At 44.7% G+C, this 118,366-nt stretch overlaps 4 protein-coding genes across 9 annotated transcripts; all 4 read left to right on the top strand.

Annotated features, from left to right (window-relative positions):
• The first annotated feature begins 6,951 nt into the window (after nucleotides 1-6,951).
• On the top strand, nucleotides 6,952-17,137 carry CIART (circadian associated repressor of transcription). 3 transcript variants are annotated; one of them, XM_034756667.1, is made up of 7 exons: nucleotides 6,982-7,083; nucleotides 8,792-8,958; nucleotides 10,924-11,496; nucleotides 12,345-12,420; nucleotides 14,798-14,876; nucleotides 15,718-15,841; nucleotides 16,360-16,994. In XM_034756667.1, the coding sequence occupies exons 3-7, from the start codon at nucleotides 10,936-10,938 to the stop codon at nucleotides 16,966-16,968; spliced, it is 1,449 nt and encodes a 482-aa protein (XP_034612558.1). In that variant the 5' UTR covers nucleotides 6,982-7,083; nucleotides 8,792-8,958; nucleotides 10,924-10,935; the 3' UTR covers nucleotides 16,969-16,994. The 3 variants fall into 3 exon arrangements, with proteins under 3 accessions (XP_034612561.1, XP_034612558.1, XP_034612560.1); XM_034756669.1 differs by lacking the exon at nucleotides 6,982-7,083 and adding an exon at nucleotides 7,100-8,316; XM_034756670.1 differs by lacking the exon at nucleotides 8,792-8,958 and having other exon boundaries at nucleotides 6,952-7,083; nucleotides 16,360-17,137.
• A 14,057-nt stretch (nucleotides 17,138-31,194) lies between these two features.
• Nucleotides 31,195-42,872, top strand: MRPS21 (mitochondrial ribosomal protein S21). Its single transcript, XM_034756824.1, has 2 exons — nucleotides 31,195-31,423; nucleotides 42,424-42,872. The coding sequence occupies exons 1-2, from the start codon at nucleotides 31,341-31,343 to the stop codon at nucleotides 42,602-42,604; spliced, it is 264 nt and encodes an 87-aa protein (XP_034612715.1). The 5' UTR covers nucleotides 31,195-31,340; the 3' UTR covers nucleotides 42,605-42,872.
• A 1,983-nt stretch (nucleotides 42,873-44,855) lies between these two features.
• On the top strand, nucleotides 44,856-68,004 carry PRPF3 (pre-mRNA processing factor 3). Of its 3 annotated transcripts, none has more exons than XM_034756582.1 (17): nucleotides 44,856-44,989; nucleotides 47,067-47,179; nucleotides 49,663-49,845; nucleotides 50,858-50,988; nucleotides 54,808-54,954; nucleotides 56,192-56,275; nucleotides 56,404-56,624; nucleotides 57,640-57,946; nucleotides 58,825-58,991; nucleotides 59,760-59,842; nucleotides 60,853-60,996; nucleotides 61,855-61,954; nucleotides 63,141-63,254; nucleotides 64,023-64,141; nucleotides 64,838-64,921; nucleotides 66,500-66,561; nucleotides 67,722-68,004. In XM_034756582.1, exons 3-17 carry the CDS (start codon nucleotides 49,701-49,703, stop codon nucleotides 67,866-67,868), a joined length of 2,055 nt encoding a protein of 684 aa, XP_034612473.1. In that variant the 5' UTR covers nucleotides 44,856-44,989; nucleotides 47,067-47,179; nucleotides 49,663-49,700; the 3' UTR covers nucleotides 67,869-68,004. The 3 variants fall into 3 exon arrangements, with proteins under 3 accessions (XP_034612473.1, XP_034612472.1, XP_034612475.1); XM_034756581.1 differs by having other exon boundaries at nucleotides 47,050-47,179; XM_034756584.1 differs by lacking the exons at nucleotides 44,856-44,989; nucleotides 47,067-47,179; nucleotides 49,663-49,845 and adding an exon at nucleotides 53,694-53,789 and having other exon boundaries at nucleotides 50,857-50,988.
• A 4,753-nt stretch (nucleotides 68,005-72,757) lies between these two features.
• RPRD2 (regulation of nuclear pre-mRNA domain containing 2) lies at nucleotides 72,758-118,112 on the top strand. 2 transcript variants are annotated; one of them, XM_034756391.1, is made up of 11 exons: nucleotides 72,759-73,342; nucleotides 90,022-90,151; nucleotides 101,700-101,800; nucleotides 103,228-103,305; nucleotides 104,671-104,723; nucleotides 105,623-105,749; nucleotides 107,608-107,783; nucleotides 108,627-108,912; nucleotides 109,328-109,588; nucleotides 110,211-110,414; nucleotides 111,331-118,112. In XM_034756391.1, the coding sequence occupies exons 1-11, from the start codon at nucleotides 73,141-73,143 to the stop codon at nucleotides 114,051-114,053; spliced, it is 4,341 nt and encodes a 1,446-aa protein (XP_034612282.1). In that variant the 5' UTR covers nucleotides 72,759-73,140; the 3' UTR covers nucleotides 114,054-118,112. The 2 variants fall into 2 exon arrangements, with proteins under 2 accessions (XP_034612283.1, XP_034612282.1); XM_034756392.1 differs by lacking the exon at nucleotides 110,211-110,414 and having other exon boundaries at nucleotides 72,758-73,342.
• The last annotated feature ends 254 nt before the right edge of the window (nucleotides 118,113-118,366 follow it).

Here is a 118,366-nt window from a genome sequence, read left to right as displayed (position 1 = left end):
GGTGCCCACTGTTGGGAGGCTTCGCTGCTGTTCATAAAGGGCTCTGAGATCCTAAAAGAAAGCAAAGGACTAGGCACTTCTGGGAGGATGGGGACTACAAACCCTCTTACTGTGACCCCCACACGTTAGAAGTTGGGATGGGGCAGCCCTCCAGCTCTTTTCTGCCTCTCCTTCCCACGCACTCCTCCCCAACCCCCCGCCGCCAGAAGTAGGGGGCTGTGACACAGGGCAGCAAGGACCCAACTCAAAGCCTTGGGCTGGATCAGAACCAGCAGCCCCCCCAAGGGACACCCAGGCTCCGCGTCCCGGTCCCAGCCCCTGCAAGCCACTCGCTCAAAAGGGAGCCAGCTCCCCTGATGCAGCAGCCCAGCCAGGCGTGCTCTTCCCCCAGTTGGCTGGCAGCCACCAACCTGGCTCTGGGTTTATTTATTTACGCCTCTGCTGACTAAACCACCTTGTTCCCAGCAGCTGGGGAGGGGCCGAGGCACCAGAGCTGGGAGAACGCTATGTCCTCTTCTCAGATTTTTGATTAAATTTGCAACTGCCCCTTATGTAATAGACTCGAGGAGGGATCAGCGCACGTTCCCAGCACTGCTCCCTTGGTGCAGATTTTCCTGGCATCGGTCTGCTGCTGGGGCTCCGATCCCTCTTCCCACTCTGGAGCCTGCCTGTCTGTCCTGTGTCAGAGACTGAGTATTATTGGTAGTGCCTAGGGCAGGGTCAGCTCCCTTCATTACAAACAACTGATAGCATGGGGGGTGCGCTAGCTTTGTTCCTCTCCCCAGGAATGCAGGGGAGGGCTAAAGCCAAGAAGCAACTACTGGATTGACCCAAGAGGAATCATCCGTGTTATGAACTGTTCCAGTTCTTATGCTGCCAGCTTTCGTTTCGTAATACTCAGCACTTATATAGCACATTGGCCGGGCATGTTGCCGTGCAGGCATCAACCCAACTTCCCAGCCTGCCTCGCTCCTTTGGGGTCATTCATTATTATACTCAATTGATAGGTTGGGGAAACTGAGGCACAAAGACTTGAAGAGACTTTATCAAGGTCACATAGCTGTTCGTGGACAGAGCCGGGCCTAATGCCCAGGAGTCCTGACTCTAGAGTGACCAGATGTCCTGATTTTATAGGGACAGTCCCAATTTGGGGGGCTTTTTCTTATATAGGCTCCTATTACCCCCCACCCCATCCCAATTTTTCACACTTGCTGTCTGGTCACCCTACCTGACTCACAGTTCCCCCTGTTCTAACCAGTAGTCTGCACTCTCTTCCATTGCCAGGAATAGAACCCAGGACAGCCATTCCCTTGCTCTAACCACATACCCTTTCTGTTTATAGTGTGCCCTTATATAACTACTCATACGTCTCCTTGGGTGTGGACTAGGTAATCCTTTGCTGACCAAAAATTGCAATGGCAACATTATTTATTTGGTGACAGGTTTCAGAGGGGTAGCCGTGTTAGTCTGTATCAGCAAAAGCAACAGGGAGTCCTTGTGGCACCTTAGAGACTAACAAATTTATTTGGGCATAAGCTTTCATGGGCTAAAACCCACTTCATCAGATGCACAGAGTGGAAAATACAGCAGCAGGTATATATACACAGTACCTGAAAAGATGGGAGTTGCCTTACCAAGTGGGGGGGTCAGTGCTAACGAGACAATTCAATTAACAGTAGAATACCAAGGGAGGAAACATCACTATTGTAGTGGTCATGAGGATGGCCCATTTCAAACAGTTGACAAGAAGGTGTGAGTAACAGTATGGGGAAATTAGTTTTTGTAATGACCCATCCACTCCCAGTCTTTATTCTGGCCTAATTTGATGGTGTCCAGTTTGCAAATTAATTCCAGTTCTTCAGTTTCTCGTTGGAGTCCGTTTTTGAAGTTGTTTTGTTGAAGAATTGCCACTTTTAAGTCTGTTATTGAGTGACCAGGGAGATTGAAGTGTTCTCCTACTGGTTTTTGAATGTTATAATTCCTGATGTCAGATTTGTGTCCATTTATTCTTTTGCGTAGAGACTGTCCGGTTTGGCCAATGTACATGGCAGAGGGGCATTGCTGGCACATGATGGCATATATCACATTGGTAGATGTGCAGGTGAACGAGTCCCTGGTGGTGTGGCTGATGTGGTTAGGTCCTATGATGGTGTCATAGGCGCCGACACTGTGGCTGCTCCGGGGCTGGAGTACCCAGGGGGAAAAATTGGTGGGTGCTCTGCACCCACCGGCAGCTCCCCGACCCGCCCTCCCTCCCCAGCTCACCTCTACCTCTGCTCCGCCTCCACCTCCTCCTCTGAGTGCACCGCCGCAGCCTGCTTCTCCCCCTCCCTCCCAGCGCTTGCACTACGAAACAGCTGATTCGCAGGGCAAGCGCTGGGAGGGATGGAGAGGAGGAGGAATGCAGCGCACTCGGGGAAGAAGCGGGGCCAGGGCAGGGATTTGGGGAGGGGTCCAATAGGGGCAGGGAGGGGGTGGAGTCGGGGCGGGGCTGGGGGGGTCGTGAGCACCCACCAGAGCCAACGAAAGTTGGCGCCTGTGGATGGTGCCCCTTGAACAGATATGTCGACAGAGTTGGCACCGGGGTTTGTTGCAGGGTTTGGTTCCTGGGTTAGTGTTTTTGTTGTGTGGTGTGTAGTTGCTGGTGAGTATTTGCTTCAGGTTGGGGGCCTGTCTGTAAGCGAGGACTGGCCTGAAGGACGATCCCTCACTCTCACAGAGCTTGGAAAGAGACAGCCACTTATCAGTGCACAGCACACTACACAACAGTTTGGGCTGGGAAGTAAAGAAAACCCCCTTATCTGCAGAGGGAATCCACAGGGAGACTGAACCAGGGGGAACTCCAGGAGAACAGCCCTTCCTTTGCTAAAAGTGTGTCAGAATCTTTAATGGCCAAATGCAACAGAGGGTCCTGTGGCACCTTTGAGACTAACAGAAGTATAGGGAGCATAAGCTTTCGTGGGTAAGAACCTCACTTCTTCAGATGCAAGTCAAAGGTGCCACAGGACCCTCTGTTGCTTTTTACAGATTCAGACTAACACGGCTACCCCTCTGATACTTTAATGGCCAAATGACCATGAACTGCAAATGGTCGAGAACTGGTCTTTGTCTTCATCTCATCTGAGATGGTTTGCAAGGAGATGCCTTGTCTCTTGCTCTTGATAGCAGCTAGCCGCACTGCAGGCCTGTGTTAGACATTTCGAGTCCAAGGCTTGGAAATGGCTCCACAGAGACACTGTTTAAGATTTTGCCTGCCATCTGTTTTGTGCTCAAGAGTCCATGTTATAAGAAAAACCACAGGATTAGTTCCCCTCTAATTAATAAGCTGTACTCCACCCCTCAAAATCAACACAAGCTGCAGAAGTCATTGGCCGGGGTTTCACTCTCTTCAGCTTTCTGGACATGGATGGAGTACCGGTGACATCAGACCACGAGCAGTCACAGCACTGCCAGCGGATTTTGAACATGGAGGCTGCCGGAGAATGACGGTTCCACTGCGAAGAAACGGGTTGGAAACCCAGAGAGGAGGCTGTTTGCACAGTAAAAAGAAATTGAGACATCCAACTCCGCTAGATTCTGCACAGCTGTACAAGATGCTCAAGAGAAAGACATAAGCAGCACCAGATCCCACAGTGATAGGCACAGTAGAAAAGATATCCAGATAGATAGATGGGTGTGTATGGCGATGGATGAATAGATACCCAGAAGGGTGTGAATGTGGATGGATGGATTCATCTGGTGAGGGAGTGAGAGAGAAATCAAATCAGATAGATGGAAAAGCTTTTCTAATCTCTGTTATTTTTCCTTTGATTTTAATCAGTTTTGTTTTCAGGGATGCTGTCAAGGTAACAGAAAAATTCTATATGTTCCAGATTTTAACCTCATTTATACTGGCTTTCCTCTGATGTAATATACATTAGAGTGGCTGAAGTTCTTCTTGATGAAGTTCTCCCTGGGGAGCAGAATCAGACCCTTTCCTGTGTTATTACTAACTCCATCTTAGATTCTTAAAAGAGAGTGGTTAAAGAAAATCCAGCTTGCTTTCGGCCCTGATGAGGTTGGTTTCCTGTTTGCATTCCACTCAGCTTGGACAGGAAAGGTAAGCTGGTCAATATCACTTTTTGTTTGCAATCAGATTCAGTGCCCGGTTCTAATGCACAAGGTTGCCATCACTGCCCGAGAAGCATGGAATGAACCAAGCTCTCATTGAATAAATCACAGCAACATCTCTATTCATGTTCAGTTTTGTAGCATCTCTCTCTCGCTCGCTTTTTGTGTGTGTTGGTTTCCATAAGTAAATCTCTGTTGGGGACCCTAAACAAGGCTGACGCTGTCGCTTTAATGTTGTGTGCGTTGGATAAACACAGTGGACTATTTGAATCACTTACAGGGAACAATAATCAGAGAACAAATCCTGTTCCAAAGAGGCTGCATGCATACTAATCAAAGCATCAAATTCATCCATGGCGTAAATCCACAGAAGTGAGTGAGATTCACTCTAGAGTGAATCTGGGCCCAAAATCTACTTATGCCCAGAATATTCAAATTTCTCAGCATTGTACTTAGGCATGTATTTCAGTTTATAAATATCAAACAAGGACTTCCATCCGCAGTGCAGGGAGAAAGAACAGCCATTTTCCTATTAGAATTGTTCTTTAATTAAAGATAGTTACAAAACACAAATGAATCCCCCCTTCCAATTATTGTTGAGTGCTGGAGAGCTGTGACATTGGTCACTAAGGGACTGTAAACTGACAGATTCAGGACTTCAAGATTCTGCTTATTATTAATCATTCATATTACAGCAACAGCCAAGGAATCCATTCAGGATCGGGGCATCTTCTACTTTCCAGCTCTGGAGGAAAGTGAGGTCTGGTTTTTAGAGCAATGAAAACACCTGGGTTCTATTCCCAGGTCTGCCACTGACTCACTGTGAGGTGAGATGCAAGCCACTTCCTGTCTCTTTGGCTCAGTTTCTCCCTCTGGAAAGTGAGGACGGAGTAATTGATTACAAATTACTGGATGGGAACATTAATAGGAATTCAACCCAGAGATGGAACAGACCTGTCGGAACTGGATGTACTATCTCCCTTCCAATGCAGGATCATTCCCTACCACATGTTTTAGCACATTTAAGCCAGCTTACTAAGTGCTGAACATCACAGCCTGCAGAGGGGGAACAGATCGTCAGTGACAGATCACAGGTTACCTTTACATTATGTGGACAACTGATACTGATGTCAGCAGCCGGGAACATAGAATAATAGACCTCTGCCAACCCACAGCATATAACAGCACTTTAAAACAAAAGCCACTTTGCTGACACTTTTGCCACATCCCAGGGCCATAAAAGAGTTGGCTATATGCCCCCGCATGCAGTCACAGTGGCATGACACTGGAGGTCATGAGCATGCCCGCAGCAGTAAAGTTTGTTATGCCCCTTAATGCTAATTCAGCAAAGCATTTAAGCATGTACGTTAACTTAAACTCCCCTCTGAAGTCAAGGGGACTTAAGCGTGCGCTTAAGGGCTTTGATGTATAGAGACAAGCTGCTGCCTTGGGGCACTAAGGGCTCCAGGCTTTGCAGCGCTGTGTGTCCTTTATTCCTACTGACCCATTACCAGGACAATAGTGTCTGTGCAGCACCCAGCCCCTTACAGAGCTGAAGTTGCGTGCGGGACAGGGCTGGGCTCCTGGCCAGCACCCACCTTTACCACATAACCTCAGCCGGAAGCACAAGAGGAGTCATTGTTCATTTAAAAAAGCCATCAGAGCAAAGAGACTTTGGGGAGCATCATCTTTTGAGGTAAATAGGTCCATGTGCCTGGCCCGGGCACAGGGGACGGGCTTCTCGTACCATCAGGCCGAGGCAGCTGCAAGGCAGGTTAAGCCTTCACCAGCTCCTCTCCACAACTCCCACTCCCTCCTCCCCCATCTCTTTTGCTCTTTCCTTTCTTCCCTTCTCTTTCCCCATCCACCTGTCTCCTTCCCCTCATGCTCCCCGTCCCTGCTGCTGTCCCCGTAGCAGCCCCGACTCTGTGTACATACCCTGCCATACCCCTCTCCCCACCCCTCCCCATTTCTCTTGCTTCTCTCCACTGACTGTGTTTCCCCAGCCAGAACCCCCTCCTATCCCTGCTGGGGATCGCAGCCCCCCCATCCCCTCTCCTGTCTCCCCAGTCCTCCAGCCCCTCTCCTCTCTGTGTCCTCCAGCTGCTTCCTCTTCTGAGCCCCACCTCCACCGCCTCCTAACCCACTGTGGTCCTCTAGTCCCGCCATTTCTCTCCCCACCCCCAGTCCCTATGGTCTCCTCCTGTGCCTTCACCAGCTTCCCCTCCTCTGCCCCATTACCCCCTATGGGTCCCCTATCATCTCCCCTCCTCTGCCCCATTACCCCCTATGGGTCCCCTATCATCCCCCCTCCTCTGCCCCATTACCCCCTATGGGTCCCCTATCATCCCCCCTCCTCTGCCCCATTACCCCCTATGGGTCCCCTATCATCCCCCCTCCTCTGCTCCATTACCCTCTATGGGTCCCCTATCACGCCCCCTCCTCTGCCCCATTACCCCCTATGGGTCCCCTATCACGCCCCCTCCTCTGTCCCATTGCCCTCTATGGGTCCCCCATCACGTCTCCCCGCCCCTCCTGCCTAGCCCCCTTTGATGCGGCAGGCTGACACAAAGGGGCGTGTCCTTCTCCATTGCCCCGCCCCCAGACTCCTGCATCCAGCTCCCGCAGCCACATGTAGGGGCGTGGCCTTGAGCCCCACCCTCCCGGCCAATCGGTTCAGCGCTGCTCCGCCATTGGGCTGCGGGGGAGCCGCCGAGCTCCAATTAGGGGCAGGGGGCGTGGCTCTAGGGCGGTGGCCGGCGACACGGGGTGGGCTTGGGGAGCCAATGGGAGCGGGACGGGCGGGGCCCAGCGGGAGGCACGTGCCGGGCCGCACGTGGCCGCGTGGCGCCCGCACTGAGCCGGGGGCGGGGACCGGGCACCGGGCTGGGGACTGGGACGGGCTGGGTGTGGAGCGGGGACGGAGCCGCCCAGGGGACAGAGCAGAGGGAGCGGAGCTGGGAACGAGATCAGGTGAGGAGCTGGAGGCTCGCTGGGCTCCGGGGGGGCGGACGGGTACGGGGCTCGGGCAGGGAGCTGGGAGCCGCTGCGGTGTGAGAACCGCTGGCCGGGGGGCGGACACCAGGGATCGGGACCCCCAGTCCGTCCCCGGCCAGGATCGGGCTCCTCCCCCCCCAACCAGCCCAGGACCCGCCGGCATCAGGGATCGGGATCCTCCCCCCAGCCTGGGACCCGCCGGCATCAGGGATCGGGCTCCACCCCCACCCCCAGTCTGTGACCTGCTGGCATCAGGGATCGGGCTCCACCCCCACCCCTGGTCTGTGACCTGCTGGCATCAGGGATCGGGCTCCTCCCCTCTGCTCCTGGCTGGGATCAGGTGAAAGGACCCTGTGCCCTTGCGGGGATCAGGGGATTCCCCCCCCCAACATGTGTGCCCCCCGGGAGGATTCTCTTTTCTGACCAGAATGTGGGGATCCAGATCCCTCCCCCCCCCACATGCTTTTCTGTGGAGTGTCTGGATCCCGGCATTGTCCCCGGGCACAGAGGTGGGGAGCTGCAATGCTTGCCCCCAGGATCGGGATCGGACTGATCCGGATCCCGGGGGCAAGCATTGCAGCTCCCCACCAATCCCAGGAGCAACCCTGACGCCTGGGAGTATGCATGGGGCTTAACCTGCCCTGTGTCTGAACGGTGGTGACCTGAGTGTGGAAGGGAAGGGGGATATGGAGGGTGTGTGTGCAGTAGTTTGACCAGATGTCCTGATTTTATAGGGACAGTCCCGATATTTAGGGCTTTGTCTTATATAGGAGCCTATTACCCCCCCCTCCCCCCACCCGTGACCCGATTTTTCACATTTGCTATCTGGTCACCCTAGTGTTCAGGGGGTTCTGCATGAGGGATGCAAGGACTGTGTGTGCATGAATGGCAGGGAGGGGCGGGGTGTGAATGGCAGTGACTTGAGTGTGTAACACGTGAGTAGTGCGTGTGCTGGGATGAGTGCGTGAATGGCGAGGGGGGGGGGCATGGAGGGCGTGCATGTGTGTGTGTGTGTGTTGGAGAGGGAAGGACCAGGGAGAGTGTGTTCCTGCTTGCAGAAGGGGAGGCCAGGGCTGCGTGTGTGAGAATTCGACCAGCGTGCAGGGCTCATTGTGTCCCGTGGCATGGGGACAGCCGTGTCCATGATTGCAGCAGACATCCAGACAGCACGACTCTTGGTGTCGAGGAGCGGATGCGTGTTTAATCTAGGTCAGCAACGTGCGGTGGTGGCTGGGTGCGTTGCAGGCGAGGTGCTTGCTAGGCTCTGGGTGAAGGGAAGGAGGAACGAGACTGATTCTCAGGGTGGTGACCCTGGACGGGTTTAGTGGAAGGAGGTTTGCTGGGGACGAAGGAGCTGCCGTGGGGGCTCCTACTCGAGATCTCCTACTGAGTTCCAAGAATAGCGGGTTGGTTTCTTTAGCAAAGGGACTGGAGGGTGCTGCTGGCTCTGAAGTTAGGAGGGGGGTGATGGGTCTTGTAAGAAGCAGGGATGCGGCTAAGGCTGGCGCGTGGCACCAGGGGGTTGATTACTTCGGGAAGACACATGGGGTATAGGGAGAAGGGAATGTTTTGTAGCCAAGAGAGCGGGACCCCCACCCCTCCATCGAGTCACCGCCAAGTCACTCTGAACTGTAAAAACAGCTGAGGGCAACTTGTAGGTTAACTTGCCCCTGTCGTTCCCCAGCCTTCTTGGATAAAACACCTGCTGCACTTGGAAACCACCTCCTTTACCTGTGCCGCTGCAGAGAGAGCCCAGCACCAGACCAGGAAACACCCAGGCAGATTGAATTCCCAGCAAGGTGGACACAACCCTTCATCCGTTTATTGAGTCCCGGAGGGATACCTGTGTAGGTGCGTTGGGCTAGACCTAAAAAACAACAAGACGTGTGTATACCAAAAATCCCACGCGTGTGTGTGCGTGCGCGCGCACACACAGAGCATGCCATGTAGGGAAAGGCGGGTGGGGGTGGTGAGTGTGTTGATCCCTTCTGCTCCTAGGAAGTGGGTGCAGGATGGCAGGGATCTTAGCGATGCTGCGTATCTTGTGTGTGGTTTGGGATCTTTGGGGGTGGAAGCCACTTGTGACTGTTTTATGACATTGGCTGCGTGAAGCATGCCCTTAGAACAGCCTCTCCAGGATTTCTCCCTGCCTGCCATTCTCTGTTGGCCAATTTACCGGTGAAATGCCACATTTCTCACTTAGGGGTTGTTGATTTCTCTCCAGCTGTTTGGCTGGCAGCAGGGTAGCTGCTGGGAGGTGGCAGTAGGCATCTGTCTAAAACAGGGCAGGAGAATAAAGCATAGAAGCGTCTCATCTTTGTCTGCCTCTCCATGGAGGAAAGGGTTACAGATTTTTGTCTGCCTGCAGTGATGGGGAGCGTGGGAAGGCTGGAGCCCTCCCGTCCCTAAGTTTATGATCCTATGTTGCCCAGTAGCTGGGGCCAGCGCTCTGTTACAGAGACCGCAGGTGCTGACTACATTGAGTCAGCCAGACAGTCCCTTTCAAATCAGACTGACACACCCTGCTCTTATCTCTAGTGTATTGGAGAAACCTTTTCTCATTTAGATGTGTAGTTTGTCCTCTGCTTATTTTACCCTCAAGGGCCGGGTTTAACTCTTGCATTGAACAGCTCCAAGATTCTCTGATTTTTATTTTATTTTATTTTAATTCACTTGTTTCCTGTCTGGTGGGCACTTGTGTTTAGTATATTGACTTATGAGCTGTTCATTTTATACCAGTCCAAATCAAAAGGACACAGACAATATCACTCTAGTATTACATTGTTAGTGGTCACTTTTGTACCCTAGGGTTGCTAACATTTTCGATGAGTAAACATGTTCTCGATGCACCACAGAAGTGGTTTAACGGGTCGATTTGGTTCTGCAGAAAAGAGATCTTAAGAAACTAAGACTGATCAGAGAGAGAGAGAGTGTTTGTTTAATGCCAGTTTTTGTTTTGTTTGAAACCTTTTCCCTACTGTGTTTGCAACCCAAACCTTGGAGCACCTGTCCATGTGAGCCAGAAAATGAAACACCACCTTATATGTTTCAGTGTGTCCAAGTGGAAGCAACCCCACTCCCTTCCCCAAGGGGGAAGGTCCTGGTCTCTGAGTCGGGTTCCTACTGCTGCCTTAATACACATAAGAATTGTGTTTCCCCTTCTTAATATTTAGCAGACTGTGCTGTAAAACCGGGCAGGACATGTAGCTTTTTCCCAACTGATTTTGAAACTGCCTGTGTCCGTGGCAATGAGGTTGCTAGGATATTTTTGTTGTCCATATCCTATAATGCCACCGAGGGCGGCAAGGGAAGCCTGTCGTGAACTTTGCACCCTCCCCCCCTCACTAGTTCAGGCTCTGTGTATGTCACTCCGCCTCGCGCTCCCGTCGAGTGTCTGGGAGCTGACTTGGGCACCCACCCGCTGCAGGGCTGCTCTGTGGACCCTTCTGGCTGCCCCCGACAATGAAATCTAGTGGGTGCCTTGCCCCGATGGGAACAGATTGGTCGCATCTGGAACGGCTTCTGCTGGCAAGCTCTATCCAGGAACTGCAACTGCCCAGGGTCCATTTGGCTCCCTTTGTCTTTACCCCTTTGTTTTCAGCTGCCTCCCCCCAGTAAACCAGCGGAGAGCTTGATTTTTAGCTGACCCCGAGGAAATTTTTCTAAAGCCTCCTTCTATAAACTCTGCTCAGCAGCCGTGCTAAGAGCCGCTGGGCTGTAGGGTCTGGGGATGCCAGGGAGGCAGACGGTAGGATCTCTTTTGTTGCTGTTACTGGCATCGTCTTCATTTGTTTGCCCGTTTTTGGTCCCTGACAGGTTCCCGCAGCCATGGAGTCCCCCAACAGCATGTCGTCCTGCGAGTCTCTGTATTCGGTCGACAGCGCCGCCAGCGACGAAGAGGACAAGTGTTACGACTTCGGCGTCTTCCTGTCGGACTGCGAGAGCGAGGTAGGCGGTTTGAGCCGCCGGAGAGACGCCCGCTCTGGAGGGGAGAGGATTCTCTTTTCTCCCAAGTCGGCATGGACTAGCCCCAGCCTGCCGGGCCGGGACTGCAAACGCAGGACAGTAAAACCCACTTTGCAGAGCTCTGCTAGACAACGGCCGTCGAGTCAGTGCGGCCGGTTTCCCGGGGCGTTGGAAGGCAGATACCCCTCCGCCTGCGCTTGTTTGATGGACGGGGATGGCAGCCTGGCTGGGAGGACTCTGAGCCAGAAGAGGATGGAGAGCGGACGGAAGCGTCTGATCCGTCCCGCGGGGGAGAGGGAATACCCCGAGTATGCTGCAAAGCCCGCATCCCACGGGATAAAAAGGCAAAGGAATGGGGAAATGGAGATGAGGGAAGCTCCGACGTTGCCCTTGACCGACGGCGACCGGTTGTTTGCCCAGAAGGTGAGTTCCATGAGAATATCCGGGGAAGCGGGTGTCAGCAGGGAGGGAGTTACCTGGGAAGGGGTGAAATGTGCGATCAAATGAGACACGAGGCCTGATCCAGGCTGGGATTTCTCCCCTGCCGGCTTGATGCACCAATGCCATTGGCAAAGCCTCGCTCTCTTTGCACCTTTGATCGCACCAAGGCCCTGTAGATGCTGAAGCTGGTGGGTGGAATATGTGGTGTGAGCCGCTGGCCATCTGGCCATCTGTGTTATTAGTGTCAGGGGGTTGTGCCTCAGTTTCCCATGTGCCGTGGCCAGTGCAGACTCAGATGTGAGCTGGGCACCCTATGGACTGGAAAAAATTGAGGGCAGTGGGGAAGGACTAGCATGGGGAAGGAAAACGGTTGGTCAGCGTCATCGTGAAAGGGAAAGGATGGGAATTGGAATTCTTGCAGTCACTTGCATTAGCACCATGAGCCCTTCAGGATCAGTGGTGTGAAGTATTCATACTGCAGCAACGTGTAAGAGCCCCAGTCGTGGACCATATCCTGGTGCTAGGCGCTGTACAGACCCTGGTGCTAGGCGCTGTACAGACTCAGAACAAAGACTGTCCCTGCTCCCAAAAGCTTACAGTCTGAGGAGGGTCATGAAATCAGATGTAATAAGTGCATTACTGGGGATTAAAGCGAGTGCTTTAGAGCCCACCTCGTTGTATTCACACCTCGCCGCCCCACACAGCTGCACAGGTGCAAAACTAGCCCCAGGGATGCGTCAGGGAGAGGTGTGCGCGGAGGGGTTGGGGGGAGCCCAGAAGGGGGATTGTCCCGGACGGGCTGGCTCACTTTCTGTGCTCCTTCTCTGCAGTGCCGGGAACTCCAGGGCTTCATCAGGCCTCTCGCAGAGCTTCTGAACGGGCTGAAGAAAGGCCGCTACGAACGAGGTAAGTGCTGTTCCTCGCGCTTGTCCCTCCCCAGAGCATCTGACGCCGCCACGCGGCTATTTAACCGCAGGGAATTATTTCCCCTCTCTCCCCATTTTGATCCCTAAATCAGAGGCCAGTGGCCATCTCCGGGCTTCTTGCTGGAGTGGCATTCAGAGGGTGGGAGAATTGGGGACCAGTGAGAAACAGCTGCTGCCCGGCATGGGGAGTCGCTCACTGCACGGTTTCCCCTGTCTGAGCTCTTTGTGTGGCTGGTCCAGGGTTTTCCTGCCTCCCCCCTCTCCCCCCCTTAATATTGCCCTCTTTCAATCAGCCCTTTGTTCCTTCTGGGGCCCCAAAGGGATCAGGGCAGACAGCTTTACCTGGCACTTGTCTGCTCCGGGACATAAACGGCCTCAGGACGGGGCTGGGTTGGGAGCAAACGAAGGAGTGGCGGGGACATGTATGATCCATAAGGGGGATGGGATGGGCAATTAGAGCTGCCCACGCTGCAGTTGCCACTTTAGAGACAGAACAGAAAACCCCAAAGGGCTCGATCTGCTCCCAGCCCAGCGCCACGGTGAGAGGCCGGGGGTTTTGTAAGAGCTGGGCAAGTTGGGTGCTGGAAACCCAGCCGTAAGTGCCACATTGGGAGCTGAGCGCGTTGGCTGACCCTGGCCCCAGATGTGGCGCTGCACGCTTGGCAATCTGGTTCTGAGATCACATCCCCGAGGAAAGCGGTGGCATCTCTCATTCGTTTTCCATGCTTCCTGCGCATATAAATGCGTGCGCTAGATTAAGGACCTGTAATCACCACCACGGGGAGGAAGAGGATTTCTGGCTCCTGTAACGTGCATGTGTTGGACGGCAGAATTTCTCACTCTCTATAAGGGTGCATCCAGGGCTTTACCCCAGTGCTAAAGCTGCCTTCTCCCAGGACCAGATTCTGAGCTCTGTTACGCTACGGTAACTCCTTTGACTTCTTTGAATTTACTCCTCATTGATGCGACTGAGATCAGAATCTGGCCCTTCATTATGGATTCATTAACGCTCGTAAAGTGCTCCGTAAGTGGTAAGGATCCTTCAGCCTGAAATGCCGTTGAGAGAATGGGCCAGATTCTCCACTGGTCTAAATCAATGTCGTGCCGCTGAAGTCAGCAGATCTGTGCCGAGGATCTGGCCCAATCCCTCTGACTTCTTTTTCCCAGCGTGGGGTCATTGCATCATCTTGGCCCTATGACTCAATCACCCGTTGTGTTTACATATTAATCTGATTACATCTGCTAGCAGGCGGCTGCCCTGCCCTGGAATGGGAAGGGATTTGAGGATCTAATGGGTGTTGCAGCTCTGAGATCCTGTATATTCTAGGATACTAGAGTAGATACGGGTGCTTTACCATTGCTCAGTACTTAAGAGACTAGTGTGTTACGTACCCAACACTCATTGTTTTCCCCTTATTCCTCTGCCCCCGAAAAGAATTGAAGGGCCAGATGTGGGCTAATGTGTAGTCTGTTGGCATTAGCTTATTCCCCTTACAAGATCTTCTCTGAATTCCTTTCTGTTTTTAGCACTCTCCTGAGCCCTCATCTTAATTTCTGCCCCTGGGTTGACTGTGCTAAATTGCCTAGTAAAGAAGGCCATTGTAAGCTGCATTGATCGCAGCGTGAGCTGAGAAATTCCCAGGGAGCTGCTTGCGCTTTGTATCGCTGCTTTCCTGCCCTAAGAACACGCTGTTGGAAATCTGAAAGAGCAGGCTTTCATTGAAGCTCCCGCTCGGCGCTGGGAGCCTGCTCTCCTTTCTCTCTCAGCGGGCTGGTTACACGTGTCTCTGTGCGTGCGAGTTCCATCAGCCAGACACGTGTCGCGCTGCCTGCTTGTGTCACGCCCACTCTTGGCTGTGAAGAAATGATTATGGCTCGGAATAACGTGCAAGAAGGCAGCTGGTGTGGCGTGATACCTGCCCTTCAGAAAGTCATCACATGGTGCTAATAGAGCCCCAGGGGCACCTGCTTCTCCAGCATACAAACCTTTTCCATGCTGGCTGCATTACGGGGGTGACTTCTCCTAGTACAACAGCCTCCGCTACAAGAAGCAGAGGCTGCAATTCACTGTATCTGCAGTGGGAGGGCAAAGACATGACAACGTCTCAACCCCCCCGCATTGTGCTGGCCTTTTCCTCCAGCTAATCTGAGGGCTAGGTTCTCGCGTCTGTCCACGCTGCATGTAATTGGCGTGATCTCTCCATAATCTCCCCTGGGTAATCAGAGTCTGAGCAGTGTGGAGGCTGAATCAGCCTGGCCATGGCTTCCCAAGCGACTGCCTTCTCTCGCAGCAGTAAAGTTGGTTCGGTTTGTTTGTAAACTAATAGCCTTGCTCTGTTTTTTATTCCGCCCCCCAGGATTAAGCAGCTTCCAGCGGAGCGTGGCCATGGACAGGATTCAGAGGATAGTTGGAGTCCTGCAAAAGCCAGAAATGGGGTAAGCGTCTCCTCCGCAAAATCATTATAAGAGCTCCGCAGTGGTTGGTGTGTGACTGGCTGTGGGAGGGAGAGCCAGACCGTGCACAGACTCTGTCCAGCGTTTCCAGCATCAGCAAACTTCCCACTGAACTCCTGTGCTGTTTCCTTGAGAACGTCGGTGCCCCGGGTCACTTGCCGTTTGACTCGCAGGCGCCCCAGGTTAAACACCCCCGGGGCTGAGGTCTGCCTTGGGTGTCAGTAGAGAAATAGCTGGATTCTTCCTGGCACTATCACTGTGCTACTCCCGGCGGTTGATTCCCCCACTGGCAGCAATCACCCATGACTGGTAGTGCTGGACTGCACCGTTGCATACAGCCTAGGAAATGCCTCTGGGCTTTTCGAACCAAGCCAAGTCCTGGCACACGTTGAAACCACAAATCACTTGCTACCCTCGTCCCTTTTCTTCACTGAAATCTCTAATCCTATGGCAGAGGGAAGCCCTGGGGAGGGAGGGAGACGTTCCTTTTGGACAAAGGGGAGGGGAGGCATCAAAGTACTGAATTTCTGCTATTCTGTAACTTGAAATTCAAAGCCCAGATCTTAAAAGTTGAGGCCCATCTTTTTGTTGGGGGAACTCGGCCTGTTTTGGAGGTGTCTCTGAAAGAGAGGCAGCCGTACGGAATAACAGGGCAGTCTCCTTGCTGCGGGAGCCTGACTGTCTCTTCTTTCTCACGTTAATTGTGTGATACCTGTGCAAGGCGCTAGGCTGTGACCGATCTGTCTGGGCTCAGCAGGGTAAAACTGCACAACGATCTCCCCTGGCTTGAGAGGAACCCCCTGTTTCTTTTCTCATCTTGCAGGGAGCGATACCTGGGCACCCTGCTGCAGGTAGAAATGATGCTGAAAGTTTGGTTCCCTCATGTCGCCTTGAACAGTTCCTGTCCTGATTCCAATCCAGCAGAGCATGCACGCAAACTGGCGAAGGTAAGGGGGCTTCCTTGCTGGGTAACCGGTCTATTCAACCCCTTCCATCTGTATACGGATTAAAGGCCCACGGATGAGGCTCCTCTAGGTCTGTTCTTGTCCGAGCGATGTGCTGTTTGGCAGACTTGGAGGTAGCTGTCCCTTGGGAGAGAGGTGGGAATTACTAGTAGAACTGCAGCATGTAAAAGCTTCGGTCCAGCAGAATGGGGATGGAGCTGGGTCTGTGGCAGGTGGGATGCTGGCTGGGGGGAGGAACTTCTGTGGCACATGCTGCACTGGGGACATGGGTGAAGTGGGTCCTATAGGGGCTTGCGTGGTGTCCGTGAGGGCCATGTGTTGCCGAGAGGTCTGTCTGGTCTCCCCATGGGAGCTGTGGGTTCCTCCTTGCCCGCTCTTGCCACATCTGTCGGCCTTGCGGGGAGCTCCAGCAGGTCGGCCATATTGGCTGTAGCAGCCAAGGCTCTTGAAAGTCAACGCCGTCTCAGCCTAAGGTGCCCCCTTTCTCCCCTCTCCTCCAGCAGTCCCACCCCAAGCCTTCAGCAGTGGACAGCTCCGCAGGAAAGCCCGCAGTGCCCAGCAAAGACTCTGTCCAAAGCCCCGCTGTGGAGAAGCTGCACCTCACGGACCCGGCCGCAGCCGACGGCAAAGCTGACGCGGTGTGGAGGGAGCAGGCCTGCTTTCTGGCCGACTGGTCTGCCATGAACTTGACCTGGATGCACACCTCACCCATCTGCAACCCGCCACTGGGGCTGGCGAACCTAGGGCATTTGAATGCTGCTTTCAGCCAGGCCCTGCTCGGACCAAACGCTTGCGGGGTCATTCTCTTCCTCCACAACAACCTGACAGCCCCCGCGCCCTTCTTCCGTTCCACCTCCGTCACTCCTGACAAGAGCTCGCCCGCCTACTGCCACCCCACGCAACCTCCGGGTACGGGAGACCCCCCGAGATGCCAGAGTGTGCCCGGGGCCATGGAAGCAGGGAGCTACGTGCTTAACCAGCATCCGGGCAGCCACTCCAAATCTTTGCCTCACTTGCCCTCCTCCAGCAAGGAATCCAATCCAGCCGCTTGGACTGGGAATCGGGAGTCAGAACTGCTGGCTAGGAAAGGGCCCGTGTATTCTTCTTGATGCTCGACTTGAGGCACTTCCCAAAATGTGTGAATTTAATTTCTTTTTTTATTTCTGCCTTTTTTTCTTTTCTTTTTTTTTTTTAAAGTAAAACATTTCACGCCTGTGTAAAAGTCTGATAAACTTCCAGGAGGAAAAAAATTAATGTTATTAAAAGGTTTAAACCAGAGCAGTTTCCAGACGAATGTGATCTTTGTTGATAAATGCTCGACGGTGGAAATGCACTTCCCCTGCCCGCCCCTCCGTTAATACCTGGTCGGTCCAGCGGCACCAATGCTTTGTGCTTCTCTAGAGCCTTTCAGGTCAATGTGAACTCCGTTAACTAAGACTCGCACCCTCCCCTGGGAGGTAGATAAATTGTCATGCATATTTTGGGCGTGGGACTGAGAGCCCAGAACTCCTGGGTTCTAATTTCAGTTCTCTCACCCATGGCTGTGGGACAAGTCCACTCTCTTTGTGACTCAGTTTCTCCATCTGTAAAACAAGGAGACTACTTGTGTACAACACGGTGAACCTAGCTAGTAGGTACTGCCGACTGCAAAGTAAGCTGAGACCAGTCCCACAGCTCGTAGCCTCTCTTTCACCAATACATATCGAACTAGAGGATACAGGGCCTGGCACATCTCTGAAAGGCTGAGGGGAGAGACAAAGTGCAAACTGCTAACGGTGTAGTATGCCTACGTATATTATTAAGACCATCTCCCAGGAGAATGGGCTGCTCTTGTATAAGACAGGAGTGGCTGTGCATCGTTGGATCACGTTCCCTGGCATAACACACCCTCCCTGCATGTTTCTAAACCAGGCTCACACAATTCACATGTATAGTGGAACAAAGCCTTTGCCTTAACACCTTATATTATGGTGCCTTTTCGTCTGATGGATCCCGTGACATCAGGCAAACTCCTGAAGGCCCTCCTCACCTGCTACTAGAGTGCACCTAGTTCTGGAGTGGAACATGTAGTCACTGTTGGCAGGCAGCAACACCACTACATGTGTTCCAGGGCAGGAAGTGGAAAAACAATCCTAGAAATGACGGGATTGAAGCAGGCGAGGATGGGTATTTGGGTTGGATGCCACAACTCTTGCAATAATTGGCATGGGATCTTTAGTGATGACAAGGGGTCAGATTGTGGTTGTCTTGTCACCCAAGAAACCGACTACAGAGGCAGCATCTCCCATTCCCAAGCTACAACACGGCCTCAGGACGGACTTGGAGGTGAGAGCTGCATTTTTTATTATTTGTGTTACCATAGCCCAGGAGCGCCTGGTGCTGGGCGCTGTACAAACACAGGACAAAAAGACAGTCCCTGCCCCAAGGGACTTAAAATGTAAGTATGTAACTGAATTGCAGATGTGTTCTCTGGCATCTTGAATTTTCCATGTCTCCCACTTCAGTACTAACCCAGCCGCGGCCACGTGGTAGAATGGGATCCCAGCAACAGATGCTGTAGTTGCAGTGGAGCGGGTAAGGACAGCATTTGCTGTTACACTGAAATCCTAAACCAGTTCAGCCTGAGTAAATGAAAGTTGCTCAATGACTTGCTAACCAATGGTCCTGATTACTTGGATTTTGGGCTCCAGGAGGCTCCTACTGTCAAAGCAAAAAGCCGCCTTGTGTTTTGAAAGGCATCTGTGCTTGCTCACCCCAAACACCTGTCCACACGAGGCAGAACACACTGCAGGCTGTATGTTGCCCTTAAAGCTGTTTGATTTTAAGGGGGGCGGTGGGAAGGCTCAAAGCTACCTTCACTGTGCTTGAAGAACATGGTGCAATGTGGCTTTCTCAAGTGTTACACTGCATGACAATGTGCTGCTTGGTTTTTGTTGTTGTTTTTTAAGAGAATTAAAGATGAAACCTTTAAAGCTGGCTTTAATCCTACCATTCTTATTTAAGCAATGGCATGTGCTGATCAGTTAGCTGCCTTCTGATGGATGTTGACCATACAGGACTAGGGTTTGAAACTCTAAACTAAGCCTTGATCAAATGTCCCCTTTATATCTTTTTGGAATAAACTGTCCTGCAAAAAATGGATTGGAACTCAGTAAACACAAGTCAGAGATTTTTATGAAAAAGAAAGATTCAATTTGCATGGTGGGGCACGTTTTAAGAGGGTGAGTGGGAAATGCATGTTATTGGGCACTGGAAGGAAAAGCTGATGGCAGAAGAACATGAGGCAGAAAACGATGCTGGACGGCCGATGTGGTATCCTGGGTGGATCTAAAGGCCTATTCATCCACCAAGAGGTTAGCAGGGGATCCTGCAGACTGGGCTGCCATGGTTGCAAACTTCCAGGAATGGAGAAGCCACCTAAGAAGACAGTAATCTGTCCATGTAAAGCAGGCAGTTATTCTAGCTAATAACAAGTTGGAAAGTTTTCATTAAACCCCAACCCGTTTTTTTTTTCCTACTGTCAGTTTTCCAAAAACACACAAGCCCTCGTGGATGATGGACGCATCCGTTCGCGCAACAAAACTGCGGGGCGAAAAAGCATTTTGAATGAAATTTCAGCCCGCTCTGTGCACGAACCTTCTGGATAAACAGGCACCATTCAGCCTTTGCACGGCAGTTGTGGCTGGTCACCCCAGTCATCGAGCAGGCAGCCCTTGTGCAAGGTGCTGTATGTTTCAGTGCTATTAGGGGTATTATGGTAGCACCTAGGCGCCCCAGTCATGGACCAGGACCCCATTGAGCTCGGCGCTCTAGAAACAACAGAGAGAGAGGCCTCGCCCCAAAAAGGAGCTAATCATTTAAAGGTGATAATGAGAGAAGGGAAAACAAGCCACTCCCACAAAACAGGGACAAGGCCATAACTCCCACAGGCTCCCCTGTAACACTTGAGTGTTGTCTCTGCACCCCATCTGCAGGGGTAGCAGCCGGCCTGGGATGGGAAGGGAGCCTCACTGCAGCCTCAGTGCTCAGCTGTCTCTCCTGGGAAGGAGGGTATTAGCTACGCTGCTTTGGGGGAGAGGACGCGAGCTGCCCAGAGGAGACATTGCCCCTACTTTGTTTGGCCAGCTGCCTCCGAAACATAAAGAGGTGAAGGTGAGGGCTCCATTAGGATCAGCTGTTGGTCTCCTCTGCAATCTCCTTCCATTATTTGCGCTTGGGGATTAAACCTCGGCAGGCGCGTGGTATCACGTGGCAGAGGGCATGCAGCTGGGAAAGGATCCAGGCCAGCACCATGGGCTGCGCTCTGCGCTGACGCACCCGGGCCGCCGCCGCACAACTGGTTCCTTGCACGGTGGCGTGCTTTGCGCAATGTGGGAGAACTGGATTCAGCTGAGCGGTTGTGATTTAGACACCCTGTCAATGGCTGGGCCTCAGCGTGTGCCCCGACTTGCAGAGTGAAGCATGTGTCTAGCCAGAGCTAGAGGATCAAAGCTCCTGCTTCTTTATTACCTCCAGAGAAGCCAAGCTCAGAAGTTTAGCCGGGGCTTGGCATTAGTTACTAGGCAGCGGCTGTTTTATGTCACTGGGGAGTGTAAAGAACAAGGGGAAACTGACATTTGGGGTTTGCAGCATCCTCAAAACAGCAGCAATGCCAGAAACAGAGAGGGAAGGCTGAGTGCTCCAAACAGGGCTGCCCGGGGGGTGGGGGGGCAAGTGGGGCAATTTGCCCCGGGCCCTGCAGGGATCCTTCACTCGCTCCGGGGGCCCTGGAAAACTCTTGAGAGGCCTGGGCCCTCGGAGCTTCTTCTGCTCCGGGTCTTCGGCAGCAGGGGTCCTTCCGCTCCGGGACCCGCCACCTAAGTGCCCTGAAGACCTGCGGCTGGGGGTCCTTCCGCCCCAGGACCCGCTGCCGAAGCGCCGGGTCTTCGGCAGCAATTTGGCGGTGGGGGCCCCCCACCGCTGAAGACCCCAGGCCCCCTGAATCCTCTGGGCAGCCCTGGCTCCAAACCTCTGAGCTGAAATACTAGACTCCAGAACCATTCAAGTCCCAGCAGGGGCCATTCTGCCCTTCCAAAATAGATCAGAAAGAGTGCCATGCAATTCACTTTATATGGGTCCTTTGCGCGAGACCTTAAGACACCGCCATCCTGTCTGCTCTGCATTAGCTTCCAAGCCTCCCTCTTTTCGTCAGCGTAGGGGTTTGTCTTGGAGCCCTTAGCCCAAATTTCCCACCTGCCCATGCTATATGTCTGTTAGTTGCTGCCCTCTGCTCAGAAGTGAGCTCCGTTTTTTTGGCACTGTATGTATTATAAATTTAGTGCCTGTGAAAGGTGTCCGTCTATGTGACCTCAGTGCTAAAGGCCTCAGAGGGTGAACACTGAAGACTGAAATCCACTTTTCAGCTACAGAATGACTAAAGTTTGCATGGCAAGCTTCCTGTGCCAACATGCTGCAGCCCTGCCCGGGAAGGACAGCAATGGGAGGTAGGAAAGAGGTGCCATCATGACGCTATGGGGTTGGGCACATTCAAAACATGTATCTAGTTCAGTCTCGGCGCCAGCTCAGCCTGTGGGCCTTTTGCTGAGCCAGCCACCTAGGGGCCAATCAGTGCCAAGTGTCGTGATGGTTTCTCTGACACTGACCCCTGTCCATCAACTAGTTTCAGCCAAGCCTCCGGCCAGCAATCAGACAGTAACGCCTTTCAACTAAAGCTAGATTCAAACTGGGCAACTAGAGGGAAAAGCCAGTCAGTCCCCCCGCTCCCTTCAGCTACAGAATATTGCAATCCCTTTCCTCTTCTCGTCAGCCTCTCATCAGTGCAGGGGGTGAAAGGAAGAAAACCAATTCATTTGAAGTGTGCCCTTGGAATCAGATCTGGTCACGTCCAATGCCAATCACTGGCATGGCCATGTCCGCATCACCCCACCCCACCAGCATGTATCATGAACCAGCTGCTCTCTGCTATTAGGCAAGATTTTATTCTCCATACAAGCTGTAGTTTTAGGCAAGACGACCCCACATGGGCCTCGGCCTTCTCACTTGAGGCCAGTTCACTCCCCAAGAGGTGCTTGAAACAGCCGTGAAGGGTCCCAAGCAATAGACAACTGTCAAAGGCCCAGAATTTCTTCTGTTCAAAGGACTCCAAGACTTCGGTGGTCCTGCCATGGTTCTGTCATGCGGCTTGTCCGCTCTATATCAGGTGATCGCTGACTCGTTGAGCGAGTTGCAGAGCTTGGCCAAAGTCCCTGCATGGATTTCACCTTGATTTCGGTCATGGGGGAATTCGGCCCTTTTGTCTTGGGCAATGATGGGTGAACCAAGGTTTAAATTAACGCCCAGACATTTGGCTGATGATATGAACGATCCAAACCGCTTGGTTCAGAGCCAGTAATTGTCCAAAGAAGCTCTTGCCTATGTGATTTGTGCCACTCATGATTCCCTGTTGGAACTGGACAGCGCCAAAGGGTGAGGGGAAATCGTTTTTAAATCATGAGTGAAATGGATGCTTCCAAGGTTTGGGGCCTGAGTTCGAGGGTTGGACAAAGAGTTCTTAAATAATACCCATCCGCTCCTGCAAGCGTCCTGCGAGCTGCTCTATGCTGGCAAATCCCGGTGTTCATACAGAGCCATGGGGCTGCGCGTGACCTCAGAGACTTGTTGGCATGGAGCAGCTGGGCATAGCACGGCCTACATGGGATTGTATAGAAGGCCACTTGCTCCCTACTCTTGGCCTTTGTCACCTTCCCTTGGCTTGTGATTAAGCTTGTCTTCAGATGCCCTGGTGCTGTCCTAAACGTGAAGATCAAGGGGACGGAGGTGGGCCGTCTGCTTTGCCCACAGCATTGGGGAGCTCACTGGAGGCTGACAGGACAGAGCACCCTGCCTGGAGCCTTGACAGGGCATGACACTTTCCTAGTGCTGGATGCCGAGCTGTACACACCTTCATATCGAGGTAGCCTCGCCAGTCTCCGAGGCCACCAACCTCCACGAAACGCCTGGGTGCTGTAGAAGGGACGGGGGCGTGTGATGGAACCAGGGCTGCCTTTTCTTAGCTACCACTCCTCCAAAAATGAAGAAGACAACGTTGATCTGATCCTGCGCCGAGCCTCCCCACGTCTCAAGGAAATCAATGGCAGTTTCCAGTGCTCAGCACCCCCTGAGCAAGCGGCACAAGAAAACATTCCCCCTGAAAAGGCTAGCAATTCCTTGATGACGGACTGCTTAAGAGGGACATGTCTGCATGGCCCCAGTCTCCAAAGGGTTAAATTAAGCCCATCGGCAGGTAAGCTTGTGGGAAGAGGAATGGAAACTGACAGCCCTCTTGGACTGGAGCTTTTAAAAAAAGGCTTTTAAAGTCCAAAGCGGAAAATAGAGTTGTTTTCCTTGTCGAGACGCAACTTATGCGCCGGCTAGGCTGTGTCGGGCTCTTTTCCCAACCCCCGTGCTGGGCTTGGGGACTGCTGATGTGAATTATTGAAGGTGAACGCTCAGTGGAGCAAGGGAAAAGAGGAGGCAGGAATTAGACTGAATGGCCGTTTCCATGGAGACCCAGCAGGGGGGATGCTATCCTTCAAGGAACATCAAACTCGTCTGCTTTTAAGGAATACTACTGCCTGGCTTAGCCGCCCTGTCAGGGCCTGGGCTAAGTGGGATGCAGAGATAGCAGGGTCAAGGTCCCACTAGTACCCTGGAGCAGAGACCACCAAATGTTTACAGCTGTCTGGTCCAATTAGCCTCACGGTGGACTTAAAATCCTACATATGACCTCCACCAGAGTCTAGGATCACAATGAGAGAGGGAAGGGGCTTGGGAACAAGCGAGTGCGGCTGGTATGTGTATGTGGCCATGGGACGAGCGTGAGAGAGTGAGTGCAGGTGCTTGGGGTGGGCGGCACATGCGGGCAAGGCCAAATGGTTCCCCCCCCCATTTGTTAAACTTATTTTTTATTGCATTTGTAGTCCATTTCATGACTTTGCATGCATGATTTAGCCCTGGCATATAAGAGGATAAATTTGCACACCAGGATCTGTAAATGGGTATTTATTCGTGCCATATATAAGCAAATTAAAAAAAAAAAATCATTTCCTCTAAGCTTATAGAAACTTTTTCATGTTACGAAGAACTGAAATGTACTATCATCAATACCGGAAACATGCTTCTTCCAACATTTTATTTTCCCTTTTGTTGCTAACAACGAAAACAGCACGCAGAGCCCCCCAAAGCCTGGCACCCCAGGCGATCACCAGCCACTAAATCCAGTCCTGCATGTGGACAAGGCTCCACACTGGCCATCTTAGAGTGGCCAAGGCACCAATGGGCTATGGACACAGCTCTCCTTGGCCTCCTGGTCAGGACTGAGACACACTGATCAGCTCACGGTGGGAGTCTCACCTTGTTCTGCCGATATACAGAGGATCTGGGTCTCCGGGGCTGTGGGCATCACCTTAAATGCGCACCCAAACTCATAAAAATGTGGGTCTTCTCTGACAAGTAACGTTGTAAAACTAGCCCCTCCGTACTCCCCAACTGTTCCCTGTGAGTTTCTGAGTCACTTCTGCCACCAGGACCTGCCTGAAAGCGCGCTTCACCCTACTGGCTCTGTGACAGCCACCACAGCTCCTGCCAAGCGAGCTGGAGTCCATTCTGCCTGGCACCTCCTTGGCTAAGTTCTGACTGAAGGATCTTGATTACTGCTGATGAGGTGAGAGGCAGAAAGACGCCCGGCTACCAATTCAGACCCCACAGGTTCAATTCGAAGAGCTGCCTGGCCAACTAAAAAAATATCTTTTGGCTTGTGAACTGAGCTGCTATGAGAAAAGATGGAGAAGGAATAAATGGGGGAGCCCCATGAGGTCGCTTTCCTGGCTAGAATGTAAAGGTAAGTGATGACTGAGGTGAGACTGTGTCCTTTTAATGGGAGTTTTAGAAAAAGCCCCATACCCAAAAGACCATTTATGGAAGGTTGTGAAGCACCAATTTTTCACTTAAAGGCCCCCTACTGAGCTCTTCTGGTCTGCTGAGCAAATCTGGATGGAGGCGTTTTTTAAAATGTGGATTTTAACCCAATAGAGTGGAATGCCTCATAGGGAGCCATTCTAATTTGTGTAAACCCATCTTAGTCCATAGATTGTTGACCTGGTAATAATAATAATACTTAGTATGTTGCCTTTCTGCAGTACTTTGCAAGCATGACCAAATTTAATCCTAACTACCTCTACTGCCAGACTGGGAAATGTTACCTTCTCCGTCTTACGCACTGTCGGGGGGAGACGGGGGAAGTGAAGTGACTTGGCCTAGATCACAGAGCAAGTCAATGGTAGAGCCAAGATTAGATCTCCAGAATCCTGGCTTCCACGCCTGGTCTCAGACCACGCGCTGACTCCCACCATCATCCCTCTTCGGATATTGTTTCTAAACCATCACCCCTGGTAATATTCACCCCTGAGAGAACTTCTGTGTCAAATGTTATTGAATTTAGACACCCCACTTGTAAACTCCCCTAGCAATGGGTTTGTAATTGAAAAGCTGCCCTTGCATTAATGTGATATTGATCAAACTCAGCATGAATCTGAGAGCCAGCAGGAGACATGACAAAAATCTTTGTCCTCCCCAGCCAGCTCTTTTCCCTTTCTCACCCACTCAGCAACGAACAGGCCCTGATCCTGGAAGCCGCGCTGTGCTGGCAAACCCCTGTGTTCATGTACAACCATGGGGTCTCCACATGGCCTCGGAGATTTCTCTGCATGGAGCAGCTGGGAATATTGGGGCCTGCAGATAGAGTCTGATCTACAGCCCGTTGAAGTCATTGCTTTTCGAATGAATACGATTGAAAGGTCCTGAAATGTGTGATTAATCCATATCTTATTATTGCTCACTGCTGAGCCCCAGTGTGGGCTGGGCCATGATGGGACACTGAAGCACCAGCGTATGGGCAAGAAAGTCTGTTTTCATGATATCCGTGGTCCCTTCTGATTCCCGAAATCTCATGAGTGAGCCTGACATCATGAAATTTCCAGCCCGAGTTTGCTGACACGAGGTTTTGGATCAGCCAGAGAACAGGGTGTTGATCTGAACCAAACCCAAACTAGGAACCTTTCTGGGGTTCACCCAACACTTTTAATGAAGTGGGATTGGAGAACGGAGCCCCGAATGATTTAGGGCTTCGCTACATGACAGGCTGCCTCTCTCCTTGTGTGGTCCAATGGCTGTTGTGATCGGTGGAGGCGCCTGAGGTGAAGTCTCCTTGGTTTAAACTGGAAAGGGGCTAGTGGCAGAGTTATTTCTGCGAAGGCAACTCTCTCCTTGCCTCAGTCCATCAGATTGTGGCCCTGTTAACCTCCTTTGCGTGCTACAAGGCTCATATTTTCCCCCAGGCATTTGATGAGGCAGGTTGAAGTCTGTGCAAACCACGCTGACTGGGGGCGGGTGTGGGAGAGAAACAGTGACATCCTTTATTGTGGTTACACTGAAAACATGTACGGGCTTGCCTACCCAGGGAAATTGACTGGAATAGCTATTGCAGAATATACTCAATAAGACCAAGGAGTGAACTCCTTTCTCGCCACTAGCAATGGGACTTCTAGGGTGTAGGTGACACCCACTGGTGAGACAATGTATGGGTAACGTGCCCAGCATGCTGTACTGTTCCATGGATAAACAGAGGACTTCAGTTCCTGGGGGAAGCGGGGGAATCTGTCTGGAACATACCGCCAACACTCATTTTTCTACAGGTCCCTGTCAGTTTTGACACTTGTCCCTTAGGAAGGACATTTTGCTCCAGTGCTGTTCCACAGAACAATGACTTTCCCCATATGTTAATGTGATATTGACCAAACTCCACACGAGCTGACAGAGGAGCCCAGAGAGTATGTGTGACAAACATTAGCCTCAGTGATGGCCTAGTGCTTCTGCTAGCCCTCCCCCGGTTTACAAAACACTGGTTGTCGAGCAGGGAGCAAGCTATCTCACGAGTAGTGGTTTGGTGGAGTGAGTTTGATGAACAGAGAGGGGCAGATAATGTGCCCTTTCAGAGCTCGCTCACCAGAAATGCATCTCTCATTGGAGAATCTCAAAGCATTTTACAAACTGTAATGGATTCAGTTCCTAGGCCCGAAGGTAGGGTTAGTACTATTTACCCTATTTTACTTATAGCTCCAAAGAGACTAAGGCCAGAAGGGACCACTATGTTCATCTAGGCTGACCTACAGGACAAATGCAGAGTCCTGCACTTAGGATGGAAGAATCCCATTCACTGTTACAGACTAGGGACCGAATGGCTAGGAAGCAGTTCTGCAGAAAAGGACCTAGGGGTTACAGTGGACGAGAAGCTGGATTTGAGTCAACAGTGTGCCCTTGTTGCCAAAAAGGCTAATGGCATTTTGGGCTGTATAAGAAGGGGCATTGCCAGCAGATCGAGGGACGTGATCGTTCCCCTCTATTCAACATTAGTGAGGCCTCATCTGGAGTACTGTGTCCAGTTTTGGGCCCCACACTACAAGAAGGATGTGGAAAAATTGAAGAGAGTCCAGCGGAGGGCAACAAAAATGATTAGGGGGCTGGAGCACATGACTTATGAGGAGAGGCTGAGGGAACTGGGATTGTTTAGTCTGCAGAAGAGAAGAATGAGGGGGGATTTGATAGCTGCTTTCAACTATCTGAAAGGGGGTTCCAAAGAGGATGGATCTAGATTGTTCTCAGTGGTACCAGATGACAGAACAAGGAATAATGGTCTCAAGTTGCAGTGGGGGAGGTTTAGGTTGGATATTAGGAAAAACTTTTTCACTAGGAGGGTGGTGAAGCACTGGAATGGGTTCCCTAGGGAGGTGGTGGAATCTCCTTCCTTAGAGGTTTTTAAGGTCAGGCTTGACAAAGCCCTGGCTGGGATGATTTAGTTGGGAATTGGTCCTGCTTTGAGCAGGGGGTTAGACTAGATGACCTCCTGAGGTCCCTTCCAACCCTGATATTCTATGATTCTATGACCTCCCGTATAACAGAGGTCACAGAACTTCCCCAAAATAATTCCTGTTTGAACTACAACAGATCTTTTAGAAAAACATACGATCTTGATTTAAACATCACTAGTGATGGAGAATCCACCATCAGCCTCGATCCTTTGTTCCAATGATGAATTGCCCTCAATGTTAAAAATGTGCGCCTTATTTCCAGTCTGAATTTATCAATGGGAATACTGAGGCACAGAGATACAAAGTGACTTGCCCCAGGGTCACACAGCGGCTCAGTGCCAGAGTTGGGAATGGAACTTGTCACAGGAGATGGCAATTTTCTGCAATATCTTTAGGAGATCTCATTGAATGAAGTTGAAATGGTGTTGGAGTTCATTGTATAATAAATGTGAAGTTTATGTCATATTGTGGATTGTAACTTCTCTAGGGGGGAGATGTGACCACTCTAAACCCTGAGCAATGTTATGACTTTTAAAGGAAGCTTTGAAACAATATTCCAGACAAGGATAAACTTTTGGGGCAACCAAAGGTAAGAGGGTTTCCCAGGAAATATTTAGGGGGTAGTTTATGCACATGTACCTTCTCTGGCTATGCAAGAACTCAGCCTTTAGAAGCTTTGCCCGGAGATGGGGACCTTTGTCCAATGATCAGCTATTACATAAGGACAAGCTCAAAGGCCCTAACTGGAAAAAAAAGAACGAACCATTTGTGGGCATGCTTGTTCTGTGCTAACAGCTGTTCTGAACTTGTAACCACAGACAAACTCCTTGCTGGGGTTTGAAGAACTGATCACTGCCAACAGCCTTCCTGGAGTAGGGGGTGATCTCTGGTAAGCTTCTTAGCATGTGTAGGTTACTTTATTGTTTTAATATGTTTTCCCTGTAATGCCTTCACCTTAAAGAATAAATGTGCTTGCTTAAAACGGGCTGTGCGGTAACAGCTTAGACCTGTGGGCAACTGCGCTGTTTATGGCCCCTGAGGAGAAAGCACAGTCAGGCCTGCTTAGGCAGCCTGACTTGCTGGGGAACTCACAGCATAGGAAAGGAACGGTGCAGCCTGGAAAACCCTGGTCAGAAGGGAGAGAGATGTGGGTCTTTACCCAAGAGAGATGACAGCTGAGGAGCCTGGAGCGGGTGCCTTTGCTGGATCACGGAGGGGGAATACAGGTGCAGTTGCCATGAACTGTTACAGAACTCAGAAATCCTGGTTCCAGTCCCCTGTCCTAACCACAAACACTTCCTAATAGGGTGATCACCTCTCCTGTGTTCCAAAGCATGCATTCAGTGCCTAATGTCCTGCATCTCTTATCAATAAACACACTTCTATATCAGCAAAGGATCATACATTAGAGGACTGTACTGTTTGATTTTGTACCACAAATTAAACATCTGGTAGGAAAGGGCTTGTCCCTTATACCGGTAAATAAGCTTTGTTCCATATTTTGCATACTTTCATTTTCTTGAACTCTAATTTATCCTTCCCTAGGGACTGCTCCTTGATATAGTGGAAAGGGTTGTGTGTTCCAGTGGGAGTTTTAACTCCTTGTAGGGCCACCCAAGTCAGACAAGTCATAGGGTATTGACCAGATGAAAAGTAGTACATTGGTCTTCCAGGTTGGGGAACTGAACAACAGGGCTGGCTTTATGAACTGAGGGGCCCGATTCTAATACCCGGTGGCGGTCCGGGACTTCGGCGGCGGGGGGGTCCACTCCGGGTCTTCGGCGGCATTTTGGCGCCGGGGGGGGGGGTCCACTCCGGGTCTTCCGTGGCACTGAAGGACCCCCCGCCAAAGACCCGGAGCGGACCGCCGCCGGGTGAGTAAAAAAATTAAAAAGGCGCCTTAAGCGCGGGGCCCAATTCTGGGGAATCAGGGGAATCGGCCTAAAGCCGGCCCTGCTGAACAATAGACCAGTCTAGCCTCATAAAAAGAATTAAGTTTTAGAAACACAATAAAGTAGCCATTCTGTAAAACAGCGGGATAGACAGGGATCGCGGAACATTGTGCCTTAAGCTAGTGGTTCTCAACCTTTCCAGACTACTGTACCCCTTTCGGGAGTCTGATTTGTCTTGCGTACCCCAAGTTTCATCACCCTTAAAAACGACTTGCTTACAAATTCAGACATAAAAATACAAAAGTGTTACAGCCGCACTGTTACTGAAAAATTGCTTAACTTCTCATTTTATCTGTATGAACTTTTAGTTTGTACTGACTTCAGTAGTGCTTTTTATGTGGCCTGTTGTAAAACTAGGTAAATATCTAGATGAGTTGATGTACTCCCCGGGAGACCTCTGCATAGCCCCGGGGGTACATGCCCCGAAAATATGGGAACTGCCTAACCCTGCCCTGTGCCCCAACACCACCACCCCCGCNTTGAAAATGCTACTAGATGTGCCCAGATTTCCTCTGCTCAGGCCTTGCTTATCCTGTGCTGCACCGATCACATTTTTCATGACTATCCCTTTGAAGACATGCTTTAAAAAAATAATAATTGTAAAGTACATAGGGGATTTGGGCTAGTTGGCGCTTTTTGCTCGCCAATGGCAAGAAAACATTTGCCAAAATCCCACATGTATTAAGTACTGTTATTAATTATTATTAATTATTATTATAATGGAGATATCCCATCTCCTAGAACTGGAAGGGACCTTGAAAGGTCATCGAGTCCAGCCCCCTGTCTTCACTAGCAGGACCAAGTACTTATTTTGCCCCCGATCCCCAAGTGGCCCCCTCAAGGACTGAACTCACAACCCTGGATTTAGCAGGCCAACCCAAGGGGGGAGGGATAGCTCAGTGGTTTGAGCATTGGCCTCCTAAACCTAGGGTTGTAAGTTCAATCCTTGAGGGGGCCACTTGGGGATCGGGGGCAAAATAAGTACTTGGTCCTGCTAGTGAAGACAGGGGGCTGGACTCGATGACCTTTCAAGGTCCCTTCCAGTTCTAGGAGATGGGATATCTCCATTATAATAATAATTAATAATAATTAATAACAGTACTTAATACATGTGGGATTTTGGCAAATGTTTTCTTGCCATTGGCGAGCAAAAAGCGCCAACTAGCCCAAATCCCCTATGTACTTTACAATTATTATTTTTTTAAAGCATGTCTTCAAAGGGATAGTCATGAAAAATGTGATCGGTGCAGCACAGGATAAGCAAGGCCTGAGCAGAGGAAATCTGGGCACATCTAGTAGCATTTTCAAGAATTCTGCTGGTGTGCGACAGTTTGCTGTTCATAGGGTCAAAAGAGATCTGGTTAAAATTTTCTAAAGAAAAGGACCTTAGGATAGAAACAAATCAATTGCTTTGCACCATACACATCAATTGGAAAAGGCACAAGAAATGTCTGTTTAGAAATCTGTTACTTATGCTTAAGTTTTGGGGCTTCTTTCCCCCCCAGATCTCACACTTCACTTCAGTGGCCTCCCCGAAGAGCAGGTTATCTGTGTGGCAGCCAAAAATACGGCACAGAGCTCTCTAGCTCTGTGATTTAAGCTTCTTCAGGAACAGCTACCCCCAAAATGTCACATCACCTGAAATTTATTGCCAGAACGGTGATGGTCCAGAATGGGAATGTGGATGCTGCCTACAGGACACTAAACAGGTAAATGTTAACAGCTGTCAGAGTCCACTCCAGAAGTGGCTGCATTTTACTGATGAGCAAAGTGAGTCCTCTGTATTTGTTTGTGGCAAATACTGTTAGGTTTGTCTCTGGTTGGTTACTTCCGTTCAGATAAATTGTGATTTGTATTTCTTTGCATACTGTTAGAACAAAGAAACACTTGAGCAAATCACATTCTCAACCCCTGCTAGGGGAAGGGAGATTTCTAACAGGTAGTAATAGTTTTAATCGTATGTGGTCTAGTGGTTAGAGCAGTGGCCGAGGGGGTCAGGAATCTGGATTCTATTCTTACTTCTGTCAATTGAATGATTGTGACCAAAGTGGGTGGTGACACTTGAGAACACAGAAAAATCAGAGGGGGGGCCTTTAACAAGTTCTGGTAAGTGTGCATTTTCTGTTCCCTGACTTTAAACTGCAGTGAAGAGAATCCCAAGTGGCTTTACAGGGCTATGATCCGGTTAGGCTGTTCTATCTAGTCTGAAACAAGCTGACTGGTCCTGGGCATGGCAAAAGGCCCTGGTCCCAAGCAAAGGGAAGAACTCATTAATCCTAATTAATAATAACTAAGCATCAGTGAAATGGAGTTCAGCAAACCTGGGTTCGTCATGTATGTGGAATGCACAAGGCAACAACAGTCTCTCAGCTTCATTTAACATTTTCATTTTGTCACATGAAAATGAGTGTCCCAACACTGTGTTAATTAAAATCACCACATTTAAATCTGTATTACTTTACATTTCAAGGGGAAAAGGTAACATTTAGCATCGATTAAAGCCAGTAAGCCTGCCAAAGGATGAATATTTCACATTGATCATTTGAGGGGGGACGGACACAAAAAACATGTGCATGTATTTAAAAGGTGTAGATGCCAATGAGTGGAAGGACTAGTTTAGAGCAGCACAAAAGGGTTATAACTAGAAATTTGGGGTGACAATTTAAGGAAAAGGAAAACATGGGCTGAATACTAGGAAGTATTTGCTAATATCAAGATTTTGGACTGTGACATTCTATAGATTTGAGTGAAGCTCATTCATTTCAGTGAGAAGGGACAATCTGCTAAAAACTGGACTGGAGGAAGTAATCCTGCATTGGCATTGGGGTGTACCAGATCAGTGTTTTTCAACGACCAGTCCCTGAGATCTCCCTGACACAGTTTAGGAAGGGAGTAAGCCAGTCCCAGGTATCAAAAAGGTTGAGAAACATTGTACTAGATGGCCCACTAAGCCTTTTCCATATTGTATGAAAGAAGGATGATTTTGTGGACTAGAAACATGGCTTCATTTTTCCAATGTGCTGCTGATATATCATCTGGATAAACCTGTCCTGTCTGGCCTTGGTAAAATCACTTCTCTCTGCACCTCAGCTTCCCGCCTGGAAAATGAGGATAATACCCACCTTGCAGATGTGCTGGGAAGCTTTGAGATCCTAAGATGGAAAGCATCAGAGAAGGCTAAAATATGATTGTTGTTCATGCCTATGAAGGATGGCACAGAGGTGGGAGGCTTAGTTTAGAACAAAGAGAAATGAAGTGTGGAAATTCAGCTGAATTTCTAATTCTTGAGGAAATTGCTGTCATGCAAATTAAAATGATGCAACTTGCATGATGGCTTACAGCTTGGTCCTGCATTCCTTGTGCACCCCAAACTGCCACTGACTGAATTCAAGACAAGACCTTCAGCTTGCAGTATCTGTGGTAGAAACAAAGGTCTCCACTGTGTACGGATAGTAAACTTCTTGCCTTGTTATTAACCCCCTTTACTTGTTCCTCAGAAACAACAGACTAAAATGCTTAAGTGTTTTATCATATAGTATTTGATCACTGGGCAGTGTCTGTATATTGAACTGTGACACTTGCTTTCTTATTCCGAATGATACTGTGAAGGGACATTTGTCTGACCATGAGGTCTAGCATACATGTGGTAGGATGCCTTTGTTTGGAACACTGGAAGGCGATAAGGATAATGCTCATCAGATCTGGATGAGGTCTTAGTTGAGTGGGGAACTCTCTCTTGGGGAAGGAAATATTAATTTATGCCAGGCCTGTTCATTTCAAGATAAATTGTCAAGCCTCATGGCTGGACCATGTTTAGAATTTAATGTCTTTTTCATTGCCTTTCCCTTATTGTTCTCCGGCCATCATTTGATTCTTCCAGGTTAATGTGAGTTCCTTGGGCAGTGCTCTACAGTGAGGGTATGTAGATCTCCATCCATCAAAGAGGAGGCATAGCCTGGTGTATGTGATTTAGGGAATTTTCCTGTGTTTGTGCATTGCCAAGTATATTGTCAGAGCTCGGTAAATAATGGGCCTGAACATAGGAGCCAGGGATCTGTGATCGATTTCTGGCTTTGACAAGAACTCTCTCACTGCTTGTGAGTCAAGATCTGTGTTTCTCCATCTGCAAAATGTAAATACTATACTTCCCTTCTGTAGAGTAACCAATGTCTGCAAATGTAACATGCTGTATAATAATAATACTTTGTCTTTCTCTAGCACCTTGCATCTGAGGAACGAACATTAACTAAGCCCTACAGTTCTTTTCCTTGCCCCATGAGATAGGTGGTTTACCCCATTTTACAGATGGGGAAACAGAATGTGGGGGTGTGTGAAGTGACTTGCTCGAAATGTGTCAGAGAGTCAGTGGTGGAGCTGAGAATAGTATGAAGATTTGACGCCCAGTGACCTGCACTAACCACTACACCACTCTACCTCTGTGGATTCCCCTGAGTCCATGTTTGTGTATTTGAGGGTCCCTCATCGCAGGCATATGAATATATAGACTGCACTAGAATAATGGGACCAGGGCTCTTGCTAGCATGGGCATTGTATCTTCTACTACGGCTGAGTGAGTGAGCCACAAATATAACAAAGCTTGTCTAAGGCTTTGTCTACACGGCCAATTGAACGACACAACTTTTGTGATTCACAGGTGCTTAAAAAAGCCCTCCGTCCCGAAAGACAAAACTTTTGTCGCGGCAAGTGGCAGTGTAAACGGCTCGTTGTCGGCAGGAGTGCGCTCCTGTCCACAACGCATCCCCTGCTCGTAGGGAGTGGAAGTATTTTGTCCGCAAAAGTGCTGACAAACAGCGTTTACACTGCCCGACTTTTAGCGACATGGCCAAGCTGTATAGTGTAGACAAATCACTAATGTCCCATAAGCCCAGCACATATGCTTTAATATTGCCTTGCTTTGGGATTTTACTTGCTTTACTAGCATGCGTGTTTGTATCTTCATTCAGATATCTACTAATCTGTGGTAACTGGTAGACAATGTTTTGTGCTGTGTGCCAATGTTAGACTTAATCTTCTTCAGTCTTGTGATCATACTGACCTCTGCTGGCCTCAGTGCTAAAAATCCAGAAGGGCAATATGTTTTCTTTGTTAGCTCTCAATTTCATTGTGACATTGATTCAGACACTGGCAACAGGCTTCAGCGTCTGTTAAGTACTTTGATCTCCTGGGCTAGTGTTTTGAGGCCAGGAGTTATGACTAAAATTGTGATTTCTTGCACATTATGTGTGTGTTTGCGTGGTGTTAGGGTCCTCTGTTTGTGCTGTTCCCCTCCTGTCCGATAATGAGACTGTCTTTGGAAAAGATTGGACTTCGGGCCTGGGGTTTTGTTAAGCATAAAACCTCTTTTCTGCTGTGTAAGGCAAATACTTCACTTACCTGGGGGTGGTTTTGAGATCAGCTCTGCATCGTCCTAAGGAAGTTTAGAAAAGACAGCTGCTTTCATTTCAAAGGCAGAGTATAACCTTTATTCTCCCTTGCAGTGCCCTGTTCTGCAGTATGCTATGTATCCGTTGGTCAGCCCCCTTCACCCCAGAGCTGGCTGCCTTTCAGCGATGCTACACACATGTAGTTTGCGATGTGCTTTTATATCCTGTGGATTGAAAGGTGCTGTAAAAATGTAAAAGGCTATTAATTAGAGGATTATGTTCCTAAATATTAAAGCCTTTTATTTAAGTCTCCCCCATAGTTCTGATTTTCTATCTAGCTACCACTCCCAGGTGATGTGAAACTGAGAACTTCACTGACGTGCGGAGCTGGATGACACTAGAGTCCAGGAAGTGGTGTTTAAGAATATGGTATGGCTCTGCAAAGTCCGGTACTTCTGTATCCAAAGGACCCCTTTATGTAACAAGTTTTGCAAAGCAATGCCCTGTACTCTGGATCCATGCTGCACTGGGCTTCTTTTAATGGTGTGCTATTGCAGCATGGGGCATGCCAGGTCGTAACTGGGTTGGAGCTGGCTGACCATGGCTAGAGGGGACCTAATTACCAGCTGCAGTTGGAACCATTCAGCACTGATTAGCTCATTTAAAAAAAACGTATTTGCAAGACAGCTTCTGGCCCTCAGATCCTTGACTGTATCCCTTTTTAACAGCAGTATACACAACGTGTGTTTTGGTATTTCTTCTCTCGTTTCGGTGCCCAGCAGATTTGCGGCTCATAGTTGTCGGTTTATATATAGATCGGACTGCAATTACACCGTAAGTGTTTGTTCAGAACCGTACAAAGGGCAACACGTTTTTAAAATGTCTGTGCAGCTGGTGAGCTGAACATGTGTATCTCTCAGCCCTTGCCCGTGGGACTAACTAAGCGCACGATGTTACATAACAAGTGCTTGATGCAGAAAAACTTGCTGCCTTCCGATTGGCCGCCCTTTTGTGACAAGGAGGGGAACTAGAGACAACTGAGCTGTATCTTATTGGATGCTGGACACTTGTGGGTGGGTTTTTCAGTCCATTGAAGACTATTTATCTTACACACGTTATCTGCTGACAGACAGGCTGCGTGCATTGCCATGTGAATGCTTATTCTCTAAAAAGGCTTCTATTCAAATCTGAACTTTGTTAAAGGGAAACTGTCAAATTAAAAAAAATATTTTTTTAAAAAGCAGATTCCTTTATTTGTGATGCTAGCAGTAGTTTACACTGTTACCTCAAGAGTCAGGGGGTAGGTGTGTTAGTCTGTATCCACAAAAACAACAAGGAGTCCGGTGGCACCTTAAAGACTAACAGATTTATTTGGGCATAAGATTTCGTGAGGAAAAAAACCACTCCTTCAGATGCATGGAGTGAAAGTTACCCATGAAAGCTTATGCCCAAATAAATCTGTTCGTCTTTAAGGTGCCACCGGACTCCTTGTTGTTTTTGTTACCTCAAGAGTAATGTTGTTTTAAAATCTAACTTATCTGCCATTATTTTTTTTATTGATTTTTTTTTTTTTTTTTTTTTTGCCCTTCATTTTGTTTGGGCGATGAAAACTAACCAATCAATTTCATGTTTTTCTGGTCAGTTTCATTTTCTGATTCACATGTCCTGTCAGAGCTGTTGCAGTGTTTGAGTTCCCAATGCCGAAAGAAAATTTTTAAATCTCAACAAAAAACAATTTTCATTGATTTTTTTTTTAATAATGTAATTAAAACTCTCTTGTTAATAATCAGGGTTGTAAAACCTTTTCTTTACATGCCTAATTGCTGGCCTAAATGACTGTAATTGACAGTGTCCCTTTAAAATCTGTAATAGGTTTGATCAAGGCTGTATTACTGGACAGGTTAAGCATCACTACAGCAGGTTGCTAAATCTGTATAAGCTCTGTCTGAATTAGCCCTTGACGTGCTCTTTGCTGATAAGAGATTCACAAGTAGACACATCAAGTACTTTATATGAAAGGACAGCTAAACAGCAGTTTTCTCCACGGAGTGGTGAAATCCCCGTATTGTGCATTCTGATTTTCTTCAATCCTGAAGAATAAAGAGCAACAAAAAATGATCAGGCAGGTGGAGGGATCAATTTCAGAGGAAAGATTAAGGCCCTGTCTGTGCTTTAAAAATAGCCATGTCTAAGCATGGCTGTCGGCAAACAGTGTTAGAACAGGATTTATTCTTGCCTGCGTAGGTGAGAACAAGTTGTCATATAGATGTTGGGAAACCATGTTTAAACCCTTTAAGATACTTAGGCTAAAACATGGTTCCTATACGTGTCTTTTTCTGTCCACACAAGCAAGAGAAAAAGTTTTGTGTTTGTAGTGTAAGTGATCTTAAGTGTAATTTGGCTAAAAGGGGGGAATAAGGTGTAAGTTGAAATATGTAACTACCCAGGAAGGAGAGGAGTTAAGTAGGGTGGAATAACTAGAGGTAATGGTTTGAAATTAAGAAAGGGAAAATCCTGGCTGAAGGTCAAGGAAAACTTCCCAGTAGTGTGATATATTAGGCTATGGATTCGTCTCCTTTGAGAAGTGGTAGAAGTCTCCTTACTCAGTACATTGTAAAACTGAACATCACAAACCACAAGTGCAACAAGGAGTCTGGTGGTACCTTAAAGACTAACAGATTTATTTGGGCATAAGCTTTCGTGGGTAAAAACCTCACTTCTTCAGATGCATAGAGTGAAAGTTACAGATGCAGGCATTATATACTCCCTGCTCTCCATGTGTCAGTATATAATGCCTGCATCTGTAACTTTCACTCTATGCATCTGAAGAAGTGAGGTTTTTACCCACGAAAGCTTATGCCCAAATTAATCTGTTAGTCTTTAAGGTGCCACCAGATTCCTTGTTGTTTTTGTAGATACAGACTAACACGGCTACCCCCTGATACTTGAAACCACAAGTGGTTGGGCCTCAGCGTAGAGATGGACTGGGTGGCTTAATAGGTCCTTCTCTTACTTCTGTTATTCTGTGACTGCTCTGACAGAGGAGGAAGGATGGTTTTGCCCATGTGTGGGAGCTAGAAGGTCTGGGTTATGATCTTGGCTTTGCCAGATTCACTCTGTGACCTGGGGCAAGTCCCTTCCCCTGATCTCTCTGCTTCTGTTTCCCTTCTCTGTAAAATTCCTCTTGATGTCCAATGTGTGAGGAGAAAGCAAAGGAAGCAACTATTCCTGATCTTACTGTGGAAAAGCTGCAGAGTCCGATGTGACAAGATCTAAGCCTGTCGTTGACTGACAGCTGTGACAGATAAATTCCTCTAGTGCCTGAAGGAGGAGATACACTCCCAGGGCCGACTCCAGACACCAACGAAGGAAGCAGGTGCTTGGGGTGGCCAGTGGAAAGGGGCGGCACGTCCAGGTCGTCAGCGGCAATTCAGTGACAGGTCCCTCAGTCCCTCTTTTCCTCTTTGAGCTGCCGCCGAAGTGCTGCTGAAGAGGAAGAGAGGGAGCGAAGGACTCACCGCCGAATTGCCGCAGAAGAATGAAGTGGCACGATGGAGCTGCCGCCGAAGTGCCACCAATCGGCTTTATCTTTTTTTGCTTCGCCGCTTGGGGTGCCAAAAAAGCTGGAGCCGGCCCTGTACGCTCCTATGCTACAGTTATTGTTAGCGTCCTAAGCCACAGGCAAAATGGATCTCAGGCAATTTTATGTGAATTGAATTCTTATGCAGCATCCGTATTTACACAGTTTAGCAGCTGGACTGGCTGAGATTCAAGGGTCTTGTTAAAGGTTATCCAATGAAGTCACTAACTCAGCCTTTGCATCAAGGCCTTTCGGCAACCACTAAATCACCCTGCTCCTCGTGTGACGCTGTGAAATGTGCCTGTAGTCTGACATGGCATATCAGAAAGCCCGCTGTAGTTCTGCAAGTGCAATCTGTGGGCATGGAGAACAACTGATTACTGTCCTCTTTATAACAGGTCTTAACATATTGGAAGATTATCAACAGGTCCTCCTCAGTTGTCTTTTTCTCGAGACTAAACGTGTCCCGTTTTTCTAACCTTTCCTCACAGATCAGGCTTTCTAAACCTTTTTTCATTTTTGCTGCTCTCCTTTGGATTCTCTCCAATTTGCCACATCTTTCCTAAAGTGTGGCACCCAGAACTGGACACTGGACTCCAACTGAGGCCTCACCAGTGCTGAGTAGAACAGGACAAGTACCTCCCATGTCTTACGTATGACACTCCTGATAATGATATTAACCTTTTTTGCAACTTCATCACATTGTTGACTCTCATTCAGTATGTGATCCACTCTAACCTCCAGATCTTTTTCAGCACTGCCACCCAGCCAATTATTCCCCATTTTGTAGCTGTGCATTTGATTGTTCCTTCCTAAGTGAAGTACTTTGCACTTGTCCTTATTGAATTTCATCTTGTTGAATTCAGACCAATTCTCCAAATTGTCCAGGTCGTTTTGAATTCTAATCCTGTCCTGCAAAGTGCCTGCAACCCCTCCCAGCTTGGTGTCATCTGCAGATTTTACGAGCATACGCTGCACTTCATTATCAAGTTATTAATGAAAATATTGACTAATACCTGCCCCAGGATTGACCCTCGTGGTACCGCGCTGGATATGCCTTCCCAGTTTGACAGCGAACCATTAACTATTCTTTGAGTACGGTCTTTCAACCTATTGTGCACCCACCTTATAGTAATTTCATCTACCGCATATCCTTAGTTTGCTTATGAGAATGTGATGTGGAACTATCAAAAGCCTAACTAAAATCAAGATATAGCACATCTACTGCTTCTCCCCTAGCTACTAGGCCAGTAACCCAGACACAGAAGGAAATTAAGTAGGTTTGGCATAATTTGTTCTTGGCAAATTCATGCTGGCTATTCCTTATAACTCTGCTATCCTTCGGGTGCTCACAGATTGGTTGTTTAATAATTTGTTCCAGTATCTTTCCAGGTATTGAAGTCTGGCTGACTGGTCTATAATTCCCCAGGTCCTCTTTGTTCCCCTTTTTAAAGACACTATGTTTCCCCTTCACTAGTCTTCTGGGACTTCACCCTTCCTCCACATGTTCTCAAAGACCATTGCAAACAGTTCCAAGATTGCATATGCTGAACAAAACTAAGAACGAAAGCTTAGGGAAACCAAGCTTAGCCTAGTCCCCTTGGAACTTCGAAAGTTTGATTAAAAACAAGTGCAACCTCCTGATAGTAGTAGTCATCGTAGATAGAGCCCTCTAGCAAGGTGGATCACCTCTTTTATAGGGCACAAGTGCCTGAAATCCTTCCTCCTATGTAGGGCCAACTCCAGGCACCAGCTGAGCAAGCTGGTGCTTGGGCGGCAGATTGTTCGAGGCGGCGTTCTGCCCAATCCTAGGGCTGCACGGCTGCTTTTTGTTGTTGTTGTTGTTGTTGTTGTTGTTCTTGTTCCGCTCCGGCCACCCTGTTGGGGGCGGCGGCGCGGAGAACCAGAGCGCCCTGCAGGGCAGTCCTCTTCCTTCCCTCCCCGCTGACCGGAGTGGAGCCCGGCCGCAGGTTTTTTTTTGCTTTGCTGTTCTGGCCGCCCCGTGTTTTTTTTTTTTTTTTGCTTGGGGCGGCCAAAAAGCCAGAGCCGGCCCTGCTCCTATGCCCAAACTTCATTCCTCACCCGCAAAAAACGTTAGGGTACACTTACTCCATAGGCTAGTATGTTTGTACGTATTGAGGACATGTACATACATACTAATGACATTAGATCATACACACACACGTTATTTTTGTTCTTCGGTTATTTTGGTTCTTTCCTTGTGGTGCACCTGTTAAGTCTGTGGGTGGCAGACTTGGAAACCCCCTATGCCATTCTTCCATTATTTATCTATCTAGGTGAAAGATCTCAGACATGTGTGGGTGTTGACTTGCTGTCTGGGTGAAAGGTCCCAGACATAGATATGCTAACTTTGCCTTAGCTCAGCGTATAGGATATGGTCTGTAGGTCCCTTGCAGTACAGCCCAACTTACTTGAATATAAATCTATAAACCTATTACAATAAATGAAATACTTAAACTATAAGAAAAGATTATATATATATATATATATATATATATATATATATATATGCAAGCAAGCAGGTTAATCCTATAGGCTACACAGTCGGGAACCTTTTAGCTACACGTTCTTAACCCTTATTCTGTTAAAATACATGGGGAATGATTGAGAGCCACTAGCTGAACTCTGGTAGCAGTCCTACTGTGAGAGAAGGAGAACGAGAGTTGACGTGGCAAGGAAGACTCCAGTAGGGCAAGGCTCACCTGCTCAGCTACAGAATGGGGAAGGACACAATCCTGCTTGCTTAGAACGGATGGCTTGGCAGCAGTAATGCTGTTGAGACCGTTTCCGTGAATCACTTAGCACAGGAATGCAGCTGAAATAGACTGGTGGCAGTCAGTGAATTGTATGTAAGCCAGCCTGATTGAGGAGGCCTTTATGTAGCTGAGTCTGTTCTCTTACAAAATGTGTCACGTTGTGGATAAAAGATTCCTCATCTCTGTGGTGATGCACTGGGGAGGCCTGATCCAAAGCCCCTTGAAGTCAGTGGGAGTCTTTCTATTGCCTGCAGCAGTGTCTGGGTCAGACTATATGTGGCCTTCTCTAATCTCTCTGCACCACTGCCCTCTGCTGACTAGCACATGTATGAGCCTGCGGCCTAAAGAGGAGAGAGACTGTAAAATCTAACAATGGAGGTAGCTGCCACAGTCCCACTAATCCATGATTTTTTTCACAGCTACCAGATAGTTTAATAACAAAGTTTTAAAGGGATTTTATTTTCCTCCGTACAGTTCTCAATGTAGGACAGACCCCCAAAATGAGGCCCAGGAAATACTGATTAATCTAGGAGATTTGAAAATTGCATGGGGCCCATTTCTCTAGCTGAAATCACCCCTTTTTTTTTTTTTTTCTGATTTGGCATTTTTGATGTTAATATTTATAGAAATAAACAGTTTAGAAAACATCCGGTTTGCGGACAAATTTGAATCTGCAAAATGGGATATCTTTTGTAATGAGAGGCAGCTGGGAGGGTTCATTATTTTTGCTGCTTAATAAATTATGCCAGTTGTGCTGAAGTCATCTGTTGGTGCCATTGACTGGGAGGGAGTGTGTATTGATGGTGAGAGCAGGGGCTGAGAGATAGGACTTCCCCTGATTTACTGTGTGGACAATTGACTTCACTGTGATTTAGACTTAATGAATGTATGCTTGTAAAGCTCATTATTATGCTCAACTGTAAGGCCCTCAAGAAATGCAAAATCTGACACTTGATTAATTTCCTCAGAATTCTCACAATGGATGGGATCATTGAGGATGCCAAACAGCGCCGGTACTATGAGAAACCATGCCGCAAGCGGCAGCGGGAAACCTACGAGACGTGCCGGCGGATTTATAACATAGAGATGGCCAGGAAGATTGCATTTCTAATGAGGAAGAATCGACAGGACCCCTGGCTAGGCTGTTAGATCCAAAGAATTACAATAGCTGGGGAAACAGCCCAGTGACTTCTTTAAAACAAACAAACACAAACAAAAACCCCCCAGAACACACCACTGTCAGATCTGATCACCTCATTGCTAGTCTGAGCCGAGAGGCTAATGACTGACTGGGCCAGGGAGACTGATCTCCCTTCTCCACCAGGGCAGGAATGAAGGACATCATACCATAGAATCTGTTTCTGAGCAATTGCCGTGTTCTGTCTTTCTATCTGTTAATAAAGTGACCATTTTAGCATGTTGTCCTGCTGTTCTTGGGTGACACAAACATAAGCAAACTATATTCATTCAGAGTTTAGAATTAGCTTTCCCTTTTATGAACAATTCCTTTAAATAGTGCTTACTGCTCATTTTAATTAGAGCCCTGCAAATCCGTGGATATCGGCAGAAATCTGCAGCTGTGAATGCAGATATCCGTGGACCATTTTTGCAGAGCGCGGGTGGATGTGGATCCAAATTTTGTCTCCGTGCCGGGCTCTAATTATAATCTCCTAGATGGCAGTGCTTGTGAAAAACCTGAGTTAGGTCTGATTTATTCCAGACTAAAGATGCTGCTGCAAGTATTTTCATTTTCCTTCCCTTCATTTTACTCTCTGTTGATTGGCAGCAAAGGATGTAGATTATGGAATTCCTATACATCATTTGCAGATTATTTTTAAAACGGTAAAGGTTCAGAACCTTATCCTCATTTATACAGTGGTTCCAGTATTCAGCTCCGGTCGTGTAAAGGGGCCTTAAAATGAGTGTAAACATATCTCCACCCACTTCCAGGCCTCTGTACCCTGACAAAATAAGAGTAAAAAATAAAAACAAGTCCTCGGAGTCCTGGGAGAGTACAGCTGTGTTTGCTGTGTCAACAACGTAGTTTTTTTTTTTTTTTTGCTGGAGTTTCCATTTAATTTTCTCCAGTTTTTTTAAGGTTCCTCTTAAGCAATCATGTTGGGAAATGTAGAAGTTAAGCTTGCAGATATCATTTTCACCCTCTCCTTTCCCTGCTTCTGTAAATGCTTCCCTGGACCTGGTCAATCCTGTTTTTTCACACAATTATACTTTTTCTGACAATCTCACACATATGTAGTATCTTGTAACACCCTTTATTGTGTGTTGTGTGCTAGAGTCCACAAAAGTGATTTGTATAAAAAATACAGACTAGTTGGACAACATAATATTGGCTGCCCCCAATGGAAAAATAAAATTTAGCACTCAGCGCAAAAAACAAAACAAAAGGTTTGTTTCCAAGATCCCATCTCACAGGTCCTCAAAATCTTTCAGTGGGGAAAGTATTTAGTGTATTTTTAGATATCTTTTCATGTAATTTGGCAGCTAGAAATGAGGAGCCAATCCCCTGTGAATAGGAAGTCCTTTGTGAAGAGCAGTGTGAGAACCTTTATAAAAGGGGATGAGTTTGGATGGGTGTACACTATAACCTTAACATGCCTCGGTGACCTCATGAGCCCCCATACTGACACCCTGGCAGAGTGTTGCAATGCTGTCCCATGGTAACTGCAGGTGTCGGCTTTACAGTGCATTGTATTGGCTTTCTTGCATGGTGCAATGACATTCTCACCTGCTGCTGCTTGCAGAGCGGCATGGCCAAGACCATGGGAGGAACAAGAAGGTGATTTGATAGCATGACACAGCAAGGCATTGACATGATTTTACCATGGCCCATATATGACGGCTGCCATGAGGGCAGGCTTCTGCCAAGCCGACAGCCCTCTCTCCTATGCTCCTCTTGGGCCTCGGGGAAGCTGGGGACCAAGAACTCAGCCCAGCCCTGCTTCACATCCCCCCCTCTCCCTTAGCCCTTTCAAAAGCTGGGTGCCAGCACCTGAGCCCCTCTGGGTCCCTTGCCCTCCAGCTCCTGCAATTGGCCCCTGTGCATGATAGGGCCATGACCCCAGCTCCTCTAGATCCCCTGCCCTTCAGCTCCTGCCCCCTGTAGGTGGTGGGGCCAGGACCCCAGCCGCCCTCGAGCTCCTGGCCCCAAATCTCCCTTTCCACTCGCCCTGCAGCAGCTCCTGCCATGGAACAGGAGATGCTGGGCTCCGCCCCCCCCGCCAGTCACGTGACTGACCCAGACGCGTTGTCATCTTCCGCGTCACGTGATCAGGCTGCAGCTCCTCCGTCACGCGACCACATCGAGGCTCTGCGTTCCTGCGTCACGTGCTGGGCTCTGGGTTCCTGCGTCACGTGCTGGTGCCTAATTCCCTCCCCCGCGAGCCCGCCGGGCGGCCTCACGCGGGCCGTTTCCGCTTCCGCTTTAACGTTCCGTCTCCGTCAGTCGCAGCGAGTCCGCGCTAGGCCGCCGCGGCGGGGAGCGGAAGTTTCGGGCTCGGGCCGGGCGGCGCTGAGGTGAGGCGCGCGGGAGCCGGGGATGGGCAGGCCGCCGAGCCCGGGCTGGGGCGGGACGGGGGGCGCGGCCGCGTGATCCGCCCCCTGGGGCTCGAGCGCTGAACTAGGCCGGCGCAGGCCCCTGAGGCCTGCGCCGGCCTAGTTCAGCGGGAGGGGAGCCCCCAGCCGCCCCCCCCCCGCCCTGGGGAAGGGGGGAGCCCCCAGCCTGCCCCTCATATTACTGAGGCGGTGGCAGGGACCCCCATTTACTGGCCTGCCGGCCCCCCCCCCCGCCCTAGGGAAGGGGGGAGACCCCCAGCCTGCCCCTCATACGCCTGAGGATTTGACAGCGACCCCCGTGTCCTGGCTGGCCGTCACCCCCCCCATGTCCTGGTGCAGTGGGGAGTCTCCACTCTGCGTGCCAGAGTTGATAAATGGCGCTCTTGGTGATGGCATGGTACCTTCCTCATCGGTCTTCTCCCCCTTTTTCCCCATTATCTGTTAAACCTCAGACGTCTGCCCTGTCCTAAAGGACTCCCTTGTTCAGGAGGGTGAGCAACACACACTCAGGTGCCCTGAGTGTGTGGTACTGAGGGCAGGCTTGGACCCATCACTGGTATCCCTGGTACCCCATCATCATGTTCCCTTTTCCCTCTGTGCTCCTGAATATAACTGATCAAGCACAAGTGAATTATTAGCCCAATGTTTGCAGTTAAAACATCTCAGTGAATGATTCTGGGAATCTCGGAAAGTCTCTGAGCAGCCACAATCTCGAGCTCCTCTAGAAATGCTGCTTATATCATTTTGGCCCGGATCAGGGAGCACTCAGATTTGCACTTTTTATTTTTGTTGCATACTCCTATTTTTTAGTGTTTGCACGTTCTTCACACAAGAAGTGTGTGATTTGGGTACTAGGGCAGGCAACTGGGAGTTAGGGCTCCAGAGTTCGGATCTCAGCTTTGCTACTGACTTGCTGTTTGACTTGAGACAAGTCACTTAACTCTTCTGTGTCACTTAGAAAATTAGTAATATTAACTTGTCTCACCAAGTTATAGTGACAAAAAATCAGTGTGGTGCTTTGGAGAGAACATGCTGTATAAACAGTTTTTTTTCCCCTAACATCTAGCCTAGAAGTGACTTGGAGGGGCAATCCCATCAATCTGCCACAGTGATGGTTTTGTCAAGAGGAATTTTTGCCCTTTATATCTCCTATTCGCTATGTATCATAGGCAAAAAAGCATCCTCTTTAATGGTGTGTATTAGCTTTGATTCTAAACTTGGGTCTTCTGGATACTTCATGTAGCACCAGTGCTGCTTTAGGGAGGATAATAGTACTTTGAGTACACAAGAACAAGGGATCATCCAATAAAATTGAGAGGCAGCAGATGTGAAACAATAAGGAAGCTCTTTTCAGAGTTGCAGCCGTGTTAGTCTGTATCCGCAAAAGGAACAGGAGTACTTGTGGCACCTTAGAGACTAACACAGTTAACCATGCCTAATACTCAGAACTCCTGCCTCCCATTTTGCCTCTAACCACTAGACTACACTGCCTCCTTTGCTGACTATTCAAAGGTACACACACAGTGGTGGGGAGGGAATTGGCACATTTATTTCCATTCTGGATAAACAAGCATTTTTATTAAATAAAATAAAATGGAACAACAGCAACAAAAAGGTGTCCATGTGGGTTTTAACCTTTGCCAGTGCAAATGAGTTTTATAAGTAAGATTAGAATTGTCTGCCCATAAACATGTTACATTTGTGCTAGGTTGCTTCTCAGAAAGAAGTAATTGGGAATGGGAGGGGGACAGCCCAATCTTCCTATGTACACAATTTTCATGTGCAGAATTTGGTAAAATTTTCCGCAGCTATAAGAGCACTCTTTTCCTATTATAGTTAAATTTGTCTGATTCAAGGCATCTAGATTTCTAGCCTTAACATAGCCAGTACTCAGACCTTTAAAATAGTAGTCTTATGGGGCAGTGCTGTGAGCAAAAGGGTTTCTATTGAAAAGAGGCATTGTACATCTCACTGTGGTTTTGGAAACTCTAATTATAATTAGCATTTTTACTTAATTTTAGGCATGCATGTTTTACAGAATGAAGCTAAATATGTTGCTTATCTGAAGGAGCCACAGTTGCTTTGACAACAGCTTTGTGAGAACATCAATTTCAGATTATCCGTTTACTGAGGAATAACCTAGTGAAGAAGGTTAGTGGGTGTAAACCTTAATATGAGATGCATGTGTTGTGCAGTTTCACTATTGGACCACCTGGTAGAAATCTTCTATTCTATTTGGTCTGTCAACTTTCTTAGACATTTTAATACACACATTTGGCCTAATATGCAAGGTTTAACTGTATATAGAATACTTACATGGCTGAAAGATAGTGTTCTCATTCTGTAGGTAGTACATAATGGAGAATGCTCATATATACTCTTGGCTCTTCAGATACTGAAATATCATGTTAACCCGCCTGAGGCTGAGTATTCTATTGGGTCTTATTGAATTACATAAATGAAGGTAAAATCTATCAAGGCATAACTCATTCTTACAGCAGTATTAGCCTGTTTTTACAATATATAAATGAGGATACTAATATGGCAACATGATTTTATGAAATGTAATCATGGCTCTTAACCTAGCTGAACTAATGATCATGAGTATCAAATGTTAACATTTAACAATCATGGTCTGAAATGATGAAACAAGCAGCTATAACTGAAATGTAGCTAAAGGATGCCTGTGAGCTACAGCTACTGTTGCTTTGTTTCCTTGCTCTTTGAAGTTGAAATATGTAGAACATTTCTTCACTGTACAAACAGAAAATCTTGATTCTTTTAGTCTCCATAAAATGTCTATATATGAAAATCTTTATTTTAAAACATTGACACTCCCTTTCTGATTTTATGGACCAATAGTAACACTTTGTAATTATACAGTACAGAACTACCTACAGTTTTTTCCTTGTAGGGAAGAAATTTCTTAGGCCGAGCATATTTCCTTAAGAAGACTGCCTCTTTCTAGGTAAAGGAGGCTTGATTTCCAAATCAGATCAGGGTCTGGGTGCATAATTAAACATTATTTCATCTGTAGAGTGTAACCCTATTGACATAGTAGCTTCTATTTCAAACAGTTAGTGGAGAGAGATCTTGTCTCCAAAATCGGTAGCTCACAACTAGATTCAGAATAGTAGGAGTGGGGAATATGGGCTTGTAGTTTGCAGAAGGGGTTCTCAGGCTTAAGCATGCCTATGAATATTTCCAGGATGTGGGCCATAGATTGCACAGTGATATATGTGTGTGTGCTTATGCCTGGCGAGGCAGGATGATCTTTTAGACTAAGATCATCCTATCTGGGTTAAAAGGAATTTTCCCCCAAGTCAGATTGGCAGAGACCCAGGGTTTTTTTGACCTTCCTCTGCAGCATGGGGCACAGGTCACTTGCTGATTTCAGCTAGAGTAAATGGAAGATTTTCTCTAACTTGAAGTCTTTAAATCAACAGTTGAGGACTTAAGTAACTAAGCCAGAGGTTGTGGAGCTTTTTGCAGGAGTGGGTGGGTGAGGTTCTGCAGCCTGCAATGCGCATGAGGTCACACTAGTTGATCATGATGGTCCCTTCTGGCCTTAAAGTCTGAATCTATAGTGAGGTTGAGAGTCAGGAGACCTGGGAGATGTCCCCTTGCTGTGTGACCTTAGACAAGTCTGCCTTAATTTCCTCTAGTGTAGAAGGCTGCACGTGCTTACCTTGTGTAGATGTTGAGGCTTAATGTCTGTAACATGATTTGAGATCTTCAAATGGAAGGTACTAAGCACTAACTAGTGTGTACTAGAATTTTCAGTGTTTATCAAAAATGTATTTCATCCACATTGCCTAAGATGGACTTGTTCCCCTCTCAAAATATTGTAAAAACTATTCTAATATATAAAGTGCAAGTGGTGTATGTGAAATACGTTTGAATAGGTCTCAGTCTAGTGAGTAATGGTCAAGGGTTCACATCACAAATCCATCACCCTGATTGTCGCTAATTGGCTCCCTTTGGCACAAGCCAAAGATTGAACGGGCCACGAAGACGGAACTCCCCCCTCTGTCCTGGGGGCATTTATGAGGCCGTAAGTCTGTAGGAGTTGGAAACTGTGTTGCTGGTACCTGTTACCTGCTCTGTGGATAAATAGGACAGTATCTCACTCACCTTGTCTCTCTAATATCCTGGGAGCAACATGGCTATAACAACACTGCATAGTCTCCAAGAGTGTCATTTTGACACCTTCCACAAGAGGAAGGTTGGCCTTGTAGTCGTGGCACTGGACTAAGATTCAGGAGATCTCGAGTCAGTTCCTGGCTCTGCCATAGATTTCCTGTGTAACTTTGAGAAAGCTGCTTAAAGAACGAACGCACAGAGAGATTATCTCTAATAAGAGTCTAATACTTCCTTTGTCTTGTCTAGTTAGATTGTAAGGTCTTGAAGGGAGGAAGTATTCCTTGTCTTATACAGCACTTAGAACAATAGCACCCCAACATTGGTTGGGGTCTCTAGGTAGAAATACATTAAAAAAAATGCTTTGCACCTTCCACTAGCTCTAAATTCACACTAAAAAAAGAAAAATATAATGGCCACCAATATAATGCTGATTTGGCTACTCCAGTCTCTCTTCTAAGTGATGCTTTTTACACTCTTCATTTTTCTTATAGGCAAAATTCAAATAATTGAAGTCAGCCTGCCGGTGAAGATGTCGCTCTCTAAACGGGAATTGGATGAGCTGAAGCCATGGATCGAGAAGACAGTGAAGCGGGTCCTGGGTTTCTCAGAACCCACTGTGGTCACTGCAGCATTGAACTGTGTTGGGAAGGGAATGGACAAAAAGAAAGCAGCTGGTATGTCCTCGGCTTTTCATTCCGACACTCACAACACCCACATCCATTGCTGTGTATTTAAGAGTATTAAAGATCCTTGACAAAAATAGAGGGAGGTGTATGAAATAAGTGCTAAAAGCGACCACCTGTTGAATCTCTCAGGATTTCTATTTAGCAATACAATCCATTTTTCTGCGAAGTATTTCATATAAATTATATCCTACCATGCCTTCGAGCTAAACAGTAGCAAAGCTGGAAAAGGAATAGAAGCATCACTCAGGAAAATGAAACTAACAATATAGACACTTTGTGTTGGTCTAGAAAGCAACCAAGTGAGGCTTTCAAATTTGTATCTGAAATAAATGAGTATTTGTTCCTGTGAGTAGCTGTGAGCTTTACAAATGGAGTTGGAAGAGCTGCACTGCATTTGAAAGGGTCTTTAAGTTAGCTTTAAATTGATCTTCCTTATTCTTGGGCACTTTTCACCTGACTTTAGTGGTGCTAAATTGTATGTGGCAAATTGTTTCTTCATCACTAATTAAGGTTGTGACAGTGTTTCCATTAGATGGACCCCCTTTTCATGGATATGACACCCCTTTTGAGCTGAGAATGTCCTTGCTAATTCTTAACTCAGAGCCAATTTTTATGTACTTAATATTTCTAGACTTACTTCACAGGCTGTAAGTATGTAGTAATAGAAGCTTAGTTTGGACAGATTTTCTTGTACTCCCCTTGTCCTCATGGCAGAAAGTGGCATTGTCTAAGACACTTCCAAAACACTTAAAGGGTGTTAAAGAAACTGACAAGACAGGAAATGCAGTTGAAAGACTCCATTGATAAAGAAACTGAAGAAATTTGCTGTAGTCAGTGAAAGAGGCTTGCATGGAATCTCCAAACCTATAGGTCATGTATTCTAGATGTCCGGGGGAATGGCAGTCTGTAAACTGAGAGGCTGAAGTATAATTTTTATCCACGTATTCCTGTCTCCAAAAATGTTCATGGTCTAGTCACACAAATTTATCTTCCTTGCCAGACCATCTGAAGCCTTTTCTTGATGATTCCACTCTGCGGTTTGTTGACAAGCTCTTTGAAGCTGTAGAGGAAGGACGAAGCTCCAGGCACTCAAAATCCAACAGTGACCGGAACCGAAAGAGAGAATTGAAGGTAAGCTAAGGACTGATTGTTATATTGTTCGTTAAAGGCCATGAATGCAGTGCTGTTACTTTACCACATTCTCCTCTTCCAGAAAGGCACATCTTATAATGCTTAAAGTTCAAGAGAAAAGACCCTTCTCTACAATGAAGTGTGTGAGCCTTTACATTTGTTCTTTTTACTCTCTTCTGAGGTGCCATGAGGTACCAAATACTTTCCCTGGCCATGTCCTGACTTGGAAGCCTGAGCATCTGGTTTCTTTAACAATCCCCTAGTAGGTTTAATGGAGTAGAACAGCTTAAATAGCAGGATTTGTGGCTCTCTGCTGTTTTTCTTACTCCTTTATCCCTCACTGCATTTTTGCCATACTGTTGAGTCTTCATTAACTAGAGGTTAGGAGTCTGGGTTAGTCGGTCACAGCTTATAGTAACTTTCCATTGCTCTTCCTTGCTCAGACACGTCATCATACAATCTAAACGGATAATTTCACAACTGTCAGTGAATGAATGTTGGTGGGTTACCTTGTAGATTTTCACTTTCTGTCCATGCACTGAAGCTCATCTGGGACCGATAATATGCAACTTCTGGCAACCTTTTTTCCCCACCAAATTCAAGGTCCTTAAGTACAGCAAGGATTTTCTAGTGTTCTGGTGGTTTTCCCATCTGACATTTGACTGGGATGGTGGAAAGTCTCATGCATCCACAGTTGTCTTTTACTTCTCCCCGCTATCTTGAAGATTTTGCTTTTGACCATGGAATTACAATTTTTTTTCATCATTTGCATACAGAATTTAAAAATGGCTACTCGACAAGCTGTTCCCTGGTCTTAAAGTAAGTTCCCTTTCACTTTTTTCCTGAAGTTCCTATTTTATGGCATTTTATATTTCTCTTTTTGAAGTTTTGCATTGTATCCGTTCCTGATTCATCAGTTACCTAGTATATTCCCTTGCAGGGCTCTCAGCTGTGCCTTTCCAGGTGTCTCTGGGAAAGTGCTTTGTACTAGGAGAGGGACTGCCTACACTTCTCAATATTTTCTGTCTGAAACTGTTACTTTTCTCCTCTGCCTGGCTGAGGCTTTAAAATGTGCTAGAGAAGGGTCTACTTACCTTTCCTCTTCCAGGTTCCAGTTACATTCACTGGTTAAATAGTCATGCATAAAAAAGAGGCATTTATCCCCAGAACAGGTACAGCCTGGGTGGCAGCGGTGCCAGCTTCCCTGCCAATGTGCCTTAGTCTGATCTGGAGTGAGCCCCGCCCCACCCCTGCCAGGGGAGAGAGTGGGGAAGTTCAATCTTCCATAGCTCGGGTCTGGTCTACACTACAGACTTATATTGGTATAATTATTGTTCTGGGGTGTGAAAAACCCACACCTCAAGCGATGTAGTTATACCAACTTAACTCCCCGGGTGGACAGCGCTATGTCGGAAGGAGAGCTTCTCCCACCGACATAGCTACCTCCTCTCAGGGAGGTGGATTAACTATGCCGACGAGAGCTCTCTCCTGTCGGCGTAGAGTGTTTTCATTAAAGCAATGCAGTGCCTTAAGTGTCGATGTGCTCTCAGTCATTGGCACCTCTACTGAAACTATCAAGAAGGGAGCCAACTAGTGTTATGTGCTGGCATCTTTGTGCTGTGGGCACATTTAATTAGGAACTAGATTGAAATTCACGAACTCATTTCACATAAGCCACCAAGCTGTCCTCAGATTGAAAGCCAGTAAGCCATCATATTTTATCCCGGCCAGATCTCAAGTCTTTTACCTCTGATATATTGGGGAGACAGAGAAGAAACTGGAATATCTGAACTACGCCATGCAGCCACTTGACATCTCATTGTAAAGCAGATGGTTCTGCAGATGAATCCTTTAGCAGATGGATTACAGTCTACACTTTACGAGTGATGATTATCTTCTACTTCTGTAGCACTTCTGATACAAATGGATCCCAAAGCTCTTCACAGTTACAAATCATTGATAAGACAGTGCTTTACTCACCTGGAACATGCTTCCACATCATACAAGAATGCTACTTAGCATCAAATAGCAACACTGTACAACGTCATAGGACAGGAAGGAAAGACGGTTACACTCTGTTGAAACTCTATGGGGAATCTTATGGAGGTAGGTTAGATACCCAAGTTGGGCTTTGGACTGGGCACTGGGGCTAATGCCCCATCTCTAGTGAAAAGTGCTCTGGGATCTTGAATGACCAAAAGTGTTCCAGGCCCTCAGTTTTGTATCTGATCTGAAATTCAGCGCTCCTAGTAGCATAGCATGCCCAAACACACTGTGGTGGGGCACTGACTCAAGGAAAAGTGTCATCTACTGAACCACCAGCTCCTCTTCCTGGAGTTAACTTCCTTAGAAGTGTCACATCCAGACACTGATCTGCCCTGACCCTGCTTAGCAGAAGATCTACTGGACTTGCAGCCCAAGGTGGTATAACTAGGGTAACTTTTCCTTTCTGGCTTTTCCCTTGATATTAGCCCTGCTTTTACATATGCTCACAGAATTAGAATTGTAGTGGTGGACAGAGGGATGATAAAACCATTAGATAATACTCATGTTAGCTGTCTTTCAGCATTCTGTCTGGCCCTCTTTCTCCTCTCTCCCTTGTACCATTTCATGGGGTAGATCACTGCTTGGGAAGTTTCAGGAACTAAAACGTAATGGTCTACACACTTTATACTATGGGCAAGTCCTTTCTCTTGAACTTGTAGGTATTCCAAGAAGTACCTGTGTCTGGCTGAGGAAGTGTCCTTGTAGAATATGAACCATAATAGTGAAGAGGGGATTTCAACTAACGCTTACAACCGGTGTGTATATCTTCTTTTCAAATAACATTCACTTATAATACAGTATGTCTATTGTATGGTAGATTAAGGGCTTGTTTCCTCACACAAATGGCACCCATTTAACTAAATTAGTGCAATCTCCTTGTAGACACACTCTTAAATCAGGTTTCAGAGGGGTCGCCATGTTAGTCTGTATCAGCAAAAACAAGGAGGAGTCCTTGTGGCACCTTAGAGACTAACCAATTTATTTGGGCATAAGCTTTTGTGGGCTAAAACCCACTTCATCAGATGCACGGAGTGAAAAATACAAGTAAGCAGAATATATATCATAGCACATGAAAAGGTGGGAGTTGCCTTACCAAGTGAGGGGTCAGGGCTAACGAGACAATTCAATTGAGGTGGAAGTGGCCTGTTCTCAACACTGAATACCAAGGGAGGGAAAATTACTCTTGTAGTGCTATCAAGGCCAATGTAATCAGGGTGGCCCATTTCAAACAGTTGACAAGAAGGTGTGAGTTTCAGCAGAGGGAAAATTACTTTTGTAGTGACTCTTACATCAGTTTGAGATTTAGAAACCAATTTAGTTAAATCAGTTCAGTTTGTAGATCAGATCTGTCTGTGGATAGGTGTGTGAGAGAACACACAGGCTTACTGGGAAGAACGATGGACCTAGGAACTCTTTAACCCATGCAGAAGGATGGTAGTGCCTTTCACACAAGGATCTGGGTGCTTTGCAAACAATAGTTAACCTCGACATCACCACCATTCATTTAGATGGATCTCACTTACCATTGTACAGGTGAGAAAACGAGACACAGATTGAATTTGTGCCTGATCCCACAGTGGGTAAACGGCAGGGCTGAGAATCCAACATCGGAGTTTTGGATTCAAGCCCTTTGCTGTGACCGCTTGACCAAAATGTTTTTCAAATTCTAAATTGCTGGACTCAAGTGGTGGTTGCTTGTCTTCATCAGTAGCCGTGAGTAGCTTTGTTATGTCATTGATCGTAAGCTATCTCGTCTTGTTCCCGTTCTGTTAGGATGTGTTTGGGGATGACTCTGAGATCTCCAAGGAGTCTTCCGGCGTTAAGAAGCGGCGTATTCCACGTTTTGAGGAGGTAGAGGAGGAGCCGGAGGTTATCCCAGGCCCACCTTCAGAGAGTCCAGGAATGCTGACCAAGCTACAGGTTTGTCTTATCAGGCTGCTCTCCTCCGCCACCTCCCAAGAAACACAGATCTTGGATCTTAACATCTTAACATTGAGTTTCAGTGTGAGGGAATAACAAAAGTTTCAGGTATCTTATACTTCATATCATGATTAGAAATTTGAATGTCAGGGCCTGGCATCCTTCTTTTGAAAACTAATGGCAAGTGCTTTCCACTGTGTCCTTTTCGGAGCTTGCTGCTACTATTGGCCAGTTTCAATAGAAGTTCCCAAATTCACAAGCCTAATAGTCCTCTTTGCTGTTTCTCGAAAACAGAGTGGCAGAGAGAGTGCCATGTTGATGCCTTGTGTTGCTAAAACTTGCTACTCATACAGAATCTACGCTTGATAAAATACTAATGAATACAACTAAACTATACTGAGAATAAATGGAGAAAATACATTTGTTATGCAGTATCCTTCATTGTTTGGACAAGTGTTGACTTGCACTGAAATGTGTTCATGGGCAGTTATGTAGTATGAACTGTTCATTAGCTGAATGCCATCTGTATGATCTGGCACATTTCATTATTTTTTTAATTATACGGTACCATAAATGTACATGAAGTTTTGCAGATTCAGAAAACATGCTTGGACTAAAGCTCTTAGTCTAAATTAGACTGACCAAACAGTTCAGACACATGAAGTAGTTTACCTGTAATGGCTTAATCTCAAAGCACTGCAGATTTTTAATTAGTGGATTAATGTCACTGAGTTTAGTGGAGGAGGTGTTCTAGAATTAGTGAGATTCTCCTGTATATCATCTTGAAACAGTGATTTCCACCAGGAAAAGGCAATTCAGTTCTTACCGTTTGTGGTGTCAGTGAGCAGACTGAATTGATTAAGAACAGTCCAGGAAAATCCATTTTGCAGGTCCTTTCACTTTTTTTTTTGGGAACATGTAAAGCACGTGGTCACACTTGAATTCAGCCAAGGAAACAGAAAGCGAGGGTAAGACCCTCTTCACAAATGAAGCAGGCAAACCAGGCTCCTTTTCTGTAGGGTGAGCTGAATCGGAAGGCACAGGTCATGGCCGTGGGCACTGACTACCCGGGGTTGCTGCTGCTGGATTGGAGGTTGTTGGTTAGAATTGTCCCGGTTGGTAGCTGGGTTTGCACTCATTTGCCACTATGTGAGGAGCCTCTGAAGAGTGCTTTAGCTCTTCTGACTTCCTGTGAGGAGGGGGAAGAAACCTAACTTTCCAACTTTTATTTCTGCAGATCAAACAGATGATGGAGGCAGCAACCCGTCAGATTGAGGAGAGGAAAAAGCAACTGAGTTTCATCAGTCCTCCTGCACCCCAGGTACAGCCTGGAAAGCAAAAGGGCAGATCCTTTGTCACAGGATTCAAAGGGATGCATTGCCTTTCTCCTCAAACAGTGACTTGTGTGATTGTTCTGACATGTATCTAACAGTGTATGTCTCTCCCCAGCCCAAAACTCCCTCTTCATCCCAGCCAGAGCGTCTCCCCATCGGCAATACCATCCAGCCCTCACAGGCAGCCACGTTCATGAATGATGCTATTGAGAAAGCCAGGAAAGCTGCTGAACTGCAGGCCCGAATCCAGGCTCAGCTGGCCTTGAAACCTGGGCTCATTGGCAATGCCAACATGGTGGGGTTGGCCAACCTGCATGCAATGGGAATTGCACCCCCGTGAGTACAATCAACTTGCCAAGTACACTGTACCCCTGGTAACTTCCTATAGGAACAAGAGAAATATTAGGCGTGCATAGTGTCAGCCTTCATCATTGCCTTTCCACCAAAATTCATGTGTATTGGCTTGGATTCATAAACTGGATAATTGGTGGCTCTGTGTCAATGATAGAAGCACCAGAGAGTGATGTTGGACAGGCGTTGCCCTTCTGGATGTTGTCTGTCTGCTGTTGTTCACCTCTACTGTAACACTGGTTGTTGTCCTTTGAATGTTCAGTCCATTTCAGGGTCAACTACGAGTAGTCTAAACTACATCAGATCCTTGTGGCCTTGTCTACACTAAGGGTTTTCTAGATTGCACAATGGTTAGAGTGCAAGACCACTCTCCATCACCTTAACTATACTGGTCCTTGCATCATTGCAGCCATCAATGTAGCTAAACAAATGATAGCAACAGTGGGAAATCTTACGGGGGGCAATGCCTCAGGGCTGACATTGTTACACGATGCCATTCTGGCAGCATAACATTTTCATTGTATAACATTTACACCCACTTTAGGACCCCTTTATGCTGCCAATAAGGTGTAAGGAGATCTTGATGCAAATGAAAATGGGACCCCTAGTGTAAGCATACCCATATCATTCATGGTGTATGAAACTCACCTCTGTTCCCCGAAGTATCAAGAAGAGAGAAGTGTTTAGATTATTGATGCTCTATGAGGGATCAAAATGTGGAAACCTCTGTGCTGATGCTTCGGTCAGACTTATAATAGTTGAAGTTGCTCTAGGCTCTGGATCATAATACTGGCACGTACTTTTTGATTACTGTTGCACTAAAATGGCTTCACATCTGTTTCCTTTATATGATATTGACTAACAAGGCTTAGCAAAAACCACCAAAGAGCAGACCATACTCTTTTCAAGACCTATTTTGGTGGTGGTCACAATACACTCTATATTTCCTCTGAGTTTAATGCTACATGACTGCATTTTAACAAAATGTTTCTTGCATCAGGAAAGTAGAGCTAAAGGACCAGACAAAGCCTACCCCATTGATTCTGGACGAACAAGGCCGAACTGTTGATGCGACTGGTAAAGAGATTGAGTTGACGCACCGTATGCCGACCCTGAAAGCAAACATCAGGGCTGTGAAGAGGGAGCAGTTTAAACAGCAGCTCAAAGAGAAACCTTCTGAAGACATGGAATCCAACACTTACTTTGACCCCCGGGTCTCCATAGCCTCATCCCAACGTCAGAAACGCACCTTTAAGTTCCACGACAAAGGCAAATTTGAAAAAATTGCACAGAGGTTACGAACAAAGGTATTGTCTAGTTTTTGAGTGCTGGTGTTAATGAACAGCACTAGAAGCAGGGGGTGGCATGGGAACTGAACTCTTGTGTCCCATTCAAGAACGATGGAGGCTTCAGGACAAGAAAGATTTCCACTGCAGATGGTTGAACATTTTCCATCAAAACTTTTTCAATGGAAAATTGGTTTTCAGTTTTTGTGGAAAGTGTCTTTCTGTATACATTTTTGACTTTTTGTTGAAAACATAAAGAACTTAGTTCTCTTATGAAAAGCTGAAATTTTCCATGGAAAAATATACTTTTTGACCTACTTTTAATAGAAACAAATGATTTGGGGGCTGAAAGAACTTAAAGGGAGAGAACTTGCCTACATTTTAACCCTGCGCAAAAACATAAGTGTACATAGCAGTAACCATTTAGTGCAGTTGTAAGGTATAATGGGAACTCTTGGAATGCAGAGCTGATTTAGGCTGGATATTGGGAAAACCCTTTCTGATACGGAGGTCTGTTACACCATGGAAGAGATTTCCCCCAAAGAAGTAGTGAAGCACTTTGAGATCTTCTGATGAAAAGTGCTATGTGAGAGCTAGGTAGTATTATTGCTAAGACATTTCCCAGTACGTTGCCCAGCCCAGTTTTAAAGTATCATCTAGGAGAACAATTGTGTATTAGGGTTGCGCAGTAATGCATGCATGGGGCAGGTGTAACACCCACAAACCTCCACACAACAACCCATTAGTCCCAGGCTCCATTCGGTGCTTCCTCTGTGACATGCCCTGATCAGCTTGTAAAAGAACATATCCAGTGTGCTTTGCTTTTTAAAGGCTTCGCTAGTTCTGCATGTGCCCATGGAAGTGACCTGCTTGTACCATCTCTCTCCTCTTGTTCTCAGGCTCAACTAGAAAAATTACAGGCAGAGATCTCTCAAGCTGCCAGAAAGACTGGGATCCACACCTCTACCAAACTAGCTCTTATCACCCCGAAAAAGGAGCTGAAAGAAGGGGAGATCCCTGAGATAGAGTGGTGGGATTCGTATATCATCCCTAATGGCTTTGACCTGTAAGTTATTACCTGCTGGACTTTGATAATTTTATTGTAGAGAAGAAACTAATGGCCTGGCTTTTGAGAATTGCTGACCAACCCCTGGTTCCATTGACATTTTTTGGGAGCTGCTGGTAGCTGAAGTGCTCAGCGCTTCTGAAAATCAGGCCCTAAGCCTTTACTGCATCTTTTACAGAAGCAAGTGCCTCCGCTTGAGTAACTGCATTCTGCTCCCCTGAATTCCCCGTGGGCAGTTCAGTTGTATTTTGTGTTCGCTCCCTGCTCCAGTGTGTGATGTGGTGCCAAACAGCTGCCATATTCCATTCCAGAGCTGTCTTAGTCCAATGACTGAGAGAACAATTCCTGTGTGCAATCGAAACAGCAGTTTGTTAGAGTGATTTTGGCTAAAAGCCATTGTGGGATTTTCAAAAGCAGCTAAATGACTTTGGAGCACAAGCCCCATTGACTGTCAGTCAAGCATTTTTGAAAGTTCTGCCTCTAATGTCTAAATGTAAGATCAATATTTAGAATATTTGGGGCAATGGGAAGGACTTTAATACTTATGTAGGACCCATGCATCTCCCTGCTTCCCCTGAACTCTTGGCTTTAGAGTACCTCTCAGCAACTTGTGTAAGTTTAATGGTTAGCATTGTGGTGGTTGTGTGTGTGTGTGGGAGCCAAATTGCTTTGTTCGCCAAATGCTGTGGCTTGTGGAACATTGAAGGAAGTGTGGGAAGCCCAGCCCTAAGATGACAAATAGTGATATACGAATTCTCTCCTCTTTAGAACAGCTGGAGTCTACTCTAAAAGAGACGACTACTTTGGGATCACAAACCTTGTGGAACACCCAGCACAGTTAAGCCCACCAGGTACTATTATGTAGCAGTCTAGTTCAAGGCCTCTTTGTAGTCTTGATCAATTCATGGTACAGAGGGAGTTTTGTAGCAAGACCCTTCAAGTGCTCCAAACCACTGGCAGCATGAGACCTGAACCAGGCTAAGACCCTCCCCATTTGTAATACCACTGACTTCATTTCTCACCATGAAAGAAATCATGCTAAGATAGAAAGTAGAGCTCTGCTAGGGTGGTGAGACAGTTAAGACTAGGAAGGCGAGTCTGCAAAAAGACTGGAGGCGATCACATTTAAAAGCATAGTGACCAACTGGATATTGGAAACTGGTAGATTCCCATGTGGTCGAGGGGATGGCTACTGCTACTTGGACATTATGGGTGTCTACACAGCAACTAAACACCTGTCAGCCGAGTCGGGCTCGGGCTGCAGGGCTGTCTAATTGCTGTATAGACGTTTGGGTTTGGGGTGGAGCCCGGGCCCAAGCCTGAATGTCTATGCCACAATTAAACACCCTAAGCCCCGTGAGCCCGACTCAGCTGATCCAGGCCAGCCACAGGTGTTTAGGTGCCGTGTAGACATACCTCAAATTCCTTCTGTGATCCACATGGTAACATAGACCCAGACAAGGGACATAGGATAGTAAAGAAAGGTTTAGATGATTAGTGGTTAATCTGTTTAACATAAACCATATTGTAACCTCTGTTTTCTGGTTCAGCATTGATATAAACAATCTGGAGTAACTCAAGGATCACAGATTGTAGCAGAGAGAAACTATGATCTAATATGGGAGAGCAGAGAGGCATACATACATGCTCAAAAAGAGGGGGTTTGTAGCTTACAAGCAGACTGGAGGACAAAAATGGTGGTGTTGGGCTGCCTTAGCCTTAAGCATGAGGAATTGGTTATAACTCTTAGACTGCAGCTATTTCCCTTTCCTTTCCCCAGTAATGATTGTAAACAGTATTTGGTCCTGCCCTTGTGGAACTGGGAAACGTAAAGTGACTGTTCATTGGTTTGCCTTCCTAGTGGACAGTGACACACCAGTGACTCTGGGCGTTTATCTAACTAAAAAAGAGCAGAAGAAGTTACGACGTCAGACGCGGAGAGAAGCACAGAAGGAACTGCAGGAGAAAGTCAGGCTGGGCCTAATGCCGCCTCCTGAGCCAAAAGGTAGGTGACGACCTTGTGGAGAACAGGCTGTATGCAAAACGCCGCATTAAAACATACACTATCTCCAAATGGTGTCACATTGGCTAGTTAAAAACTCCGTTTTGGTAAATTGCAGCAGACAAAGGAGTTGTGCGAGAGAAATCCTATAGATCTACTCTGTTCATGAATTTACATTCATGCATGTATATTAATAGAACTAAGTCCAGAAAGGGCTGTTATGATCATCTGGTGTGACCTGCATAACACAGGCCATAGAATTTCACTCAGTAATTCCTGCTTTAAGCCCCGTGTGCACAGGGCTGTATTCTGGGGTGACTTACACCCCATCCAACCCCACTGACTTCATTAGGGTTGCACAGAGGCAGAACGTGGTACAACAAATGTACATACTACATGGAATGCTCAGACGGAGGAACGGCTCTTTACTAAATTTCATGCATTGTTGCTGTGTCTTGTCAGTCAGTTGCCACACTGCACCTGGAAATACCTGCATTTCAGAGGCAAGTGATGTGTGTTTCTAGCTAGTAATTCGGTAAAGCATTTTGAGCCTGACAAAAGATGCTACAGAAGGCTGTTTTTAAATAATGCTGGGGAGGCTTTTGAAGCAAGCCTTAGAGAGGAGATCTGGTCTCACCTAGAAATTAACTTGTACCTTTCTTTCAGATGGTTTCCCCCAATGTTGTTTCACTCTTATAATCTTTGCACTCAGTTTTATTTAAAGTAAAACTTCTATTCTGAAGATCTTCTCATTTTTAAGTTATACTTATAGGAAGTAACAGATGTCATAATTTGCGTCAAAAATGCAAAAGGCAAGTTGGTACTTGATCCCTTTAAAATGTTCCTCTATTTCCCTTGCAGTAAGAATTTCTAACCTGATGCGAGTACTAGGGACAGAAGCTGTTCAGGACCCGACGAAAGTGGAAGCTCACGTTAGAGCACAGATGGCAAAGAGACAGAAGTAGGTTGCATGTTCTAGAATAAGAAAACTTTATTTTAAAGTAGATTTGGTGGTGGTGGTGGTGTCCTGACAGCCCTAGCGACTAAAGTCCTCTACTGAAGCATATATCAGATGCAGCAAAGGGAGAAGGAATGGCAAATTTTACTCAGATGATGACCCTACAACGTATTTCAACTTTGTCTTGAAACGCTCTTCTCTGAGAGCTAGAAGAGGATTGAGTGTTCATGACCCATCCGTTCTTGGCCCCTTGTCCTGAAACTGTCAGCAAGAGGCCCAGTTGCAGAGGTGGCTTTTGAGTAGGGACAGCTATCTGCTGGGAACTGGACTGAGACTCTGACTCGCTTCACAGACCCTCCAACAACTGCTTGTGGAGTAATGACTTTGAAGCATGGTCCTTCTCAGCTCACTAAGTTCAGTAACTTACCCTGAATAGCTTCCGGTTTAATACTAAGCAATTGACTGCTCCAGATAGCAACATCTCCACAGTAATGTTTGGTGGTGCATGCACACATTCATCCTCGAGGGAAGTCATCTGGGAAATGCAAAGGTTTCACTGTAATAAAGGTGAACTGAGTAGGCTCTTTAAGAAACTAATCTAAAGCAAAGTACCTGAATTAAAAGTTTGTATGTGCCGTCTGAAACTGCAAATAACCAGATGGCTGGATTTTTCAGGCTATGGTAATGATACAGGGCCTTATGCATCATCACCACTAGATCAAATGCAGCCTCTAGCAGTCCTGACTGAAAGTTTGTACCATCTGATGGTGCGTTAGTGACCGATTTAAAATTAGTTGGTGGGTTTTGATCCAGTTCACACCACAAATTTCCACCATTACAGCTGGCACTAATTGCTCTTTCAGCAGAGGCCAAGGACTAAATGGATTGATCCCTCATCACTAGAGGCATTGAAAGCAAATCAGAGGGTCACATTGCAGGAAGCTTGCAGTGCCACTATTCATACTTGTTACAACCTGGTCCGGTTTCCCTCGGGATGGAAACCAGTCTCTTGTGATCTAACCCACTCACATGCTTCTAAGCCAGTCGGGTCTGGGCAGAGCCTGGTTCACTGTTCCTAGCTCTGGGTCTACAAGGCACACTCCAAGGCTCACTCCCCTTCCAGTGTTCCGAACAGACAACCAACAAGCTGCATTTCTGCTGACCTGTTGTCTCTTTTCCTCCCACCCAGAGCTCACGAAGAGGCCAATGCTGCACGAAAACTAACAGCAGAACAGAGAAAAGCAAAGAAGGTTAAAAAACTTAAAGAAGATATTTCCCAGGGAGTGCATATATCTGTGTACAGGTGAGTGCCTTCTCCCACAGACCCTAGAGGGGTCAACAGATGTTTTTCTCATGTGACTTTTTATAAATACAGATGACAAACGCCTGTCTATAAATGTGTGCTAATATGGAGTGTTCCTTTAATGCAAGGCTATTGTCATCTGGCTCCCTGAACTCCATTAGAAACACTGAATGCTCTTCAAATTATTTTATGGTAGAGAGAAACAGCCCCACTTTCTCAAAAGTAAATAAATGAAAAGGTAACTCCATTCTTCACTCATTCTGTGTGAGCCTTCAAGGTGAATGTAGAAAGTCTCTTAATACTTTAGCGCTTCTATAGCGCTTTCCATCCAAGGATCACAAAGCACTTTATGACTTCTAATCCTAATGACAGGGAAACTGAGACACTGGAAGATGGAATGTCCAGTGTCACAAGCAAAGCTGGCAATAGAACCCAGGAGTCCTGACATCTGATAAAACGCCATTCAAAAGCCAGATGAAAGCTGCTTTTATAATGTAATATATGTAATAATGTATTCTAAACTAAGGATGGGACCCTGTTGTCTTAGGTGCTGTAAAAAGATAGATATTGTCCCTGCTCCACACTGAATAAAACCCTGTTGAGCATAAGGTTTTTTGTAAACCCCCACAGTGCCGGAGAGTTTAAAGTGAGAGGAAGTACTAGACTGAATTGGAGGAGAGTAAGGGAACCTTCTTTCTCTTTTGTCCACTATTCATAGTTCTGTAGTTTCTTTTTCGAATAGATAAACCTTTGCTTTTCTATCCTCAGAGTCAGAAATCTGGGCAACCCAGCAAAAAAATTCAAAATTGAAGCAAATGCTGGGCAACTGTACTTAACAGGAGTGGTGGTTTTACACAAAGATGTCAACGTGGTGGTAGTAGAAGGAGGTAAGGCTCGGGGGGTGAACTTTCTAGTTAGAACATTAGACGTTCAAAAGCTTGTTTCTAACCAAGATACCCAATTGCCAATTACTGGGCTTTATGGAAGTAAAGGAAGATATTAAGCTACTCTACTCAGAATGCTGCTTAGATTTATTCCGCACCAGCCCTTGGGTAGTCAAGTATGTTAGCTACTTAAGTATTTTAAATAATCCTCTAAATATTTAAACTGTGGCATTATTAAATCTGCTAGATTTGAAGTCACAATGCTTTGACAGTGACAGCTTCTCAGGAAAGACTCTGCCAGCCCTGGTTGAGTCCGCTACAATGCCTCCATTTGCATGGTGCTTTATAAACATTCTCACAGCACGTTTCGTGAGATACTATCCCCATTTTACAGCAAGGGAAACTGAGATGGCACAGAGGTGAAGTGACTTGCAAAGGCCACAGGAGAGTTCCTGTCTCCAAGCCCTGTTCTTAGGTTAGAGACTATACTCCTTTGTCATTGATCTGCAGTATTCTCTTTGCCCAGGGCTTTTAGCTGGAACTGTGCGGGTGTTTGAGTGTTTAGTTTTTCCTCCATGGTTTCAGCTGTGATTAGCTTTCACTGTTTTTTGGAGGCAGAATGTAACCCTATTAGGACTCTTAAATTGAAGTTGTCAACGAGCAAGAACTGAGTGAAAATGACCATCTCTCTCTCTCCAGGCCCAAAAGCACAGAAGAAATTCAAACGTCTTATGCTCCATCGAATAAAGTGGGACGAGCAGACATCAAACACGAAGGGAGATGGTAAGCATAGACCCATGTGGATATATATGAAACGTGGCTAGTGTGACTGTATGGAAGTGGCAATAGGGTCATTTTGTTGCAACCTGGAAGAGAAGCCATTACTATGCAAATCCTTATGCAGAACATAATCGATCTGATCGTCTGAGTTGTAAATTTGAAGATCTCTGTAATGCTACTAAAGCAAACCAACACTGGGACTGTGATTTAGATGATAAAAAGCCAAGAACTTCAGTGCTGGCTTATGCTCCTTACTATTATTTACATCAGTTTTCCAGATTGCCTTCTGCTGTGTCAGCCTCTCCTATTCAGCTGTAAGTTTTCTGACACCCAGTAGAGCTTGAGCTGGTATGGGAAAGTGTGTGTACTGCTGAATGAAGCCCAGTCCTTGCAGACTGGGGAGGCAAATACTCCCAGGGAGGCGTATGTCTTAATTCTGTGAGGCACTCAGAGTGGTCCTCTAGATCCCAGTACAGGTATGTATCCCTGAGACAGGAAGTGAGAGCCCAGAGCCCCAAATCACATAACCCTGGCTAATACTGGTACACAGACAGTGCTGGGAACCACTGCTCTATAAATGTAGTGCCTGTGTAAATGTCATTGGCCAACAGTTTTCTTAAATGGGTCAGCTCTCCAGGGCAAACCCTGTGCCTTCGTATGTACTTTATGCATGCTCCGCCCAATAGGGGAGCTAATCCTGATTGGGTGACCCCCGGGTACTACTGTAATAGATATTTCGTAATTGTGTAGTGTGTAATGTGAGAGACCAGTCCGTGGCTCTGGGCCAGTGATACTCAGACTGAAGTTCAGGAGCCACAAGTGGCTCTTTAATGTGTGTCCTGCTGCTCTTTGCAGCACATGATATTAAAACACTGATTTAATTATTAACCAATCAGGATGCTTTTACTGTGTTAACCAATTAAGTTATCAACTTGCACTAAGTTATTTTATTTGCTGTGGGAATAATTATGTATATCAAAACTTATTATTTCCCCTGTCATACTGTTTAAATACGAATACATAGTACTATAGCCAGCTACTACTGTGGCTCTTTTAGGTAATGTTGGTTGCTAATTTGGCTCCTGAATCAGAGATCAGAGTATCACTGCTCTAGGCACACGATGGACCCTGAAATGGGAATAAAAATGTGATAGAGGGATGTACTCACTGCTGAATCTTCTGTGCAAGTAAGTTAGATCTTCCATAGTATTTGAATTCAATTTTGTGCTTGAAATGTCAGATTATGAAGTCAGGTATCACATAACTACTAATAGCTATGGAGGACTCCCCCCTAAACACCAGTAGAGAAAGGTGAAGGGAAATCAGCAAACATTTGTGTGCATGCCCAAAATGAGGGAAATGTAAAAGTCTTAGTTTAAATAGCAGAAATGTAGTTTGGATTTAGAAGGGAGAAGTTCTCTGAGTGGAATGAGAATAGAAGCATGGTCAGGACTTAGGTCAGGTCCCTGCTTAGAGCTGTGGGGTAGGAAAGACTTGTATTTTTAATGCTGGTGCTTTCTTAGTGACTGCCTGGAATTCCTTATTGGCTGTAGGTCTAAAATCTGCTTTATTTTTTTTCAGATGATGATGAATCTGACGAGGAGTCTGTTAAAAAGACAAACAAGTGCTCTCTGGTTTGGGAGGTAAGTTATGATCTTGATTTAATGGAGCATTTGGGGCCTTAAACTCAAGTGCTTAATTTCTGGGTCACTTGGCTTTTCATTACTGCCAATATTAAAACATGTGTGCAAGCTATAAAGCCTTGTTACTTGCTGCACACTTCTGTTTGCAAATGGTTATGCATAAAGCATTTCACTACCAACTTGATGGCACTTGATTTTTGTTTTGATTGAATTAGGTTGGCCCTGGGATTTCAATATGAAATGTTCGGGGTTTATCTTTTTAAACCTCATTCAGATGGAGAAAACAATGTGGTGACTTTCTCTATCTAGTCCACACAGGAATATTTTTGCATTTGGAAGGGTATAATGCTGGGAAATGCAGAGGATGCATGATCCTATTCAAATATCTAATCACTATTCAAAGGAAGCGTCCAGGGCTAACTTATTGGCTGCTTTTTGCAGTGCAGGAGAGCTGGATTTCAGACTCTCTTGTTCTGGTGGAGGGAGGTAGTATACTCAGCCCTTGTGGTGGAGAAAGCAGTCAGTGCTTTCTATGACTAACTAGTGACAGGAACCAAGTTGGCAGCTTTCAAGAGGTGTCCTGGCCAGAAGTACTGTGGCTCCCTTGTGTTCCAAGTGACTTGAGGTTGGGTCCCGCACCCTTCAGTTTTCATGATCACATCCTTTGAGATGCTATATAAAAATATTGGCATCTCCACAGTCTTTGGAGATAATCTTGCATGGCATAATAAAGGACACTGGCTGTGCCAAACAAAGATGGACACAGACTGGAATAAAACGTAACTTCAATTAAAGCCACTGAAGTGCTCTTAAACACTTCAGTTTGTTGCAGACTGTATCAAAGGAAAGTCTTTTCCTGGCAGTTAGTTTAAAAGAAAACATTACTAAGTGACAGTGGAAATTGCCCTTATTTAAGCATGTTTCTACACAACTTTTCACCTCTGCACAAATAAAAATAGCACTAATTTAATTATGCAAATCATAGTTTCTCTCTGAACACTTGTTTAGAAACCTGAGAAATTACTTTTTCGATTGTAAAGAGGTTTATTCTTGATTCCTCTTGTAATTGTGGTTGCATTTGCTTGTTGATGCATTTGCTTGGTGGTTTTTCCTGCCAGCAAGATGCACCAGAAAACTCCTACTCTTTCTGTCTATTTCAGGGTACAGCGAAGGATCGCAGCTTTGGTGAAATGAAATTTAAGCAGTGCCCCACTGAAAACATGGCACGGGAGCACTTTAAAAAACACGGAGCTGAGCATTACTGGGACCTGGCTCTGAGCGAGTCCGTGTTGGAATCCACAGACTGAGGGTGCTGCTGCCCCCAGCGTTCCCATTGTTAATTTGAGAACAGTACCTGGCTGAAAACTTGGACAGAATTCCCTTCCTCCCCTCAAATCCCCACAGTACGTTGCATATGATTAAAGAAATATTTTTAAAACAACAGTCACAGCTACCCTGTTTTCTAGATAAACCCAACTCTTGGAAATTGTGGTGCAAAACCACTGGAAAGTGGTATCCGCCAGAGAATTCAGTTTTGAGGAGGTGGGAGGGGCAGAGAAAACTTTCAGTAGTCTCTTTAGTCCTTCACATACAGCTGTCTCAAATGGAGGTACAGACACCTCCTTGCTTTGTCAGCTGTTCCATAGATGAGGTCTGACATTGGACAAACTATATGGTGCATACAATCCGAGATTATTCCTTTGGTGGGCAGGGAGGCAGTTTGGGAGCAGCCCCGAATGGTCTGTGGATGCAGTATGGAGCATTTGAATTTGTAAAGCAGAGTAGGAGATGGGGACTTAGCCCACATCCTATATTTACATAATAAACTTTTTTAAAAGAAAGTCAAAGATGTGTTTCTTTACATGGGAGTTTCAATTAGTCTGCTGTTACTCAATGCAAACCACGTTCTTCTGTACTTGGCTCTTGCATCAATCTTGAACCATAGCTTGGGTATATTTGGAAGGATTGTTTGACAGTAGCCTCAGAATCAGGGGCCTGCTCTGCTACAAACATGGAGGGAAGATGGTCCTTGCTCTCAGGGTACGTCTTCACTTACCAGAGGGTCCGGCGGCAGGCAATCGATGTTCTGGGATCAATTTATCGTGTCTGGTTAAGACGCGATAAATCGATCCCGGAAGTGCTCGCCGTCGACGCCGGTACTCCAGCTCGCCGAGAGGAGTATGCGGCATTGACGGGGGAGCCTCCCTGCCGCGTCTGGACCCGCGGTAAGTTCGGACTAAGGTACTTCGAATTCAGCTACGTTATTAACGTAGCTGAATTTGCGTACCTTAGTCCGAAGTGGGGCTTAGTGGGGACCAGGCCTCAGTTTTAAAATCTAAGAGAAGTAACAAAGTTTATGGGGAGAAGGATACAACCAAATACATGTTTTTGTAGACCCTTGTAGTTCTCTAATGGTAAAAGATGCCAGCTCAGCTAGCCATCATTAATTGGCTGATCTCTTAAAGGCATAGCATAGGGTGAATCTTGAAGAGGTACTTAATGAGGAAAATGGACTGGCCTTACAGATGAGTTGAGGGAGGATATTCCATACATAAGAAACAAAGTGGAGGAAGGGTCAAATTGTTTTGTTTTTGAAGCTGATGTGGGTAGCAGCAGTTGAGGCTGATGTTTGGAGAGATGAGCAGACAAGAATGAAGAGGTAGAGTTGTGAAGCTTGAACTTTAATATTTAGGAAAACATGGAACTCTTGTAATATCCTGTGCAGCATTCTAAATTGCAGCAGTGAGTATGATCAGCACGTGGAGTTGTAGTGCACATTGTACTATGGTTACTGAGGAAGTTATTGTCTGTTAAATTGGTTATTAGAAGGAAATTATGTTGAGTGGGTTTCTTCAATTAACATTAGCATGAGCTTCTACAGCCTTGTCTTGTATTTCATACAAGTAACATCCCTCAAGGTATGACCAGCTTTGAACCTGCTTTTAAATTCATGGAAATGCTTTGGTGTCATCTCACTTATTTCAGTTGGATGCTTATTCCAGCTCCTGCAGAGATGAAAAGTAAATAGCTGTCCAGTGTCCTTTTTTTTCTTTAAATGAAGTGGGAAAGGGTTCCTATAAGCAGATTTTGTTGTTTTCACTCATCCCTAATTAGGTTAACAGCTTTTAAACAGGTGGTTGCATCACAGGAAATATAGAATATTTTTCAAGGTTGGAACACTAAGTCTGATCCTGTCCTTTCACCTTTTGCAGACAACTAGATCAGTGCAAAGTGGATGTCAAATGCTATCAGACCAGCGTGGTAGCCTTTTACACTCATTTCATAGTGGTGGGAATGACTGTGCAAGGTGCAGGACAATGGAGAATTAAACAATGTTTGTTATCTCTATGAATGCAAGATCTGTTTTAATCTGGTCCTATTGCTTCATTCCGTAGCTGGAGTCAAACTACTTCTGAGAATGTATTCAAGAGTCAAGACTTCAAGGGAGGAATAAGCAGCTCACCTATTGTTTGGGGGCTGGGGTAGATGGTTGGAGATAGGTAGAAAATGCCATAATAAATGTTTGTTGCTAATCAGTATGGCCTGCATAATTGCGCTCCAGGTTTCTAGTAGGATTAGTCATTTTTTGGCTCTTTGGCACAACAGTGCTTCTGTTTATACTCTCAACTATTTATACTCTGATGTCGACACTACTTCCTGCTGTAGCTCATTCTAAACAATGAAAGGGACTTTGTATATTGGGTCCTGAATGTAGGAAAGACTCAATTGTATTACCATCTAATTCTAGATTTTCTTTAATTGTGCACTGGCAATTCTCAGCCTGTTTTGCTCATAGAATATCAAGGTTGGAAGGGATCTGGGGAGGTCATCTAGTCTAACCCCCTGCTCAAAGGCAGGCAGGTTTTTGCCTCAGATCCCTAAATGGCCCCCTCAAGGATTGAACTCTCAACCCTGGGTTTAGCAGGCCAATGCTCAAACCCCTGAGCAGGAACAGGATTCAAGACATGAGTTTATGGTGTCTACCACAGGAGCAAAATATTGTATGATGGGAACTAGGGGATGGCTGGTGGTAAAGAGACAGCTTCCTGTAACTTCCCAAAAACCTGTGACCTAAAGCCCGGGAACCCACCTCTCTTCCATCAGCCTGCCTTCTGCAGAAGCTGGTGCAAAGTACTACTTCCATGTTTATCTTGTTAGAGAGCTTTAAAATATGTCTCTTTACAATGAAGAGGCAATCTTATTCACATTTTTTAAAAACCAAATATTGTTTCTTGAGCCATCTTAATTTAATAACAAAATCTTAACATGTAACTTTTAAACTGTTTGTGCTGCTTTTTTTATTTTGGCTGAGGACAATACAGTATTAGAATCCTTTTCTCCTTTGGCTAAGGCTCAGCTACTTTGGCTGTAAAGCACTTAATATTGTCTGTTAATTGTTTGTTTTTTAAAAATGTACTGTAATGAAGCAAGTGAGAAGAGGGCTTATCTCTTGTAAGAAAAAAAAATCAAGCTCTTACAAGTTTAGGTAATTACTCACTACTGCTCCTTTAAAAGTGGTAATTGTTTCTCTGTCCATCCTCTTTTTTTTTTTTTTCAATCTCTTCTATGGCAGGCTCTGCTTAATAAAACAGCCTGTTGCTTTCTTCCACAAACCACCTGGTGCAGGTTCTACCATGCGTGTGGAGTGCCTTTGCAAAATGGCACCAGTGCTGAATGAGCTTGGCCAGTTCTGTCTGTGTTGCTGCTCTCTTGGGCAGAAGGGAGGGTGCCAGGTTTGCAGGCTAAAAAGGGGGTGGGGAGAACCAAAGAGCATAAGCATTCTGCCATGACTGGGGCCAGTAGGGCCCATGGCCATCTGCAAAGTACAACTCTAGTCAGTGCAGGGGGGGGAGTGCAAAGGCTGCTGGGAGAAAAAACATGAAGCTGGGAGGAAAGTGCAAAGGATGTTGGGACCCTGGCCAATAGTGGAGTGGAAGCACAAAGGATACCAGGAGTGTGACTAAGGTGGGGGGAGGGGAGAGGAAGAACCACAGGGAATGCTGGCAGTATGAGGGGGGGGGGTGGGGGGGGGAGAGAAGCACAAAGGATGCTGGGAGCGTGGTCAAGGTGAGATGGGGGAGAAGCACAAAGGATGCTGGGAGGGAGCATGATCATGCCCTTCATTGTACAGCCCCAAGGTAGCTACCTCCCTCCCCAGTTCGCGCTGGGAAGCCCTGATTGGACTGACACCCTTGACCCTTCCCCCAGGGGAGGGGGAAGGCCTCGGTCATTTGTTCGCGCTCCCTTCCCGCCTCAGGCCTGGCCCCTCCACTTCGCACATGCGCAGTGATTGGAAAGAGCGCCTCAGTGCACGGCGCACGCCCGGGGCTTGGTTAGAGAGCGCGGCCCGCATGCGCAGGAACGTCATTTCCTCAGGCTTGCGCACAATCGATTGGGAAAGAGGCGGCGTTTGCGCGGCCACGTTCGCGCATGCCCAGTATGCTCCGCGACGCTGACGAGGGGGTTGGCACATGCGCAACCACGGTGTGGCGCGTGCGTCGTGAACCCCTCGCGCCTGGCGGGGCTCGGCGCGTGCGTAGTTGGCAGCGTCCCGAGAGGGGTTGGCGCATGCGTCCTAGATGGCTGTGGTTCTGAGGGTAACTTGAGAAACCTAGTACAAAATGGCGGCAGATGGGCGGGCTCCGAGCTGTGTTGGGGATGGAGAGTAACCAGCCCCTGGCAGCCGCCTAACCGGTTAGCGGCTCAGCGAGCACAGGAGGGGCCCTTCAGGGGAAGGGGGTCCGTTAAAAGCCCCCTAGAAAGCGAGGGGGCGGGGCTGCGGCGCGTGCCCGGGGCGGTAGCGTGAGGCGCGCGCTCCCGCGACCATTGGCGGCCGCGCGACGCTCCCACCGTTTCGCGCGAGTGCGCGCACTTCCCAGCCGGAGTGTCTCGGGCCCGGGAGAGAGGCCGGGCGGGGGCAGAGCCACCCCTGTGTGCCAGAGAGAGGAGGGGGTGCAGCGGCCTCTCGCGCTCCGGCCCCGGCCGGCGGGACGGGGTGTCACCTCCGTGCGCTGTGCCCGCTCGAGGGGGCGGGGATAGAGCCGCTCCATTGCAGGGGGGCGGGTGCTTGCATTGCTCGCTGTTGCGGGATGAGACCCTCGCGCGCGCCCTAGGCCGGGCTGCGCGCGCGCGGGCGGATCGCGGGCAGGCCGGGGTTGAACGAGTGTTTCCTCGGACTGGACGTCAGCGGGCGGGAGGCTAGTGCACAGGTGCATTGCTGCGCGTTGCGGGGTGCGCCCGAGGGAGACCGGGAACCCCCCCGCACGCACGGGGCGGCGCTGCCCGCATTCCCGCCTGGCCCGCCCTGAGCCGGACGGCGAAGCCCCCCCCGCCGCCAGCAGCGAAGGGTTGCCGCGGGTGCATTGTTACATGCCTCCTTCTTGGGCAGCGGCCCTGGTTAAAGATAGCATCCCCGTGCGGCCGCAAGCCCAGCCCATCTCGGCCCGGGCGCGCGCACAGGAGGCACGCTCCCCCCCCGGGCGAGGGGGGAGGGGAGGACGGCTGAGCGGGGCGCGCGCTCCCGGCCGCGGCGGAGGGTAGCGGCGCTGCTGCTGCTGCTGGTGCGACCAGGGGAGGAAGATGGCGGCCGGCGGCGGAGGCAGCAGCAAGGCCTCCTCGTCGTCGTCCTCCTCGGCGGGGGCCCTGGAGGCGTCGCTGGACAGGAAGTTCCAGTCGGTCACCAACACCATGGAGTCCATCCAGGGCCTGTCGTCCTGGTGCCTGGAGAACAAGAGGCACCACAACACGATCGTGTATCACTGGATGAAGTGGCTGAGGAGATGTGAGTGGGGGGGGGGGGGGGCACCATGGCGGGGGGGGGGGATGGGGGGGGTCTCTCGAGAAAAAAGAACCACGGCCTCATTATCTGTCCCTGGATGAGCGAAGAGGGCACCAGGAGGGAGATGTGGGGGGCGGGGCATCGAGGAAAGTAGGCACCACAACCCCATAATTTTTCATTGGAGGAAAAGAGAAGAGAGGGAGGCAAATGTAATGGCTCTCCAGTCAACCATTGAACCAGGTTAGCCAGGGTCACGGTGAATTCTCCGTTGCTAGCCGTTTTAAAATCAAGATGGGGTGTTTTCCTGAAAAGCGTGTTCTAGGAATTGTTTGGGGGAAGTTCTCTGGTCTGTGTTATGCAGGAGGTCAAGCCAGATGATCACAGTGGTCCCGTCTTGACTTGGACTCTATGAATTGGGAGAGTGAGATTAGGAGGGAGGCATTAGGGGCTGTGAGGGACTCTGGGGAAATAACCCCTTTCTTCCTTTCACTTGCCTTCCATGTCTAGTCCCTTCTCCCCATTTTCCAAACCCTGTTAATCCAGACATTTCCCCTGATATGAATCCCCCCCCCTTATCCAAACCCTATTGGGAAATCTGTGGTTCCATGTCACTTATCCTATGATCACAACCCTACAGACTCTTTAATCTGCATCTTGTTTATAGTCCCTCACTGTGCATTAGGTTCTCAGTGGCTTCCCCTAGTTATTTAAGTCACCTCCACTCCTACCCAAATGGTTCCTTTATTGTGTTTTAAATACTTTGGAGTCTATAAACAAAACTATCAGTCTGTGTACAGCTGGTACAATCAGAGATGTTTGCAAAATGCATTGGTTTTCTTAGCTTAAAAAATGACATTTCTTTCATTTATTGATAGATGATTTGTGGTGTTAATAAGAAATAATAGAAATGCATGGTACCTCTTGCATTGTACCTCTTTAAAATAGATCTGTTTCAGAATTTAAAAAATCTTGCTTATGAATTTGGGAATTTAGTGATGTGAATTTCTAAATTGGTTGAGATCTTTGTTTATAGTTCAGGACAAGTCTGGGAAATCTGTTGCATTGCTTAACATGTTTGTATGTGTGGTATTTGATTCACAAGCAGAAATGTTCAGTTTGAAGTGGATGTGAGTGTATATCATTTTCAGCAATAGACATTCTAACACAACTTCACAAAAGTCCAAAAACTGTGGTGGGAATCAACAGAATGTTTGGGGTAGGGAGAGAGGGAGTGTCTTGAGAGGATGAAGGGGAAATAACTACCTTCTTGTACCACAGGTTTCAAACATATATTTAATAATTGATAGCTAGTCGTCTTCCAGCTTTAGTTAACTTATTGAAGTTATGGCTCTCTGAGGCATAATTATCCAGAGAAGAAATTTTTGGCGCACATAACTTCTAGGCAAGCCCTTCTAATCTCTCTCAGTTCTGTCATATGGCATTATCATTGCTGTGTATGTTGCTTACAGTGTTAACCAGTAGCTGGGGAGTCCTCTCCAGAGTCTCAGGTAAAGATTTTCGTATACAATTCCAAGAAAAAAATAAGCATGTAAATTAACCGCCTGAACATCAGCTCTCATTTTTGGATGCTAGCCACAGTCTTCTTCCCCCACTCCCAAAATAGTAGTCTCTTTAGATGTGGGTAGGAGGAAGAGTATTGGATATTAAAATCAAATCTAGAGAGCACTGGCCGTAGGTGTATTGTGGACTTGACAGTGGAGAGATTAATCTTTTTCACTAGTCTAAACATGGTTTGATCATCTTTGCTGGAATTGCTCTTTCATATGTTCTTAAAACATTCAAATCTTGTACTGTCTCAGTATGCGCTAAAGTAAGTTTTGCAGGAGCAAGAAGGTAACATTAAAGTGGCATTATAACTCTGTTATGCTTAAAAATGTTAGAAATAGTTCATTTTCCATATTAAGAGATGATTCTCTAAGTTGCTGAGTGCCCCTTTTTCCTTGTTTACTTTGATTGTATTTGAGGGCTCTCTACAGGAGGGGAAGCAGGATTGAGTCCTCATTCAGGAGCTGTGTCCTGCACTTGCATCACTTATTCTAATCTGTGCAGGCTGATAAATGCTGTGAATTAATTGGCAGAATAGATTGTAAATTGTTATGAATCTTGATACTTATGAGGTACAGTTATTAGGGCTTGAATTGCAGGTATTTGTCTAGATGCAGAGATGATGGCAAGTAACTATATTATACACTGCTTCAGTTAGCATAACTGTGTTTGCATTTTAAAATCACACAATTCTTCCTAGCAGTCTGAAAGTCTCAAAAGCAAGACTTGCTTGTCATTTGGAATAAACTGAGATGTATCTTGCAACAAATGTCAATGAAAATTAAGGTTTTGGAGCAGTCTGCAAGTAAAGGGGACATTTTGTGAGAGTGAGACATTTGCAACTCAGCTAGCATGTGGGTTCAAATAGAAAATTAAACTATTTTCCTTGCCTTCTAATTAGCATAAAAAACACTTAATTGTTGAAATTTTCAACAGTACAGTTGTTGTCTGACTAACTAAAATTGTAAACAGTTTGTTGTTATCAAAGGTTGTAATTAAACTTTATTTTCAGATATGTGAACTCAAATGAATATCTTAATGAGACGTGAATCTTACTTCTAGGGCTGGGATTGCTGGGCAGAGCAAAATAGAGTAGTTCATAATTTTCTTTTGTTTTGTTAGAGTGACAAGTAGTTAAATTGGTTTTTTTTTAATGGTATGTGTAAGAATCAAAATATTAACTCTTAAGAAGCTGCTTTTGTCCAAACCTCTAATGACTTCTTTTCTAAAGCTCAGAACTAGTACTCCATCCTCATCCTCAATCTGTCATCTGCCTTTGACACCATTGATCATGCTCTTCTTTATATCCTGTCCTGTCATGGCTTCCATGACTGTGTCCTCTCCTGGTTCTCCTGTCACCTCTCTAATTGTTCCTTCAATGTGTCCTTTGGCTCATCCTCTTCATCCCCCACATTTCTATGCAGTTTCCACAGATCTCTGTCCTTGGGCCCCTTTTTTCTCTATACTTTACCTCTGCGTAATCTCACCTGCAAAGAAAATTCAGCTACCATTTCTCTCTGCTAAGGACTCACAGATCGACCTCTTTACTCCAGACCTGTCTTCTGTCCAAACTAAAATCTCGGTCTTTCTGACATCTACTTGTGAATGCCTAGCCATCAGCTCCTTCTCAACATGGATAAAACAGAGCTCTTAATCCTCGTCCCCCATGAACCTCCCTGTTACCTCCATTCCCGTTCACTGTGGACAACACCATCATCCTGCTTGTCATTCAGGCCTCTAACCGGGGCACCATCTTTGATTCAGATCTCTCTCTAAATCCTCAAATTTAGGCTATGTTTAATTTTCCACATAGGGCCTTTCTTGTTCATCCACTTCTGAAACTCTTGTACGGGCAGTCCTCTCGCATCTTGATTACTGCAACATCCTTCTCTCTGTCCTCGAGAAATGCAGTTTTGCTCCACTCATATTCATTCAGAATGTTGTCACAAAGATCATTTTCTTAGACCATGTAATCCCTCTTTTTGCATCCCTCCTCCGGTTCCCCCTTCTCTATCACATCAAACAAGCTGTTTACTTTCAATTTGACGGAGCTTCATGGCCTATCTGCTCCCTACCTATCATCTCTTAAGCTTAAGGTTAAGATTTTGTCACAGTTATTTTTAGTAAGTCATGGACAGGTCGCAGGCAATAAACAAAAATTAATGGGAGCCTGTGACCTGTCTGTGACTTGTACTAAAAATAACTGTGGGTGTGGGGGGGAGGGAAGGAATGACAGCCCAAGCCCCACTGTGTGGGGACTGGCAGCCTGAACCCCACTGCAGGGGCTGGGGCGCACAGCCACGGGAGGGCAGGGGGGCACACATCTCCTGCCACTGATAGCTGAAGCCGAAGAAGTCTCAAAAATGCAGTAAAGTCACAGAATCCATGACCTCTGCGACTAAATCATATTCTTACTTGTGCACCATTGAGACATTGACTTCCTGTCTTCCCATCAGCCCAGGATGCATAGGGCCCTACCAAATTCACGGACATGAAAAATACAACATGGACCCTGAAATCTGACTATTGTAGGGGAGACCAGATTTCACCGAGTTGGGCAGCCAGAGAGTGGTAGCTGCTGGCTCTGAAGTCAGCGCCACCGCCAGCAGCCGCATAGAAGTGAGGGTGGTATGCTATGGTATTGATGATTACCTGTTCTGTTCATTCCCTTTGAAGCACTGGCACTGATCACTGTCAGAAGACAGGATATAGGGCTAAATGGACCTTTGGTCTGACCCAGTATGGCCATTCTTATGTTACTGCCACCCTTACTTCTGTGCTGCTGTTGGCGGTGGTGCTGCCTTCAGAGCTGGGCACCCAGCCAGCAGCTGCCCTCCGGCTGCCCAGCTCTGAAAGCAGCAGCACAGATGTAAGGGTGGCAGTATCACTACCACCCCCACAATAGCCTTGTGGACCCCCCCCTTACCTGTTTTGGGTTGGGACCCCCACGATTACAATACCATTACATTTCAGATTTAAATATCTGAAACTCAGATTTATTATTTTTAAAATCTTATGTCCATGAAATTGACCAAAATGGTCCATGAATTTGTAAGGCCGTAATGATGCAGCTTCCATCACCCATTTGATACGTTTTCCGACACCTTCATGCTTTCTTCTATGCTGCCCCTCATGCCTGAGAGGAACTCCCCATAAACAGCACAAAACTAATTATTCTTCAGATTCCACCTTAAAACTCTCCTTTTCTATCATCCCTACAAAAACTTGACAATAGTTAGCTGGCGTTGTACTGAGTCCACCGCGTATCATGCTGAGCCAATTTGTCTCATTGTTTCCTCATACTCTCTTACCTGGCTCTGTATCCACCAGTTGTTCATTGCCTTATACTTAGGGTATGTCTACACTTACCACGGATCGATGCGGCGATCTATCCACTGGGGGTCGATTTAGCGGGTCTAGTGAAGACCTGCTAAATCGACTGCAGATTGCGCTCCCGTCGACTCCGGTACTCCACCAGAACGAGAAGCATAAGGTAAGTCGACAGGAGAGTTTCTCCCGTCGACCCAGCGCGGTGTAGACACCGCAGTAAGTTGAACTAAGCTATGTCGACCTCAGCTACATTATTCATGTAGCTGGAGTTGTGTAACTTAAGTCGACTTAACTCCGTAGTGTAGACCCTTCCTTAGGTTGTGAGCAGTTTGGGACATGGACTGTCTTTTTGTTCCGTTTGTACAGCACCTAACACAAAGGAGTCCTGGTCCATGAATAGTAATGGTCCATGATAATACAAATACAAAGGCTTGAAATTAGACGAAGGTTTCTGACCGTCAGAGGGGTGAAATATTGGAACGGCCTTCCGAGGGAAACGGTGGGGGCGACGGACCTGTCTGGTTTTAAGATTAAGTTAGATAAATTTATGGAGGGAATGGTTTAATGGTAAAACATAGCAGTCAAGGAAAACCAAGAAATGGTAGGTAAATTGTATAATGACTGACAGGGGTCAGGCTGGAGACTCTTGCCTATATGCTCGGGGTCTTACTGATCGCCATATTTGGGGTCGGGAAGGAATTTTCCTCCAGGGCAGATTGGCTGAGCCTCTGGAGGTTTTTCGCCTTCCTCCGCAGCATAGGGCAGGGATCTCTAGCAGGAGGGTTTCTGCCGATTGAAGTCACCTAAAACAGGATTGGGGACTTCAACAACAGAGTCCAGGGAAGGGGTAGGGACGGTTTTATGGCCTGCAGCATGCAGGGGGTCAGACCAGATGATCATAATGGTCCCTTCTGACCTTAAAGTCTATGAGTCTATGAGAAATAATAGCTGGTAATAATTAAGAAATTTTGACTTGCTTTTAATAGCTGTTATTTCCTGAGAGCCTCTTGCAAAGGGTAGAATTAATAAGATAAGAGAGTGGCTTTTTGTCCCAGAATTCTCAATAAAGTTTTTATAAGATTCAGATGAAGGTACAGTAGAACCCAGTTGTCTGACCCTCCATTAACCGGTTCTCCTTATTAACCAAACAACCAGCGCACACAGGTCCAAAAGAGGGCAATCTCTCCTGTACCCTCTAGATGGCACTGCAGCCTCGCACTTTCCCATTCTCTGGGTTATCCGAATTTTTGGTTATCCGATCTGGCCTGAGTCACAGATGTCGGTTTCTAATTTTCCCTGGGGGTGCTCAACCTCTGCACAGTCCCAGGCCCCACTCCACCCCTTCCCCTAAGCCCTCATCCCGCTTCTTCCCACCCCCACTTCACCCCTTCTCCCCAAGGCCCCACTCCTGCCCCGCCTCTTCCCCTCCCCGGTCCACCCCCACCCCACCTCTTTCCACCTCCTACCCTGAGCGCGTCCTGTCCCCTTCTGTCCCCCCAGTGCCTCCTGCGCACTGCGAAACAGCTGTTCCGCAGCGTTCAGGAGGTGCTGGAAGGGAAGGGGAGGAGTTAATCGGTGCGGGCCACCAGCGGGAGGGGAGCTGGCTGCCGGCCAAGTCCCAGTTAGATTGGATAAATGAGGTTCTTCTTGTTAGAGCCCTGTGTGGGACAATTTTTTAATCCCACCTCACAATTCCCAATCGCTCCTGCATTTTTTGTTGAATTGTTATCCTGCTATTAAGACAGCAAATCCTATGGGACCTGCAGGATCCCAGTCCCACTGCAGGTCTCTATTGCTTGTACTTATATTGAACTGAAAAAAATAGTTTGGTGTTTACGTCTCTTAGTAGGGTGACACTCTTGAAGACAGCATTGTACAAAAATTAAATTGAGCAGTGTTATAGGTGGTATTTCTGAAATGATACTTGTCTTATACAGTATTTTTTTTCTGGTTTATAAATTCATTAAACATATGAATAAGGGAATTAGAATTTTTTCTATAATGTCATCTGTAGTGACATTAGCAGCACTGTTAAAAAGATCATTGATTTTCATGCAAACTGTGGTCAGGAAGAAATCTCTCCACTTACACCCACCATCATATAGTCAGTCTTGCACACTTAGCTAGGTTCTCATCTACTGGTTTCTGCCATCCTCTAGATACCGCTTGAGACAGAACATTTATTGATTTTTGTTTTGGTATTTGAGTTATTTTCTTTAATTCCAAAGTTTTCTTCCTCTGTTTATATCATATAGTATGTATGTGTTGTCAAATCCTGTCAATTTTTTTTTCCCTCTGCATTTCTCTACTTTAAGTCTCTTAACAGATAAGGTACTATGTAATTCTTATACAAAAGATGTGATGCTATTAGAATGGAACCATTCCTTTTTTTTAATGCAGAATTAGCGCTGACATTTCGATATCTCTGTCAGCACATGATTGAATTACCTCTTCATCAGTTTTTTGTTCTAGTAGTATAATCATATGGACAATGACAGCTTGCTTATGTGAAAACTGAAAGTTTCACTAAAATAGACAATATTTTCTTTATAGAAGTATAAGGTATTTAATGCTGTGAATCACTTTTTCTCCAAAACTCACTACTGTGAATCCATATTATAAAAGACTTTCTGACAGGACTATCTAATTTATTCAGTGTGCTTGCATAAATACTGTTTAGCCACAAATTAAATATAATTGCTTTTCAGGTCAGTAAGCTATGCATTTATTAATTTCAGACATGTTAATCCATCAAGTAATATAACATCACTTTTAAAAAAAAAAAGTACAGGAGGCGCACTTGAAGAAGAATTTGAAAAACATTTGGCCATTGGCAGTGTGAGATCAATAATGCAGTTTACTGTTTCATGAGAAGAACTGATGTCTCCTTTACAATTTGTTGAGACATCATGATTGAATAAAAGTTCTCTTCATTCATTGACCTATAATAAAGATTTATTCAGGTACCTCCCAGTATGTTAACTGCATGTATTCCCAGCTTACCAGTTCCATAATGCAATGATGCGATTGAAATTTGCTTCTTTTTTGCGTATGATTCTGTTTCATAAAAGCAGTGTGCAGTTAGTGTGTTCTTATTTTGATATAGTTTTTAATCGCTAAAACCCACTGCATATTAAGACTTGTGTATAACTATAAATATAGCTTTATCAACTCTGATTTATTTGAACACACTTTTTTTGTAGTTTGTAATTTGGAAGGGTTAGAAGAACCAATTGACCCTAACTGAAAAAAAAAAAAATCTTATTTCTGCCTTGGTGCATGTGTTAAAGTTCAACATCATGAAAACTACTGTGAGGTTTCAAGTGCTGGATTGTGGCATAATTAATTGAATTTAGCTGTTAGAACTAACTGACTTTATTTGCCACTTGAAGAAATCTATAGGATGGTTGATTTAAAGAAACCTAAAACTTGATTTAAAGGAGCCCTGGCAAAACCAAAACAAATTATTTAAAATAAATCCTTAAATTATTATAATTTTCTTGTGGTCTAATTTTTTGGCATTGTATAGAAGATTTCTGGAAGTCTGTGTAGACAATACAACTGTGACAGAAATGCATCCAGTGACCAACAGATGGATTTAACAAAGTTGTACAGAATTTTTAATAACATTATTGTAAACCTTCTTAATTTGGCTGAATAGTTGTCTAGTAGATTAATACACCTGAATTTTAAAGTTTCACCTGCTCTTCACCAATTTGGCTGCTTGTTTTAAATTTTTTTTGTAATTGACTCATCTTACATCTGAGTCATGTATTAGCACAATTCTGCTGTTTTGTGTTTCACGTTACTGTAGAGGAAGGTTTAAATTCAAAATATCTTTTGGGGGAGGCAGTGGCCTGGTGGATGGAGCACTATTTCCAGCTCTGCCACTGGCCTGTTGGATGACCTTGGGCAAGTCATTTGCTTTCTGCCTCAGTTTCCTCATCTGTAAAATGAAGAGAAAGATACTGATCGTTGTAAAAACATGCTAAGATCTATGGATGAAAAGCACTAAAGAGCTAAGAATTGTTTTTATTATTAAATAACAAATCTTAACTTTTTTCATATCAGGTTTTCTATTAAACATAAATTTGGGGCCTAAACTACTTGTGTCCTGTTACCACAGTTAACACAGCATAATGAAAATAGCAAGAAATCTGTGTTAAATAATAGCAACAATAATTGTCCATAAATACTTGAAAAATTTATTTTTCTGCTGATCAGTAATGAGTGAAAAAGACTTCCCTCTGGGAACTGAAAAGTGAGCCTGACATGAGCCTTGTAAATTTCACTTTTCTACTCCTGCTGGGACCCTCCTGTGGGCAGGAGTAGTAGAGATAGTGGACTGTATTCTGTTGTACTGGGTTGCTCTTGGAGAAGGAGGAATATAAATGTATCTAGTCCCACCATCCCATTAGCAGCCTTTGCTGCTTCTGGCCTTATACTTGGGGGTGTGCAATGTGTAGCAGTAGAAGAGAGTCTCATCTGAACCTCTGCTGTTATTTTGGATGGCCTGGGAATGAAGAATAAAGAGCTTCTTCCTTCTCCTAAGAGATTGCAGAAGCAGCAGGCCAGTGTCTGTGGCTTCTGCATGTTGCAGGTCTGCAAGAGGAGCCACATAGGGAAATTTACAAGATTATAATCAGTTTCACTTCACTGACACGGCAGCGGGAGGGCCTCATCCTGCAGGGAGACCTCGCCCGCCTTTCCCAAAAGGAGGCGTGTAGGTGGGCATGCTCTCACAAATGGAGAGGAAAAGCATCAGAAAAACTACATAGAACAGGATAGAGAAAGGGAGGGCAAAGAAGCGGCATTTGTGCGCACGCATCTTCTCCCTCAACACACCTATCTACCCTTGTCTTTTCTCTCCCTCATTCTCAGCACCAGAAATGACAGGGATGGGGAGAAGAGACTTCCTCCTGATTGTGTACTGAACATAGCACTTGCCCTGTCATCTGCTAGCCAAAGCTAATACAAAAGACTCGAGGTGGGTGGGCAATAGCAGCTTAGATCACTACCTTGGGACGACTTGAACACAACTTGAGTTGGGAGGTGTAATCTTTTTTTTTTTTTTTTTTTTTTTTTTTGCTGGGCACTGGCCTGTTAGAGTCTAGTAAAATGTTCAGGTCTTGAAGTTAGCTCTCCAGTGGATATCTTCCTAAATGACTATGTATAATCAGTGTCTTGAAGCAGATGTGACTTAACGCTTCAGAAAACACATTAATAAGTAATCATTGCATACATTCCCACACTTGATGCAAATTCTTTGCAACTCATGATCTCTCACACACACACCTTTAAAATAAGTTCACCATGGGCACTTTGCCACAGGTAGTGCCAACTGCGCTAAACTAGCTTTGACTAACTCGTCCCATAGCTTTTTTCATTTGATAATTTTATGGCTAAGTGCTGAAAAGATGTTGTCATAACAGCTTTATTTTTAATTTTTGCTTTCTGAAGACAAAAGGTGTAGAGATGAAATTGTAGACTTTACCACTGTGAGAATTAACGGTTATTTTGGGCTTTATAAGTGTGCCCATTGTATGGCATGGGCACATTTACAGTGTGGTTTAAAAGCATAGGTGCAACTACTGCCTACAACAGCTAATATAATAGGAATATGTCACTACCAGAACTACTGATACAGGAAAAACTACCCATTTACCTCTCCTCAAGGAGAAGCCCTGGCTTTGAGTTTTGGTAGACTGGTAAGGGTCAAAAATTCCAGAGTCCAAGACCATCCTCTCTCAGGAAAACACCTGCCTTTAGTCCTCCAAAATTCAAATCTAGACACCTCAAGCTCCTCAGCTGTTGGTGTGTGGCAGCCTGGCTCAGTTCCCCCTCTGTGGATGGACATCAGCCTGTCCTGATTGGACTCAGTTGCTGGATCCCATGTGCTTTTAAGCCTCCTGGCTCTGGGTGGTAACTGGTCACTGTTCCTAGCTCTGGATCTCTCAGGCATACTTCCAGGTTCAGTCCCCATGTCTGACACCCTTCTTGGGCAGTGGGACTCTGCAATCTGGCCTCCTTAGATCTCCATTCCTCTTGGGCCCCCTGTTACTTGTACATGATCCCTTAGAGTTTCCCCTCACTGTGGGTGCTCTGGTCTTCTGTGTTAATCCCTTCAGCAACCGTGTGGCAGGCAAGCAAGGAATACAGGCTTAGCAAAGGAATTTTTTAGTCACAGGTACTTTACTGTTAAAGAGCACTGGAGAGATGCAGATCTTTGGAAAATATCACAGTCCTGAATGTGCCCTCTTGTGTCTCATCTCACCCTCCTGCGAGTTCTGGGTTTGGTCAGTGTCCATAGGCTCAGAGGTTCTCAAACTTCATTGCACTGTGACCTCCTCCTGATGACAAAAATTACTACACGACCCCAGGAGAGGGGGTGGAGCCTGAGCCCGCCTGAATCAAACTGAAGCCCATGGGCTTCAGGCCCACTGCCTGGGGCTGAAGCCGAAGCCTGAGCTCCGCTGCCCGGGGCAGAAGCCCTTGGGTTTCAGTCCCGGGCAGTGGGGCTCAGGCCCAGGCCCCAGCAAGTTTAACGCCAGTCCTGGCAACCCCATTAAAATGGGGGTCACGATCCACTCTGGGGTCAAGATCCACAGTTTGAAAACTGCTGGGCTAGCGAGGCCTTCCTGGCTTCCCTCTCCTTACCCTGGCCTTCTGGCATGAGGTCTTGGATGGCCACTCCTCACAGACCCCTTAAATATAGTTTCTGACTCCTCTAGGGAATGTGCCCAGGCTGAGGAGCTCCAGCCCCCTCCCCAGACTAGACTTCTATGTAGAGACTTGATTGTTTTTGTGGACAGGCTAGTAGTGGAGGGGTGAGAGCTGTTGACCCTATGGTTACAAAACATGATTGAGTTCATAAATTGACACAGACATACCCCGATCTATCACACCATGGCTCATAGAAAGAGACCTAGTCTTCTAGTTAGTCAGGGCCCATGCTATAATAGGATGTTAGAGATTATAGCTAACACTTTGCACACCTATAACTTACTCTTCTAAACCAAGTTTGGAAAGGAATTTTCCTTCAACTCAGAGTGGCAGTGACCTTGGTTTTTTTCATCTTCCTGTGCATCATGGGGTTCACATCATTCCCCAAGATCTGTCTATATCTCTGTTAATCAACTCCTGCCATTGCAGGGGCCGCAGGCATTGGTTCACTTCAGTCCCTTTTGCTCTCAGCCCATGGCACACAATAGCTTAGTCTCATGAGGGCAGTTCTATTTTGGTCTAATTCTAGCTCTTGGCTTGGTGTGTGTGGGTGGTCGGGTGGTATTCAGTGGCAAGTGATATTCAGGAATTCTGGATGATCTGGTAGTCCCTTCTCGCCTTATGCTCTGATTCTAGTAGAGCAACTGTGATGTTACCATGTGCTACAGCTTGCCAGTCATCAAACAGAGACTTGTGAAATTAATTGAATTTTTTCCCACCTTTGGAGGGGAACAGAAGAGCTCATTTTGACAAATCATAAGACTTCTCACTGTATTTTCCCTTCACTGAGGCCATCATCTTGTCACCAAACACAGCATATCCCTTGATACCCATAAGTAGATTCCCCTCTCTAGATGTTTCCATGGAGGCAAGCAGAGGGGTGATTGGTTCATTAGGCTACATCTCTTTTCTAGAGGTTCAGTAACATCCCACAAGTGTTTGCATTAAGCATCCTTAACTTCATTCCGTGGAAGAAATATGGGGTGTGGTCAATGGTGTTTCAATAAATGAGGGGCAGCAAATATAAAAGAAACTTGGCCACTGACTGTTTAAATTTGCAACATGTGAGCGATCACATTTCTCAACTGGCTGCAACGTATTCTCTCTAGTGTGTATTTCCTGCCCGAACTGCAGGCCTAGTATACATGGGAAAGATTTTTCGGTATAACCCAAGGCATGGATTTATACCAATATGGTTATACTGGTATAACCCCCTGTGTAGTCATTTTTTTCTAGTACAAGAGTGCCATTTTTCATTTAGCTTGTTGTTGGGAAGGAGTGTAATCTACAAGGAAAAAGGCCAGTCTTTTGCCTTAATAAAAGTGTCCGTGTGTGTGTGTGGGGGGGTGGTTATACCAGTATAGAGTTAACTGATAAAACTTGCCCATGTAGACAAGGCCCTAGGCTATATAGGATATATCTACACTGCACTGTAACACCCACAGCTTGCTTAGCTGACTCGGGCTGCAGGGTTGTAAAATAGAGGTGGAGATGTTTAGTCTCGGGGACCCTCCAGCCCAAGCAGCTACACAGCAATTTTAAAGTCCCAGAGCCCAAGCCAGCTGACATGGGCCAGTGGCGAGTGTTTTATTACAGTGTAGACATATCCATAGAGGCCTATTGCCTGGTCTAGATCATGTTATCCAACATGTCAAAGAGAAACACTAAGTGAATACCTCTGAATTCACAATAGGTAATTAGAGGTGCAGTAGAACTTCCAAGTTATGAACATCACAGTTACGAACTGATCAACCACACACCTCATTTGGAACCGGAAATACGCAATCAGGCAGCAGCAGACACACAAAAAAGCAAATATAGTACGGTACTTTGTTAAACAGTCTACTAAAAAAATAAAGGGAAAGCAGTATTTTTCTTCTGCATAGTAAAGTTCCAAAGCTGTTCAGTTGTAAACTTTTGAAAGAACAATAATGAACATAATATTTTGTTCAGAATTACGAACATTTCATAGTTCTGAACAGCCTCCGTTGCGGAGGTATTTGTAATTCTGAGGTTCTACTGTAACAGCTAGCAAAATCAGAACATAGATGACGTGGCTCCAAGGGAATCTCTTTGGTCATCTGTTCAAGCAGGAGGTGCCCTGAGCTGCTTCCCATAAACTTTTTTTGTTACTATTATTTGACTATTTACATGGTATGGAATGAGACCAATGCAGTAAACAATGAGTTACAGTATATCTCTTCTCATCTCAATGAGCAATGCCATCAAATGAAAATCTATATTTTTCCTAACACTCTTACTTTTGAAAATTAAAATATTTAGCTACTGGGTCATGACTTGTTCAGACCAGTTGCAGGGCAGCAAAATAAAATAAAAAGCTGCATCTAGCACTTCCCTGCTGTGTCACTATTTTTTGGCTATGCAGGAACAACACAACATCTAGGGGAATGAGGGGCAGAAGAGACATTTCATGTATCAGGAGATTTATCTTAGCATTTTCTGTATTGCTAATACCATAATATCTAAGTGTTGATGAGAGATACTTAGGGCTCTTCTCTGATTAGAGCACAATACAAGATAGGCCTCTTTGCATATGCTTTATAATTGAAGCTACAAAATTATGGGCAACATTTTTCCTTCTCATAGCTTTCCCCATTATGATAATAGAAATGTTTTAACTGAACACTATATGAACCATTCGACCTCTGCTAAAGAAATGCATTGTCGAAATGTCATTATGCAGCTCTTTTAATATGCTTCCTAAATTTAGTTCACATTTGGAGTAGCAGTAATTTTGCTAAAATGGGTTTAGTGGAGTTATGGTTATATGAAAAGTCATGCTCAGAACAATAGTCTGAAAGAAGTTTACAAGTGGGGAATTTAAAAAACCCCAACGTTCCGTTTGCATGTTAACAGAGGACCATTATATATGACCATGTACGACACCTTGTTGGAAGAGCATCAACAACTGAAGGAAAGGTTTCTTGAGGCTACTGTAGTGGTGTTCCAGTGGTTTTTAATGGGGTGTATCCCGCTTCCTCTGGAAGATGTTTGCTTTTTTCTGCAGGAGAGGGTAGCACCTGTGCTACTGCTCTGATGCACAGTCCTTCCCTCAGTGGTACTGGTAGGAGCATAGTGAAATTAGGGCAGACCTAGTTGGAATTGTTGTATTGCTTTGGCCGGACTGTAGGGAAAGAGCTTTATATAGGTGCACCAAAGGCATAATCATTTTCCTTTCATCAGCTTTTCAAAAGTAGCGGAGGATTTATACCTCTTGTGTTTCAACACCATGCTTTTCCCATGGCCCAACAGGAGCAGCAGGATCTAGGCCTGTGTATCACTGCAGTTCTGTTGCTGGGAAAGTGCTTTGTGCACAAGCAGCAATGCATGTCTATTCCTTGGGGAAGAGGGAGGAAAGTGAGGCGGTAGTAAATGGACTAGGCACACAGAAGCAAAGCCACAGAGGACTGGCCTGCTTGGTTTTATTAGCTTGCTCTTTGAGAGGAGGAGCTGGGAAGCCGTACACTCTACTTCTTTGGTAAGGCCGAGCTTTTCTTTGCTGTAACCACCTTGAGTTGAATGAAGGTGCAGCATAAATAGTTTCCAGTGGGTGCCATATCCATCCCTCCACAACCAGAGAAGAGCTTTGTTGTGTGACCTTTTGCGGAGGGAGTGAATGGGAAAGGAAGGTGGGGAGATTCTGGAAGCCCCCGGGAAAGAAAGAGGTTGAAACAGTGAGTGGGGCTAGGGCGGTAGACGATGGTAACTTTGGATCTCATGCAATAACTCTGGCATTGAATATGTGGAAGGTGCTCACATTCTCTAGTGATGGGCTGAAGTATAAAACTCGAAATTAGATTAGTTTATACTGCTCTGTACTAATAATTTGTACTGTAGTGTGTCAGCTTGAATCAATTCAAAAATTCCATTTTTAAATCCCATATCTGTTAAAGTCCTCCTCAAATATATACTGAAAACTGAAAAAAATCCTTTAATAACATTTTTATGACTTTTCACTGCTTTCTGTTGTTGGTTATAAGGATCTTTTCTTCAAGGGAGAACCTGTTATACAAGGGAAAGCATGTAAACTGATTATACACGAAGCACTCTCACTCACAAAGTGAGCAAATTGAAAAATGAGGAAAAACTAAATTTTCTTAACTATTTAAATAATGGTAGGTGTTGTTTGTAGCTATTTTGGGGGCAAAACTTTCAGATAAACAAACTTTCCAAATTGACAATGCTCCTTTATAGTAAAGGTATGGTAATATGATTACTCTTCAGGTTAAAATCTGTCAATTATTTGTCACTTTCCTTGGTAATATTGTTATTCCAGTCACTGCACTCAGTGTGGCTATAGGCTAGCTGCCCAGCCAAAGGGACCCTATATGAGTGATTATTTTTTTAGATGTAGCAGGCTTCTTAATTACTTAATGAAATTTCTGTAACAATATTTTTCATAACAGGGCAGCCAAAAACTGTAAGCTACAGTGCTTCTTCAAAGGCTGTAATGGCTGCATATAATGCAGATTTTCTGGGCCAAACTGGCCTTTTCTGCATCCAAGATCACATATAGTATTTATTTTGACCTTTTACCACCCCTTGATGTCAGTAGTCTTTCAGGTCATATGGTCCCATGAGTTGAGTAAAGATTATAAAAGTTACAAGAAGTCAGTGACCCGTTGCTATTTATTTAGGTTCCTTATATGGCCAACTTTAGACTAGAGACTTGGTACTTGTAGGGAGAATGCTTTCACTTAGTTGCACCTTTCATGCAAGGATTTTGAACCAATTCCCAAAATGAAGTTTCACAACATACCTGAGCTAAATTAGTATTGTACTTAATTTTCAGATGAGGAAATGGGGACACTGAAGTGATTGCCCAAAGTCACACAGCAAATCTTTGTCAGAGCGATGCATAGAATTTGGGTGTCCTGACTCCCAGTCCCCTGTTTTAACTCCTAGTCCTGTCTTGTTACCGTTGCACCATTAATAGAAATATTGCTGAAAAAATCATCACATATTTATAAAACTTCATCAGAAATGCTAATGGTACTCTTTGCTTTGGAGTACAACTGAATTTCTTTTCATTTTGTCTTTAGCTGCTTTTCCTCATCGATTGAATCTGTTTTACCTGGCCAATGATGTCATACAGAACTGTAAAAGGAAAAATGCAATTGTATTTCGGGATACATTTGCCGAAGTGCTTCCTGAAGCAGCTGCTTTAGTTAAGTAAGTGATACGTTTTTTGTTTGTGGTTAATAGCTTAAAAATGTGAATTTACTTGTGATTGCCCTAACAGCTCAAGCTATATAGAAGTGTTAGAAATATTTCAAAGGTGTTTCCTTATTTACTCAAGGAATTGTCCCACCTTTTAAGATTATTAATGCACACATCGGTGCATTCACATTTGCAAAAAACAGAATCTCTTGCATTAGAACATTTGTTTTTATTGGTAAAAAAAAATATCTTCTGCTGGAGAGGACATAAACACAACTATGCCAGTTGAGGATCTTGATATGGGACTGGACTAGAAGGGAGTGTATATTTGGCTTTATGGAAGTTTTTAAACTGTGAAATATTTTTTAATGATATGAAGTGTCTGACTGGAAACATGGTGAAGTGAAACATGAAGAAATTATCTGTAAAGCACCTAATATTCTGTACGCACTATGTAAAGAAGGTATAATTGGAGGGCTTTGATTTATCTGACAAGGTTACTTTATGATCCCTTCTCTGTTTTTAAGAACATGCTTTCTTAAAAAAAACAAAAATGTTGAGAAGAAAGACTGATAGGTTTTTTTTTTTTGCTAGAGTCATTAAGTACAACACTTTTTCTTATTTTGCCTTCTGTCTCCTTGATTTCTGCTCTTCACCTCCTTATTTTCACATTTTTTATCTTAACCTATATATGCTACTGTACTTAAAGTGTTCTTAAGGGTTTAAGTCTTTCATAGAATCATAGAAATGTAGGCCTAGAAGGGACCTCAAGAGGTCAATTTAGTCTACCCCCTCATGTGTAGACAGGATCATGGATACCTAGACCATCAGTGACAGATGTTTGCTTAATCTCTTCTGAAAAACCTCCAGTGCGGGCGATTCCAGAACTAGAACCTAAAACTATATCCACGCACCATTTTTGTGGATTGAATGCGGATACAAATTTTGTATCCATGGAGGGCTCTATCCATAACCTCCCCTGGTAACCTATTCCAGTATTTAACTGTCCTTACAGTTAGAAAGATTTTTCTAAATCTTCCTTGCTGGAAATTAAGTGGGTTGCTTCTTGTCTTACCTTCAGTGGACATGGGGAACAATTATCCTTTTCGTAACCGCCCTTAACATATTTGATGATTATTGTCAGGTGTTTTCTCCCTCTCCCCCCCCTTCCTAAATATAATTCTTTGCATTTGTGTTTATAGAACACAAACTTCAGACCAATTTGTCAAGGTCGTTTTGAATTCTAATCCTGTTCTCCAAAGTGTTTGCAACCCCTCCCCTCTTGGTGTCCTCCACGTATTTTATAAGCGTACTGTCCAATCCATGTCTTTAGTGAAAATATATAATAGTACTGAACCCAGGACAGACCCCACTAGATTTGTTGGCCCAGCTTGACAGTAAATCATTGAGAGTTGCACTTTGAGTATGGTTTTGCAACCAGTTGTGCACCTGCTTCGTCTGTACAAGGTGGAAACTTTCTAAGGCGTCTGATCATATTTTCATTTGTTGCTTGACACCCTAATTGCTGGGCTGGACTGTAATTTCACTTCAGAATCAAGCAGAAGGGCTGTGAAGCAGGCAATGCCTATTCATTCACAAATACTAATGTAAACGGATCTTTGTTTCTTGAGATTAGATGTACTCCTGCTGCTCATTCCACAAGTGAAGTGCTAACCGTTTTGTGGCAGCTCAGTAATTTTCACAGAAAGATAGAGCCTTTAGAGTTGTTTTAACTTTTATTGGAGAGTTTCCATCTTGCTTTTAACTGCATCTCTTCATTAGTGTTTTATTTAATGGTACTCTATCTCTGTGAAGAAGCAAAGAAGTGCTGTCCTCATTTTTACACATGTGAAAAGAAGTAAAGTGAGCGTAAGTGACTCGAATGCCAAGATCATTCCAGATATCTGTTGTGGAGGCAAGAATAGAACTTGACCTCTGTGCTGCCAGTCCTGTGCCTTAACCACAAGACTATCCTTTCTCCAGAGTGCCTTTCAGTTATGTGTTAAACCCAAATGCTACGATTTTATGACTTAAAAAACATGACCAAGCTTTGAGGATATATTTGTGGTGCATTCACTTTGCGGAATGTGTTTTTAATCCACTTTTTTCTATTCTAGCAGAGCACTAGCTTTCTACTTAGATGGACTAAACCTAAATGTTCTAAAATCCATATGCTGACTTGAATTATCTTGAAATTTGTTCTGCCTCAGGAGTGTGTGGTAGTGATCCAAATTTGAGTTCATCCAAGCAAGGGGGTTCCAAGATACAGCCCCCTCCCCCCCAATAGCATTTTACAAAATCATCTTGTTCAGACATTTGTGTGTGTGCGCGCGCGCACGCCCAACTTTGGTGCACGCTCTGGCTCTAATCTCCTCCAAACTGATCTCAGTTGCTCAGGATTTATATCAGCTAGTGCATGGCTCCCACTATCCCTTAGAAATATTGAAACAGTTGTTCAGGGTTAAGTTAGGTACACCAGGTCAGCACATGCCTAAAAAGATGAAATGAGTATGTGCAGCAAGATTAGGGGTCGGTTGAAGAAACAGGGTTTCCAGGCAGCCTGTTGTAAAAGTAGCTGGGTGACATGCTGTCGTCACTGAACCTGGGCTGTACCCCTGCACTACGAGTATGAACTGTACCCGGGGCAGTTTCCAGAGAGTGTCTTATGCACACTCTTTGCTCTCTGCCTGCATTCTGAGGGGGCAACTTTTTGCACATTTTTGTCTTGAGACCAAAGATTCTGGTTTGAGTGATATTTGAAAGTGCTCTAATATCTCAGCCTGCAAGAGGAAATTAATTTATAAGGATTGGCAAGGAAATTAGCATTAAATAGAGGGAAGATAGACTCTAGAAAGCATTTAGGATAATGTGATCTTGTTTCCTGAACAATAGGACTGCGTGAGATCAAAGGAAAGCTAGGTGCTGCGTCATTTGGTCAAGGAGTTCCTGAACACAGCTCCTCCAGCATGGGCTGCTAGGGAATATGGGAGGGGGGTCAGATTAATGTTGCGGGGTGGGGGTAGAGCAGTGCAAGGGGTGTGGGGATTGTGTGTGCAAGGAGAGGATGGGGGAACTAGGGGATGAAGATGGGACATTTGGAGCTGTGGCAAGGGGAGGAGGATAAATGGGAGTGTGGGGGCTTGGGATGTGAGAGGTGGGAGGCTGAGAGAGGGGCAACATGCAGGTGGATCACTGCAGAAGTCAAGGGGACTGTCAGCCCGACATTCTTCCCATTCCATTTGAAGCTCCCCTGGTCCCCCAGGCTGGGTTGAGTGGTGGTGGGAGATTCATAGCCCCATCTCTCTGTGGCTGGGGGCTGGCGAGGGATGTGCCTCAAACAAAAGTGGGGGATGTGGCAGCAGGGGCCTCCAGCCCTTGGGCGGATAGCCCCCTTCCCTTCTTTGCGTGAGCAAGGATCTCAGGAGGGTCCTGCTTCCTGGGGAGGTCTGAGCCCTCCTCTGTGCCCGAAGGTAAGCCGGGATCTGGGGAGCGAGGTCCTTGCCTTCCTATGTGTGGATCTGGGATCGGGGACCCTGCCCCCTATGAGAGTCAATTTATCCGGAGCCCTTCCTCTTCTGGCAAGGTCTTAACCACTCTTCCTACCCCCTGTGTGAGAGCCTGGATACTACAAGCCCAAGGTAGAGGGGATAAGAACATCCACTGAGATGAGTGGGGTAACTCTCACGTCTCTGAGCTATTGTTTCAAGCTGTATTCACCTCCATGTATTCACCATTCTGTCAATGGAGTAATCATTACCAAGGAGGCAGTGGATGGGGAGAGGTGAGCTGTTGTTGAGGGGGGGAGAGAGAACAGAGATATTAATAAAAATCAAAACCCAGGGAAATATAAAAGGTGCCTCAGGTCCTTCCCGGATGCATAAAGTGGCTACATTTAAACCTCTGAACATCAGGCAGTATAAAGTTAAGGTATTCTCCATCCCCTGTAATCCAGCCTAATTTAGGGTATGTCTGCAGTACAGGTGCAGCAGCGCCATAGTGGAGACACTTTCTACAGTAGGGGTTTTTCCATCATTCTAATTAATCCATCCCTTCAAGAGGTGACCACTAGATTGATGGAAGAAGTCTTCCGTAAATCTAGCAGTGTCTCTACCGGAACTTAGGTGATCTTAACTGTGTGTCGGGGGGGGGGGGGTGAATTTTTCACACCCTTGAACAATGTAGCTAGGTTGACCTAAGTTATAGGTGTAGACCAAGCCTTAACTCAGCCCTCTCTGAGCAATGTCCCAGTGTCCCAGTAAGAGGAGTACTAGCATTCTGCACTCACAGATGCTACAGAATGCTTTGGGAACAGAGGAAATGAGCACTGTAGGACGGTATTACAGCTTCTCTTTGCTAAGGCAAATCTTGAGTTAGGTCAGGCATAGCAAACAGGAGGCCCTGCATGGGGCCCGCACTTAAACACTGAACCTATTCCACACATTCCACTTCAGACTTACTAAATGTTACTACCCCTTCACCCTTGCCTTGAGGATTCGTTCTGAAGCAGCTCCTTCATTTGTCCCTCATTTAGCCATGGAGACCACTGTCATGTCTCCACCAGCCTGGTGACAACCCCCTGGCAAGAAGACACCCTTGTGCAGTGCTACAGACACAGCCTACAAAATTATTTGCAGAAATGAGGCCCAGTTATTCTCTCAAGGTAACATGCAACTCTCCATGTTGCAGCCACAGCTCTGCCAAACTGCTTCAGCTAATCCCCCCACTGTTCAATACAGCTACACCTAATAAAGTGGGTGCAGCTGGAGTGCATGCGTATAAATGCTGGAATTCAAATCTGTGGAAAACAAACAATTGCATGTTCTCTTAGTCCTTCCTCATACTGCAGGTTTTTATTGTATATTCATAGATTTTTAAGTCCAGAAGGGTCCATTATGTGATCTAATCTAACCTCCTGTGTAACACGGGCTGGAGAATTTCATGTAGTTACTCCTGTATTGAGCCTAATAGCTTGTAATAGATTAAAGCATCTTCCAGTAAGCCATCCAGTCTTGATTTGAAGACATCAAGAGATGGAGAATCCATCACTTCCAGTGGTAATTTGATAACCTTTTCATCACTTACTGAAGCATTCCCAGTGGTTATTGCCAGCTCTCGGGGCAGTTAAGATTGCGTTGCAGAGTTAGCATGTACCATAACTTTATATTTTCTGGGTTTTAGAGGTTTAAGTTTACCGACTTTCCACATTTTGGAAGGATATGAGGCACCAGTGGGTTACCTTAATTCTGCATAAAAAATGTTTTTTTGGACATGTAACTTTAGTATTGATGGTTTTTTTTTATGATAGAAATGTATGTATTTACCAGCCCAGGCACAAACTCTACTCTCGCACCTATACCACGATAATAATTAGTTATATTTTAATCATCTGTCAAAAACGTTATTCACTCCAGGCAATTGGATGAGTAAAACTTTCAGCAGACAGATGTACCTGACTTTGTGGCAGTATAGAATTGTCAGAAATGATATTTTCTCCCAATAGGACACAAGTTTTATAGACTCAGAGCTTCAGAGGGACACGGTGGGTGAGGTGATATCTTTTACTGCACAAACTTCTATTGGTGAGAGAGACAAGCTTTTGAGCTACACAGAGCTCTTCAGGTCTGGGAAAGGTACTTCCAGTGTCACAGCAAAACACAAGGTGGAACAGATTGTTTAGCATAAAAGTTAGCACATTGTAAAGGACAGTTCAAAGTAGAGGCCTGTTAAAACCGCATAGTTCTATTAACACGCACAGTCAGGACAAAAAAAGAGGGTTAGTGAGTTACAGATTGTTGTTATAAGCTATAAATCCAGTGTCTGTTCAATAAATGATTTTTAGTGTCTAGCAGAGCAATGAATTTAAGCTCCCAAGCTCGTCTTTTGAAGTGTCGTGCAGATTTCCTTTGAGGATGAGGACTGGTAGATCAGATATAGAATGGTTGCTTTGTGAATAGTGTTCACCCACAGGTGATAGTGTTTTTGTCTTTTATCGTCTTCCTGTGTGAGTTCATTCGAGAGCGTAATGAATGTCTGGTCACACCCACATAATTGTTATTGGGGCATGTGTAGGATCCATGGATCTTGAAAGGTGACCTGTAGGGGGTTCTGATCATTGTAGCAGTGGCATAGTGTGTCCATGTCCCTTACATTTATGCTGTTCCTACAACTCTGTTGGCTCTGAATGTTAGTTTCCTGTGATCAAAAATAGTAAACTAATTTCATATTTCAATAATGCAGTGTTTAACTTCAAGTCCAATTTTACAGCTTTAACATATGTTGTATAGCGGAAGAGCCCCAAAGAAAAATGAAAATGCAATAAAATAGATGCTATTTAAGTTCTGCATCATAAACACTTTTAGTAATATAGGTAGTATTTGTTGATAGCATGAAACTCTCAGACATTTAAAATTGGCACTTTGCCAGATGGTGCAAGCTTAACCCTATTTATCCTTCGAATAATCTTGTATTCAGTTAAGTGTAGCACCTTTTAGACCTGTCAGTTGCAGAATCTACCTGTAACAAAGTAGTCCTTAAAGAGCGTGGTTATAAAAATAGTAGCCCCATAAGCTATTGCCTGTGTCTTCAGGGCAGAGTGGAAACTACCAGATGGCTAATGATTAAGCACAACGTGAGTTTGGGGACAGATCATAGTTAGGCTACTAATTCTCTTACAGCTGAATGTAGCTGGCCACAAGGGGATGATGAAACTAACAAAAATATTTATACATCAACACTAAGGAAAATATTGAACTTCCAGGAACACTAATTACATAAGAAAATGAGGAAAAACATATGGAAATTAATAAAAGATGGGGGGGAAAGACCCATAAAACCATCTACAAAGGCAGTATCTAAATTAGGGAAATGAATTCACTCCTTACTACTTCCATCCTCTCCCAGTGCTGTATGTCAGGGTAACTTGGTTTGTCCGCTCCTTAATTTACCCACCTTCGGGTATGTCTATACTGCAATAAAAGACCTGCAACTGACCTGAGTCAACTGACTCAAACTTGTGGGACTCAGGTTGCGGATCTAAAATTTACAGTGTAGATTCCTGGGCTGGAGCCTGGGTCTGAGACCCTGTAAGAGGGGAGAGTCTCAGTCCAGGATTCAGCCTGAGCCTGAACGTCTACACTGCTGTGCTCTGAGACTTCATGCTGCGTGTTTTTATTGCAGTGTAGATGTATGCTTGGGGATGTCTACACAGCAAAGAAAAACCCGCGGCGGGCCTGTGCCAGCTGATTTGAGCTGTGTGGCTGTTTTACTGGTGTGTAGACTTCTGGGCTCAGGCTGGAGTCCAAGCTCTGGGACCATGGAAGCCTGAGCCTAGAAGCCTACACAGCAGTGAAACAACCCCACAGCCCAAGCCTGAGTTTGCTGGCACAGGCCAGCCACAGGTTTGTCTTTGCTGTGTTGACATACCCTTGGAGATCTTTCCTCCATCTCTTGTATTTGGAAGAATGCAATTCTGTCTTTCTAGGTTTGATGAGTGATGAGATTCAACATATCACTCTACAAAGATTTCTTTAGACTTCCAAGCCCCCAAGCCCAATCCCGTCATAACCTCTCAAACCGTAAAGCAGCATTACCTTTTTCAAACTGAGTCTGTTTCCAACCAGCTTCTCCCTGTCAGTTTAATACCCATCAAAAGATACTGAAAATGCATCATCCCATTACCTGAGGAACTTCCCACAATCACTAAGTTACAGTGTCCAAGGGCGGTAAGTTAACTTTTACTCCTGTTCAGTTGAATAGACTGTCTCTCTTCCTTTCGCCAGAGTTTTGCCTGGCAGAGTATCTTAAAATGAGGTGGGTTGACTTCTGTAATGAGTGTAGGATTTAAGCCACTTACAATGAGCTTTGAGAGATGCTGTGGTGCGAAGTGCCTCTAAGGTTCCTTTGATATTAGTTTGTACTTCCAATTAGACAGTTTATTATTCTCATCTCTCAAATTCTCTAGGGTAATTGCTTTTACGTAGGTGCTGAGCAGGCCTTAGGTTCCTAGGCCTCCACTTGAGGTTTCTTACTGTTTTGTCATTGGAGCCTGTGTACGTGATCTTTAATTAAGGTTACTTTGAAAGGAATAGTACTCCCTGTAGTGGCTAATGACTGATGACTAGGTGCTACTACTTGTTTTTCTTTTCCCCATGTTGTTTCTGGAACTCCTTGTTTATCCCTGCATTTTTGTATTGATTCAAGGAATTGTGGGGCACGGGGAGGGATTTTTATTTCTGGCTGTGTTGTTTCAAGTTTGTCTGTATATAGCCCTAGAGAGTGCTGTCTAGTCCCAGCCCGCACCACAGCTTCAGGATGGATCTTGAGAAGCCATTAACATTTAAAGGAAATTCCTGTTTTTCTCTCTGGTGTAGAGAAATAAATCTCAGTATTGTTTGTTAGAGCAATCTTATACCTTTTACATGGCTTCAAGCTCCCAATTCTTATCCCTCCTGTGCTCACAGAGGAGGGCACAGACCTAAAACTTCTTATGGCCTTGACAAATCTGTGACTTTATTTTTGTTAAATGTTAACATTGGATTCCTGGCCAGGTTAAGCCAGATCACTTTGAGTTGATGGATAGGTCTTGATATCAATGTGGAATTTGTCACAATGTCATTGTTGAAGAAGCAGAGTCGATATATTGAGCCGTCTCTAATAAGTTTTGTCTGAAGTGTTATTGCTGCTAAAAACTGTATTCTCGCGAAAGCTGAAAATAATGTAAAGAAATCACTGTTCATGAATCTGAGAAAAAAGTGAAGTTCTTCTTTTTGTCTTTCAAAACTTGCTTAAAACGCCTCCTGTATATTTTCAGTCAGCTATTCAATAAAATTAAGATAATCTCAGGTGCTTTTCCTTAAAGTGCAAATTCTGTCAGCATTGACCACCTTCCTCCTATCTCAGTTTGGTCACTTAAGTTTAAGGCTTAAAAAAAATTACTCAGTACTTTAGCCAGAAGACTCAGGGCTTGTCTACGTTACCCGCAGGATCCACGGGCAGTGATCGATCCGGGGCGGGGGATGGGGTGTCAATTTATCGCGTCTAGTCTAGACACGATAAATTGACCGCAGAGCGCTCTCCCATTGACTCCGGTACTCCACCAGGGCAAGAGGCGCAGGTGGAGTTGACAGGGGAGCATCAGCTGTTGACTCACCGCGGTGAGTAGATCTAAGTATGTTGACTTCAGCTACGTTATTCACGTAGCGGAAGACTTAGATCAATCTCTTCCCCCCCCCCCCCTCCTCCCCACTCTGTGTAGACCAGGCCTTAGCCTACTAGCCTTAGAGAAAAATGCCTAGGCCTCCAAGCCATCTCTACTGTCATTGAAGGGAACATAACAGCTATGTGCTGTGTTTGTGTGCTGTATTTAATTGTAACATAGTTTATTTAATACATTTCTAAAAATGTAATTTACTCTACCTGTCTTTTGTGTTCCCGTCTTTCCCTTCCTAGCTTCACTCTACTCTTTCCATCAATAGATACTGGTGTAGCCTTTCTTCAGTTATTTAAAGGGTCTGTTGTCTGTCTTTCTCCGTCTCTTCCCCCCCCCCCCCCCCCCCAAAAAAATCTTCCTCTTTGCCTAAGACTAAGTAGTTATTCCTTAACTCCCTCCCTGTATTTTCTGTCACCCATCCATGCCCATCTCCTAGAAAAATTTACCAAATACAATAGCCAGATGATTAAACTGAAGGGCTCTAGTGTACAAGCCAATCCTCTCTCCCTCCAAAACTGCTGGGAAAGAAGAGACTGCTTGGAGTATTTCTGTAACATCTGACTAATAAGGTGTCTGAAATTTGAAGCCTACTCCTTCGAGTTCTCTTGCTGCTGGAAAGGAGAAGATGCATTTCTTCTTTGTCTTCTCCCCTTTCCCTCTGGAACTCCTCTAGCTTTTGCAAATGTGCTGGTGTGAATCTTTATTAATCTGTCCCTCACCAGCCTTTGTATTTTAGTTCCTTCTCCCTAGTTAACAGCTCCAGTGCCTAAATATATTTACGCAGCTGCTCTAAACTCCCGCAAACATCAGCAGAAAGAAATTTAGCCAATACTTGACAATTTCACTGTGGCCCACAGAGTTTTGGAAAGCCTCTGTGAAACAGTTAATGTCAGTCTGCTTGCAGTTTGGGAAGGCCTGAGCAGTGGCAGAGGCCTTGGAAGTGTCTGTATACTGATTTAGATAAATATTTTGTTCACATTTGGAAAGTTGTCTTTTCAACTGTAAAGGCCACAAAACTTAATTTAAAGAGAGAGAGAGCGCTGTTCTGCAGAAGTTGGTGGTACTCAGCTGAGATAGGTTTCCACTCATCCTGAGGGAGTAGATTTTTCAAGATCTGGATTAAGTATCAACTTCAGCCCTTGGATACTCAAATGGGGCTTTTATTGAAGTAACAGGTGCCGGGGCATGCTTTTGACAGCAGAACTTGAACCTGACTCTTAAAAAGGTGGCCTTTACATTTATGAGAACTGGGAAGGTGTCAGTTTTAAGGAACACTAAAAGCTCCCCAAAATCTAATTGTCTATTTCACAATGTCTCTTACTTTTGTTTGTTTCAATTTGCATGGTAGAATTTTCTTACAAGGTATATTACAAAATACATTGAATCAAAAAGTACTTTTACATTTGACTGTATTTTGCCCAGACTGATCTGACCATGCTGCATGTACAGGAGATACCACGAGACATCTTAAATCGCGAGAATTGTGTGAATTTAACTCAAGTGTGGTATCTGTATACTTTGAGAGTACTTATTTGTGGGTAGGCAGGTTATTTCACTTTCCTATCAATTTACCCTTGAATCAAGTTACCAAGATAAGATAGTTGGCTTGAGAAAGAATTGATCTTGTGAGATGGTGGTAAAATGTGTCTACCCACCTACATCAGTGTCCCTGATGGGTGGAAGTGCAAAATCTCCGAGACTGACTGGTTCTTAGAGGCACAGAAAGAAGGATATGTGATCTGAGACTAGAGTTCTCTAGAGTATAGTAGTACCAGGCCGTGCCTACATGGAGGGAATTGACTGGCATAGCTATTCCAGAATAACTATTCTGATGTAATTTAGCTATGCTGGAATAACTTCCGTGCGGACACTATTTTGGATTAAAAGTGATTTTATTCTGGAATTTTTACACTTATTTTGTGAGCAGAGTAATTAATTATTCCATAAAAGTCACTTTTATTCCAGAATAGTGTGTCATCATGGGGAACTATTCCATAATAGCTATATTAGGCAGTTTTCCCATGTGGACAATACCTTGTCTTGTTCAGGATAGAATTGCTAGTCTTCTGTGTGCTAAACTCTTTAGCCAAAGTTCAGCACATGCATAATTTTAAGCATAAGAATAGCTTCTTTGATTTAAATGGGACTACTTATGCGTAAAGTTACCTATGTGCTTCGGTATCTTGTTGAATTGGGGCTTACCTACAGACAGACTGACGTATCTCAAAGATCTTTTAGAAATTCGCTTTTCTTTAGCACTGGGATTACACTTCTAGCATATAGTTTTCCATTGCAGAATAATGGGAAATTATACTGTTAAAACACACTAATATTTTATGCCCTTCTTTTCAGGGATCCATCAGTCTCTAAATCTATAGAAAGAATCTTTAAAATCTGGGAAGACAGAAATGTATACCCTGAAGAAACTATTGTGGCACTAAAAGAAGCTTTAAGTAAGTCCTTTATCTTTTGCCTTTCTTAACATATAAGCTAATTTAGTATGTGCTTGTAGTAGTTATAGTCTGAAGTCAATAAAATAAAACATTCATTAATCACTGTTTAAATGCATTCATTGCTCTTTCTGCATTTGCAGGAATTAATAAAAAGGAAAGCTAGTAGGTTAATATGAATGAGCTTTGTGATAATTATTTGTTGGACAATTCTTCCATTTAAATAAAGCCAATATTAAATCCTTTAATTTTTAGCTATAGTGTAAATTGCAATTGTACTAGTTGATAGAAAATTTATATTATGTTTAAGGTGACTTCATCCTAAAGGAGTTCTGAGCATCATGCCTAAACCTCTTCCCTTTATCTTGAGGTTTTGGGACATTCCAACTTTACATCTACAACTTCAGTTGATATTAAGATTCCATCTGAGAAGAACAGGGCAGAGTAAAAATAATCTCTTCAATTTTCAATCTGTAGATTATAATAATAAGGTTGAATATCTACCATATTTGAAAAAAAATATGGAAACACCCATTAGAGTGTGGAATAGTTTAAAAGTCCTCAGACACTCATGTAAATATATTTTTTAAAAATCCTGAGATTCCAGATATTAACTGAAAGCAGTATGCACATTAAAACTAAATAATGGAAAATCTGTTCTTTCTGATTGTGAAGGAGATGAGTGCATGATTCTATTTTCCCTGATTACGTTATTGACAGTTAAAACTGCTTTTCTGTTGCTGGTTTAGAGGTGGCTTTATGTGATTGTGGGTCAGTAATTGTTACTTGAGAAATACAAAACACTGTACTTGCTTCTTGGCGAATGAAAAGACTTTCAGTTAAACATTACAAATCTATAAAAGTGAGATCTATATATGTGTTCTGTTAATGATTTGGAATCTCCATACAGCTATTTAAAAAAAAATTCAGCTCACTTCTAAATTTGATTTATTAAATATTTCTTATTACACTGTTTCACAAGAAACTTTTCAGTTGGATGCATATCTTTTTAATTTAGACTTTGGGTAAGTAAATGCTCATTTAAACTACTAAACCACATACCTTACTATTTCTCCTGAAATGTGTTGTGTTGTTTTCCTATTTGCTTTTTTTGGGCCAGTCATAAATAAGTCATTGTCTAAGAGTTTAAAGAGCAAATTATGTCAATCTCTGTGATTGTTGAATCCTCTGTTCTTTTAAAGGCGAACAGAAACTTGCTTTAAAAATAGAATGACCATCATAGAAGTTGCTGTATTCCTGAGTAAACTTAGTTTGTCTTGGGCATTCAACAGCTCATCTAGGAAAGTTGGTTTGTGGATTTTAAAACAAATTTCTGTTAATCTTTTACCATGCAACCATATGACACCAAAACCAGAGACCTTTAAAGGAATCCCATAATGCCAGACTGCAAAAAATGAAATGTTTTCCAGGTACCACTTTCAAAACTCAGAAGCAGCTGAAAGAAACTCTGAACAAACAACCGAATAAGCCGTGGAAGAAATCTCAAAGTAAGGAAACAATATGAACTATCTGAACTAATATTAAAAATGCCTTCTTGAGGAACAGAAGAAAGACTAGTGCAAAACTGGCAAAGTACCTGGCCTAAAGTATGAGCAAGCATGTGTCTTCCAGACTTGTGAAGTTCCTTACTGACGTGTAAAACACCAAGGAGTTGCTGCTAGAAAATCACTTTTTAAGGAATGAAATGTGAATAAAATTTTAAAAGAGCAAAAGTTATGAACAGTAGAGAAAAGATCTGGTGGAACTTCTTGGAAACTGGCATTAGACTATTCAGAGATGAAGAGAAGACAGACATAATAACCATGTACATTGGCAACAGTGAAACATGGACATTCCCTTCAAGTTCAGGAATACATCTTCGACAGCAAACTAGATTTTAGGATAAATGGAATACTTACAGTGAGGCAGTGCAGTTAATGAATCATCATTCAAAACTATCAGGAGTACAGCTTGCTAGGTGGAACCACATTTATAATGTATCAGTCTCTAACCTTGCAATAACTGTAATATGGAGAATCCTTGAGTTGGCAAGAAAGCAAGATGATGGCACATTAGATGTAAAACTTGGCACATGCCACTTTGTGTGAATGCTGAGACAACTGGGACTAGGAGGACAATAAAAGGGGACAAGAGGGTTGGAATCTTAGATTACCAGAAAGAATTTGGCCACAAGATATGTATGGAAAACCATTTTCTAGAACAAAATTGGACAAGGGAGTTAGCGTTTTTTATGTGATCATCTTATTGTACATTTCTTTGCTATTTTTTAGTAACGTGGATTTAGATCTCATTTTTTTCTCCTCTGTTTCTCAATCTCTAAATGAGATATTAGAACATAATTGTAAGAGTAGGGAAATCTTTAGGAGGGAGATGGGTTAGTCCAAGTAAAGGAATAAGTGATCTATCATCCCAAGGAAATACTAAACTCAGAGGGTCAATTCTCTGTGTCTAGAGGTCAGGAACTCTTCAGAGAATTATAAACTAGCACTCAAGGTTAGTGGATGAACCATTACAAGAACATTTATATACAATAGATCTGGAAAAGTTTTTCACAGTAACTGTTTATGTAGTGCATATATAATACAGGAACTCTACAGTCTAACTTGGCTTCTGAATCATAGCTCTGTGCTTTCTAGTGTGTCTGAAAGGCAGATAGATGTCACTCAGTGTTCTGTGTGGAGGGGGAAATACAATGAAATGGCATCCTGTGTATGTTTTGCATAGAAATGTGTTAAAAGGTTTTTGAAATAAAACACTTTTCTAAATTTTGCTTGCAGTCAGTACTGAGTGTTTGTTGTACTTAATCTTTGTAATTGATATCTTAATTTCTTTACACATTTTTATACCAACAGCATCCACAAATCCAAAGGTTGCTCTAAAGTCGAAGATTGTTGCTGAATTCAGAGTAAGTTTAGCAAGTGAAAACATCTTTTGCATTAACCTCTGTCCTTGGACCGTAGTAACGTTGACTAGTTTGTTTATATCCAAGAGTCATCGGGGCTTGTGTTGAAGCTGTGGCCCTCAGTGTTGATTTGTTGGTTATTGTATAGTGCCCGCAGTGCCCTGAGGCTGCAAGCTCTGCAGGCGTGCTGCCTGTTCTGTAAAGCATCATGTAGGCTGGTGCTATTTAAAAACAGGGCGTGGAAATAGAGCGAGGGACTGGAGGTGGTTAGTAAAGGCAATTAATATTTCCATACCATTTAGAATTATCTACTGCAAGAAAGCAGTTTGCCTTCTTGCTAAGAGTGAACTGCTGTAGCTTTTGTAGCCAATGAGTATGATTATATGATTGCCCATTGTTTTAATGTGTGTTTAAATATAGGAACACTTATTAGGGCCTTGTCTACACTTAAGCGTTTACTGGTAGAGTTATACTTGCAACCTCCGTAGTGGAGATGCAGCTTAAAACAGTTCCATGAATGGAATTAGCTACACTGGCAAATGGATTTTTGGCCAGTATAACTGGATTTGCACAAAGGCTTTTGTTTCAGTTGAGGGTGTAATTTTTTCCCCCCACACTCCTGACTGACATACCTCTGCTGGCAAATCTTTCTTCTGTTTACCAGACAGAGTTCTGATCATCACCTTGTTCATTTCACTTCCAGTTGTTATGAATTTAAACCATATGTTTCTGTGAATTAATTTATTCCAGCATCAGTGAAAACGCATCTGCTTTGATACAGAGACAGCTTTTCAATGGAATATTTATTTCCGTTACTTAAAAACAGGTCCATGATGTTATCATTGCAAAGTTAGGGCTTCTCTTCTGCAGAATGTAATGAGGATGCTGTTCTTGTTTTTCAGCCACAATCCCTTGTTGATGAATTGTTGTTATATAAGCGTTCAGAAGACCAGATAGAACTGAAAGAGAAGCAGCTTTCCACCATGAGGGTGGATGTATGCAGCACTGAAACACTTAAATGCTTAAAAGGTACAAGTCCTGTATTCTGGCAGTCATATTATCAAAGGGAACAAAAATGTTTCAGTAGTTGTAGTAATTCATGGGCTCTTTTACATCATAGGTTAGATTGTTGCCTTATTCTCTAATGAATTTCAGATTGTAGAATGCTAAATGATGTCAAAGCACAATTAACACATTTTCAGAGGTATCCGCTCCTTTTATTTAAAAAATACAGTACTGCAGTATTCTACTTTAGTGATCCAGTACATTACAGCAATATTGATACTGCAACATTTTTAGCTGTCACTGTAGTATTTCATAAATCACAGGACAGAAATGTTTCTGATTTCCGTCATGAACACATCAACTGCCTCCTAATGTACATAGTCTCCCAATATCTTGCTTTCATATGTAGTAGATCTTGTAATCCTTCTATAGTTGTTTTTAATTAAAAATGTAGTTCTCCCAATGCTTGTATTGAATGTTTTTATTTTTCAAATAACTTAAAGATGCACATTGTGCCCTTTCAGTCTGAAGTACAGAACTTCAGAGCACTTGTCCTCAAGATGTAGTAACAACTTCAACTCTGAGATTGAACCTGGGAGCTTGAGCACATCTCTGCTGCTTGAGCTAAAGGAATAACTGCAGATACCTGAAGTAGGCTGCCAACCTTTGTGGTCTGACTAGGAGAAGGGGATGGAACACTTCATCAGTTTAGTACATAGCCTGCATGGAGATAAGAGCCCTGGGCCAGATTTACAAAGGTAACAGAGGGTCCTGTGGCACCTTTAAGACTAACAGAAGTATTGGAGCATAAGCTTTCGTGGGTGAATGCCCACTTCATCATACGCAAGTAATGGAAAAATGAAGTGGGCATTCACCCACAAAGCTTATGCTCCAATACTTCTGTTAGTCTTAAAGGTGCCACAGGACCCTCTGTTGCTTTTTACAGATTCAGACTAACACGGCTACCCCTCTGATAATTTACAAAGGTATTTATTTAAGTGTCCAAAGTTGCAGATAGGCACTTAGTGAGATTTTCAGAAGTGCCCATCTGCAGCTTTAGACACCTAATATCTTTGTAAATCTGTCCCTATATGTACAAGAGCTGCTAGCAAGTACAAAGTACAAACCGTAAATGACCAGGATTTGTTTGTTACTCTGTTCGGAGGATAGCCCTGTATGTGTTTCAGAATGCATGGATTTCTTAATGTGTTCAGTAGTCTGTAACTTTAACATTACAGATTTAATAATTAGCTGCTTAGTTCTTCAATAAAGCTACAATAATTTAAGATTTTGGAAGCTGTGTAAACTTGATTGGAAATAATGTTACAAGGGAGTAAACAAATTTAGTTTCATTGCCCAAATGAATAGGAAGTTTCATTGTAAAATGGAATTGCTTTAAAAGTACCTGGTATCCAGTTACTGCAGCTGGATACCATAATTTGTCATAAAAATGTAGCAGCCTGTAAACATAGTCCTACCAATGTAATGGTGAAAGAAAGCTGAATAATGTTTTCTTGCCCCCTAAACAGATCAAAACTACTGACTCCAGGTGATTGGAAGAGTAGAATTTCAAAAGGCTAACGCTAGTGGCCTCACATGCATACAGAATGTGGTTTTGTTCTTTAAAAAAAAAAAAACTAAAAAGCCCATGTTAGATGTTATTACTAATCACTGGTTTGAAAACAAAGAATACAGACAGCTAGTTGCCTTGCGTTTACAATGACTTCGTTACCAATTATTAAACTAATTATCTACTTAAAAACCATGAAGTGCACATACCAACTTACCAAGTAAGTGTGTGTGTGAGAGAGAGAGGAGCTCTGTTTATTCCAGGGGAGGTAATGTGCATAATTTAATTTGTCTTTAATATTATCTCTTTCAGACAAAACAGGAGGAAAAAAGTTCTCCAAGGAATTTGAAGAAGCGAGTTCAAAGTTAGAAGAATTTGTAAATGGTTTAGACAAGCAGGTGAAAAATGGTCCCTCACTAATTGAAGTGCTTGAGAATGCTGGTATCTTTTATGAAGCACAATATAAGGAAGTCAAGGTGGTGGCAAATGTAAGTGCAAAGTTTTCCCCAATAGCAAATATCTTATTGATACAGCATTACTAATAAGAGGACATAATGCAGAATACAAACTGATATGGTTGTGGATTATTGAAGTCTATTACATCATCGAGCCATCTTAATGTTGTAATTCAGCTAATATTTGGGGATTTGTATTAATGAAGATAAACTCAGATTATTTAGTCCAGATTTCCAAAATGTCTGAGTCATGCAGATAATCAAAGTTTATCTGCATTTGTTAAACTCTTTACTAGAAAAATGACTGATAAAATCTCAGTGTACTAATGAATGAAGTAGAAATTGTGTGAGATTATAACACAAATGGTTTAAAAGGAGAGCAGAGATGGAGTTCAACTAATGAGATAATTAGATGCTGTTAAGGTTGGTAGGCGCTAATAATTTTACCTACCATTTTTCTCATATGTTTTTGCAAATTCTCTGCATGTGAAAAAAGAAAAGAGTCATTGTTATGCCGAGTGTAAAGTTAACTTCGAGAAGCTGAACACCTTTGTTGGTAATCTAGATCTGACAGTGACCTTTGGGTACTGAAGTTTTTCCTGTATTAAAGCACTGTATTAAACACGATAGTTTATGGGTTTGAAAAGATTCTTCCAGCAAAAGCATTAACTAAATGGAAAAAGAAATCACGTGAATATCCCTTCTGAGGTTCTTGCTCTGTAAGCCATATTGAGAAGCGAAATACTTAATGCAGGGGCAGAGATGATTGGGGAGTTGAATATGCTGCTATTAATACTATAGAAATGGTTCAAAGGTATGTTATTTTTCCTTCTTTATAAAGGACTCTAAGCTAAATATCCTTTTTTTGTGTCTTAGGCTTATAAAACATTTGCCAATAGAGTGAGCAATCTAAAGAAAAAATTAGATCAATTGAAAGCAACTCTTCCTGATCCAGAAGAGTCTCCTGTCCCTTCTCCAAGTATGGATGCTCCATCTCCAACTGGTTCTGAGTCCCCTTTCCAGGGAATGGGGGAAGAGGACGACATCCAGTCTCCAGCAGTGGAAAGCGAGAAGTCTGTATCTCCTGAACCTGTGGCAGATAATCGGGATGTGGAGGACATGGAACTGTCTGATGTGGAAGATGACGCATCTAAAATTATTGGTACGTTCTGTGGAAGTAGCAGTAAAATGAGCTAATAGTTTTATACTGTCCACAAAACAATCTAGGCAAACAGTTTTTCCAGACCTCATATAGAATCAAGAGGATGGTGAGAAACTTTCCTTGTTCTAGGAATACTGCAGCTCAGGTGCTATGCCAGTCCTCCAGCAAAAAAACAGGGAAGTCAGACCCAGATATTCCTAACTTAAAAAACAAGCATAAAAAAACCTCTTTTCATGAGGCTGTCCTTACACACACTAACAGTTCAGTAAAGGGCATCAACAATTGCTTTTCCTCTGAGCCTTTACAGTAGTTTGTTTTAAACCTGGGACACATTGAGAAGCCTGCAGCTCTTAGGCCAAAAGAATTCTGGGAGGCAGATTGAACATTCCATGTTTTCTCTCTCTATTTGAATTAGTGGAGGAGAGGAAGGAGAAACAGGTTGTTCCTTCTTCAGCACCTGCAAAGACTGAAAGTGTCCCCAAAGCAACAACCTCCACAGTGGTTGCTGCTACACCAGCAGTAACAACTCCTGCTCAGACTCCTCCAACTCCCAAGACAGTGAGCACAGTGCCTGTCCCTCCATCTCCGGCACTTGGTCTGCCAAACCTTGCCAACGTTGACCTAGCAAAGATCAGCTCCATTCTTAGCAGCTTAACTTCCGTTATGAAGAATACAGGTGAGTGTCTAAATTGCAGGTTGTGACTGAGTGGTGCTGTTCAGCAGAGACAGAATTCTGCATTATACAAGCAATAACTTTGTTGCTCAGATCTTTTTTTGCTTCTGTAACATTTTAGAACTAAAACACTGAATTGTAATTCACTCTGTACTTCAGGAGAGCTGTGACATATTTGTACTAAAAACCCTCTCAATATCAGTTTTAAACATGCTTCCTTTTAAATGATTTAAGGGCATCTGTAGTGTAGAGTTTCAAAGTAGGACATGGTGCTACCTAAGTCTGTGCACCATAGTGATCTTAGGGCCTGTCTGTGCTAGGGTTCCTACTGTTGTTAACACTGCAGTAGTGAAGGTGGTCATGCTAGTTGTAGACAAGGCTTCCACAGCTGCTGACATTTTTAACAGTGTCATGTAGGTCTGTGTGATGCTGTTAAATGCTGGTTGCTTCAGGAGCCTTGTCTACACTAGCAGCTTACTGCAACTCTACTGGTATTAGTAATAGTTGAAAGTAGCCAGAAAACCTTAACAAAGCAGCATGTATGAGCAGTGTATTTATTGACTGTTTTCATTGCTCTTGGAAAGTAGCATTTTGTGTTTCTGAGCAGCAAATGTTTTCACCTCAGGGGTCAGTCCTGCATCAAGACCTTCCCCAGGAACCCCAACGAGCCCCACGACTCTTACTAGTGGCCTGAAGACTCCTGTTGTGGGGACTCCATCTGGTCCTCCAAATCCGTTAGCAAATATTCTTTCCAAAGTTGAAATAACTCCTGAAAGCATTTTGTCAGTTCTCTCCAAAACGCAGACCCAGACTGCACCAGCATTGCAAAGTAAGTATTTAAAATCCACTCCTTTTGCACAATATAAATAGTTAGCATCTATATTTGGATGACAGCATCAATACTAAAGCATCCTACTGTGTGCTCCTGAAACAAGACTTTATCTGGGAGGAAATTAGCTTGTATGTAACACTTTTTCCAAATGTAAGTTACATTTTGCAAGATAGTGTATTTGGCATGGGCAAGTCAATTTTGCAACAGATTCAGGGAGTGTTTTCCTATATGTTTAATCTTTTAAAATCTGATGGTGTTGGATACCATCCTAGAACATTTTATATTTGCTTTATTAGTTGTAACTTTTATGACTAAATCTTGTTGTTGTTGCACAGTAAGCAAATAGTGTGAATATGTTTAATTGCTGGTTCACCCTGGCTTTCCAGTTAGCCAAGTAATTATATTGTAATGTGTTTATTAAAATCTTATGTTGCATGGAAAAAATGTAGCAGAGCAGGGGACCCATGTGTGAGTATCTCTTGGATTCTATTCCTAGCTCTGGAATGGGGTTTGTTTTAGTGGTTTGAGCAGGGGGTTAGGAGCGGAGGACTCTAGATTCTGGAGGGGGGTTCCCTCTACTACTTGCTCGTATGATCTTGGTTAATAATATTACTTCCATGCCTCTGCTTAACTAGCTGTAACATGAACATAATACCGACGTGGTTTAGATGTGTGTTATAATTTATATTGGTAAAACAATTTGAGATCAAAAGCACAATGGAAATGCAAAGTAATTAGTATTTAATAGTACGTAGAGATGGCAAAGTCTAACCATTTTGTTGGCTCAGATGTCAGCTAGTTTCAAAAATGTAAGTTTGTAGCTTCTCTGCCCACAAAGCCAATCATGATGATGGCTTAGCACAAGTTTTTTTAAAATATGTAATTAAAATGTTTTGTTTTGTTTTTTCTCCAGGTTTATCATCCTTACTTCAAAGCGTTGCTGGAAATACAGCCCAATCAAGTGAAACAGCATCTCAGAGCACTTCAGCATCACCAGCCAATACAACTGTTTCTTGCATGAAAGGGAGGAATGTTCCTTCCAATACTCAGTCTTTTATGTCTAAAAATGTTGGTTATTCTCCAAATTCTTCTACTGCTGAGGTTTCTTCAACTTCGGTTAACAAGGCTCCTGTTGGACATAGCCCAGGGCTTTCAAGTTCTAGTTTTAAACCACCAACAAATTCCCTTGGATTTGTCAATACCCATCCTACCAGTCCTTCCCTTTTACCAACAGAAACCTCATTGAGTCAGTCCTCTGAGATTTCAAAAACAAAGCTGGAGTCAGAACCGACCTCTCCAAGCCTGGAAATGAAGATACACAATTTTTTAAAAGGAAACCCTGGTTTCAGTGGTCTAAACTTGAATATTCCAATTTTAAGCAGTTTAGGGTCCAACATCACATCAGAAAGCCATTCATCTGATTTTCAGCGTGGTCCTACTAGCACTTCTATGGACAACGTGGATGGGACGCCAGTCCGTGATGAACGAAGTGGAACGCCAACCCAAGATGAGATGATGGATAAACCAACATCAAGCAATGTTGACACTATGTCTTTATTATCAAAGATTATAAGCCCTGGATCGTCTACTCCCAGTAGCACAAGGTCCCCTCCTCAGAGCAGAGATGATGGATATCCCCAAGAACTGTCTAATTCTGTGCCTGCCTATAGGTCTTTTGGTCTCGGCAGGGATTCTCCAGCCAGCATGTACAAGCAGTCGTCCGATAATATGGAAATACCTTCTTCTTTAATGGATTCCCCTCAGGAGAAGTTTTACCCAGACACATCTTTTCAAGAAGATGAAGATTATCGTGACTTTGAATATTCTGGGCCACCACCATCTGCCATCATGAACCTGGAGAAGAAGCCTTCAAAATCCATTTTGAAAGCAAGTAAGCTTGCCGACGCTGCAGAGTACCAGCCAGTTCTCTCTAGTTACAGTCAAAGAGCGCAAGAGTTTAGTGTGAAGTCGTCTTTTCCTCCATCTATGAGGTCTATTCTTGATCAGAATGAGAGCTGTGATCCACTGTCATCGTCTTCTGGAATGTATGGAAGTTACAGCCTGCGAGCAAATGACTCTGGATCCGATGGTTCCCCTTCACCCAGTAAGAACGATGTGTTTTTCACACCAGACTCCAATCATAATAATTTATCAAAATCTGTGATGCATTCTGGCCTGTCACAGAAACAGTATCCAGACTCTCCCCATTCACTTCCTCACAGATCACTTTTCTCTCCTCAAAACACTCTTTCAAATCCTGCTGGTAGACCACCCACATCCAGTGTGGAGAAATCTTTAGGTTCTTCCATTTCTGCCACTTCAACAATTGAGTTTAAGAACATGCTTAAAAATGCATCTCGCAAGCCTTCTGAGGAAAAGCATTTTAGCCAGGTTCCTAAAGGTAGCTCACATGAAGGGGTTAGCCTATCTAGTCTCAGCCAAGCTGGAACTTCTACCAGAGAGCAGCAGCAGCAAGAGGAGCACTATCGTATAGAAACTAGGGTGTCGTCGTCTTGTTTAGATTTGCCTGATAGCACTGAAGAAAAAGGAGCCCCTATAGAAACTCTGGGTTACCATAATGCATCCAATAGGGGAATGTCAGGAGAACCAATTCAGACAGTAGAATCTATAAGAGTTCTTGGGAAAGGAAATAGAGGACACGGGCGAGAGGCATCTAGAGTAGGCTGGTTTGAGCTAAGTAATACAGGTAGTGCTTTTGATAATGGGCCCTCAAGTGCTACTGAGCTGCCCACCATGGGTACTGGCAGTGGAATTGCCAGCTTTCAAACACAGTACAAAGAACACGTGCCACAATTTCAGGAGAGTGTAAACAATTTCAGAACAAATAATTTCAGCACTGCCTTTGAGCGTCACATACCACCTCCTCCCATAGAGCATGGAACTCCTTTTCAGAGGGAACAAGTTGGTGCACCTGCTGGGCCCCCATCTGCTCCGCCCAAGGATCATGGAAGCCTGTTTCCTAGGGATCACTCAGTTCCTCCACACATGTCATCAGTGGATCACACTAATCCTTTTTCAAAAGAAAAATCCTCTCCACTCTCATTGCCTCATACTGCCCCTCCTCCTCCTTCTGTGGAACATAGTGGGCTTCCATTTCCTACTCCTCCCCCTCCACCTCACTCTGTGGAACATGGTGGCGTTCCATTCCCTACCCCGCCGCCACCTTCTGGGGAACACGGGGGCATTCCATTTCCTGCCCCTCCCCTGACCGTGGAACATGGTGGTGTCACGTTTTCCAAGGATCACGGTACTATTCATCAAGGAACTATAAAAGAGCATTTTAATGTGCATTCAGGACCAAGGGACCACGTGGCCCCACCTCAGCGAGACCACAGTGGTCCACCCCTTGGTCGGGTTCGAGAAAACATAGGCCTAACTTCCCTTTCGAGAGATCAGCATGGGCCATCCCATAGCGTTCCTCACATTGGCCCATCTCATAGAGACAATGTAAACCGGAGTGGAATGATGATTAGGAACCCACGACCAGACTTTAGGCCTAGGGAACCTTTCATAAACAGAGACCCATTTCCCAGCTTAAAAAGGCCTCGGCCACCTCTTGTAAGGGGCCCTCCATTCTTTGCACCAAAACGCCCGTTCTTTCCTCCCAGGTACTGAAACAGACATGCGTCTCTGTAAGTGAAGGTATTTTGGATATTCTAGAGAGCAGTGGAAGTAGCGCTTTCACTTTTGTTTTTCCTTAAAGAGCCCCATAACATTTTTCTAAATTAAATATGTTCTGGTACTTTTTTTTTGGTTGTTTATTTTTTTAAGCCAACCAGTTGGCGTCAATCTAGCAAAATGTTTTAACAAAAAATAAGAATTTTCCTAAGAGTATTGCCGTTGAAATAAAACTTCTAGTCATAAAAAATGATTGAATGTGCGATGTTGGGATGTTATTTTTAGCTGATTACCAAATTGTTTTGCTTCATGAGTCCTCCGAACCCATGTCAAAAAATAGAGGTGGGGGAAGGAACTCTGTTGCTACTATTGATTAAGGAAGATAAAGGGTCCAAGCTTTCAAAGCCTTCCCTGTGGCAATAGAAATATTAACCCTTCCTTGTGCCTTTTGTTTAGGTTAATCAGTCACTTTTTTCACTGCTGTGTGCTCAGTCGGTCCCTTTCTATGAAGCCTTGGAACATCTTGCTGCTTGCTGTTTTCCATCTTGCTGATAGGAATAGGGTGAGGGTAGGCAACTAACATGGTCAGTTTTTCAGCCCTTCTGTTTGCTTTTTCTGCCTTTCTCAAAATGCAAAAGGAAAAAACCTGCTTTTCACAGTTGACAGCTTTGCCACTGAGGGTCTTGAACTTTTCTCCTAAGTTGGGTTTCAGAAAACAGTCTCTAAAGTATGTGCACTTCCTATCTCCAACTTGGCTTCCTTCCTCAACATGCTAAGAGGGTTATATTTTGCTGAATATAAATCAAGTAATGCATTTAAAATAAGTGAATGCAGGGAGGTAGCTAGTGGTAAAACTCAAATCTGTGCTTACACACACATTTAATGTATACAGTGTATATTTGAAACATGTCTGCATACACATGTACAAGCTGCATCATTTTTTTTCTTGTCTTATATCACAGAGCTAGGCCAGGTCTAGTAAACTATATTTACTTTTTTGCTGGGAGCTTTGTTGACATACATGTATTCTTCACTTTTTGTAATCACACCTTTCCTTGTGCTTTGTTTGAAGCACATAGTCCCATGTAAGATGAGAGAGAAACTGCATGCAGCAATGTGAAAACAATACCTAAACTCTCTTCCCACGTTTTCATAAACTCACTTCTGCTGCCATGTGCATAGAGGACTTTGTGTGGAGTTTGAATTACTTTATTTGATTTTTTTTTTAAAGTGAGTAGAATACAACATACTAGTGTCTGATAAAGGTATGGGAAAATATCTATAAAAATAACTACAGAATGAGAAAATGGCGGAGCATTTGTTTGTGCTTGGTCTGTGTGTTTTATTTAATATATATAATATGTATAATTATATTTCCATACACAAGTAAGTGAATCGGAAGGTTGTATGGGTGTATTTTATTGAATTGCCCTGGGTTTACAGAAAGAATGATGTTATAGTGCCAGTGCATAAAAACCACCTCTGTTTTCTAATCTTAGGACAAAAACGTGCGTTCCACTTCATTTTGCAGCCAGCAGCAGATGTCGCTGCTGCTGGTCTATAGGGGGGTGTATTTAGGCAGCATCGTGGAATGGTGCACCTTGTTGTGTGGACTGTTTCAGTTAAATAGAATTCCTGAAAAAGTAACTGCATGTGTAATTCATGCAAACATTGAGTGTTTAAACTTTTGGGTTAAATTTAAACAGTATTTATTCCTTTTCTGTTCCTTCTGAGTTCTGTTGTCTTTGGACACCGCAGCTCCTTTCAGTGAACCTCCAATATGATTATTGAGTGGATAATACACCAAAGTACTACTGTGAGGGTAGCTTGTGTAAGTTAAGCAAAATGTTCAGAAGGTAAAAACAAAGCAGTCAAGATATAAAGCAAGAAAACTACGTAATAAGATGTGAGAATTCACTTATCCTATGATATGAAGTAAGATGATCTAACTCAGTTCCCTATACACCAGCACTCAGAATGTCTGATCATATTTCTCATTAGTCTAGCCATACAGCTCTTAAGTTTTAGGACTTATAGGACGTGGATATATTTTAATATCTAATGTTAATGTCCAGCACGACAACTGAAAACATTTCACAGCTTTTGATATATATTGGAAATGACGCATAGCTTAGCCCAACTTCTTTGCTCTACTGGAACGTTTGAAATGAAGCTTTCAGTAACAGCGTGGCATTCCATTTACCTCAGACCTAAACTACACAATCCCATTGCTTTAATATCTATCCTGGCTTGAAGGGACAGCTTCAGAGAAGTCATAGCTTAAAGATACTTTGTTGGAGGAAACCAAGGGGGTGAAAAAACACAGGAGATTCTGATGTAAGAATGGAACCAATATTGACTAGAAAAAAATTTCCCTCTAGAATAAAAGAATGTGAATTATTTCTGCTGCTCGTGCTTAAAGTGGTAATTTCGAAGTAAAGAATTATTAAAATCAGATGGTGACCATCTAAGAACTGCTCTCCATGCCATCTGACATGCCTGGCAAGTGGCTTCATTGCTCTTGGAGGTGGCTTTTTGGGTAACTTGAAAAGTAAAATGACTGATTTAAAAAAAAAAAAAAAAAAAAACACACACAAAAACTTATTGTAAAAAAAATAAGACTATTTTAATGATGAAAGCTCCATGTTTTTTGTTTGAGGTTTTTCATTTTATTCTGTGCTTGTTACTTTAAACAAAATGTCTACAGTAACTGAAGACACGTGTACATATGTAGAAACCACACAACTTATTTCTGGACATGAAGGCGTTTTTTCCTGTCTGTGATTTAAACTACCCAACCGTTCTTGAACTTTTGTATTTCACCTTATAAGAAAAAGAAATAAACATGTATTTTTTAAATAAAGCATGAAACAGTGTGTCTCATGAAGGACATAACTTCATAAAGAAGAAAAGCAAATTGCAGACAGCCTTCAGTGTTCACTCCAGCTGTTCTAGAAACCGAGAGGACAAACCAAACATTACACTGGTACAGCTTAACGGCAGTCAATAGAATTAACATTTACTAGAGGTTATAAACACTTAAAATGTATCCCTGTTCTAGACTTCTGCTAGTGTAGTACAGATATTCTTGTCACCAGACTTATGAGTATGCACCATTTAGATTTCTACTGTCCCCTCAGATATGCAGTACGCATACCTGCCTCTTTGGAAAAATTCAACATACGCTATGGTGTGCGCTGTATATCAGAGAGGAGGGTCTACAGCTGTGGCTGACTTTGTGATCTAAATACATTTTAGAGATGCTTTACCTGTAAAATATTGTTCAGGTGTGAGAAACCTGTTTAGATAATGTGAATAATGGTAATTTTTTTAAAAACCATGCAGAATAAATGATCATATCCTGAAATTAATTATTCAAAAATAAGCTGCAGTGCTGTTATTTCAAAACTGCTGTAAATATTGGCTGCTTTTTTTGTGTGCCTGTTAAGATTAATTGGATATGTTGGATTTATATTCTCAAGTGTTCCGTGTGGAGAAAGCAACATGCATTAGAGGAAGCGACAATAAAACTGCAGATCATTTTGAAATGTGTATTAATACATTTAATAAAATAACTAGTTCTAATGTTTTGATATTCTTTTTTAACTGGAACCTCTATTTAAGTGTACAGGGGGTGTAAGATTGCCTGATCCGTGAAAATGACCAAAATATTGGGCTGAAGAGAGAACATCAGTTTTTTGCTCAACATTTGCAGTCTAGAACAACAGCCAGGCTTTATTTCATCGTTGCTGAATTACAAGTTTAGGGTTAGTGTGGCCTAACCCCTTTTTTTTAAACTCTTATTAAAGAAAAACAAACACACACACATTTTGAAGAAGACTGAAAGAAATTTAAAACTGTTGTTGGAAGATGGCTCTGTTTCTTTTAATTTTTAGAGGCGGTGTTTGGAGGCAAATCTGAAATTACTGTTAATTCGCAGAGCAAAACACAGAAAATGGAATATTCTACCTGTACTTGTGGGCTGAGACAAAAGTTACTTTCCCCCTGCCCCCATTTATTTTTGTATTGCATATTAATAAAGTGTACTTTACTTGGTGTGGTTTCCTTTCAAAAGAGTAAGATCTTTGCACCAGTTTACTAGCTTCTGGCCTCTTGTACATACTCTTCTGTTCTGTCATGTAATTTTGAAGGGTGATAATGTTGATTTTCAGGGTTGTCTTGGCTTCCTGTCCTTTTTTGTTGGCTGGGGGATGGGAACAGCTGGCTACACAGTCTCGAGAGAAGCTGGTCTCAGTGATTACTGCTAGAACCTCACTTTCAATCTATATCTGCATAACGCAAGAAGCAAT

The sequence above is a fragment of the Trachemys scripta genome, chromosome 24 (genome assembly GCF_013100865.1).
Source record: "Trachemys scripta elegans isolate TJP31775 chromosome 24, CAS_Tse_1.0, whole genome shotgun sequence".
In the NCBI taxonomy this organism is placed as follows: Eukaryota; Metazoa; Chordata; order Testudines; family Emydidae; genus Trachemys; species Trachemys scripta.
Note: the sequence above shows the minus strand (reverse complement) of the source record. Positions and strands in the feature narration are given on the sequence as shown.

Excerpts from the sequence above, each read along its gene's own strand:
- MRPS21 (XM_034756824.1), top strand. The coding sequence starts at position 31,341 with ATGTCACATCACCTGAAATTTATTGCCAGAACGGTGATGGTCCAGAAT. Across the intron at positions 31,424-42,423 it reads GCCTACAGGACACTAAACAG|AATTCTCACAATGGATGGGA; the intron begins GTAAATGTTAAC and ends TAATTTCCTCAG.
- PRPF3 (XM_034756582.1), top strand. The coding sequence starts at position 49,701 with ATGTCGCTCTCTAAACGGGAATTGGATGAGCTGAAGCCATGGATCGAG. Across the intron at positions 60,997-61,854 it reads GCCGCCTCCTGAGCCAAAAG|TAAGAATTTCTAACCTGATG; the intron begins GTAGGTGACGAC and ends TTTCCCTTGCAG. Across the intron at positions 64,142-64,837 it reads CGTGGTGGTAGTAGAAGGAG|GCCCAAAAGCACAGAAGAAA; the intron begins GTAAGGCTCGGG and ends CTCTCTCTCCAG.
- CIART (XM_034756670.1), top strand. The coding sequence starts at position 10,936 with ATGGAGTCCCCCAACAGCATGTCGTCCTGCGAGTCTCTGTATTCGGTC. Across the intron at positions 12,421-14,797 it reads GAAAGGCCGCTACGAACGAG|GATTAAGCAGCTTCCAGCGG; the intron begins GTAAGTGCTGTT and ends TCCGCCCCCCAG. Across the intron at positions 15,842-16,359 it reads ATGCACGCAAACTGGCGAAG|CAGTCCCACCCCAAGCCTTC; the intron begins GTAAGGGGGCTT and ends CCTCTCCTCCAG.
- RPRD2 (XM_034756391.1), top strand. The coding sequence starts at position 73,141 with ATGGCGGCCGGCGGCGGAGGCAGCAGCAAGGCCTCCTCGTCGTCGTCC. Across the intron at positions 73,343-90,021 it reads GATGAAGTGGCTGAGGAGAT|CTGCTTTTCCTCATCGATTG; the intron begins GTGAGTGGGGGG and ends TTTTGTCTTTAG. Across the intron at positions 108,913-109,327 it reads TGACGCATCTAAAATTATTG|TGGAGGAGAGGAAGGAGAAA; the intron begins GTACGTTCTGTG and ends TATTTGAATTAG.